The following is a 108,509-nucleotide window of genomic DNA, read 5'->3' as shown; positions in this document are numbered from 1 at the left end:
TTTTGTCCAGCTGTTTTGAATGTGGATTAGCTTTTGTACTCTGTTTCATGGTGGTCTGATGTGATGAAACCACATTAGTCTGGAAGGAATCCACATCTTTTCATTTTCTGGGAATGTAATTTTCAGAAATCTTTTTCCCCAGTAACTTGTTCTTCAACTTAAATTTTGGTGTCAAAAGCATTTTTTTAATTTAAATTTATTATTTATACACGCCGATCCAAGTTCCCTCTTCCTCCCTCCCTCCTTTCCTCCTCTCTGTTCCTCCTCTCATGCACCCCAACACCCCCCCCCCCCCCTCCCCCCCCCCACCCCCATTCCATGTAGGGGAATGCCACCAGTTGGGGTCATGTAGATCTGACAGGTCCTGTGAAGTAGGGACTAGGGCTTCTCTCCTGTCTCTAGATTAAGGCAGTTATCCCTCCTGGGGAGGTTATGACGAAGAACATTCTTTATATGCCTAAAAGCTCTAGGCTGGAACAAGCTGCACACATTCCTGCCCGGACTTCCTGGATGATGGACTACAAACTGTAATCTGTAAATCCTTTTCCACCTCAAGTTGCTTTTGGTCATGGTATTTTATCACAACAATAAAAAATTGACTACTACACAGGCCATAGTCAACCTCCAGGACAGCAATTTACCTGCTTGCTGCCCACAATTTGAGTTTGTCCTAGGACCCCACTGAGTTTTTCTCATTGCACAAGCCATCCAATTTTTCTTATAATTGCCATTGAATTCCAGCCCATCTCTACAGCCACTCGATAATCTCTTGTTCCTGGGGAGGACACTTCAGGCATGACCACTCAGTCTGTAGCTTTGGCATATCAAGTGAGCTGCAGAGTTACATCAAGGAATGTTGGGGAGACCAGGAAGAGACCAACAGCTTCACACCTACAGTTATAGAGCCCTGTTCCTCAGGTTTTGGAATTGGGAAGTGGAATTATAGTACAAGGATGCCCAAGTTAATTTCAGGCCTCAGTTAAGAGGAGGAGCTTAGGTCCAGTCAGCACAAGCCACTGGTTCCCATCAGGATAGACAGTGCAGGAGCATCAGCACCTTGGACAAGGCCAAGGAACGGGCATGGCAGACAGGGCGGTGTATGTGTACTGGTTATTGTTCTGTTTTACAAATACCAACTCATTGAGTCTGCCTCAGAGCTTCAGGGCAGGGTGAGGAGAGAGGGTGCTGTAGTGGTCAGTATTATTTTTCCAGTGTGCAGTGGTCAGTGCTATGTTTTCAACATGCAAATGGAGAAAATAACTTATAAGTTCTTTCTGGAATTTGAGCTCAAGAGGCCTGGCCACATTCTGTGCCTTGAAGCTTTCTCATGTGCTATGTTTCCTGGCACCAGCCGCAATATGAATATGAGTTCTCATCTAGTTCCAACACTGTCGTCAGTTATAAATACATTGGGTATACATATGTGAATAAGGTTACTTATTTATTTGTGTGTGTATATGTACATATATATATTATACGCCTTACATATAATTTGTAAGCCAATATAAGCTTACATATAAGTGTATACACATGCATGTTTCAGTAGAACATGAAACATATGTATTTCAAGTGTCTACAGTGTATTAGAAAGCAAATAATTTATGTCAAATCACAAGACTGGAGAGATCAACTTGAAACAGGGCTCCAACTTCACAGAAAAATGATTATACTAGTTTTCTCTAATATATCCCAATTACATGCTCTGTGGGTCTTTATTCAGATGGATATTCTGTCTGGGTTCAACACTACAAAACGAGATCTCTCTGTCTCTGTCTCTGTCTCTGTCTCTGTCTCTCTTGCTTTCCCCCTCTGTGTCTCCCCCACATAGAGATGTACATAACTGTATATAATGTGCATACACATATATTAGGGCAGAAAGTAACTGTATAATAGAAATGTAGCTATAATCTCTCATCAAAAGGGATTCTCTCAATCTCCAACCTCGTAATGATGTCATGTAACACAAGCTCTCCTAGCAATGTCTTGTGACAGGCTGTGGATCAGTGTGATGATTTGTGTCTAGCTGACTAGGAGTCAAGCCTCTAGGCACATCTGTGAGGGATTATGAAGACACGCATTTTTCAAAAGATCAGGTTTAATTGGACAGTTTCTTATTTGCATACAATGCATTGCAATGACATTTCCCTCCCTCACGATCTTCTCTTATTCCTGTCCCACACCTGTCAATGTCCTACTTCTTCCCATGACATTCCCCCTCTACCTTTGTGCATGGGAGGTCACAGCCACAAAGTGTGCCTCATGACAGCAGCTGTGTCCTGTACAGATAGCATCCTCTAGTGCTCTTTCCTGTCCTCCAGCTTTTATCATCTTCCCACTCCTTCCTCTATAACATTTCCTGGGCCTCAGGGCGGGTGAAACAATGTTCCACCTAAGGCTGAGCATTCAGCATTCCCAAAGTCTCAGTTCTTTGTACCGAGTCTCTTTGCATAGATGGGTAATGGGGACCCTTATAAAGGAACAGGGGTTGAAGGGCCACATTAAAAAAAAAAAAAAAATAACTTATATTCACTCTACCTTTTGGGATCAATCATTCCTGGGCTCTAGTGAGGGACTTAGGTTTCAGGCTTTGTCAGGGCTTGCAGACATACCTCTGTGCATTTACAGAGGCCCCTCTGACAGGTTGAGTGGATGTCTCGGCTAAGCAAAGCATTTCTGTGTTCTTTAGCTCCCTCTCTCCTTCCGTGGCAATAAAGAGAGCTGTAAAATACTATATAGTCACCAGGTGGCACCAAACACACTCCACTCCCATGCTAAGACACAGCAGAAGGAAGTCTAGAGTCTAGAGTTGACTGGAGTCTTTTTTTTTTTTTTTTTTTTTTTCCCTTCTTCTTGATTATTCTCAGAGCTTATTTGAGTGTAGAAAATGAGCTATTGTCTTATCTAGACACAAAAGTCAGTTGATTTCATACACCTGTGTCATGGGGGAAATCACTTGTTTATTCCCTGATGAGAATGCCAGTCTGTATAGGCACAGACTAGTACAGTGGTTCTCAATCTGTGGGTCATGACCCCTCTGGAGGGGGGTTGAACAACCCTTTTACAGGGGTCACCTAAGATCACCAAAAACACATATTTACATTACAATTCATATCAATAGCAAAATCATGGTTATGAAGTAGCAACAAAGTAACCTTATGGTTGGGAGGCTGGGCTCACCAGAACATAAGAAACTGTATTAAAAGGTTGCAGCATCATGGAGGATGAGAACCACTGGATTAGTGAATGCAAGGGATAAATAAACCTAGCTTTGAGATCTTCAACCTGAGAGGGCAATAGTTGGCTCGATGGCAATGAAGCACTGTTGAGTACCTACTGTATACTCATTTAAATCCTTTTAGTGTTTCTCATTGCCGTTAAAGAGATTCAAAGTTTTCTCTCTCATCTCATTTCCTCCCTGCTCCAAACCACAATTCTTAAACTCCCTGTGACCATCCCCATTCTCCTTCCTTGCTCAGAGGGTTCGGTATTGACAGTGCAATGCAATAGAAAGCAATGCTTAAAATGAGGGCTGGGAGAGTGCAGGCCCAAGCAGCTTGGGCTGCATCTCAGTCCTTCCCACAACAGGATGTCCCTCCGCAGCTTAGCCCGTTATTTTCTGATGTCTCTGTATATAAAACCAAGTGACGGCTGGCTATTTCCTGGGATCTCACAGATGTGGCACAAGTAGGGGTACACATAGCTAAGACTGCTCCAGACAGGGGCCCCATGAAGCCTGCAAACAACAAATTCTGGGCTTCCGTTGTCTATGCACTTGTCAGTAACAAACCTTTGCCCCACTCCAGTGGAGACAGTGTAGCACGAAGCTGCTTTGGTCACCCTGAAATTGAGACTGGTTTCTGGCAGAGAAAGCCTTTTAAAACCACTCTCCATATGGGTGATGGCACACACCTTTAATCCCGGCACACAGGGGCAGAGGCAGGCAGAACTCTGAGTTCGAGACCAGACTGGCCTACAGAGTTAGTTCCAGGATAGTCATGGCTGTGTAGGGAAACCAACCAATCAACCAATCAACCAAACAAACCAACAGGATTGCTCTCCAAACATATGGGATATGATGCTGTCTCCTGGCTGATCTTATCAGAACTTAACTGAATTGTAGGACACTCATCATTGCCTATTGGAGAACTGCTGTGTGGGGAGTGCCACACAGCTGGCGGTAGCTGCAAATAGGAACACAGAAAGGAAAAACATTTGACTTTTCCTCATTCTGGATTAACCCAGGCAAAGGAGAGCCCCTTTTCAGAGAAATTCTGATCAGTTTCCAGAGCACTTCAGAGTTTCCAGAAAAATAATATCCAAAGTTCCCAGAAGTGGATTTGCCCTGTCTTGAGATGGGGAAGTTGGTAATTCACTGAGTTCACAATTATGAATGTAGAATCTGAACGAGGTGAGAAAGTATCTTAACACTCTGACTGGTTATGTCAACACAGGCAAAATCCCATGATGCAGAAGTTGCAAGGAGCCCAGGCCCCAAGCTGTAGTCCAGGGTCATTCCCAGGAAACAAGTGCGGCTGTCTGTCAACTGGCCACCAGAGAGCAGCGAAGAGCTGTCATCAGAATGGGCGCCTTGGCACTAACCATCTGAGCAAGCCAAGATTGTTTTGCTCACAAGCATTCAAGCTATGCATGGAAGTTTCTAGATTCATATTCCTGCTCTGTCCCTGGGTGTGGCTCTGTGGTTGCGAGACCTCTGTGGTCACAGAACTGTGCTTTTAGAAAACCTTCACAGTTGTTTGAACACTTAGCCATCACTGTCTTAAAATGTATAATTTTAAATTTATAATAACAATATTATGATACTACTACAACGATGACTAGACTATTAGTACTAATGATGATAATAATGTTTCAACTCTATATTTTACAGGTGGCTGGTCCTGTGACTTACCAGTAAGGTTTCCTTGGGCCTTGTGTTGCCTTTCATGGGAGGTGAGTTCTCAGTTCAGTTCTCAGCTTTGCTCTGAAGATTATTTGAATTAATGTAAGCTTTTAAACATATTAAAAACATTTATAACATTTATTTCCTGTTATTATTGTGGGGTTCAAAGCAATAATAAAAAGCGTTCAAAAGGTCCATCTGGCTGGGCATCTCCAGTCAACCCATTTAGTCCCATTGTTAAGTACTTGCCTCTTGTCCAAGGATTATAGTCTAATTCGAAGCCCTCTGGACGTAGATAGCTTGCCTATAGTGATATTATGTATAATTTATTAAAGCTTGCCTGAGGATTCAGAAAGCAAAGTTAGCCACAAGCTATAGAGGTCAGGCAGTGGTGGCACACACCTTTAATTCCAGGACTCAGGAGACAGGCAGATAGATCTCTGTGAATTCAAGGCTACCCAGGCCTAAGTTAAGAGTGAAGAGTAACAGAGCTCATGCCTTTGACATCAGCACTTGGGATCACACACCTTTAATTCCAGCACTAGGGATGTGGAGATAGGAATGATATGGCTGGCCAGAGAAAAGAATATAAGGAAGAAGAGACAGGAATTCAGAGCCTTTTGCTTCTGAGGATTCGTGGAGACAGGCTTGCTATTTCAGCTTGGTAGAGGTAAGATCTACTGGCTTGGATGATTTGCTTCTCTGATCTTAAGCTTGGAGTTTTTATTACTCGTGTTACACTTGCCTTTATTCTTGTTTCTGATTCTGCCCTAAAGAGGAATCAGCCCATGGTCACAGGGAGGAGTGACAGTGACCACACAGGCTCATGCCTGCATTTTTGCTTCATAGTATCTGCCATCCTTTCGCCTGAGGATTTGCCTAGTAAATCTAACTTTCCCCAGGCTCCAAAACTGTCAGGAGACCAAGAAAAAATGAACACACTGCTGTTTGTCATGAAAGAGCTGCATTGTGAGGGTTATGAACAGATGGAGGGGTCTCCCACTCACTTGCATCACACATCCAGTGATGGAAGAAGGCCAGGTGGAGGCAAAGGAAGGAGGACCCAGTATGTGTTGTCCATGAGTTCTATATAGGCTGGGCGCTGCATAAGTCATGGGGCACAGATACACTCTTCACTGTAGAATCTTTACCTGGTCTCCTGCTTGAGAGAGACGTCCAGAGTCCCCAGACCCAATGGGGTGGAAAGATAAACAACAACAACAACAACAACAATAACAAAATTCCAACAAGAGAATTTAACTGTGAACGAATAAATAGAATAGGGAAGATGGGTTAGCAAGTAAAGTGCTTGCTGTTCAAGCATGAGGCCCCCACTTAAAATCCCCACCAGCCACATCACAGCCAGGTGTGGTGACATCTGTTTGTAACTGTTGCTCCTGGGAATGTGTGTGGTACAGGTGCATCCCTGGAGCTTGCTGGCCAGTGTAGGCAAAATGGTGAGATCTAGGTTTTCAAGAGACTTGTGTCAAAAAATAAGGTAGAGAAAGTAGAAGACACCATCATCAACCCCTGCCTCCACTCCACATGCTCATGCGGGAGCATACACACACACACACACACACACACACACACACACACACACGCTATACACACTCACACACACTATACACACACAGACACACACACTCGCACACTACATATACACACACTATACACACACCACATACACACATACACACCACACACATCACACCACACACACTACACACACACACACTATACACACACATTATACACACCCATACACACCACACACACCACACACTATACACACACCACACACACACACACATACACACTCACATACACTCACACACACTCACACAATAAGCAAACATTCTTAAGTCCAGGTTTGTGCTTGGCCTACAAGTATCAGAATCAGAATCAGGGTGGGAAGGGTGGGACATGGGCAACAACTTCTCTTCAAAGTTTCCCTGTGCTACTGCAGGGCAGTGAGGTGAGGAACTTCTCAGTGATGTCTTAGCCTCTTGCAGGCATTGGCTTCTGAAGCCTTTCTTCCATTTTCTTATCTCCAATATGATGTATATGTATATGCATATGTATGTGTATATAATATATACACAAATATAATATATACATATATTATAGGCCTTTTTCTCTTCCTTCCCTATTCTGGTCATCTCTATTATGGGTAGTGACTTGCTTTAAATGAGGGCTCAGCTCAGCAGCATATTCTCCCAATTGCTCAGCAAGGATAGAACTTTCAGAGCCTGGGGACTCCCAGATGCCTGCTCTGGGAGGAGAAATGTGTTGGAGTGTCTGTGTTACACCCTGAAGCCAGGCAAGAAACAAAGGGGTTGTGAACATGTGTCAGGACAGGTAGGAACATGTGATCAGGAGGAAGAATGTCATGCCACATATTGTGGGGTCAGGTTGAGCTTGACTAGGCAGTGTGGTTAAAGAATCCAGCCAGGGAAAGGGGGCTCTGTGTGGCTTCACTGAGTTTGGCAGTGACTTTGGGTCAATGCCTTTCTTTCTTTGCCTCAGTGTTCTTCTAGCTATAGTAGAGTGGACACTGTTAGTTCTCTGCCTAATCCTCTGCTCACTGTTCCTACACACAAGGAAGCTTTTCTTCCAAGCACCAGGGATGTGGATGATCATCTGCAATGTCTCATGGGATTGGGCACAGGGATGTAAAGAAGTCACCTGTGAGCAAGGACTAGAGGTTGGTGTATAAAAATACCCCTTCTGACCTCTCTTGGAGAGAGGTCTGTTTTATGCTACCTCCTGTTGGCTCAGTTTCCGCTAAGAAGTCTCTTTCCACTGTTGGAGGAGCAGATTCCTAACATGGTATCTTTCCCATTCTTTCCTAGTGTTTCACACCTAGTATGACTGAATTCAGGACTTAATCTTTGGGGAACCGAGCCCCCAGACATTGAGCTGAGCCTCTGAGATTCCATTAGCTGTTGTAAGTGCACTGGGGTTGTAGTTCCCCTAGGTGAATTGACCCATTGATATCTATATACCCCTTTTTCCCTTTGTAACTCTGATTCATGGAATATTAATATAATCACTCAATTTTGCCTTTTGTGTATCTGGGTTGTGTACTGTATCTTTCCTCTACTTTAAATATAAACATATAAGTGTGTGTGTGATTACATTTTCATTGTACATGGTTTTCTTAATACAGTGTTGAGGTTCAGGGCAGGCCTGTCACTCAGATTAAACAGGACTGAAAGATAAGGTTTAAGACTTTTGTGGTTGGGGTGGGGCCAGGGAGAGCTTATGAGGCTGGGATCTTACTCTGGCATCAAGGGAGGAAGTCCCAGGCTTTCTAATCAGCTTCTCCAGATAAGGAGTGAGAGAGGAAGGCGACGGGCGAGGCTTACAGGTTACCAGCAGTCAAAGGTCAGAAAGTGGAGCCACATTCCAAATTCTACAGCATGGAGTTTAGTCTTGCTTTTAAAATCTGGTCTGACAAATCTCCTGGGTAATACGATCAGGCATTTTAATTTCATGTAATTATTGGTGTGAGGGGATTAAGATCTGTCAGCACCCCTTTCTGCTCGTTGATGTATTGTTCTGTTTTTCCTGTTTTGCTATCTGTCTTTGGATTGAGAGGTTTTGATTTATTTTATCTCCTCTATGGGACCAACTTAATACTTCTTTAAGTAGGCTTTAGAGGTGATGATGAGGATACAGTACATGTCTATGTTTAAGTACACTACACTTCCAAATAAACAATACTGTCAGCAGCTATAACAAGGAGACTTTCTTTTTGTTTAGGTGCAATTTTCTGATGAATACTGTGCATGTTAAGAGATATTCCTGTCTGCCATCTTCATGCCTTGGGCAGATGAGATGCTAATGTCTTCTTGCCCACCATGATAATCTGCCAAACATATATTCCATAACCTTGAACAAATCATGTTCCCCACATTCCCTACTGAGGGATACTCCCTTAGCCTAGCAGCAGGGGGAGGCCTAGACCCTATTCCAAATGACTTAAAAGATTTTGATGATCCCTCACTGGAAGGCAGTGGAGTAGGGGGGGAGATGGGATGGGAGCATGGTTGGGGGGCATGGGAGGGAGGGAGAGGGAACTGGGATCAATATGTAAAATAAAAAATAATAATAATAAAGAAAAAAACACACAAAAAAAACAAAAACAAATCATGCTCCAAAATGTACCCAAGATCTTTCCTTCTGGAATCACCTTTAAACTGAGCATGATAGGCTTTTGAACAACAGTATACTCAGTAGTATGCTTCTTAATTGAGCATGCTCAATAGTGTGCTTCTTAATTGAGCATGTTCAATAGTGTGCTTCTTAATTGAACATGCTCAATAGTGTGCTTCTTAATTGTGTAAGCTCAGTGATGTGCTTCTTAACTGAGCATGCTCAGGAAGTGCTTACTTACCTCTAAAGAATTTCTTATATCAATAAGTGTGGGTTCCCTGAATAAAATTCCCACCTTTCTAGGAGGGTACTTCTTTGGAAATGTCTCCTAAGCTTTCCTTGCCTGATGCAGGTGACAGACCTTTCTCCATCTCTGAGTTATAGACACTGCTTGATTTTGGATTTGCACTCAGCAAACTGGGACTCATCGCATTCAGATCTAGTACCCATTACAGCAAGCATAAAAACCTCATAATAATACTTCACATTCCTAGCTCTTATCACCTGTGCTATGTTTTCTAAAGATGTATTGATTTTTATTTTACGTGTATTAGTGATTTCCCTGCATGCATGTATGTGCACCACACTCACACCTGGTGCTCATGGAGGTCAGAAGAAGAAGTTGGATTCTCTGGAACTGTAGTTCCAGACAGTTGTGAACTGGCCCGTGGGTGCTGGGAATCAAACCTGGCATTATGGAAGAGCAACCAATGTTCTTAACTCTGAGTCACTGCTCGAGGTCTTTTGTCATGCATTTTGATGCGATATACTCTGTAAGCCCACATTTCATTGCTATTATTTTTTTCCCTTTGGATAATTAATGAATTAAACTGAAGAAAAAAGTTACATTAACTTTTATTTCAACTTGTTTTTGTTGTTTGTCCATTTCTGTCCTGGTTAGTTTTTCTTTTTGTCAATCTGATATAAGCTACAGTCAACTGAGAAGCGGAACCTCAATTGAGAAAATTCCTCCACTAGAAAGGTCTGTGGGAAAGCCTATAGAGTTGTCTGCTCAGTTACTGATTGATGAGGAAGGTCCGTGCCTACTGCAGGTTTTTCCTCCTGGAAAGGTGGCCCTGAGTTGTATAAGAAGGCAAGACGATAACACCTGGAGAGCAAGACAGTAAGTAGGCAAGCAGAGTTTCTCCATGGTGCTACTGCCCCAGTTCCTGCTTTGGTTTCTGTCCTGACTTCCCTCAGTGACGAAATGTGACTTGAAAGTTGTAAGATGAAATAAACTATCTCCTCTCCAAGTCACTTTTTGTCATGGCACTTTATCACAGTAATAGAAACCTAACACATAAATTTGGTGTATATAAACACTTTGCTTTGTATTATATTTCTTATGCATGACAATCTTTAATATTTCTTATTGCACATGTCTGGCAATTAGTTCTTCAGTGTGTGTGTGTGTGTGTGTGTGTGTGTGTGTGTGTGTGTGTGTGATTTAGAATTTCAGGTCGAAACTCCATACCTACTGGGTACTGAGTCTAAGTTTTCATATATGTCAGGTAAGCACTCTATTACTGAGTTACAGCCCCAACACTTTTAGTTATTTGTTTATCTGTTTCTTTGTTTAGAGACAATTTGCCCAGACTTGTCTTGAACTGAAGCCTCAGCCTCCATGTAGCTGTTAATATAGCCTGTGTCATTGGGCCTGGGGAAATCTTTCTTCTCAGGCCCATAAAGTGGGTGACTTAATATTTTGTGAGTTGCTTGGTCTCAACTTAAAAACACAACTCTCACCCCAAACGGGATAAAAGATAGATTCTAGAGCCAAATATGAGTGGCCATGGCCTGGGAATACAGATCCAGGTTATCTCAAATTCTATGTTCCAACCTGCTAAGAATGTAATGAAATTTTTGTGGTATCAGAACAAAGGAAGTCATAATCAAGGCATATTTTGTTTATTTCTGAAAAATTTTATACAATGTATTTTGATCATATTTTCCCTCCTCCCCAAGTCCTCCTGTATCCTTCCCACTTCTGTAGCTATGGACCTTCATGTTTTCTCTTTCTTCCTGGAAAACTATCAAACCAACCAAACCAAACAAACAAACAAAAAAACAAAAAACAAACAAATAAAAAACCCCGAAAACCAAAAACCAATAGGACAAAGGAAACACAAATCAAAAATATACACACAACAACCTCCAAACAATCAAAACGAAATGACAAAATTCAAACCACCACCACTGTAACAACAAAAGGACACACAAAAGGATCATAGGTCCTGTTTCTTGCTGGCCCACTCCTCCTGAGCATGAGGCCTGCCCCAGAGTGTGGTTGATATTTATTACACAGTGACACTCCACTGAAGAAAATTAGTTTTTCTTCTCCCAATAGCTATCAACATAGTTTTTTGGTTAGTAATGTGACTTTGTGCCCACTTCCCCTTTGCTGTGCTGGGACTTTGTTGTGATGTGTGGATGTTATGTATGCTGTCACAGTCTCTGAGTTCTAGCTTCTTAGTTGGTAGAAGCTAGAGTTCTGTTGGTGTATTCTAAAGTATTTGCCCAATGCCCCAAAAAACTTTAAGCCATATAAAGAGGGGATAATAAATAAGTCAAGGGAGTCTACAGGTTGTTCCAGGATAACTTAGCTCTAGACATGTAACATTCCAACCTTTCCACATCACTGAAGTTCTAATCTGTCAATCAGCATTGCAGATTGCAGAAGGCTGAGTGTAGGTGAGGTTCTTTCTAGGAACTTTTACTCACAATAGAAATCTGCCACAAGCATCCTCCATGATATAGGTGCAGGAAGGACTTTCTGAATAGGATTCCCCTCCACTCGGGACTAATGCCAACAACTGACTAATGGGACCTCATGAAACTGAAAAGCTTCTGTACAGCAAAAAGCAGCCAATCCAGAGCAGAAGAAGTGTACAGAGACAGCAAGACTCTCTGCAGACTGTATATCCCATCGATGACTAATGTCTAGAATATACAGAGAATGCAAAATAACAAAGAGTTAAGAAAACAAAGAACCACTATTTAGAAAGGCTGTGGATCCAAATACGGAGTTCTCAAAAGTAATATGATTGGCTAATAAATACCTTCTAAGAAAAAAATGTTCAATATCCTTAGCAATCAGAGAAATGTAAGTGAAAACTATGTGGTTATTTGGCCTTACCTCAGTCAAAATGGCTAAGATCAAGGAAACAACTGACGACAAATGCTGGTAAGAATGTGGGCAAGTGAGAACCCTTATTTGCTGTTGACAAGTGAAGGCAGCCTGGTGTAGCCACTATGGAAATCAGTGTGGAGGACTCTCTAAAAGCTAAAAATAAGGCTACATAATGACCTAGCTATGCCAATCCCTGGCACACACCCAAAGGACTTAGCATCTCATTCCATAGACATTTTCTCAGCCATGTCTGTGGCTGCTCTAGTCACAACAGCTAGTAAAAGGAAAACAATCTAAATGCCCTTCAACTGATGAATGGGAGAATGAAAATGTGTTACAGATACACAACGGAATATTACTCAACAGTAAGAATAGTGAAATTTTCAAGCAAATGGATGGAATTGGAAAATAATGAGAGAAATAACTCAGAGCCAGAGAGGCCAATGGCACAGTCTCTTATTTGTAGGTCCTAGCCAAGTCTTTAGTTGTGAGCATATAAACTGGAGTACCTGGGAAGAACTGCAGAAGCCAGGAGAAGCAGCACAGGGCCATGGGGGAGGGGTGGGTAGCCAGAGGGATAGTAGGATAAAGGTGCTATAAAGGGGAAAAGGGCAGAACCAAGGGGAGGGGAGGAAATACAAAGGGAGGAGGAAGACGGGGGAGATAAATAGCAGTTAAGGATGTTTGAAAGGCCACAGGAAAACATTATGTTATAAGCTTATTTGAACACACACACATTATATTCACACTAAATATAATTGCATTTAATATATATCATGACTCAAATTTAATATGATAATGATCCACCCCAAAGCCATAGACTAGTTAGAACCCCAGCCCTGAGCATGGGAACCCTTCCTTCTGGGTGTTATTGTTGGAAAGGTGTTCCAAGTGATTCCTAAAACAACACACACTAGTGCCTCCTGGAAGATGAAGGTAAGACCCTATTGCTGAGGACATTTTGGAAATAAGACATGGAAGCATTGAGCTGAATCTTATCCCAAAACCCTCCCCCTAACATCTTCCTAAGTCCTCCAGTGTCTGAAGGAGCTGGGTAAGCTACTAAGGGAGAAAAACAATTGATAATCCTACCCAACCTTAAAGCTTATTAACCTCAACAATAATTGGCCCAGAAAAGATATCTCCCCAAAGTACAATATAAAAACTTGTATCCTGGGAAGTAACCAGCAGCTGTCTAATTGGACTTAAGGTCTCTAAAGAAGAGAATTCCTGTCTAGTTCTGCAAACCTAGTCAACTGCCAGTGGCCCACATGTGATCAAGCACATCAGGTACATATGGGTCAAACAAACTGGTTTAGGGGAATGAAAAGCATGTGACTTGTCTCGGGTATACAACAACCTCCAGTATTCCAGGGACTATCTGTCCTTGGACAAGGGCTTGCAGATGAGAGGTACTTTTGTTTGATGGATCTCTTAGTCATAGTAATTAAAACTTAAAACGTAACTTGGGCTTTCACGTTCGTACTCTAGATGACCTCTGTGCTAGCTGCATGACAGAGACCATACCAGATTCTCCTCTAGGCCCTTAAGGTAACACATGTGGCCTAACTTCAGAATTCATCCTCATGAAAGAAGTGACAGTACTTTGAGAAGAGTTTCAATGTAATTGTGTGTATGGGATTGTGTTACACCAGGAAACTTTTTCCAGATTATATTTAAATATGCCTAAAATAAACCACCAGGTGTTTGACTCTAGAAGTTTGAATTAACACCAGCTACTGAGTTTTGTTGAACCAGATTTGCTTCCTGCCTCACTTGGAATGTTACTCTGCTGGCTGTGGTGTTTGCAGAGACCTCCATACCTTCTCTTTCAGCTGACTGTGTGTGTGTGTGTGTGTGTGTGTGTGTGTGTGTGCTGCATGTACTCTATCCCTATTGCCTTGGGTATCAAAAATGCAAATTGATTCATATTTTCTAGTTTTACCCCATGTTCTGCGTACTTTAATGTGCTTGTGTAAGGGATGGTTTCTGAAGGGTTTTCTTAATGTGTTGTTCCATCTTCAACTTCAGGTTGCTCTGTGTGTCTGCCTTTCACAGTATCTGCTGACTCAGTGGTAGTGGCAGTTTTTATTGTCTGGTACAATTTCAACCTTAGAAGGGCCTTGTAGACAGGACGCTTTTGGAGATTATACTCATCTGGAACACTGAAATATCCCTGATGACCTTGACCTAGGACAGTTTTCCTGTTTCACACTAAGAGTAACAGAGTTGAAGTGTTGCTCTGTACAAGATGGTTGAAGGGCTTTCTCCTTTAAGGGAGAAGGATCTGCATGAGCTTCATGCCTGCATCCTGGAGGCAGGTTTTCTCTAGTCTCTTTCATGAGTATCCACCCAATAAAGGTCCACAGAGATGAATTTCTAAGGATGTCAACTCTTCCTTGGATCTGTGGTTCTATGACCTTATACTTCTAGACTTTATTCCTGTTTTCTGGTATAAAACTTAGTTTTATGTCAACTTGACACAAGCTAGAGTTATCTGAAAGTAGGTTAGTTACCTCAATTGAGAAAATGCCTCCCTAACATCTGGCTGTAGGCAAGCCTGTAGGGCATTATCTTAATTAGTGATTGATGAGGGAGGGCCCAGATCATTGTGGCTGGTGGTCCTGGGTTAGATAAGAAATCAAACTGAGTAAGCCATGGGAAACAAGCCAGTAAGCAGCACTCCTCTATGGCCTCTGTATGAGCTCCTGCCTGGAGTTTCTTGCCCTATTTGAGTTCCTGTCTTAATTTCCTTGATGATGAACAGTGATATGGAAGTCTAAACTAAATAAACCTTTTCATCCCTAACTTCCTTTTTGGGCAAGGTGTTTCATTGCATCAATAGAAACCCTAAGACCCTGTGCTTTTGAATACTAATGATTTGACTTACAGGATTAGAGGGTGGGATTTAGAGCTGCATGGCCCAGCCACCTGGGGAGGGAAGTGGGACTAAAGGTTGAACCATCACTTGTGGGCAGTGTTTTAAGAATTTATGACTAACAAAGAAGCAGAGGGTCAGTGTTTGAATAGCTTTGAGATGGCTGAATATGTTTAGGGTCTTTTGATTCTCTGATTTCTGGGATGTGGTGTTTAGGGATTTATAGTCTGTACCCCTGACCCCCCCCCCCCAATCTCTCTGGCTCCTTTACATTGTTTTCAAGTTCCCTTCTGTGCCTAGTTTTAAGTCCTTTATCTATAGCACCAAGAATCATGAAAGGGATTGTATATACAGCCCCACCCCCTAGAATGATGAGCCCCATAGTCTACCTGTAGAGAGAATGTAAGGTATTTCATCTGTCTTCCAAAGTGTCTGTCCTCCCTTTGACGTCAGGATAATCACTGATGCTATAACTTCAGCTCCTTCACGCAGGAGGATATGGTTTGGGTGGTCATATAGCTTTCTGGGCTGTTCGGATAGAGTGAGGCTCCTAGGAGTGCACATGTCCCAGCGAATCCAAAAGTGTCTCCTCAGAGTTTTCTTGAGGTGGTTTTGGGGTTTACTTTAGGGGACTACTGAAGTGGATCACTTGGATCAGAAGGCCTTCCAGATACAGAAAGGTTCAGAACAGTCTTAGAAGAAATAGCCTCAAGTGCTGTGTTCAGGAAGGGGCTGAGGAACCGTGAACCGTGTAAAGGTGCCACAGTCACCACAGCATCTCTCTATCTTCCTCTTCTTAGGTAGGAGGTTAGCTCTGACAGGGACTTACCCAAGCTCCCTAAAATAGCACGTAAAAATTTGTAGAGGGCTTTCTCAAGATTCTGAAACAAGTTACAAAGATAACAGTGGTTATCAACTGGTCACTTGGGACAGACCAGTTCAGGACATATCCTCCAAGACTGGAATGTGAAGAACAATAGATGGTCATGGTCTCTGCCTAGATCAGGGACTTCCTCACTAGGGCACCGTGAGCTGGGAGCTTTAGTCCTATTATACATACTTTTCTGTCTTATATGTCTACAGACTGAATTATGATGAAATGAGCTTCCAAATAGAAACAATCTACTTCCTGGAAGTACATACCATGGAGGAAGAAGGAGGAAGGGGAAGTGGGTAGAGGGGAGATATAACCCTCCTGTCTGCTGGGGTTGGGGTCATTGTTGCTTAGCTCAGTTCACACTTTTCCTTAAGAGTATATTTTTGTGTGTTGTAATTAAACCAACTATGTGATCTATTCTTGGAGTGTGTCATATCTGAATTAATTTCTTTGGGGAACATAAGAACAGAGATTGCTACTAAGGTCAAGACTAGAGGCAACTGAGACCTCCAATAACCATGTATATTGTCATTCTGTCATATCCCAGATTCCCAGTTCCATTGTTCAGTGTTGGGTAAGTCTGAAGTCCCCATCATTGCCCCCAGGCATGCTGGGATTCAGCCCATATACAGGTCAAGCTATTTCCACAGGGCTGGTCTTCCCACTGATGGTGACCTCTCTCTTCACCTTTCTCTTTTTGAGAAGGATGGGCTCATCTGGAGTTCAAGACACAGACACTGACTTGGTTCTCTCCACAAAACCCATTTCATTTATTTTACAAATTGAAAACAAACATTTCTCTTCCCTGGCTTCTGCTCACTCCCAATGCAGTTTTCTAGCCTTGGTGATGAGAAAGGTCTTAGAATTACAAACATCTTCTGGGGATGCTTGCCTTACCCTGCCTGCTAAAGGCTTCCAGGGCTACACCTCTGCCTACTCATTTGGATGTCTTTTCCACCTCCATAGCTCGGAGCTCAGTCCAGAAAGCTACTTCCTTGTCTTTTAGCTTCTGGGCTTGCTGAGTGGTGGCTCCAATCTGCAGGTAGCCTTCCTTCTGGTCATACTCTGGCCAGTGTGGCAGTCCCTCCCCATTGGGGTTCCTGAGAACAGAGTCAAATGGAAGTCCTTAAAGCCACTGTGTGGCCCTCACATTTCTCTGAGGGTTATGGGAATTCCTTTGCTTATCACTATATGCCAAGAGGTCACATAGCCCCAGAGACACCTCCCCATCTTCTGGGGGGTAGCCCACCCATTCTTAGGGAATTCTCACTGTCAGAACACTATGGCTACTGCTTGGGTCACGTGGACTTTGCCCATTGGGAGTGTCTTTAGCACCCTACATCACCCACCAAACCTGCCCCATCCTTTTCGCCAGCCTCACCCATTTCGAGCAAAATTGCCCCAAAGCTTCATCATCATCTTGCTGAGGTTGATCTCTTCCTCTGAGGCACCCTCTATGGGGAAGAAGACAAGAATCCTTTCCTAATCACGGCAAGGTGCATGGGCAGTGCTAGCATAGGTCAGGAGTGTTTAGAAATGTAGTCTTCACTTTTACCACACACCTGCTGAGTCAGAATCCACATTTGTAGTGGAGTTAGACTGAGTGTTCTGTTTAAGCCTGGAAATGACTAGTCTAGGATTCACAAATGGGCATGAGTCTTTACATGACCTGGCTGCCTTTGTTTCTCTTGGTGGCCTGCTCCTCCCTCCCTACTCAAGGATACAGTGCCAAAGCCAAGTTTCCTTTGGCTCATAGGTTGCTGACTTGGGTCTTCTCTCATTCTCATAGATTCTGAAATATACCAGAACTATTAGCGTTCTAAGGAGTCACCTAAGTAGGAAACAGTTGGAGAAACTGGTGTGCTATGAATAACCATGATGTGAGTCACAGGTCACCTACTCATGCTGGACATCAAGGTGCTGGAGATATTTGTGAGAAGGTTTTTTTTAAACATTGTTATTAAAATATATACTTTTTTATATTTTGACATATAAGCTAGGATATATATATATATATATATATATATATATATATATATATATATATAGACCATACCCAAGCTTAACACCAGCATTAATTCTCTCTTCACTCACATTCTATAGAGTCCTGCAATTAGAAGAGCAAACAGTGTTATTCATGCCTGAGACAGAGCACTGCAGATAATATTCCATTTGGCCTAATGATAACAGGTTAGGCTCATAAGGGTACCACTTTACCTAGGGGTACAGCTTCCTGTATGCCTATTAGAGGAGGATAAACAGTGGAAACTGCTTGATATAGTTCTGTCTTTGTTGTAGTTTGGATGTGAAATGTCCTCCTTTGGTTTGTGCATTGGAACACATTGGTAGCACTGTTTGGACCGACTGTGAAGCTTTTAGGATGTAAAGGCTTGTAGTGAGTAGGTCACTGAGGGTGAGCCTTGAGGTTTTCAGCCTAACTTCACTTCCTAGTCTCTTTCTGCTTCTTACCTCCTAATGCCATGCTTTCCTCACTATGGTTAACTGTGGTCCTTTGAAACTGTGAGTGGGAATAAACTCTTTATCCAGCTTTGGTCAGGTATTTTGCCACAGAAATGTACAGAGACACTTGCTTAAAGCCACTGAACCAGGACTGGAATCCAAAGTTCCTAACTTGAAGTTCAAGCCAACAGAGAACTATTACCTTTTAAAAATGGTGTTCCCCAAACAGAGTAAACTTCATCACCATGGTCTGCTATCACCATCTTGGGTCTTACGTCAGACACAAAGCTTGGGCGATATGTAAATTCATACATGTAGGTGGGGGCTCCAGCATCTGAGGAGACATGGATTCATGTACAGTGCATGTTACCAGACACACATGGGTGATATAATGGCCTCTACCTGTGCAGGAACCCCCACCCACCAGATCCACAGCTAGAGGGAAACGGGTATTTAGGGGATCCTAGGGACTTGCTGCTTGAGTGAAACTGGGATTTGAACAGGTTCTCAATGAATGCAGAATACAGTGCAGGCAGTGTGTGTCTGGGTGCATTTCAGGGATGATGGCCTGTGCTCCTTCATTCTGAGCAGAACTGCAACTCATAGGCGTCTTCTGTCAGCCTGCTCTTGAGCATCCCAGGGCTTTTCCTTGATCATCCAGAAAGTGATGCAAACCCAAGCCACCCGCCTGAGCATGAGGACATTTAAATGCAAGTCTATGAAGAGAGCAAGCACTCGGTCTCTTAGGATTCATGAATCCATGCAGCTTGGGATTCTCATTTGAGTCGTGCTTGACTGGAACACTTCAGGTCTGAAGGGAAAGTGAGTTTATTTACCTTTCTCTCACCACCAAAGACATCATGTGTAAGCCCCAGGGCGCCATTGCTGCTGCCCACTGGATCATTGGATCAGCTAATTACTTCTGCTTATGTACTAACACATGTATCCAGGGACTTCAGTACCAGTGGTCACAATGGGGCATAGATGTCCACAGAGGAGTTCGTGACTCTGAGAGCAGAAGGATAAGGCTCTGAATCAGGGAAAAAACCTGACTCCTCTTCCTTGAGTGCACTTACTATGAAGGAATATTGGAAAATATAGACAAAAAAGAAAAAAGAAAAACACACAGACACACATACATACGCTCGTATACACATGTACACACAGACACAAATCTTAACAGACACACACCTATACATATACACATGCACATGCCTGCATACACACACACACACACAAACACACATATATACACAGACAATCGCATAGATGGATAACACATAAATATATATACACATGCACACACAAATACAAACACACATTCACACTAACATATTCATACACATGTGTACACACACATGCATAAATACACTGACGCATGCACACTTAGACACACATACATATTCACACATGGTAGGGGCATGAAGGGGGGAGAGAGGGAGGGACAAGGAGGTGAGGAGGAGAGATCTAATGAACAAACTGTGTGTGAATTGTCTTTTAAACTTTTTTGGAAGGGGACAACATATGGATTCCATTTACATTTTGTTATTTTATACTTGTTTTTCCACATGGTACTGAGAGGTAAGAAACCCACATTCTTACATATTGGAAAGCAATTTTCAATGTGTGTTAAGAGCTTTAAAGCTTTAAAGAGCTTTAAAGTGTTCCTGTGATTCAGAATGATAGTCTCATTTCTGAAACCAGTCAAAACATGACTAGACACATAGTTAAACATCCACACATTTACATGTTAGCACAGTGTTATCTGTGCTCCTGAAATGTGAGCCTCCAGCCTGAGTACCCAACAGGGAAAGTAGACCTTGTACACCCATTCCTGTAGATTTTTCTTCTAGATAGATTTTTATTGTTATTATGGAAATTCCCTTTATATAGTGTTCTTTGAGAAAAACTGTCATACAAAATTAATTTCTAAATGATATGTAAGATGAAGGAAAATTATTAGACAGTACAGAAAAAAAATCATAGAAGATGCCTCCAGGTTGAGAAGTTATGAATGGTATCTAGTGCCTTCTTCATGGGTTAGTATATTTTAAAGAGTTTCTACAAGTGTAAATATATTAATTTTATAATTAGAAAAGTTATTTTTATCAGGAAGGCTAAGTGGATAAAACCTGTGCTGTGCTGGTTGAAATAACTCAAACCACAGTCATAAGTAACAGCTGAAAGACTCAAGTCCAGTGTTGTAGGGTCCACAGAACAGGCAGGAGGCATAGCTTAGCTACAGAAGGACAGACTTGATACCAGGTAGCTCTGACTAAAGGGTTTTATCTTGACCGTTGGGAACCATATACTTCATCCATTGTAGCTAGTTATGCTGGTTAGTTTTACATCAATTTAACACAAGCTAAAGTTATGTGAAAGGAGGGAATCTTTACTAAGAAAATACCTCCATAAGATCTGTCTGTAAAGCATTTTCTAAATTAGTGATTGATAGGGAAGGGCCCAACCCATCATGGGTGTTACCATCCCTGGGCTGGTGGTCCTGGATTCTATAAGAAAGTAGGATAAGCAGTAATCCACATCCCTTCATGGCCTATACATCAGGTCCTACCTCCAGGATCCTCCCATTTGAGTTCCTGTCCTGACTTTCTTCAATGATAGAATCAAATAAACCCTTTCCTCTTCAACATGTGTTTTCTCACAGCAACAATAACCCTAATGAAGATACTCGTGTATAACATGTTTATTAAATTAATTAATTAAAAATAAAAACTGAATGGTTAGTTAGGGAAGTCTGAACCAGAGAAATATTTCCTGACCTATTCCCTGAAATGAAGCAAATGATCTGACAACAAGAAAGGATCCCAGGAGGCTCCCCAGATGGCTCATGGGAGAGCACATCTCACTTTTAGGTGTCATGCATTCATAACATCATACTTTACTTTCACTGCACAGCTTAGGGGCAGCGTTGCAAAGTCCCTCAACCTACCCACACCTGCATTATTGAGTTGTAAAAAGGCTAGGCATGGAAAACAATTGTCTGCAGACCTTTCCCCTCATGTCCTAGCACCCTCTGCCTCTGAGCTTTGGGTCCTGTATAGTCATTGATACTATGTGGCTCCTTCCACTTTTCCTCCATCCCACTACTGTGAAGAAGACACTTTATAGCAACCTCTGATCTTGAACAGGATCTCTGAAGATTGCTTTCAGGTGTCAGTATGAGTGGATGAAGGTCTTCTAGAAAACCATAGAGTATTATTTTTGGGTGTGAGCAGGGTCTTTCCAGGAGAGATTGGAATATGAGTTGGTAGAGTAATGGGGAAGTTCTACCCTTAGTGTGGACAGGTGCCATCAGATCTGCTGGGCATCACAGAGAAGAAAGCAGAAAGATGGTGATATCCTCTCCTGGAGCTTCTTCTCTTGCCCCTGAACTCCTGCTCAGGGCTCTAGGATATTCACATTTGGACTTTGAGGCTTACACCAGACATCCTCAAAGGCCTCAGGACTCTTGTATTAGATGGAGAAGTACACACTTGGCTTCTTTGGCCCCAAGACTTTCCACCTTGTGGTCACTTTGCCAGAATTCCAGGGTCTCTCTGATCTGCCCTGGCCCCAGACTTCTTGGCCTTAATTATCTCAGAAGTCAATCCCCCTACAATATCCCTCTCATCTGCATCTGTCTGTTTGTTATCTTTCTCCCACTGGTTCAGTCTTTTTTCAGACTTGGCCAAACTTTCCAAATGATTGCACTTTATTTCTATAATACCAGTATAACATCATATGAGGGTCCCCTAGAAGATGCTGCTATGCCTCACATGTACCCCTCGTTTACAGGAAGGTCCCCTCCAGCACCTATACTCTTTGGATGAGGCTTTGTTTATATCTATGGATTACTTTGCCCATGTGTGCAACAGGTCAAGGTGTCAAGGAACTAACCCCCTGAAATAGCTTGCCACTGATGGCTAGTGTATGCTGATGGGTATGCCTCACTCTTTCTCTACTCAGATGGGGTAACCATGAGATGTGTCACCTGCATGACAGAACTCATGCATCTCTGCTCCATCCATCCACAGTAGACACATGCTTGGCAGTGGACCACTGACTTGCCTTTTTCCAGTATCATATCCTCACCTCCCTAGGAGTGTTTGCAATTAACTCCCTGTTTCAGAGATTCATGTAAAAGAAAATAATATAGAACATACTCCACACTGCCTCTGGGCCATATGGAATGAGCTTCCGAGTCCTGACCCTCAGTAGTTTCCAAAACTGACTATATTGGGAGTCAGTGTCCCTTCTTTTGTCCAAACCTGGGACTCACCTCTATGATGGCGGGCTACAATCACAGATGGCACAGTGAATAACACATCTCCCATCATGTCTAAAAAGAGGTTCTTCTTTTTGTAAGGAGAGTCTGATCCTCCCAAATACTTCTCAGTGGCCACTGGAGTCAGTTCCTTAGAGATATTCTGAAATAAATCAAGAAAGATCCCACCCACAGCAATCATCAATGTAACTTTTCCAGTCCATTGAGAAGACTTCAGTTGACTAAGACCATCTTCAGTACTGTGCTAATCTTTCCTCTGTGGTGGGTGGGAGTTCCAGATTCTAGTTGCCTTTACTCTACCATTTAATTGACCTGTGTGACTCAGGTCAAGTTCCCAGCTCTTACTTGAATCTCAACTTTTCCCCATGATTCCACTGGTACTTACAGTAAGTGGGTAGGACTTCCATAGGAGGGATGTTGCTGTTTTCTGATCCAGTTTTCCATCAGAGAGTGGATAGCCCATCATCTGTTAAAGAAATGGTTAGTCATTTGTAAATTGTTGGGAATTAATAGGAATAAGCAAACAACCTAACCAGCCAACCACAACCAGTGCAAAATGGTGTTTACAGGCCTTGATGTACATGGATTCTGACGAGTTAGATAGTAATAGTTAGCTCTCTCTCTCTCTCTCTCTCTCTCTCTCTCTCTCTCTCTGTCTCTGTCTCTCTCTTTCTGTGTGTGTGTCTCTCTCTCTGTGTGTGTGTGTCTGTGTGTATACATGTTTGTCTAGTGTGTGAATGTGTGTTTATAAAACTGGAACACATTCTATGCAGTGAGGGAAAGTTAAGAAAATTTAGAATCCAAGAACTCAAGGATAGAAGGCACAGGACATGGTATCATGAAACCCACAGCAACCATTATGATTGTGTTGTTTGATAATCTCTGAAAACCTGTACTGAGAGCTACATTACTTGGGAAGTTCAGTGCTGTCAGGAGAAAACCTAGGGTTGAGCAAATGGCCCCCGACCTCTGCTAAAGCAGCTACTGTAGAAAGCTTGCACTTAAAAATCTTTATAATGCTTCTTGAGATACTAATATCTCAAAAAAAAACCAGGGCTAAGAAGTGATTTTCTATAATTTTTAAAATTTCTTTGAAGTAAGAACATTTGGGGAGATTGCTCGTATTCTCTCTGCTAGTCTTTCTGGAAGGAAACATCCCTGACTTTGGTAAGTGATCAACGTGAACTTCCAGCTCTGAGTCCTCCTGTGAAGAGAAGGTTGCTTCTCCTGCAGATGAGTGTGTTCTACACTTCTGTATCTGGCCACAGTGACTCAGCCTTCCTATCACAGTGGCTCTTGAGAACACCATAGCATTGAAACCTCTACCACTATTGGTGTCAGGGATCCTAGTTAACTTCATACTTGATCTCTTTCCTAAGGAGCTCATACTATTAAAAGAACCCCATCATTCTATGTGAATATATTTTTTTCAATGTTTATTTTTAACTAAAGAAAAATCTCATTTTCCTTTTATATGTCAATTTTTACTTCTGTAAAACCAGTCTTCCCTGGTCTTAGTTAGTGTGTCTGTGGAGATTTATGGGCATGTGAGTTCAAATTCAAGATGAAGCTGCTGAGCCCCAGCCTGACCCTTCTCTCCAGCTTCCTCTCCTTCCTAGCCATCCTTAGTTACTCCATCTGGACAATTGCCACCACTTCTTGACCTTGGGGCTAAGATCAAGCAATCTAGACAATTCTCATTACTACAGATCTCTCACTCAGAGCCTTTCAGGGTTCTTTAGGGAACGGCAAAGTAATGTGGAGAAAGGCGCTCCTAGCACTGCCCTTCCCAGGGCATACACAGCTGGACCATCTTGGAGGATGTTTCCATGGAAATGTCCACTTGTGACCATGGGAACAACTTCCCTGGTTTCAAATGGAGGTTTGGAAAAGGCAGAAGTCCTGGTCACAGGTGATGATAGTATTTGGGATTAAGTCTGTGAGATTGTTACATTCTCACCGTAGGAATAAACCAGCCAAACTCTTGCTTGTTGATCCCCACGATGTATGGTACAGTGTTGAAGCTCTTCTCAGCCAGAATCTCTTCCCGGTGCCTTTGGCAGGAGTACTCCATCAATCACAGTGGTCAGAAAGGGGTAGCTCTGCAGAACAAAGTGGCATGTAGTTATTTGCTCCACAGATACCCATGTGCCTTTTGCTGTCTGTCTGATGGTCAAGCACACACTACCAAACTACATGAGCATGGGCAGTGACCACAGAAGCTCAAGGTCCCCAAAGGGACTAAGTTTCTGTGAGGGGATAGAATTCTGACTTGTGGTGTCTCTGCTAAGGTGATGGGGAAGTGGTAAATTCTGGAATACCTGTGTATGCATAGTGGAGTTCTATAGAACATGGAATTCATTGGTATGCTTTTTAGAGATTTAATTTTAGCTATGTGCATGTGTTTGTGTGGGGGTATCTTGCTTGTACAAATCAAGCCTATCTGAAAGTCAGAGAATGGAGCTTGCCACTAGCTAACCATAGAGGTCTGTACAGACAGACAGGAAGTGAGGTAGCTGGTCAGAAATAGGATATAAGCAGAGAGAAGCAGAAACTTGGTCTTTTGTCTGCTGAGACCCTAAGGAGGTAACATGTGCTGTAGTTTGCTCCTTCTCTCTGATCTCTCAGCATTTTCCTCAATATTTGACTCCAGGTTTTTATTACATAGACCAATTAAGGACTCTAACTACAGGGGCATGTGTATGTGAATGCAGGTGCCCACAGAGGCCAGAAGAGGCATTGCATCCCCTGGAGCTGGAGTTACTGGTGGTTGTGAGCCACCCAACATTGGTTCTAGGAACCAAAGTCATGTCCTTACAACAGTAGCAAGTGCTCTCAACCTCCAGGTCAACCCTGTGACTCTCTCACAGATGTCTGATGACATCTAATGCATAATGTTTGATTGTAATTTGCCACTGAAGCTCACTGGTGGAATTTTTTACTCCTGACACCATGGCAGCACTCAGAACATTTGGAATTGTGGAGAATAATGCTATTTAAAGGAGTGGATCACTCTGCACTTCCATAGGAAAGGTGCCCCGAGAAAGGGCTTAACCTGTTCCTGAACCAAGTGAGGAACATATCTGTAGATTTCTCTGGCTTCATTTTCACAACTGCATCATCTACTTCATGCTTTTAATATTCTTCTTCATATAATGAACCCACAGATTCAGCTTTTCTCATCTTTGTGCAGCATCATCAGGCATCATGGGTGTCTTATTAGCACTTTTCAGAATAGTCCCACCATATATGTAGACAAGTCTCTTCTTGTGGATCTAATGTGTTGCTGACATTGTCACCAAATTCACAGCCAATAGTTCTGAAGGACACTCACCACACACACACACACACACACACACACACACACACACACACTCATGTATGCACACATACACACTCACAAATAACACAAATAATGCACATTACAGCAATAATGTGTTTAGTTACACTTTGTTCCTTTCTCCCTGGAGCTTTTTAAAACAATAAATCTATGACAGCACCAAGGGAAACAATGTAGTAAACCAACAGTAAAGGAATACTTCCCGGTGAGGGAGATGGAGGAAGTGGTGTGTTGCTTTGAGTTAAGATGGGATTGGTTGTCATGTGCCTCAGACACTCACCACTCCACCCGTGGCCAGACACAAAGTGCTTTGAGTTTATTTGGGCACTTGGAAAAACATGCTTACAAATGGCTCAACTCAAAAGCACAGAATCCACAGTTAAAACAGACCAATTTCACCCATTCTATATTTAAATGTGAGCTCTCTCTCCTTGAGGACCAGAGCCCCTCACCTCCAAGATGCCCTCTGAGAGCCACAGAAACTGGAAATGACACACACCACGTTGACAGATATCTTGATTTTATGCCTTACCTTTGATGAAAAGCATTTTAAAGATTAAGTGGAGCCTGGTATGAGTAAACAATTGCCCATACTCAATTGTTTGCTTCATGTGGGTCCCACTGTACCAGAGTGCATTTAACCAAACCCACAACCATGCTAGTTAACTGGCAATGTGTAAATCAGGCTCCACTTAATCTTTAAAATGCTTTTGTGGTTTTCCTGGCCACATTACTCTGGCTGGCAAGTGATTACCTTCTCTGGACCTCTGATATGATCCTGCAGAGCACAACTACCATATCACAAGGAGGACTCTTGGCTTCATAGTTAATTGAAGCTTAAAAGTGTTAAGACTTAGCGTCTGCAATGGAAAATCAGGGATCCTTACCTCTCTGGGTTCCCCAAGCAAATCAAGAGCAAAGAATTTCTGTGAAGACAAAGACAGAAGATGTGGTGAGCAGGCATCCTTTCCCAAAGACCTCTAGTTGCATCCCTGAGTTTCTGTACTGGTCCCTCATTTTGGCCCAGTGTGGGAAGACCTGAGCTTTACTGCACAGAAGCACATAACAGTGGAGTAAGACAAGGCAGGCAGGGTAGGCACAAACAAAGAAACAGACCCTGGGAGTAAGGCTCCTTGGCTCTGGAGTTGATACTGCCTACCTTTCCTTTGCCTTTTCTTCTGTGTCACCAGGAGAATCACTGAAATGTCTGTCTTCAAGCTTTAGAAACCAGTTATATTTTGTTTGATTAGTTGGATCATTTTGTGAGAACCTGGTGTGCCAGGACTTACAGGCAGTGCCCCATGTTAATGGGATGTTATGGGTTCCAGTAATATCTTCCAGCATTTAGGACTGAGAAAGAATGAAAGCAAGAACAAGGGGCAGGGCAGTCAAAATTTCAAGTTCCCCTGACTTTGTTTTCACATCTTACCAGTAAAGGAAATAGGTCACGTGGCCAAGATACTGATAGTGTGTTTTGTGGGTGTTTGTTGACAAGCCTCCCTATGATAATAGAGCATCATAATCACCCATCATCTGTGTCACCTTCTTTTCAAGTGTCTTAGCTGGATGTAATGAATGTGTGCTCTCTGTCTTCACACCCCATCTAACCCACTAAGTATCTGAATAGACATTTGAATGAATGCATGGTCATGTGGTACATTGCATATTGGCAAATATGATGATTTATTCATTCATAGAAGATGATAACAAATAGGTAATTGGTAATATATCATTGTTTTGTTTGAATGGATTAGGGGTGTATGTAACAGTAGCTTTATGATGCATAGGATTTAAAATAGTCAGAAAGGATAAACAAAACAGTATAGATGAGTTGATATATTACATTTGTGGAAGTATAACATGCTTGAATAGATGGATTTGTGGCTGGATAAAAGGATGATGGATGAATAGATAGATGAATGTATGGTTATTCTAGAATCATACCACTACTAATTTATAATTGATAGTTTCTTGTTTTTCATTTTAACTATCTCCATTCTGAATTCCTCCTGATTAAATACTTAACAGAAAGAGTAGAGGAAAAGATAGAAATTAGGAAAATACTTGCAAAGTTCTATTTCATAATGTCAACTAACTAACTATTAGACAAATTGTAGTACTTCTGAAAACCTTTGTGCATAGTATCTCCAGCCATAAAATATTAGGATGCTTGTTACTTCAGTGAATAGAAAATACTTAACCTAGTACAACACATCCACCCACAATAATGCTAAAATTATTATTTTTATAAAGCTGTGGTATTGGTAAAGTTTTTTCCAACAAGTTATTTTTGACATTTTAACTATTTCACAAAAAAACTAACTAGTGTCAGAAGGCTGACTCTGTCCCTGAAAGGTCCCCATGTAGTTTGTTCAGGGCATTGAGGACCACTGCACCTAAGACAGCAGTTTGGGGACCACTGGAATAGACACACCTACCATTTTCAGTGTTGTTGCCAAGAGTTCCTCCTCTGTCTTCTCACGCAGACAGTGAACTATATCGGCTGATGTAGTGGCCTCACACCCTGTAGCAATGGCGACTTGCTGCAGAGATCACAGGCAACAGTGGAGTTAAATGGCATCATTTCTGCCCTCCAAGAATACAGAGATAGGGATTCTATCTCAAGATTGTTTTTGTGGGATGTGGTAGCAGAAAATGTCCTAGACCATCAGGTGAAGGCTCTGGGTGAGCAGTATTGCCCCTATTACCAGCTTGATTGTAACATGAGTTGCTTATACATTTGTGTCTTAGTTGCTGTTTTCTGATAAAATGGATATGGCTATCTGAAAGCCTACCATTTTGAGAAAGAGAGTGTGTAATGGTGGTTAAAAAAAGCACAGAGTCCCAAATTCTAGCTTTTGATTTCATATCCCATTGTTACAAATAACTATCAAAACAAATATATTCCCCCCATCCCAAATCACAGAACAAAGCTACTACTCTTGAACCCAGAAGACGTTTGTAATCTCAGTGGCTGTGGCAGATGTGTTACCCATGTGGCCTGGAAGTGAACTGGCTGGAGGAGGAGACAAGCTGATGGTGGTAAGCAGGGCTACATTAGAATCAAAAGTAAGAGACCCTTGGCTCAACTCTGTTCTCTACTCCTGTGTGCTTTGTCCACACCAGCCTCCCCTCACTCTCTCACACAGGATTCACCTTTGCACAGGCACAGGGCATTTTCTCATGTGTTCCTTCTTGGGATATCCTTTGCTCACCAGGTGAATAGGTTTCTTCTATCTGAGCTTTCTGCTTACTGATTGTGATGGAGGATGTCCTTCTGTGTGCTGTTAACATATGTTTATCTTATTGGTTGATGAATAAAACACTGATTGGCCAGTAGCTAGACAGGAAGTATAGGTGGGGTGACCAGACACAGGAGAATTCCGGGAAGAGGAAGGCAGAGAGGAGCCACCAGGCAGACACCATGTAGCTACCAGGAAGATAGGATTCTGGGAATTCTCCGGTAAGCCAAGACCATGTGGAACTATTTAGATTAATAGAAATGGGTTAAAAAATTAAGACAGAGAGCTAGCCAATAAGAAGCCTGAGCCATTGGCCAAACACTATTTAATTAATATAAGCCTCCATTAACAGCTGTCATGATCTCATTAAATGTTCCTTTTGGATTCTTGTGATTCCATCTTATTTGATTATTCTCTTTCCTTTATACATTTTCTTATTATTGAAATAGTGCCATTTGTTTGATTATACAATTTTAAAAAATCAATCTTCTTCATAAGAATGAATGCTTTTTAGGTTCCAAAGCATGCATGTACATATCATACACATATACACACATATATGTAGCTATATATGAATGAATACATGCACCAGTGAATTCATGTTTGGGGAATCAGCCCTGGCTACCAGTGCTTCAGGAAGTAATCATCCCAAATCCATAACTGCATGCAAAGCACTAGAACTCAGGTTCTGATAGAAATGTGCTGTAATTAAAGGCATCTAGTCACTGTTCAGTGTAGTGTACACTTAGGCTACTGTGTTCAATGAACACTGCACTAGCTGGCAGGCCATTGTCTTGAACTTGAGTCTTAGCTTGGCTCTTATCACTCCGTGACCTTGATAAATCACATCACCATTCTGATCTAGTTTCCTAATTAGAAGTTGAAAGAATGAGTGAGGTCTCTACTGCTCTTCCAATGCTTGACAGCACCTGGATCACACAGTGAGAAACACCCTTGAAGGTTCTTGGAGAGCTTAGCATGGGCTACCCAGGTGACCTACCTCAGCCCCACGCCTGGTATTCTCCCTGAACAGACATGGAGTGAGGGCCACACCACTTTCAGAAATCGCCCTGTGGAAGAGGTTCTTGGTCAGGGGAGATAAAACCTGGGAAGGAAGAGGGAGAAGAATTTATGCTCAAGGGTGATGACCAATGATTTATTTGCTTAACTTGTAAGGCTGTACTCCTGCACCCTTGGCTGGAGACTGGTTCTCATTGGATGTGATAGCCTTTTCCCTGTCTCTGCTTATTTCTGAGCTTTCCTCAGAGCCAGAGATAGAGTAGGGAATAGGCATGCACCTATTATGGTAGTCAAAAGCATTGGAAGTAAAGGTTTTGCAGTTGCTAACTACAAATTCTGGTTTAGTATCTCTATTACTCAGAAAGTGCCCTGGGAAAAATTATCCTGAGCATCCATAGAAAAATTTACAGACTTTTCCTTGGTGAGTATACTTATCTGTGTGTATAAGGACAGATATTTAGAATGTAGTTAGGGATTGTGCTGGTTTAGTAAAATGATAGTTGTGGGTTCTCTTCCACGATTCATGACTTCACTAGCCTGGGATAGTTGGCAATGCTTTCAGTATCAGCCATGATTTCCCCTTTGTTAAGAAGGTCTTAGCAGGGCACTGGGGCACACACCTATAATCCCAGCACTCAGAAGGCAGAGGCAGAGGCAGGGGCAGGGGCAGGGGCAGGGGCAGGGGCAGGGGCAGGGGCAGTGGCAGGGGCAGGGGCAGGGGCAGGGGCAGGGGCAGGGGCAGGGGCAGGGGCAGATTTTTGAGTTTGAGGCCAGCCTGGTCTACAAAGGGAGTTCTAAGATAGTTAGGGTTACACAGAGAAAAAACACTGAAAACACTCTCTCAAAAAAAAAAAAAAAAAAAATAAAAAAGAAAGAAAGAAAGAAAGATCAAAATTCAGGCTTGTGCAACCCAGTCCCTGTCGATACATATACAAAGCAACTCTGGCACCTAAAACTCAGGGAACAGTGCATAGAAGGGGTAAAAAGATTGTAAGATCAGGGCGTTTGCTAGGAGACTGTATATTCTATGTCAGAAGCAACACTTGTGATATCTCATCAACATGACTACCTAAATATGAGCTGAACAACAACAATAGACACATGGATGGGGAAAAGCCCATGAAATCTCAACCCTACACAAAGAACTATGGGAAACTAAGGAATGGTAAAGAGCTTAGAGGGGAAAGGGGAAGGGAGAAATGATGTAATATTATTATAATCTCAAAAAGCAAAATAAGTAATAAAAGCAATTTGAAAGAATTTAGATAAATCTACAATTTACATTTTTTTTCTTAAAAAGAAAACTCATTAGTACTGACAAGTTCAAGCCAGACCAAGTCAGCAGTAGTTGATCAGAACAGAATAGATTGCATGGCTTTTGTGTGTGCTTTTTATTGTTGTGTGGTTTTGCTATTCTTTGTATTTTGTTTTGTTTTTGTGTATTTGATTTTTGTTCTTTTCTCTTTTGAGAAAAAGAACAGAATTGGGTGGGTAGGGACGTAGGGAGATCTGGGAGGAGTTGGGGAAGGAGAAAGAATATGATCAAAATAAATTGTGTGAAGAATATTTTATAAAAACCAAAAATACAAAATAAAATAAAAATAAGGAAAATTCATAATATATATAATAGTAGAAATGAGAGACAACCTAAGGTTCTAATATTTTAACAGTGGGTAATAAACAATGTTTTATGGTTACCATAGAACACTATGCTGTTGTAAAAACAAGTACTAAGGAAAGACATTTAGCATTTAGGGAGATTTACAGTAGTCTAATACTAAAGAAAATTGTTCTTAAAAAGTTATGTGATACATCAGGAAATAGAGAGATAGGATAAGCAGATGATCAACAGAGATCGGGGAGACAGATAGAACTGTAGGGGAAAAAAAAGACAAGGGGAATACAGGTTAGGATGTCAAAAGTGACAGTGCCTGGATGGTGGGATTATAGATGACATCTTTCTCCTTTGGCATTATCTGTTCTTTTTCTCAGTTTTAAAATCTGCTTTAAAAATATGAAATACTGTCCTGGGAATATTCAGCTATGAAGTTTATACATGTTTAAAAGATAATGGCTGACCTCCCAACTCTGAAATGGCTGCAGAACTTTGTGTAGCTGCCAGTTCCTTCTACAGCTTCCTTCAATGCACCTCCATCTCCATACCAGCAAGTTCACCATACTTGTGGTTGTGGGCTCCTTTTTCTTTCTTACTTCTTTGTTATAATTCCTACTTTCACTGACTTCATCTAAGGTACAGTGCCTTAGGCCCAGAGGCTGATGCCCACCCCCTTGGCATGAACAAGCCATGGGAGGGGCAACCTTAGAGGAAGCCACATCTGTTATCAGCACTAACAATCTCTCTATCTGCAAATTTTGTTTCCAACCAGACAGGGATCTTCTACTGACCATTGGCATCTGCTTATTCATACATCACACCCACCCCCAAGTCAGGTGAGTCATAAAGCTAAAATGATTAGGAAGAAGAGAGAGAACTCAACCAAGTGAGAAGAATAGGAATGCCACAGTCCCAGGCTCAGCTGGACATTCTTTTGGTCCTCAGGACACAAAGCTGAGGTCTGAGCTTCTTGGGAGTTCCTGGTCTTTATTTCTACACTGCCTGATGCTGAGCCATAAGTAGTGTCAATCTGAATGCATGTCTTGCCAGCCAAAGTGCGTGTGGCTGGATTGAATGGTCCCCAAGAGGTCTCATCAGCAGCCACATCAACACTGGACATGGGGCTTGGTGCCAGGAATACTTACAAGGACAGAGACACTTTCCCCTCCTGCTGACTCGCCAAAGAGGGTCACAGAGCCTGGGTTCCCTCCGGGTTAGCAATGTTGTTCTGGACCCATTGTAAGGCAGCTACTTGGTCAAAGTGACCCCAGTTCCCTCTGCTGTGCTCATCTCCTGTGCTGTAAGAGAAGGTGAGAGAAGGAGACAGAGGCATTGTAGCCGGGCTATGATGGATCAAGAGATACATGTGGATCATACCTCAGTGTTTCATATGTTTAAAATTTGGCCTTCAATGTGGAGGTGTTGGGAAGTGGTCTAACATTTAAGAGGGGGAGTCCATTGTTAGGTGATTCGGTTATCGAGGGCACTAAGATGAATGCATTCTGGTTAGTTCTCATGAAAAATTACTGAAGACTGAACTTGGTCCCTACATGCTCCCTGGCTTCCTGATACTCCCCTTTGTTACAATACCAGCTATTGTAATGTGACACTGCCCAGAGGTCTTTGCCATAGCTCACACCCTGTTGCTTGGACTTTCAGCCTTTGAAGCTGTTGATAAATAAATATCATTAAAAATTTAAGAATAGTTTATTTTAATTGTGTGCATGTGTGAGCCCAATGTGGGTGCTAAGAATGAAACTTGGTTCCTCTGCAAGATCAGTATTCACTAATCAATGAGCCATCTCTGTAGGCCAACCCCAGATTTTACAAAATACTAAGCTTCAGGTATTTGTTACCAAAGAGTTGGTCTGTGAAAGTATCTTTGGAAAAAGTGTAAAGTGTTTGCCAGAGCAGGCGTATCAGCCTGAAGTGCTGTGTGTGGGGGCGCTATAGATGATTCAAGTGCAAGCTCTGGTTAGAATAAAGAACACTTTGTGCATTTTTGCAAAGAACTTGAGGAAGCCATGCCCATGCCCGAAAACCTTACATGATGCTAAAATTAAGAATGATGGAGTACTTGACATGGTGAAAATTTTTCTAAATAGCAAAGACACAGTGTGGACATTATTGGCTGCTGGTAGTGAGATTTTCAATGAGGCTGAAGAACAAAGAGAAACAGAATAGACATATGTGAGAAATTGTTGTGTAGGCCGAGAAGGAACAGAGGAAACGAATTTAGGGGTAGAGCCAAAAAATCACTCGCTAAAGAGATTGGCAGGTGGCTGATGATCAGGCTAACTGGAAAAACATCTTGAGACCATCCACCACTAGCACTGAGGTTTGCCAATATGTGATGGCTTCAAGAAAAAGACTCAAGACCTCTTCTTGGACTTCCTATTCAAAGCTATCTCAAGATTTTACGCCTAGCTGGCACAATCTCCAACTAAAAACACACTTGTTAGGAAGGTAGGAGCCCTCTGTGGATGCATGTTTTAGGCAAGCACTCTAGCCCAATGGGGAGGAGCCACTGCATGAAGGAAGCAGATTAAAAAGCTAAATGGTTAGTTACTACAGTAATGTAAGCCAGACACAGGGCTTTGATCTTGGTAGAAATGAGGAATAAATGAACATCCAAGCCCTGAATGTATTTGGAGGGGAGAGTTAGGAAGTTTTGCTGGCTATGTAGGTATGGTGCATGAGATAAAGAAGAATCTGGACTTTCACAGGGATTTTATTATGAACAATTAAAAGTAAAAATCTGAATACGACTTTACAGGGAGTCCTATGAAAACAGGAAGTGACATTTTGTGGTCTATGAGTTGTCAAGGGTTCACACTGTCTCTGTGAGGAAAGGCAGTGCTAAGTAGACATGCAGGGAAACAGGAGGACATAGTTAAAAGCAGTATCTTGCCTTCAAAGAAGAGGTAGGTGTCTTAGTTACTGCTCTATTTCTGTGAAGAGACACCATGACCAAGGCAACTTATAAAAGAAAGATATAATCAGGGGCTTGCTTACAGTTTCAGAGGGCTAGTCCCTATCATGATAGGAAGCATGGCAGCAGGCAGACAGGCATGGCAGGCACTTGGGCAGTTTTTGAGAGCTTACATCATTTTCAAAAGAGAGAGAGAGAGAGAAGTCCACACCTCTTAATCCTTCCCAAAACAGTTCCACTAACCAGGGACCAAACATTAAAATACACAAGCCTATGAGAGCCATTTCTCATTCAAACCATCATAGTGGGGGATTCTTGGACTTACTGGGCAGGGAGAGGGGAGACATTCAAAGGCCTGAGGATGGGGGAGGAAGGAACAAGAAAGGGCTGAGCACGAGCAATCAGGAAGGTGGGGAAGTCAAGGACCAGAAGAAAGAAGCAGCTCAGAATCACGGCTGCCCACCTGGCAGATGTTGGGGTGTCAGAAGTTGTATGGGGGAGAGTAGGGGGTCATTGATGGCTTCAGCAAGCACAGCCTGCCTGTCATGGGTGGAGGAGAAAAAGGGAGAGAAACCCGGAAACCAAGAAACCTGATCCTGACCTCACAGAGTTGATAGAGACTCTAGTCTGGACTCCTGCATGTGCCAGATGTCAAGGAGGAAGTGAGCTGTGTGTACTCTCTACCACTCTCCAGAGAACACCATTTCCTGGGGTTAGGTCCTCTGACAGTGTCCATTCACTCCAGCCGCTGGTTCCTTAAAACACAAGTATTCTCTGAACTCCTTTGTGTTTCTGTCCCAGGGGATGTGCAGCACTGAATTTCCCTGTTGGTCAGTGACTGCTGTCGGAAATGCAGCGTGTTGGGCAGCACAGGTGAAAGGAGACATGGGTTTCAGAACTGATAAAATAAGAGCTAGGCTTTGAAAGATGATTGAGTTTAAAACAGGCCTTCCAGGCAGAGAGTACAATGGGCACAAAAACCCAGAGCAAGTGCACAAGTGTGGTTGAGGAAAGAGAAGATAGGCAGGTTTCAAACTGAAGAAACTGATACTTTAATGAACACAGATGAAATTACCAGGATTGGGTCCTAATATCCTGGTAGAGGTGTGTTAAATTAATGTGAAAAAGGTCCAATATCTTACCTGAGGAATCCCCAGATGCCCAGGCGATATTGAATGACTACCACCACGACTTTTTCATGGGTAGACAGGGCCAGTCCATCAAAAGTTGATGCCCCACCAGATAGTAAACCACCTCCATGGACCCAAACCATCACCTGGACAGGCATCAAGAAACCATTCAAGTTATAAGATGTACAAAATGAATGACATTGGATTACCTAGTTATTTCTTGGGTAAGGAAGCAATTATCCAGAGTCTACGAGTGTCTCTCATGATGACAAAAGGCCTGCATCCCTCTCAGTTCTCTAAACTGGGTTCTAGACCATGATCCTACTTAGTGAAGCCTAGTTACTCATTGTGATTACCCTTCTCTCCAGACTCAAGTACCATGTCTTTCAATGGTTCTTACAACTACGAATGCTATTGTGGGAACAGCAAAAGTCAAGGATGTCACTTTCTCTCCAGCACACCACCAATCTCATGCCTGGACATAACAAGGGGCAGTGCTTACAGATTGGCTTTACCTCAGTGCAAGGGTGAGCTAACTTTTCTTGTGACTGAGGTATTATCTCAAGAAGTACACATGTCCCCATGTCCCCAATGGTGCTCCTTCTTTAGGGATCTCCCCTTAACCTTCCTCACACCTCCCCATCTCCTAAGCCTAGATACCATCTACCTTTCCTAGAAGTCTTTAGATACCAACTTTAACTGAGAGCTTACTGCCCACCAGGCACTGCCATATGGGTTAAGGATTGTGAGAAAAGGGAATAGGTACAATTTCTGATTAATTGCTCTTGATGTCACATTTCAAGGAACATTTCAGTTCAAGGAAGAACTGAAAAGATAAAATCCTATGACATTGCTAATAAAATATAAAAGAACTCATGAACTGTGGTCTGATTACTGTTCAAAGTATTTTAAAATAACCTATTCATGTAACAGATAGGCTTGAGGTTCCACAGCTCGTGAGAGGTTGAGGAAGCAAGATTTGACTCAAGCCCTAACTCCTATAGCCTATAGCTACAGCTCAATGAGTTAGCTATTGGGACTATGAGGCCAAAGGACAGATGTGCTTGCTGTCTTTTGTGTGCTCATCCAGGACCAAAACATGGCTTGCTTGAAAGTCAACACTGCAGGCTCACATAGATTGGTGCTTATTTGAAGAAACAGGCTGAGGAAGTTAGAAACAGCCTGGTTCTCATCTTTTCAAAGGCATGCCCAGGATTAATCCAGACTCTTCTCTAGGACCTGTGTCCATAGCTAGACTGTCCCCTGCCTTTAGACTCCCACACCACCTGTTTCTCCTCCCCCTGGGATCCTGCCACCTCAAGGGAAGAATTGAGGTAAGATCATCTCAGAGTGAAGGTTGGTGGACAATGACAAACTGAAGAGTCTACTATGTGGTATCCTCCATCCCAAAGGTCACTTTCTCCAGAAGAAGTCTCTATCCTGAGACTTATAACTGGCAGCCTGCCCCATCTCTGGGCCTTTGTTTATATGGAAATGCTGACTCACTGGGTCATTAGTTCTTGCCAAAGGCAACTAAGGAGTGAAACAAAGTGTAGTGAAGTCCCAGATGTTTGGCAAAGGAAAAGCTTCTGGGACTGTCTCAATGTGCATCCCACACAGTTTCATCATGGGACCATGAAAGTTTTCACAGATGGAGCCTGGAGTACTTGGAAGGCCACATCCTTGTCTGATTTCTAAGTCCATGTGGTTCGAAGGTCAGGGGATCTACGTTCTTAGTCCATTAGCCCTAATTTATAGCTTCACCTCCATCTTTGCTTCAGGTGCTCTAGCCATAAACGTGTGATTAGATGAAAGTTGGGTTGAGGATTCTTCCCACTTCTTATTTTGCTGGAAATTAAATCTTAATTCCTCAGGGCCAGATTCTTAAACAGAAATTAAGACAACCAACATTGCTTTCCTAATATGATTGTGAGAGAACACAGAAGAATTAGGATCCACTTCCAGATACAATGCATTCTCCCACACATGCTTGGTGTCACTTGGGAAAACTGAAATTCTTAAAGAATTTCAAGGGAATTTTTTGAGGTAAAGGGAACTCAAGAGGCCTGCCTAACAATACCTGTGCTCCAAAGCATCCTGCATCCCCTCTAAACTGCACTGGAAAATCCAGGATGCTGAAGCCCCAGGGTGCTTACAGGCAGCTTTCCTTTGCTGGTCAGGTCAGTGGGGGAGTAAATATTTAAGTAAAGGCAGTCTTCAGAATACTCAAGAGGAACACCTTCTAGTTGGTTGGTGAAGACATCAGAGAGCACTGGCCCCGCACCAGTAATCTGGGAGCACCTGGGAAGAGGGGTAAGAAAGAAGAGCCATGAGGGTCAAACAAAGTCCAGGGAGGGCTTTCTACTATGTGGTTTAAACTCACAAATTGAATTGTCATTACTAGGATTGAGACAATGGCATGGATAGGAAGCTTCTGGGAGTCCTGGCAAGAATCCTGGAATAGGAAGAAGCACAGGAACCTATTACAGTCATGCATCAGATCCGAGGGGGCCCTAACATCAGCTCTAGGCCTTATTTTGGGATGAAACAGCTATCTGTCTATACATATCACTGCAGGGGGATGGATACCCATCAGATACCATGAGACAGAGTTTCTATTATCTACCTCACACAGGTCCTGCAGTGGCACAGTCTCCTCAGCTCCAGATGCTCTTACTGCAGTGGGCACATAGGAAAGTTCTGGGGGATATCCTTGCCTAGCCATTGGGACATGTTTCCAGTCTTGAATCCCTGAGGAAGCATGGTCATACAGTCCTGCAATTCCCATATGTGCCATCTCATCTGGAAAGCCTCAGGGCCTACAGAAAGCCTGTATCATCACACCCTGTGTTGTAATTTAAGAAAAGTGGTGCATGAAAGAGAAAGACATTATACCACAGGGTTCAAGCAGAGGGAAAGGAGTCATAAAAGGGGGAAAGAGAAGGGGGGAGACCAGCCTCTGGAGTGAGGAACAGTAAGAGAGAGGAAAGAGAGGGGAGAGGGGGGTAAGAGATGGAAAGAAGAAGAAGAAGAAGAAGAAGAAGAAGAAGAAGAAGAAGAAGAAGAAGAAGAAGAAGAGAGAGAGAGAGAGAGAGAGAGAGAGAGAGGGATGGGAAGTGGAAAGGGCCCTTCTAAAAGGGAACATAGTGAAGATGCACAAGTGGTGCTTTTAATGGCTGCAGCTGAGGGCATATTTTGTCAGAACCCCATGGACAGGCCAGTACAGATGCCTGAATACTGACACCCTGTACTGCTGATATGGGTACAGCTGTTATCAGCTTGATAAATACAGTATCCAATCTACTCTTGGAGAGTTCAGGTACAAAACTGACTGTAAAGACTAGTAGACACTTTGACCTTTAATGTGTAGATGTTGTACAATCACCACAAGCATCAGAAACGTTCAGGACTAGACAACCTCAATAAATATACAAAATAGGGCAAATAAATATATAAAACAGGGGTGTGGAATATCTCAGAGATCTGACTCCATTTGTTTTAAGGAAGAATACTAAACTTTAAGGGAATACAAAGAAATGTCTCATAAGTTCATCATAGAAGTTTTGTTTGGAAAAGGTAAAGTTGTCTATATAGAAATGCTTCTAGTTGCTCCTTTTTAGCAGATAGAGTTGATACTGCCATGAAAGAAATTTAACGTTGAGATTAAGTTAAAAAAAAATATCAAACATGCACGCTGAAGTTGAAAACTACAATGAATGAAGTGAAAAATGAACTAACATCAAAGGCACCAAACAGCAGATCAGTCCTTGAAGATTTTTGTACTTCCTTTTGTCAGTTTTATAATGCTAAGGGCTTTCGAACTCACTAAGCAAACAGTTTATCACTGAGCCGTAACCACAGCTCTGAGGCAGTTTATTTGAAAGTACACACGTTGAGAAAAGAATGTGGATGGATAAGAAAACTTATGAGACCCATTAAAAAAAATTCAAAAGAGGAAACGGGGAGATTATTGGAGACAGTTGACAAAGTCAAGGAGCAGGGAAGCTTATTCAAAGAGCATAACAGAGACTGCTTCAGCCAAGAAGGAGATACTAAGATTTAAGTATAAGGACAAATATCACAAGTTTGATCAAACCCAATAAGATCACCTATGACATATTATAAACAAACTCAATAATCTAAGGTAAAAGAAAACAAAAAGACAGTAAGTAAAGCAAGTAACACATAAAAGAGTTCTAATATGCCTGGACAAACAAAAGGGAAAGAATTTTTTGCTCCCAGCTTTGCCATACAAATACTAGAGTTTCCACATAAAAGACAACATTTAATAGGGATTTTAACCTTTGCTCACAGTAAACACAGAACGATTCCAACTGTGTTAGCACTGCAAACATGCTAAGTATTCACACCTATCTTTAAACTGACAAATCTTTTTTATCTAATAAAAATAACATCTAATGAATTTAGTAATAACATGCAAGACAAAAATGTGACATCAAAACTTCAAAATGGAAGGAAAGAGTTGAAATTTCAAGTGTTTGTTTTCTTTGTGATCCAAAGTGGGGTCCTGTCAGGTTAATACTGTAAGTATAGGGTGTTTGCTAAAAGCTCCGCAGTGACTACAAAGCAAAAGCTTATCATGGAGACCTGAAAAAAGGTCAAAGGAGCAAGGGCTGCTGCTTGAGAAAGCCACCTAACTGCAAAGGAAGATGGTGAGAGGGAGGAGAGAATGGAGGGACTGTGCCTTACCAGAGAGGCCACCTGGGCACTCTGAGCTTCCGGGCTCAGCTGAAGCATTCACAGCTCACCCCCAACACTAGCAGCTTCATCCATGAAAAGTCCCAGACAGGAGAGATATGATCCCTGTGTCTTATCTTCCTATCAGCATCTTTTGGTTGTGAGCCTAGCCTTTAATGGCTGAGCCTTCTCTCCAGCTCTTCCTATCAGCATTTTATCCAACAGTAGATCACCAATTATTTGAACATACTACACAATTCATTTTCTTGCTTTGCAATTATTCTCTGCTCCCCTTCCCATGTGTGTCCTTCTGTCTGTGTTTCCTAGAACACCAGCTCAATTCTATGTGTCTCCTAGAATACAAACTCAATGAAGGTAGGAGATCTTTATTTTGTTCACTGATATGTTATTAGAACCTAGAATATGTCTGGAATATGACAAGTGCCCAACAGATACATCTTTGATAAAAGACAGTTATGGACTGTCTTTGAGATCTTACAGTATGTTAAAGGACACATAAATAAAATGTAATCAGTCAGAGAACCCTCTCAAACCTTTCCTATAGCTCTCTGAGATATATAATCTACTGAAAAAGACTCAGGCCCACCCCAGCAGCTTACATAGGAGGGTAGGAGGTAGCATTCTTCACGAAGTTCCATGGCTCTGGAGGCTGTGGTGGAGCAAACCTCAGGGATCCAAGAGGAGGCTTGGCAAAGGGGACTCCAAGAAAGATGGCCACAGGCTGTGAGGATCCCTTTAAGCTGACATATTTCCCCAGGACTTTGCCATGAACAGTGTCCACCACGGGTGGTGAGGATGGGTGTCCTGATGATCATGGAATAGAAATAAGAATGCGCCCGAAGGGATATCTTGTATTATACTTTTAGATATGTGGTAATAAATAAGATACCATAGTCATGTAGGCATTGTTTCTAATATAAAATCAGGCAGAGAAAAACCATCCTTTCCCATTCAGTGGGATATCAGAAGGGGTAAACTAGAACTTGGCCAGGAAAGTATCCATCCCATGGAGGTTGGGAGGTAGCTCAGTCAGTGACATGGTTGACATTGGTGTTGGATGCTGGGTGAGATGATCAATGAGAGGTGGACCCTTAGTACTTATGCTCCTTAACCACTGAATGGACTAGGAAAGGAATGAACATTAGTGAGGAGGGTGAGGCAGAGGGACTGTGAGAAAGAAGGAGGAAGAGAAGCAAGGGTAGAGGAGGCTAGTGTACACCACTCTTTGGAGCTTACGGGCTGCCCTCAGTTGTCTGGTGCCTAGCTCTGGGTGATTAAGTCAGATAGGTGGTAGGCTACAGGAACCTGGTACTGCAGGTGACTGGGATAAGGCTCTGGATTAGTTGGACTATGCGAGTGACAACATCTCTAGATCTGCAAGGCTTTGTGTTTAAAAGCCTCAAATACAGAAAACAGAATTCATACTGACTGCAGGACAGCTCAGGACTGAAACAAACATTCATGCCATTTGAGGGGCTGAGAAAGTAAGGCTCATTAAGACCTAATTGTGCCACAAAAGCCAGGCAAATCTCACCATGTGTAGATTTTTGTCTCCTTTCTGTCCCTGAGACACTGTGGCAGGTCTGAAATTGCATGTAAGGCAGAATGAGAGCAAACACATCTGGAATGGAGCAGTCCCTTTGGTGTTGGAAGAAAACCAGCAGAAAACCCTGGGGACCTCACCCCAATTCCATCTTCAGGAAGTCCATTCAGGATTCTCCCAATCCCTTGATTTCCTCATCTGTGACATGGTCATGTTAGTGTTTACTTAGCAAGACATCTTTGGGAGGTAATGTAAAACAGCTGGAATGCACATCTGGCACACAGTAAATACTCCATATGTTTACATTCCATCTGACATAAATTGTAGCCTTTGCATTCATTTTTATATTTCCCATTCCAATTGTCCATTTTCCACACTGACTACTGGCTTGTACCCACTTCATGTCTGGAAGAGCATCACTGACTAACACAGGCCACAGCTAGTGATTTTGGCTCAGATGCTGCCTGGGTTCTCTTTCAGCCCCTCCCTGGACATCTACAGTGCTTTGCTTTTCCTTCTGCTACCACTTTGGTGGGTGTCCTCAGCTGTGACTGTTTTCATGTTTTGGATTGGCCACTTTATTACTTTGCTACCTGGTTTCTTGTAAAAAATTTCTGGGGCCATTGGCTGTTCTTTGGTAAGACTAATTTTGAATTAATATTTTATTCTGACCACACACTTGAGTGCAAATGTTGACAAATTGTCTGTATGGGGACACTGGAGGATAAGAAAATAGAATCATGTTCTGGGAGGGCTTCTCTGAGATATTTGCCTCACCCCAAAGCTGCACAGGAGAACATATGATCCATGGCTGTCAAGAGTAGCAAAGGTCTTCAGCATCGGGACAGAGGGTCATGCTCGAGCTTTATAGAGCCACACCAAGTAGGACCAAGACAGGGCTGAAGCTGCAGGGAACTGGAGAAGGATTGTATTCTCCACAAGAATGGAGCCCACAGGACAGACAGTAGCCTGACCAGGGTGACTGTGCTAAGAACTACTAGAAGAATATTCTTGACCCCAGAATGGTCCCTGCTATTTACTTGTCTAGTAAGCAAACCTCAGTCCCTTAGCTAGGGATTTGCTATCCTTTCCACCATGCACCTGTACATTTCAGACCCCACCCATGAACTTTACTTAGCAGTATTCATAGCCCATTTATCCTTCCCAGACAGGGTTTGCATTTTGGCATCTGAGTTGACCTTGAACTCTTTTCCTTCACTTCTGTAACCCCTTTCCACCTTCCTCTATTTACAAATCCCCATGCCATAAGTCCCATCTCCCAATGGTGATTTGAAGGCCTCACTCCCTCTTCCAACTCCTTGTAGCTCCTTTCTGTTGCCCCTCCAATCTAGGTGTGTGTATGCCTTCCCCTATAAGGTCAGGCCCCTGCATCTAAGGGATACCTCTTATTCATCCCCTCACCCAGCATAAAGCTCAGCACCAACAACTCTTAAGAACTGAGGAACAAATTATCTTTTCTGTAGGTAACCATTGGCTCTTAACATGCTGACTTGACCATATTTCAAGTTTTTATTAATATACCACATTTAAAATACCACCTCTTTAAATCCAGCCATTTTTTTTGTACTAGTAGCCCAGACACTATGCTCAGTGCTACAGAAACAACTACCTATTTCATCCTCACTACAGCCCAGTGAGGGAAACTATTGTTTTCCTGTTGTTCAGATTCATGACCAAGCATGCACAGTTAAAGGACCTTGCCCAAAGGTACAGGCCTCAGAAGAGTTGAGCTAGCCTCTAGTTCTACACCCAGACTCCTGGTATGAGGCTATTTAAACTCTGCTGAGCCTCTCTCCACATCTGACCAGAGCTGGAGTAAGACCTAGGAGATAACTCAGGGCTTCCCTAATTCCTCATGTTGAGAAAGAGAGTTCTCTGTGATGGGTGGAGCTTGCTGGGCTCTGATTCCCAGAGTCCACATTGAAATCCAGATGGTGATCAGGGACGCAGAATGGAACCTGTCATATAGTCTTTCATAGCCACCTTCACCCATCTCAGCCTAGGCCAAGGAGCTTCAGATGTGCCCCAGTGTTTGCATTTTAGAAGAACTCACCAAAAGCCACGCATGTGCTGAGGGATGCCAGGACCAGAGCAAAGAAACACATGGTGGAAGGCCAGCTTCTCTGGAGCCCTGTGAATTGGTCTCGAAGCTCTTCTGGGGTGCTTTGTATACCTGCCCTGAGATAGTGAGGTCTTGTGACCACGCCCATCCATGTGCAATCCAGTTGTCTAATATGAGATGAAAGGCGTTCTCACTGTTCCACAGAATTCCCAGGGGTCTGATGGCAATCCAGGCCAGGCCCAGCCTTAATGCAAACTCTTATCATTGGTTCCAGACTCAACTATCAGATTACTGATGATATTAAACTGGTCCAACAACTTCTTACATAAGGCCTCTCCCCTGTGGCTCTCTAACCTCAGTCCACCAAGAGCTTCTCAAAGGCAGGCACAGCAAAAGGCTCCTTCAGGCAGGACTCAGCTTTGTTCTGAGACCCTCAGGAAAAGCTGGAAATTTTAGAGCAATGCAGATCTCCAGAGCTGCTGTCCTGGAAGTTTAGCACATGTCTACAACTTCCCTGGCCTAGTGTGTCAAAGAATTCTGTGTTCTCAGGCCTGCAAATGAACTGAAATTTTATACAGTTCCCTGTCTGGTGCCTAATTACCTTTTTTGTGTTCCTGCCAAGTGGCTTGGCCATCTACTTACTTCTATAGTTAGAAAACTCACTACTTTTTTTAGCATGTTTAGGATGAATTTTCCTATGTTAAACTAACTCTGTCTCTCCACAGCCTCCTGCTATAATCATCCTCCTGCCTATTCACCCATAATTCTTCAAGCATTTGCCAAAATGTATTTCCCTCCACAGTAAAATAAAATTAAAATAAAATGTAAAGGCTGGGAAGGAAAAACTTCTCCTCAGGTCTGGAGATGTCTGTACCTTTCCCCTCTTCCATATGTTCCAGAGAAAACAGACAACACATTTGGTATTGGTTTCTATTTTTTCCATTTTCTCTTGAGACAGGGTCTCCTGCTGGTCTTGAACTCCCTGCATAACTGAGGATGGCCTTGAACTTCTGATTCTCTTGTCTCCACCTTCTAAGTGCTGATACCACAAGTGTTTACCACTACACCAAAAGTTTAGTTCTGTCGTGTCTTTGTGTTAAGGTTTCATTTCTTGTCTAGGTCTGTCTTTCTCAGCCACAGCTGCAGACTCCCAGGATCCCTGGAGAAAAGCTGTTCCTTCCTTCCTTCCTGTGCTGCCCTCTGCTGGACAATAGGAAATATTCAGGTCAATGAGAGTGTAGCTTTGACTTTAATTGATGTAGGTTGGGGGAGCTTTCCCAGGGACAAAAAAGTCTATAATGATGAAAAATATAACAAGTTGTTGCTTGATGAAGTGAGGAGGCTCTTTAGGGACATGTGCTTGCAGGATTTGGGAGTGACTGAAAGAGGGACCTGACCTTGGATCCACACCCCATCTCTTGAAAATCTGAATGCCTGAAATCACACTGAAAGATGAAAGTACCGTTTAAAAGTTGTTCATTCAAGTGCATCTTCTACATCAAGGGTATTAAAACAGTAATTTGGACAGATCCTAAAAACTTGGAAATATGTATAGTATTCTTTTCAGACAATGAGTGATCTTCAATAAGAAGTTTGGGTCAGAACACCTGAAAACCAAGACGTCCAGGTCCCACTCAGGAAGATTCTAGACAGAATGGACTCTTACCTGGTCACTGGGTTTTGTGAAAGCCCCAAAGCAATTCTTCAACTGTTACCTGATAGAAAAAAATTTAAAATAATCAAGAAAACAGATAATTGGATAGTAAGTGTTATTTAGATCTGGGCACCTAGTAAGTTACCTGTGAAATAGAGAACTATACTCAGGATTCCTAGGGCTGTCAATGGGAAATACACAGTGGCTGTGAGCATGGGCTGCCCAGCTTTCCATACAGTGTCTTGGTTCATTCTCTAGGGTCACAAAACATCCTTTGATTCTGTGTAGGTGGGAACAGGTACTTACATCACACAGCTTCCCCTCCTCAGGGGAACTCTGGGCCATATTACACTGCCTCCTGTTGGTCTCCTGTGGGCTGCCTCATTCTTCCACTGGAAGCCTGCTCCCCTCACCTGCAATGGCTGACCCTGGTCTATCTGGTCTCTTCCCTCCATGACCTGAATATTTCTAAAACTTACAACAGTACTCAAATTTTCTTGGGATTGGTTTGTTTGTGTGTGGGGTGGGATGTGGGATGGGCAAAGATTGAATGTGAGTCCTGGGACACTACTGCTATGTGGACACACTGAGGACTGCCATGTCTTGGTGATATTTTTATTCTTTAATGCCCCCCTCTAGGTATCTGTTAACCTGATGTTCATGTAGCCATCATGTGTTCCCTCACTACCTATCTCCTGCTTTTGACCTATCTCTGTCTCTTTCAGTGTGTCTTCACTGAGAGTGAGTCCTAACCACACCTCCCCTCCCCCAGAGAACTGAGCAGCCTTCTAACATGCAGGGTAGAGGTCCTTGATGTCAGGGACAGGATACAACTTTCAACCGGGAAGGCAAGGCTTTCCCGATTAGGACTTTTATGTGGTTGGGGTGGGGCCAATGCCAGCTTATGAGGCTGGGATCTTACCCTGGCACCAAGGGAGGAAGTCCTGGGCTTTCTAATCAGCTTTTGCAGATAAGGGGCGAGAGGGGAAGACGATGGGTGGGGTTTAAAAGCTACCAGCAGTCAAAGGTCGGGAAGTGGGACCAGACTACACATTACATAGTACATAATTGGGTTTTGCCTTTTAAATCCCACTCTCAAGATCTTTGTTATCTAATATGTTCCAGGCTCCTTTAATTAGAGGAATTACTCATGAAATGAACTCTACTCTTTATTTTTCTGAATGTTCATTTGTTTCTTGCTCCATTTTCCATGTCAGCTTGTGTTAAGAATGACAATTCCATTTTATTTCCAACACTGACCTCTTGTCAAAAAAGAAAAAGAAAAAAGAAACGAATGCCCAGCACTATAAAAAATCTTTAGCAATTGCATTTTATAAACAATACCAGACTTTTAGATATTACATGTTCTATCGACAAGCAGCTTAGCATCAATCACATGAGTTGAAAATCATACTTTACTATAAAGTATTCTCTTCCACTTTGTCCCGTTTTCCCGTATGTTCTTCAGCCTGTTCACCTGCCACTGACAGAGAGGCTCCCTTCATCCTTTCACTTTCCACTACAAGTGGACTTCTGGTAGATGGTACCTGGTAACTGCTGACTCAGTGTCAATATCTGGGGACAATTAGCTCTGATCCAATCCCAACCTTAGGGAGACCTTGTGTCCCCAGTCATGGAGGTGCTTCTCAGCAGTCCCGCCTCTCCCCAGCACAGAAAGATCACTAATACAGTTACCCAGAACCACTCCTATACTCCATCAAGGGACATAGGTCATCACTACTCTCATTCCTTGGCCTTCACCAGAGCTCTGGGAAGAGAGGATTCTATTCTTTTTCTGCAGAGGTTGTATGATTTTGTTTCTTCATGTAAAAGAGTTTGTGTGCTGTCATGTGCCTGGACCCTTAGAGACAGGCTTGGTCTAACCTTCTTATGTGCTATCATTCTTATTCATGAACACCTGGCAGATAGCCTTGCTATGTGCTATCTATCATTATTAGTCACAAACAGCTGGCAGATACTCATGGAGAAGATTCACGACAAGATGCAGACACCTTCTTAAATTTATAGTTATCAGGGGTTTTATATTCTCACACTTGCCAATAAGCGGCCATTAGCACCACAGTGTGACAATGTTGCAGACTTAGAGGTAAATCATGAGGCAATAATCATATCCCATCTTCAGATTCCAGCAACCATTCCCCAAACCTTTCTTTAGAAGGGTGTCTTTATTTATTTTTTATTTTTATTTTAAATTTTCTGTTCATTTTGCATACCAACCACCGTTCCTTCTGCCTCCCCTCCTCTAGCTCTCCCCCACCTCCCCTCACCTCACCACCATCTACTCAGAAAGGTCAAGTCCTCCCACCGGGAGTCAACAAAGTCTGGCACATCATGTTGAGGCAGGAACAAGCCCCTCCCTGCCCCATCAAGTCTGAGCAAGGCATCCTACCACATGGAATGGGCCCCCAAAAGCCAGCTCATGCAGGATCTGTCCCTGGACAGATCCTGGCCCCACTGCCAGGGCCTGGACAAACAGACTAAGCCATGCAACTGTCACCCACATGCAGAGGGCCAGGTTTGGTCAAAAGGGAGTCTTTTTTATGTCATCATCTCACTGCCTCTCCCTTCTACCCTCAACGAGTGTGGATTCATCTGCTGACCAAGACACAGCTCATGATTTGACTTCCAAAAGAACATTTATTTTCCAAGTTGAGGTACAAATATTCCCCCTCCTATGCCCCATCCTTCCCCCACTATTCAGTTCTGCAGTTTCTTCTGTAAGGGCCATCTTTTGGGAACAACATCTTTTGTAGAACAGCCTCATCTTGGTTCCTCTGGTCCTGAAGCTGGCAGAGACTCCCATTCATAGCTCAGTGTGTTCTATATGAGGTGGCTTCTTAGCTAGGAGTTCAGTCCAGAAAGCAACTTCCTCCCCTTTCAGTCTCTGGGCTTGCTTGGTGGTGGCTCCAATCTGCAGGTACCCTTCCTTCTGGTCATACTCTGGCCAGTGTGGCAGCCCCTTCCCATTGGGGTTCCTGGGAACATAATCAATTAGAATTCCTCAAGATTGCTACGTGGCCCACCATTCCTCTGTAGTTTGAATGCATCACTGGCTAATCTAAGTTGAAAGGCAATCAACCTCCACCAACAGAGAGCTTTCCTCTCTTTGAGACAGCCCATGGTTTCTAGAAAACTCCTGTGATAGAGCACTATAGTCTCCCAAACTGGTCACTCTGACTTTAGAAGTAACCCTCTCCAAAATGTTTGCCCAACCATACCCTATCCACCCTTTCTACATTTGCCATGAGCCTTACCCATTCCTAGCAAAGTTAGCCCAGTATTTCATCACCATCTTGCTGAGGTTGGTCTCCTCTTCTGAGGCGCCCCCTGTGTGGAAGGTAGAAAAAATGGTTTTGTTACTCAAAGTGTGGACCAGATGCAGCATCATTTGGGAGTTTGTTGGAAAGTGGAACTAAGTGCTTACTCTTCAACTACTCAGTGTGAAGATTCTGCTTGGTTCCTGTGTACATTCAGGGGGAGAGACTGATATATGACTCAGAAGTGGGAATGTGTGTGCCATGAGCCAGAGCCAGCTGCCTTTGAGTCCATGTCCATCTGCCTTTCCCTCCTTGCTCAGGGTCAGAATGTCATATTCCAGATTGTCCTCTGTCTTGGAGAGGTGCATCTGGGTCTTTTCTCAGTCACTCTGACACAGTATTATCCACAGGCTCTAAAAGATACCAAACACCCAGGAGGAAGAGGCTTGCAGTTGGTTTGTGAACCTATGCAAGCGTGGAGAGATATTGCACTGGTAACATCTGTGAAAGGCTTTCTTTAAATATCATGTAATGGGACTGGAGAGATGGTTCTGTGGGTCAAGGCACTTGCCACCAAACAGGATAATTTGTGTTGTATTACTGGGACTCACAGGAGAAATTAGGGAACTATTCCCATGAATTGTTCTCTGATTTCCATAGCATTTGCATACACACACACACACACACACACACACAAACACACACACACACACACACACACACTTTAAATATGTTAATAAATATATCAGATTCCCTGGGAAAATGGCACCTATCTCCCTAGGAAAGGGAAATAATGTAGATAGTTATGGAAGGATGCAGGGAGGGACTGGACTAAGAGCCTCAAGTGAAGAAAGGGAGGAAAGAGGGGGATGGGGACAAGGAAGGAAATATAGGGGGAGACAGCTAAGTCAGGGGCCATTTGAGGGGTTGTATGGAAACCTAATACAGTGAAGGTACCTAAACTATATACATATATGAAGTCAATCTAAATGAAACTGCTGACAAGTGGGGAGACAAGCCCCTATCTGGCCATCTCTTGTCACTTAATGAAGCTTTTAGTACTAAGATTGGGTTACATCTAATTGAGATATTGGCCAGAGGTCCCATGGGAAACCCTAAATAACCCATGCTGTTGCCAAGACAAGAGGTTGCTCTCCACATACTGATGAATGTTCCATTGCTAAAGACATCGCCTACAAACACATTGAACCTGGATAAGTGGAGCAGGTGCCCACATAGAAACTACCCCTACATTCTACTGTCTTTGGTAAGGAAGGTACTCTGCATATTCCCAAAGGAGCAATGTAAACAAGCTAGCCACAAACCCTTTGATCTACAATGGTGTCTTGCCTGCAAGTTGCCATAAAACTTATGAAAGTAAGTAACCAATATTTGATTTTACATATGGCTCTCTCCAAGGAGATAAAACCCATACCTGCCATTGTTCGAATGACCAAGAAGCTAAGACCAGATAGCCCAGAGACCTAAGGCAAAGACAAATACTACTGCTGCAATAAATAAATAAATAAATAAATAAATAAATAAATAAATAACAATGTTTTAAAAGGTAGCAATAAGATGACTCCTAATGACATTGTTCTAAATTCATATAGCAATACCTTGCTCAGCCACCATCAAAGAAATTTCCTCTTAAAGATGGGAACCAATGTAGAGACCCACAGTCAGACATTTTAGTAGAGGTTGTTTTGAGGGAAATCAGATAGTGGTATTCTAGTCCTAGATCAGGGCCTTGTGGGTCACATAAGCCATCTATTTTTTAAAAATTAAATTTTCTTACATTCCAATCCAAGTTCCCCCTTCCTCCTTTCCTCCTACTCCCCCTCTCCTCCCATTTGCTCCACAGAGAGGGTAAAGCCTCCCCTAGGAAGTCTACTAAGTCTGTCCCATCATCTTGTTGAGGCAGGACCCCTTAAGACACCTCTCTACCTACCACACCCCTGTATCTAGCCTGAGCAAGGTATCTGTCCACATAAAATGGCTCAACTAAGTCAGTTTGTGTATTAGTGTTATATCTTAGACCTACTGCCAGGCCTTATATATTGTCCGAGAGTCACATCACTGTCACCTATATTAAGGGAGTCTAGTTTGTTCTTATGCAGGTTCTCCATTTGTCAGACACGAGTCAGTGATCTCTCAATAGCTCAGGTCAGATGATTCTGTGGCTTTCCCCATCATGGTCTTGACTCTTTTGTTCATATTATCACTCCTCCCTCACTTCAATTGTACTCCAGGAGCTTGGCTCACTGTTTAGTTGTGGATTTCTGAATCTGCTTCTATCTGTGTCTGAGAGAGGGTTCAAACTTCTCTGGGGTTATGGATTGTAGGCTGGGCATCATTATCTTTATGTCTGGTATCCACTCACATAAGCCATCTTTATGTGTGTTGGAATAAGAGAAAGGTTGGAGACTGCCTACTGTAGCTCAGCTCTGTTATAGAGTGCCGGGAAACTAGCATCAGGAGAGAAGGAGAAACTTGCTGAAAGCCCCTCAAACAAGAATAGGACCCACTCCTCCAGACTCCCAGATCACACACACAATATAGAGCCAATACCTTTTAAAAATGGAGCCCCAAACACAGAGAAGATTTCATCACCATGGTCTCCTATCACTGCCTTGGGTCTCTTTTCAGATACGAAGCTTGGACGATATTGAAATTCATACATGTAGGTAGGAACTCCGGCATCTGAGGAGACATGGGTTCATGCACAATTCATGTTAGCAGAGGGATGCCTGGGTAGCAATGAGGTCTCCAGCCCTGAGAAAACTGCTGGTTACTACTGCAGGACAGAGGCAGCTTCTGAAATGCCCAGCGATGGCTTTGGGTTTGCCCAGATGTTTGAAGTAGACCTGGGATCTGAGCCAGGTGTTGATAGAATGCAGAATGAGAGGATGTAATTCAGGCAGTGAATACTTGGGTGTGTTCAGTGACAATACACAGTTCCTGCTCACTCTGGGAAAAATTAGCACCCAGTCAGTCTGCTTTTGTGCATCCCCAGTGTTTTCCTCAATCATTTAGTAGAACCATGCAAATCCAAGTTGTTTGTTTGAATAGGAGGGGTATTTAATGTAATCCCATACAAATGTATACAAAGACAGAAATCTGCTTTTGGGTTTAAGGAAAGCACTAAACTTGAGGTTTATACTTCAGTCACCCTCATTACCTTGTTTCCTGCTTGACATGGAAGAGTTAAGTTCTTAAGATATTAAAGTGGAGAAATAGGCACACTCTTTCCCATCTTCTCTACCATCTTCTCTCACCAGCAAAGATGCCTATTTCAAGCCTAAAGAAGAGACCCTTTTTCATGTTGGGCCATCTGACTTTTCATGGATACCACTCACTTGCTTGAGCCACCAGACTGGGGAGTCTGTCACTATCCAGTGGTCCTTGTAGGATATAAATATCCACATAAGAGTGACAGAGAGGGGAAGTGTAAAACCACAAATTAATCTAGTAGATAAATTATGCAAAGGTTCTTCATGAAGGAAAAGGATTAAGCCCAGCACTCATACCTAAATCACTCAGGGAAAGCCTCTCCACATTTTGGCTCATATGACTTTTATTTATTTGAAATTGGGATAATATTGTGCATGTTATTTTAAAACACTGGTATCAGTATTTTGTAACATATATATCTGTCCACAAAATTATTATTTAATATGTTACTCTAACATGAATATGAAGAGTGATTTATTTAATCATCTCTCACAGGCTCCATCCCTGCACCCTTAAAAGTAAACTTTCTTTGCCTCTAAAGTCCATGGGTCAAGCATGTACATGTTGGCTACAATGATCAACTTGACATAGCCCAAAGTCACTTTAGAAGAGAATCTCAATTGAGCAATGGCCCAGATTACATTGTCTTGTGAGCAGGTCTGTGGGGAGTTTTTCTTGATTATTAATTGCACTATTAATTGCTCCAGCCTATTATGGGCAGCACAATCCTTAGGCAGGTGATCCTGAGCTATGTAAGAAAGGCAACTAAACATGAGCAAGAAAGCCAGCAAACTCCACCTCTATCATCTCTGCTACATATTCCCATCTGAGTTCTAGCTTTGCCTTCCCTTAAAGATGCAGTGGGATGTGGAATTAGAAGGCAAATAAATCCTTTCTTCCCCTACATTGCTTTTTGTTGGATTTACCACAGATACAGAAGAAAGCTGGAGCACAGAATGTGTTAAAGAAGTGTTTGGACTTGCTCTGACACTCACTTTATCAAAGAACCCAGACTGCAATTATGCAACAAAGAACTTTCGTGAATGAAAGGGCATATTTTAGTCAGTATGCTCTCAAGGTATTTTTAGAACTGTGTCCATAAACCATGAACATTGATAAAATTCCTGTAATTACTTATCTTGAATGTAAGTAGAACATACATTTAGGCAATAGTAAGAACAACCAAGAAAATAGAGACAATGGGGTACCATTAACAGACTAGACATGGTGAGAGTAGCTAAGGAGAACAATGGGCACAAAGCCCATTTCAAAAAGTTCTGGTAAACACGCTCCTAATATGGGGTCAGAGTTCAGGAGGTGAAGAGAACTCCAGTCAATTGCAACTAGATGAAAACAATCAAACCATCAACTATCAAAGACAAAGGAAATACTTAGGAGCATCAAGAGATAACTCATATAAAGATGTGTGGTGCCATTGAAGAAATCCTGCAGGCAGGGGAGAGCAGATGGATTCATTCAATAGCCACCAGCTAGAGCAGTGTACTAAGATGTCTTTCAGAAACAAGGGAGAAATGACAAATCCCCCAAAGAAGCTCATGGAGCTCATTGTCTCTGCAGCTGCCTTGTGAGAATTTGCTAGAGTCCTTAAGATTGAAAGCTAAATATGCTAATTAACAACTTGGAAGTCAGTGATGTAAACTTGTGAAGCCATAATCAGGGCACTCGGACTGTAAGACTGTAATTGTAATAGGTAGGGGATTTTATCCTATATAGTACTAAGCTCTGTACAAAAACACTGCTAACAACTAAAATGACATTAATTCTGGCACCCAAAAATGCAAAAAGTGGGGCTGCAGAGATGCCTCAGTGGTTAAGAGAACTGAATGATTTTACAGAGGTCCTGTGTTCACATCCCAACATCCACATAGCAGCCTTTTACTCAAGGTCCAGGGACCGATGCCCTCTTCTGGCCTTTGTGGGCACCATGTGCTCATGGTGTACAGACAAATACAGGCAAATAAACCCACACACATACTATAAAAATAGTATTTTTTAAAAATAAAAATGTCAAATATAAATAAAATGTTAGTTGTTATATGAGATCAAAGTTATGTTGTTAACAACTTAAAGTAAGTTTCATAGGCATAGGGCATCCCTATAAGTGGTTCTCATGGTAGCCACAATGTGAAATTTCTTAGCAAAACACGCAATAAAAATAAAGGACTAAAAGCATGTAAGTACAATACCATCCAATCACCTGGAAGGGGACATGAGAGTGAGGCTGAGAGTGTTTACAAAACCATCAGAAAATACAGCAAGTGAATGGCATTAGCAAGTCCTTGTCTGTCACTAATTTCCTTCAATATACATTCTCCAGTAAGGGTGTATGTAGTGACTGAATTTTTCTTTTAAGATCTGAGATTCTACAGTCTTAAAACAACCCCCTACAAACTTTTTAAGACCTACACAGACTGACTGTGAAGGGAAATTAGATATTATGCACACATAGGAACCAGAGGTGAAAAAGAGGATTATAGTTAACTCACAAATAGAGTTTAAGTAAAAAAAGTATATAAAAAAATAAGACACTTTGTATTGATGAGAAGTCAATTCTCCAATGGAATATATACAGATTTAATGCAGAGTACATAAACAGATAAAAATTATTAAAGTATCAGGAGGAAGACAAAGAAACAGAGAGACAGGAGAGGGAGAGAGAGAAAGACAGACAGAAAGAGAGAGAGAGATGATGGGAGATGACATTCTCTAAATATGTTTCTCTTATTGGTTAATGAATAAAGCACTGTTGGCCAATAGGAAAGCAAGTGGGACTAGGAGACAAGGAGGTTTCAGGGAGAGGTAGGAGGAGATTCAACATGCAGAGATTTGAGGAAGAACAACTCTGGACCATCTCTCCAGTAAGATAAAACTGTGTAGAAATACTTAGATTAATAGAAATGGGTTAATATGTAAGACAGAGCTAGCCAATAAGTAATGCTAGTGACAGGCCAACAGCTTTATATCTAATACAGCATCTCTGTTTGTTATTTGGTGCTGGCACAGCTGTGGACCAGGCTGGCAGGAAAACCTGCTCATAACAAAATGGCGCCATAATGTGGACCCGAAAACTTTCACTTAAAACTTGACAAAAGCTTAAAAGGGGTTTTATAAACAAAAGAACAGAGACAAGCAAGGCTTCTTGGTAGCAGCATTTTTCTTGGTTGGGCTCTGTTTTGTTAGAGACAAACACGGCTCTTTTATGGGAGGTTTCCTGAATCATCATAAATGGCAAAAAGCAGTACGGCTTTTAAGAATCATTGCTAACAATTCAGTGGTATATTTGAGCAGCTGGGGAGAGTAGCTGGGGCATTGGTGGCACATGCCTTTATTTCCAGCACTCGGGAGGCGGAGTCAAATGGATCTCTGTAATTTTAAAGTAAACCTGGTGTACGGAATGAATTCCATGGCAGCTAAAGTTACACAGAGAAACCCTGTCTCAAAAAATAAAATAAAATAAAATAAAATAAAAAATAAAATAAATAAAATAAAATAAAAGTAGATGAAATAGAGTAATGAAAAATAGAGTTAATAAAAAAGCCATGTAAAGATGGAAAGTACAAAAGATTCTGGATACTATATATGTTGGCATTGTCTTTAAATTGCTCAATTGCTAAGGAAGTACACTTGATTATCAATGCTGATAAATTAATCCAATTTATATATTTTAAAAATGCATTGACTTCAAAATTTAAGTCTAAGGACAAGTTACTGGGGAAAAGAATTTCTATTTTTGTTTCCACAGAAAATGAAAAGCTATGGATTCCTTTCAGACTAACATGGTTCGATAAAGCCAGACCTCCTGAAACAGCGCCCCAGGCGATCCAACATTCAAAACAGCTGGGACAAGGCAGCCTTGCAGACCACTACAGCCAGGATTTCTGCATCTTCTTAGGATCCCCATGACAGTGCCCCCTACCAGCAGGAAGCAGTTTGGAAAGTACACTGCTCAAATTCCCAAATATAAATGTTCAGTTTCATTTATATGGGTTTGGTTACAAATGGTTAATGACCACAACCAATCTCTTTAAAGGTAAAAAGGGAATTATGGTATAGAGATGAATACTTTGCTTTGGAATGGATTTTTATTTATTGATACAAATTTAGGGTCAATTTTGTGGTACACATATTTCTCCTCTTGTTTAGGTATTGTGTTTATAGAGTTCATTTAGAAATGTAATGTATAATTTAGTACAGATTATAGATAGTTAACCTATAATAGTCAAAACATATAGTTAGGTGAGTTAGGTTTTCTAAATATATAGAGATGTATTTGAAATGGATAGGCATTCTTCAAACCTTTCAAAGACCTACAAAATATGGCATTTAAAATGGTTTAGGGTTTTTCTTGAAAGTGAGACATAATTGCTGCTGGCAATACCACCTGTGTCAGAAAGGAAGATGAATGTTTAAGAAAGGCATTATGAAGTTTGCTTTCAATATGGCAAGCATAGTCATTTGGGCAAGATACTGCTCTTGTCTGGACTGTTTGACTTTATGTTGTATAAACTGGACATGCAGGACCCACAGGAAAGTGACTGCTAATACAAGATGGACATTGCTACAGGGTTCCTGCTTCATGGGAGAGTCTGCCAGACATTCCGCAGGACACAGAGAAAAATGACTGACAAACTGCTAATACAGGTGGACAGTTTAGTTTCCTGCTTTGCTGAGGAGTCTGCCAGACACACCATAGCCTATAGGCTGAAGATGGAACATTACAGAAGAACTTTGGGTGACTAATCAGGTAGCAAGATGTCTTTGTCATTTCTAGAGTTCATATATTATCCTTCTGTGGTCTTTGAGGGAGTTGAAGACAGATAGTTATGGTTATAGTTCTCCTTAGTAAGGATTAAGGATAAGTTACATAAAGGACTTTAGAATCACAAAGATAGGATAAATGATAGAATATTTTCTTTAAATCTTGCTAAATGTTAATGAACTAAATATTGTAACTGTGATTCTTACTTGATAACTGTTTTATTATATATTTTGCTATGTTAAGGTTAAAACCTTTCTTTTTATTTTAGACAGAAAAGAGGAGATGTCATCCTGTAAATATGTTTCTCTTATTGGTTAATGAATAAAGCACTGTTGGCCAATAGGAAAGCAAGATAGGCGGGACTGGGAGACAAGGAGGATTCGGGAAGTAGTAGGGTGGAGATTCAAAATGTAAGACCAAGAGAGAATTCCAGACCCTCTCTCCGGTAAGATAAGACCACGTGGAAATACTTAAATTAATAGAAATGGGTTGATATTTAAGACAGAGCTAGCCAATAAGAAATGCATGCAACAGGCCAACAACATTATATCTATTACAGTGTCTCTGCGTATTATTTGGGGCTGGCATGGCTGTGGGACAAGGCTGACAGGAATACCTGCTTGTAACACACACACACACACACACACACACACACACACACACAGAGAGAGAGAGAGAGAGAGAGAGAGAGAGAGAGATTATAATACCAAAGCAGTAGTGAGCTGCAGTACCCCACTTTCTACAATGATCACATTACACAGACAGAAACTTCACAATGAAACACCGAACTTGAACAAAAGTTTGGACCAAGTGGCATGATGGAACTCAAATAATATTTAGAATAGTCCACAGCTTAACCCCAACAAGATGTATATTCTTTCCAAATACCCACAGAACAGTTGCTGGAACAGAGCACCCATAGGCACAAGCAAATCTTGCTTCATTTAGGAAGAACTATGTGTAACCTCACACTCTATCTGTCCAGACCTAAGTCATTGACGAACATCCATGTAGTAGGTACCAGCTCAGGTCTTACCTTCTCCAACCAGGGCTCATGAAGATGGATAAAGAAGTACCAAAGACATCAAAGATTTTTATACCTCCTTTCCTTGTAATTCTTTCCACTCTCTCTTTTTGGACTTTCTCATCTGGAAGAAGCTCTTTCCCATCAAATCCCACTCTTGAACCTGAATTTTCATTCTTTTTGTTGGTTTGCTTTTGTAAGAAAGTGTTTTTGTTTAACCCAGGCTGGCATTGAACTCCCTATGTAGCCAAAGAAGACCTAACCTTCCTTCCCTGCCTCCCAAGTACTGGGATTACAAACATGTACCACTAGGTCTGACTTATAAAGTACTCATGATTGTACCAGGGTCTCCTGCATTCCAGCAAGGCTGTCTACTAATGGAGCAACATCCTAGCCTCATGTACTATGTGTGTGTGAGTGTGTGTGTGTATGTGTGTGTCTATACATACATACATACACGCATGCACATACATGTATGTGTATGTGCTTGCGTGTATGTATATGCCTGAGAAGATGCCAATTCAGAAACTTGTTATTGAGTCTATGTCTTCCCATTCAACATGTAAGACTCACCTCTGAGGCCACGGGACATGAGAATAGATGGAATACCCACAAATATATCCCCAAACAAGTCCAGGAGAAGGTCTTTCTTTTTGACAGGGTCATTTGTCTGTCCTGAATACTTCTCAATGACTTCTGGAATCATATTCTCAGAGATGTTCTGAAACAGATCAGAGAGTGAGTGACCACTCCCACCTGCAGACAGTTAACAAGACTTCATGGCTCATGAATCATGGGCTCTGTGCCAACCAGCTGGCTATACTAGAGAGGATTCTCTAGATACATTTGCAGTATGTCATTAAGTTTGAATGTCAGGCATCTGCAAATTATGTTTTCCCATTGGCTATGGCAGAAAAGATTCTTTTGCCTGACAGCTTTGAAACTGTTGTCTAGTGAATGCTATCTTCAGCTGTTTTAGAGGAAATATGTTTTTCTCTCTCCTGTGGAAAGAATTAAACCTCCAGGGTCTCTCCCTTTTCTCTAGGGGGAAAGACACCATGTACCCTAGCAAATAACTTTAGAGTAAGCTAGTCCTAGGAAATGGAATGAAAAAGACACAGATCAGCAGATTTTCTTGTCACAAATGCTTTGTTTTAGATTTAAAGAACCAGACTATCTATCCAGTGATCTTTTGACAACAAAAACCCAGGCATCAGAAAAGCAGGGAACCTCTAGTGTGTATGGCCACAGTACCCACCTATCTGATTCGCCTTCTAACTACTAGGTCTTAGGCCTCCAAAATATAAATCTGATAGTCTTTGTTGGTCATGGAATCAATATTTTCTGAGTATAAATTCTCCAAATAAATCTTTCTCCTGGCAACTAGTCCTGGACCTATGCAGGTTTTTGATTGGTGAACAATGATTGTGAGTTTATTACACTGGGGTGCAAAGTGGAAGAGTAGAAAAGTCAGAGGTAAATCGCAGTGACCACTGTTGTTTATAGCCATTGAATTTGTCTGTGATTAAAGCAAGCCACTGACCTTTATTTGCCCCCCTCAAATTCCCATGATTCCTTGGAGCCTTACAAGAACAGAGTGGAACTTCAACATGAGGGAACTGGCCATTTTCTCATTCATTTTGTCTTCAGAGCCCATCATCTGTTAAAAAAAAATAGGTAAAACATTTGTAAATCACAGCAAACTAAGAAGAACTCTACAGATGAACCAAATGGAACAATGAAACAAAGGTGCTTGTGTGTTGTGTTTGTGTGGTTCTAACAGATATGGGAGTATATGTACTGAAAATGAAATCAACAAATAAAATAAATGGAACTCCATGAATAAATCTAAGTAAGACAGAGAGGACAATCAAGAGTGTATTTATTACACTGGGAGGCAGCCATGTTCCTCCAGGCAGTTGAACATTCAGGCCATGGTCATGAAGAAGCCAAGGGGACTCGAGAGACACAGGTTACTTGCCTTCAGATTCAGGTGACAGGAGAAACAAAAGCAAACATTATGTCTGTATGTCTGTCTCCCTGTGATGTCCCCTGAAGTCCTTCTGTGTGAGAGCTACAGGCCTCTGGGAAATGCTGACCTGTCTAGGTTTGCATTCACAGCTCTTGAGGTCTAGTTTCAGCATTTCTTCTAGCACTGAGAGCCACATCCAAAGCTGATGCCAGGGCCTAAGATGCCTGCTTGGAGAGCTCAGTATTGCCAATGGAAAGCTTGGTGGTGGGCAGACAGGACCCTGAGCCCCTGTTCAGTAGTTACTTTAGAAAACTTTCAATTACTTATCACTCTTCTTCTCCACATGGTATAAATTGACACTCTGAGTGGCTTTATCTGGGACTCTCAGAGCAAATTTCCTTGGAAAGACTTAAGATTCTTTGAAATGTAGTCATCTAGGTGTACAACCCTTGATCAGAGCAGAGAGGATGTTGGCTGAGCCTCTGTGGAGTGCATCTAAGAGGTCTGTACATCCTCACCATTGGAATGATCCATCCAAACTCTTGCTTGTTGATGCCCACCATGTAGGGGACAGTGTTGAAGCGCTTCTCAGCCAGGATCTCTTCTGGAGTTTTTGGCAGCAACACTCCATCAATCACAGTGGACAGGGAGGTATTTTCCTAGGGAAAATAGAAATATTATGTTTATGAATATCCTGTACTACGTTTCCTCCATATATCTCCTCTTTGCTGTCCTGAGAGTTTGCCAAGCATAAAGGCCCTGTGGCTATGGCCACAGAAACCCAATGTGCTAAGAACAATGGTTGAATCTAGGAGTCTTCAAGGTCAGAAATGTGAATAGTTGAGGTCAAGTGGTAGGGAATTGAGGAGAATTTCCACTTATTAAAGAGGGCTACTTATTAATAATTCTCACTTATTAATGCATCTGTCTATGCATATCTAAACCTGGGTGTTTTGGAATATATGAGTGGTTTTGAGTGTTCTTGAACTGTCCGTGCGGTGCCAGAGACCTTGTTCCTACTTAGAGAAAGACTACAGCAACACAAATCCAGCAGGAGAGAATACCACCAGAGTGTGATTACTGCCACCTTGAAAAAGCTGAGTAGTGAGGAGAGCTTGCTCTAGATTCTTGCAGGAGGAACTGCCTTTGTGAAGGAGGATGACATTCTGGCCACAGGAAGCTGGTCTTTTTGATGTTTGGAGTGGTATCTTATCAAGAACACTATAATCAGCTGAAGTAAAGCAGGAGAAGGGAATGAATCAAGTGACAGAGGAGTCTGTGTATAGAGCTAATCCCAGGAAAGTTGTAAAGGCCTGGAGTGGGGGACTTTGCTAGAGAGAATTAGAGAGAGGGCCACAAGGTGGGGCTATTTTTTCATATGTGACAGGTTTTTCCTTTACATTTACTAAAATTCCATTGTGTAACGTTACATTTTCGTTATCCATTCTTCTGTTGCTAAACACGCATGCGATTCTGTTTCTTTGATATTATGAATAGTGAAGCAAAAAAAAAAAAATGTAGATGTAGGTAGGCAAAAACAGCAAAAACAGTTTGAAATTTTTTTCAATAAAACCTATTATACATATATATATATACATATATATCTTTAAAGATATATGTATATATATACACATACATACATACATATATCTTTAACAGCCTAGGGTCACCTGAGAAGGTAGTCACAATTGGAGAATTGTCTAGCTCATATTGACTTGCAGGCAGGTCTATGGAAGAATGTTTTGCTTGCTTAATGTGGTCAGCGCCATTTCCTGTGAACATGTCCTAAGCTATGAAGAAAGCTAAGCATGAACCTTCCTATGAACTAACAAGCAGTATTCCTCCATGGATTCTGCTGTACTGGTTTTCTTGGCTGTTCAGAACTGCTTGAGTTCCTGCCATGAATTTCCTCATTGATGGACTGCGGCCTTGATGTGGAATGCAATGGAACCTTTTCCTCTACCAGATAGCTTTGGGTCAGAGTGTTTTAATCATAGCAACAGAAAGAAAAGAAAAACAAACAAACAAAAAATATGGTTCTGGGAACTCAGAGCTCTTTTGTGGGGACTATCACAATGCAGCCACGGGAATTAATGCTAAAAGCAAAGCCAGCATTTTAAGAAGGGAAATGGCATGGGATAACTTGTATTCTCAAGGAGGAATGGAGTGAGAAAGAAAGGTAGAGGCAGAAAACTTCCAGAAGACAGTCAGGGCCAGCGTGGCTCTGCACCTGGGGTTCCGAGGAAGACTCTGATACCAGAAACTGTGAAGCCCACAGGTAGTGCCACTGCTGCCAGGAATACTGATAGCTGACTTGGAGGCCAGGTGATTTGTCTTTTTGAGTCAGGGAAGCCAGAGGCATCTTTCCCTCTTCTATTTATCTCATGCTTCACAACTCACTTGTCAATCTTCTTCACAAGTATCAGCACCCCCAGCCACATCTCATCATTCCACTGCTCAGTCCCTGATCTGACCTACAAATCCCTACAGTGTAATCTTCCTACCCACCCCTTGACCCTTCCCTATCCCTCGTCTGTACAATGCATTTCTACATTTTACTTGGTGTTATACCTTAGAACTGTAATACAGACAAGTGGGAGGGAGGTAGGAAGACCAAAAACTTCTATACTACATAGTAGTAGGACATTGTCTGGAAATAAAAGAACTAAAAACAAGACATTAAAAAAAGATCACTTGTTTTTATTATTTAATTTATTATTTTACATGTCAATCTCAGTTCCCTCTTCCTCCCTCCCTCTCTCCCTCCTTTCCTTCCTCTCTCCTTCCCTTTTATCCTCTCTGCCCTCTCACATGCACCCTAACTACCCTCCCCAAAAAAATGCTTTGACTCCAAAATTTAAGTTCAAGGACAAGTTACTGGGGAAAAGGATTTCTATTTTTGTTTCCACAGAAAATGAAAAGCTGTGGATTCCTTCCAGACTAATGTGGTTTGATCAAGCCAGACTGCCTGAAACAGTACCAGGTGATCCTACATTCAAAACAGCTGGGCAAAGCAGCCTTACAGACTACAGCCAGGATTTCTGCATCTTCTTAGAATCCCCCAAGACAGCTCTCCTTACCAGCAGGAAGTAGTTTGGAAAGAACAATATCCAAATTCCCAAATATTGTCTATAAATGTTTGTTTTCATTTAAATGGACTTGGTTATATAAAATAAAAAAAAAAACACTGTTCAGAGCCCACTTACCATCTATCTCGTGTTGAATCATAATCCAACCATTTAGCTAAAACTGCACCTGTCACTTCTATGACTTCCTCAAGCCTTCTCCTTCCTATTCCCTTCCCCTAACTGTCTCCTGCTACAAGTCCAGGGAGGCAGCCATGAATCAGCTCTTTTCACACAGTAAAACCTGACTAAAAGGATCTCATTTCATCCTCAAAGGGTCTTCAGGGAATGTCTGTGATCTCCAGGGACAGAGCCCAACACAAGGCTGTAGAGCTCATAGCTAATGACACCAGACACAGGCCAGTTCTGGGAGGTGTCAGGGCAGTAGGATGAGGCTATTCGCACTATCTGTGAGTTTCCTAGGTTATGGATAGAGAGTGGTGTCCTCAACTGACTGTCTTAGGCTTCTGTCTATATAACTCCGGCTGTGTACTCTAAAGACTACTGAGACTATAGCCAGTTATCCAGGTTCCTGATAGCAGAGTTTCAGTGCAGCCTTCTCCTATCAGGCCATCTTTGTAGTGAGAACTGTAAATGAGGAGAGATGGTCCCAGTGGGATAAATATGCTGACTGAGAGCACTGTGCAGGGAGTCAGTTAGCACCACCTCTGGTCCACATACCTACTTTAACTGGCAAGTGACTCCTCCGGGAGCCGTAGGGGAAACCTTCATTCATAGCTAACTAGAATTTGATGCTGTTAAGATATAACGCCAGTAATCCAGAAGAAGCTCCTTACCTCTCCGTGGTCTCCACTGTCATCCAGCTCAAAAGGATTCTATGAACACAAAGGGAAGGATGCATTGAGAACCTTCCCCCTACAAAAAGCTCACCCTTTTACCTGTGCCCTGGGGTATCAATTTCTCCCATATGGGTCTTACATGGGGTCCTTGAGTATGAACACAGGATAGAGCAAAATGGAGATAGGGAGCAGCATGAAGGGGACAGGGCCTGGGATCCAGGGTCAGGGTCTCTGTAACTCTGGAGACATGTTTGTTGCCTATGCCTGTGTTCCTCTTCAACATCATCCCAACTTGGCCTTTCTGACAACACATCTGTTTCCCTCAGGAACAACCACTCAATGGGTTAGAAGTGGTAGCCAGGACTGTGTTCAAGAAGAGATGGGGCTGGAGGTAAATTTGATGTCAGAGCAGGACCAAAGGATTCCCTTTGGTTGAATCTTGCTAGCTTGGTACCACAGTGCTAGTGACTGCCCTTTATCATTACTGGGCTAAACCAGGCCTGGATCTGGAGAGCTGTCCCCTAGAACTAACCCATCTTTGTTTAGAAGATATTCTTTATTTCTCTTGTTGCCCTATGTGAAGCTTATCTGAGAAATTTAATTATATTAATCTAAAAAATAACTCCTAATTGAATATCCCCAAAATTCAGGTTAGAAGTTATATTTTCAGGAATATGGAATGTCTTAATCAATAAAGAATAAGAATGATCAGAAAGCAAGTTTGGAAGATTTCCATGTAATTCCTCTCCATGGAATACATATTTAGACTCCTTTTAATATTTAAGGTGTTTCATAATAAGAAATGAAATTTCCTGTTGAGACCAGGAAGCTAACACTCCATCTGAGAGCTGAGAAACTGCCCCTTTGGAGTTTATCCAGGGCAAGAACAACAGACTAGATAAAGTTTGGGGCCAAGGCCAAGAATAGAGGCAATTAGAATTGATACATGTACCAATTTCAGTGTGACCTCCAAGAACTCCTTTTCTGTCTTCTGGCGCAGGCAGTGGACCATGACAGCTGATGTGGTGGTTTTGCACCCAGAAATAGTAGCAATCAGCTGCAAAATATCACAAGCAACATCAGAGATAAGGAACAATGACTACATCCTCCATCAATGTAGACAGCAGATTCTAGCCTGGACCCAAAAGTAATGACTAAGTCCTCCATCAATATAGATGTAGATGTAGATTCCATCCAGGACCCAATTTTCTTATTATCTTGTCCTCCTCCTTTTTCTTCTCTTTCCCTCTCCCCATAACTTCCTTCTCTCTTCTTTTTTTCTTTCTTTCATTCACCCTTATTTGTTTGTTCGTTCTTGTGATAGAGTTTACTAAGTATGCCTGGCTGGCCTAGGGCTTAGAATATAGATTAGGGTGGCCTCAGCCTTATATCATTTCTACTGCCTACCTTTGCCTCCCTAGGTATTTGGATTATAGTCAAATATCACCATATTTTGCTTGCACATCCAGTTTGTGTGTGTGTGTGTGTGTGTGTGTGTGTGTGTGATTATAAAGGGTTTGTAAAACCCCTAAATCAGGAGTTCTCAACTTGATCATTAGAACCCTTTGGTTCAATTTGGAAAAATGAAAATTATCCTACATATTAAATAATTACTTTATAAGTCACAACAGTAGCAAAATTAGAGTTATGACGTGGTAATGGAAATAATTTTATGGCCGGGATCAGCACAATGTGTAGAACTATATTAAATGTCACTGAATTAGGAGAATTGGTAGCCATTGCTCTAAATTGCCAGATGTAGATATTAAATCTCATAGAATATTGCCAGTATTACTAATTGGATAATCAATACCGGAAACCTGCTATATTTCCCTGATTAAATCACACACACACACACACACACACACACACACACACACACACACACACAGAGCACAAATTTTTCCAACTTGAATGTCTCTCAGGCAATTTGCATGAAGGATAGGTTTTGTTTGGTTTTGAATACTACCTCTTCCACTCACTAATACGTGGCCTCAGTGACCTATAGAATCTCTTCATGTTTCAGTTTCTGGGCAGAATCACAGGGTGTTGGAGTAACATGATTCAAATGAAGGATTTTCAGAAATCACAGGTTGTGCCTAAATGTGAGACAACTAGCAGACCTTCTGCCCAGCCATTATTACTTTTAGAATTGTTTGAGTGCTCAAGCTGCATGCCATAGCCAGAGAGCCCATCGAGAATCCAAGGGAAGCTCAGCAAAGGATGCAAGAGTTATCCAAGTTGGGACCTACTTCAGTCACAGACTGGGTGTTCTTCTTGACCAGGCCTGTACTGACCACCACACCACTCTCAGAAATGGCTCTGTGGAAGAGGTTCTTGGCCAGGGGAGACAACACCTAGCAGGAGAGAGGAGAGGAGACTTTATGTGCAAAAGATGGTGTCATGGTTAACATCAAAATGAACATGGATCCAGAATCACCCACAGATAAACCTTTAAACAAAGCTGTGAGGGAATTTCTATATCAGATTAATTGAAGTTGGAAGCTGCATCACAATGGCAGCATTAATCTTGTGATCTGTAACTAGCACCTGCCCATCATCTGGGCCCCTGTTTACATGAGAATGCTGTCTCACAGGGTCATCAGTCCAAGCCAAAGACAAGAGAGAAAAACAAATTAGAGTCCCAGATGACTGGCCAAAGGCCTTGCCTCAGTCTGCATCTCAAACATACTTTGTCATGGTATTGTGCAAGTTTTTGTGGATGAATTTTGTTTTACTTGGAAAGATACCACACTTGTTTGACTCCCCCATGTTAAAAGACAAAGTTTTGAAGATCTTAGGCCTTCAGTGAGCTGAGCATTAGCATTCAGTTCTGTTCTGCATCCTCACTATGGATTCCATGTGACCAGTCACTTCAGTTGTTGCTGTGGTGACTTCCCTGCCATGATAACCTGCATCCTGAAACTCCACATCAAAGAGACTCTTCTTTAAACTGCCTTTGTTGGGCCATTGTCATAGAAAGGAGAAAAGTGGCTAATACTATGAATCATGAGACACTTACTTTTCAGGGTTCCCTCTACCTTCCCATCTATCTCTGCTGTGAACTTGATAACCCTCATGTTCCGTGAATATAACTGCTTCTCCCCTATCCTAGCATAATTTCCAGGAAGCTCTTTGTTTTGACATTCCCCAAGAGCATCTCATCAAGATGTGGCTTGAGTTCAGAGGTAGAAACTGGATGGTATAGAAATACCCTAGAAGAATCTATAGGGACAAATCTATACTATAGAAAAGGCAATACCGATAAAATACCTAACCATACAAACTGTCTGTTTCTCTGTTGCTTGGAATTATCCTAAGACTAAAGATCATGGAAGCCTGTGAAAATTTGCCAGAAAGCTCATGTATTTTTCTAGTAGTAAAAAGTGGATTAGTTCAAGGTATCACTATCATAAGATTCAATATTTAGAACTCATCCATTTTTTTTTTATTTTTTACATTCCAATTCCAGTTCCCCCTCCCTTCTCTCCTCCCACTCCCCTTCTTCCTCACCACCTCCCATCTGCTCCTTGGAGAGGTTAAGGCCTCCCCTAGGAAGTCTACTAAATCTTTCCCATCATCTCGTTGAGTCAGGACCAAAGCACCTCTCCACTCCACATGCCTGTGTCTAGGCTGAGCAAGGTATCTCTCCATATAGAATGGGCACCACTAGGTCGTGTGATTCCATCAGACACCAATCAGAATGGCTAAGATAAAAACCACCGATGGCAGCTTATGCTGGAGAGGATGCGGAGAAAGGAGGACACTCCTCCATTGCTGGTGTGAGTGCAAACTTGTGCAGCCACTGTGGAAATCAGTATGATGATTTCTCAGAAAATCTCAAGACCCTACAATACCACTGTTGGGCAAACACTGAGAGGAGGCACATTCATTTACACCACTTGGACCTTTTGATGGTAGATGTCATTCTGCAAATATGTTTCTCTTTTTGGTTAATGAATAAAGCACTGTTTGGCCAATGAGGAAGAATGATAACTGGGACTAGGAGAGAAGGAGCATTTCTGGGAAGTGTAGACAGAGTAGCAGTCATCATGTGATCCCGAGAAGAGAGGACATGATTTAAGCATTCTCCAGTAAGATAAGATCATGTAGAAATACTTAGACTAATAGAAATGGGTTAATAATTAAGACAGAGCTAGGCAATAAGAAGCCAACAGTATTATAATTAATGTAAGTCTCTGTTTGCGGGATCAGGCTGGCAGGAAAGAATGCTTATAATAACATTTGGTCAATTATTATTTGCAATAGCCAGATCTTGGAAACAACCTAGATGCCACTCATCCAGAATGGATAAAGGAAAAATGGTACATTTACACAGTGGAGTACTACTCAGCAGTAAGAAGCAATGACATCCTAAAATTTGCAGGAAAATGGACAGAAATAGAAAAAAAAAACATCCTGAGTGAGGTAATCCAAATTAAGACTCATTCTTACAATGCAATAATATGTGTTATAGGAATGTGGTAATGGGGAAGACACTTACTATTAAGGAATATATTTATGTTATGTTATATAAGAGAAAAAACAAAAGATTATAGATGGAGGATACAAGGATGCATGCATGATCAGTAGATAAAAAGAATGATACATATCATGCATATATAATTATACACACACACATATACATACATACATACATATATAATTTTAGGAAAAACTGAAAAAATAAATGTGACAATAACCAAGTGACTATCCCTGGGTATGTTGTTCAGAATGATTTTATTCTTCATTGGGCACTTTATATATATTTTTCCATTTACTTAAATATTCTTGCTTTGAGTATTCAAGTATAAAGCCAGTATTGGTTCCATCACTGAATCTCTGCTCATCTTTGTGGAAGCTAAGGTTTCTTATAGCTCCCAGGACATCTTATAGTTTCCCCCACTGTTCCCTGCTCAATTTTATGCACCAGCAAGACTCCTCACACATTCAGTGTATGCCTTTGACCCACATCTTCTTCCCTAGTCTTCCCCCTGAATCTTCCACCCCCTTCACTTTCTCACATCCCTAAGATAGCCTGTCCCTTGCCTTCTTAACCTCAGGGGAAGCCCAGTCTTATCTTTGGTGTTGAATTTCCTTAATATGTAGTTGTGTCTTCAACCCAGACAAGGACCCTTGGTCCAACTCATTGATCCTCTCTTCCTATTTGTAGTCTGTACCTATCACTGCATCCAGGGACTTGTAGAATGAGACCTAATGCTAAAATTTTGAGATAATAGGAAGCTGTCAACCAAATGAGAAGAGAAGTTGGAGATTTTTCATGACCCTGAACCAAAAAAAATTGAATGGTAAGATTATTAGTAAAAGAAAGTTAATTGTGTCTGGAGCTGGCCACCATCTGATGCAACAAAAAGAGTCAACCTGAACACAGGTATTGGATACAAAGGTGGTGGTGTGTTTGACTGGCTGTTTTACAACAGGTCTCTTCTACAGCCATATCAAACCTCAGCAAGAGGTCTGGAGCCAAGAATACTTACAAGAACAGAGACACTTGCACCTCCTGCTGACTCTCCAAAGATGGTCACAGAACCTGGGTTCCCTCCAAAGTTAGCAATGTTATCCTGGACCCAGTGTAGTGCAGCCACCTGGTCCAAGTGACCCCAGTTCCCAGGGCAGTGTTCATCACCTGTGCTGCAAGATGACAGAGTATAATAGGCATAAAGATGCCACAACTAGTTCCTAAGGAACTCAAGGTGGCCTTAGAAGGTTCAGGAGCTTTTCAGAATCATGTTTGAAGCTGCATTTCAACATGGGGAAATTTACCTGCCTATCATCCCTACAGCATTGCTCTATACTCAGCATTGGGGCTCTATTCCCATCTTCTAGCAACTATGTGCTGCACTGAGGATCCATGGGTTCTGGTTTCTGCAGTGGAAGTTAGAACCAACAGTGAAGGAATCTGGAAAAATGAGGCCAAGTGCAAGGTGATTATGTCATTGAGTGTTACCCCAAGAGGGATCTCTGTGGTACTCATAGGACCTTGTTTAGTTGCTTGGGGCTGTTTTGTTACAAAAGAAAAAAAAAGCAAGCCTGTCTCCTATCACTCACTTCCTCCCTTGTCTTGAGATCTCCTCTGCCTGTAAAAGTCTGATTTCTATTCTTCTAGTATGTTACTTCCCAGGCAAGGGCTCTCACTAGTGTTCTTCACCCAAAATTGATTCTGAGTCTGAAAACTATTTTAAATAAATCTGTGTTCTCATATCTATCTGGTCTCAGATATTTGTTTTATTAGGAGAGAAAAAAAAGCCAAAGCAAAGACTAGCAGAGAGGAAAATCTAGTACCTTACCTAAGCAATCCGAAAATACCCAGGCGATACTGAATCATTACCACCACCACGTTTTCATGGGCAGAGAGAGCCAGTCCATCATAAGTTGATGCCCCACCTACCATCAATCCACCTCCATGGATCCACACCATCACCTGGAAAATAATACAGCCACACAAGCAATACATTAAAGACTTGGAAAAACTGCCAGTTTCACCTGAATTGGTAGCCTGAATCTAGACTGTGACCCCAGGTCATCTCTCAAACAGCACCAGTTTCAGGGATTGCTGCAAATGGCTGACTCTCTTATTTCCGACTCTCCAAGATTAAGTGCAGGATGACACTCAATATGCTCTACATTTCTTCTCATCTCTTGCATCCTTCTAAGACATAGAATTGAGGTTTTCCTAGTATCTGTAAAGACTCAAGCCCACAATCACATCATTTCACAATAAGACCTGTAAGGCAACTGAACATGAATAAGGCACAGACATTGTATTTCAACCCAATTTCATCCCAGTTAACTTGCCAGTGGTGAATTAAACCTCTCAATGGTAATGACTGTCTGGGGAGATCCCCACTCTGCTGATGCTTCCCCTTCGTACTGTGCCTCTTCTGCAACCCCAAATCCAACCATTATGTTAAGCCCAATTCTCATCCACTTCATTCAAGAAGCCTTTTGTCATTTGGCTAACATTACTTCAGAATCTACAGTGTACCAGGCACTCTGATGAATCTTGAGAAGAAGGGATGCAATTATTCATATTCTTTCATTTAAATGGCATTTGATCAGGGATCAAATGAGGGTGTGTAAAAATAATATTGTGATAATACTATTAATTAAAGAGAAAATCCCATGGGTAATGAATCCAGAATGGATCTATGCACCATAAATCACCTCTTCTAAGGCAAGGGTTAATATTCTGACTGACAGATAAGGAATGGAGGAGAAAGTTTTTCTGCTAGAAAACTACAGCAAACAAGAGAAGGAGTATGGGCTTGATCTTGATGCTGTTTCTCAGCACCCATATGATGAACTTCCCAAACCCTGCTGCCCATGACCACAGTGCAGTGAGCCAGGTGTTGGGTCAGGAGGGAGACCCTCCTGCAGGTCTGACTAGTGTGTCAGCATGGTTGTATGCACTCAGGCAGAGCTGTGATGCAGCTTACGAATCGCAGAGCTTTCACATAACAATTCCCATGAAAGGAAACAGGCTGAGGTTAAGAAAAGTTTCTGCATTCTAGTTCGACTCAGTGTTTATGTATGGGTGTTTGCTCCTGTTTTCAACAGGCATTAGTTGAGGACTCCATGGAGAAGTTAGTTGTTGATCTCACTCTCCGGGAAGGGCATTTATGATAGCCTTTCCACGGGAGCTGAGATTGTTAGTTGGGAGCAGTCTTGTAGTTCCCTCGACCTTTCTTTGTGTTCAACTTTATCTTCAAACCAATATTGGCTCCCTCTTTTATGTTCTCTCTCTCTCTCTCTCTCTCTCTCTCTCTCTCTCTCTCTCTCTCTCTCTCTCTCTCTCTCTCTCTCTCTATTTTCCATTCCTAACCAGGCTCAATCCTCCTGGTCACACATGCCTTCCTCTCCTCCCCCTCTCATTTTCTCCTACTTCTCTCTCCATTAGCTGTCCTCCCCCACTTTACCTGAGGTCTGGGGGACTTGTCCCTTCCTAGTTCTGTGAGGGACTTTATATGAATCTCTTAGAATACAACTTGTATCCTAGTTCCTCTGGTGATGTGAATTATAGGCTGGTGATCATTTGCTCTAGTTCTAAAATCCATATATGAGTGAGTACATACTGTGTTTCTCTTTTTGTGACTGGGTTACCTCATTCAGGATGGTTTCTTCAAGTGCCATCCACTTGCCAGAAGCAGATGGAGAGGACAAGACCATGCGGTAGAAGTACATAGAGACAGCTTACCTGAACAAGGAGGAGCTAAGGGCCACTAGACTGATAGCTGGGAAGCCAACAGGGGACTGACTCGGACCCCCCCTGAATATGGGTCTCAGCCAGAAGGTCTGAGCAGTCTAAGAGACCTCAGACAGTGGACCCAGGATGTATCCCTGGTGCACAAAAGGACTTTGCAAACATATCCCCCATGGAGGGATAACTGCCTTATTCTAGAGATAGGAGAGAAGCCCTAGTCCCTACTTCATAGGACCTGTCAGATCTACATGACCCCAACTGGATGGCATTCCCCTACATATGGTATTGTGGTGGGGGTTGGGAGGGGAGGGTGTTTAGAGTGCATGGGAGAGGGCAGAGAGGGCAAAAGGGAGGGAAGGAGGGAGGGAAGGCTGGAGGGGAGGGAGGGAGGGGGAACTGGGATAGACATGTAAAATAATAAATTAAAAAAAAATGCTTTGACTCCAAAATTTAAGTTGAAGAACAAGTTACTGGGGAAAAGTATTTCTATTTTTGTTTCCACAGAAAATGAAAAGACGTGGATTCCTTCCAGACTAATGTGGTTTGATCACACCAGACCGCCTGAAACAGAGTACAAGCTGATCCTACATTCCAAACAGCTGGACAAAACAGCCCTACAGACTACAGCTAGGATATCTGAATCTTCTTCGAATCCCCCAAGACAGCGCCCCTTACCAGCAGGAAGTAGTTTGGAAAGAACGACGCCCAAATTCCCAAATATTGTGTATAAATGTTTGTTTTCATTTAATTGGACTTTGTTATATAAAATTAAATAAAAATAAATAAATAAATAAATAAATAAAAAGAAAAGTTTCTGCTCTCTCATCCATTCAAACGAAGATCCAGGATTTATACTCAGACCTCGTGGCTCTACAACCTGTGTCCACACCTAGCAGGTCTGCTGTTATCCTGATCACAAGTCCCCATTTCCTCCCACAGGACCCCTGCAAACTCCAAGAGATATAGAATCCTGGATGTCTAAGAGTGAAGGCTGAATCCGAGGTGGTGGGCAATGATGTCTTGAAAAGGTTATAATGTGTCTGTGTAGAGCACTTGAAATGGTCCTTGAAAGTATAGCAGAGTGGGAATGGCTTAAAGGTTTCCTTTCTCTGACCCCAAGTTTGACTGCTTTAGGCACCTGAAACTCTTGGTCCTGGTGGTCTTGAGGAAAACCACCAAAGATATTTCTGCTTGGCCTATTAAGGTTCTACCATTCCCTGTCCCAACTATTGCTCTTGGTTTCCTGTTAAAGAGTCTCAAAGGTTCAAGGCTTAGTGGAACTCACAGCAATTATACTGAACTCTCCCAGGAACAGAGATGCAAGTTCTCCTAGTACAAAAAGCCATTCCAGACTCAGACCAGCCATGGGTATCTATTGCTATCCCCACTTTTTAGATGAGGAATTGCAGGCACATGAAAGATCATATTATGCAGGTAGTCCCCAACAATTTGGGTCCCTTTGCAATGGGACCACAGGAAATGGCTGCTTGCCAGGATGCTCACTCTTTAGATGATATAAAGAATGGGGGTCACTGAGACTTTCCCCTTATTCCTCTGTGACTGCTAGTATAGGTTACACCTGATCTTAGCATATGAATATACAATCACCTCCCTTATTTTGGGGTTTCATGCATAGAGCTTCTAGAAAAATTTGTTGGGTGCTGACCTGTTACAACCCAGGGACTATCTTTTCCAGGAAACTCAACCCAGCCCTGTGACCTGTCCCTGGCAGTCCGCCCCACACTTGTACTGTGTTTCCATGTGAAATGCTGACTCACTTGGCCATCTGACTGTGCCAAAGGCAGCTAGAAATGGAAATGATCTACAGTAAAATCCCAGGGTGCTGTCTACAGGCAGGAAACATGTTTATGAGATTGTCCCAGCATCCCCCCTCCCTACTCCATGGGACAGTGCAAATTTTCATCTGGCAATGGAAGTTGTCACAGGTGACCTGAGAATAAAGCCATCAAACATTTCCAGCTCCATATAAGAGCATGCATATGAAAACCAGGAGATTAAGTCTTGGAAGCATCCCTTTCATGTACTCCCCTCCCCAACAGGATCTCAGTTTCTCTTACCTGCATCATGGTGGGCTGTTCACTTTTCCCAGCTGTAACTATTTTGTAAATCATGACTTAACTCTTATGGGTAAAATACTCTCCTAACTAAAATAGCCATTCTTTTCCTTTTGTCAGCTGTAGAATGATCTCTACCAATGTCTGACACTGTTGGAATCATACACAAGTGAAAACTTGAATGAAGCTCTTGTTCCTGAGTAACTCCCTGCCTATGTGCCCTTGCTCCATGCTGCCTTCATCCCCTTCTAATCATAGGGAAAATCTTCATGCTTAGAATGAAAGTATGGACCAATAGTTCAGGCACTTACTGGCAATCGGCTGCTTTTTGTCAAGTCGGCAGGGGTGTATATATTCAGGTAGAGACAGTCTTCAGAAAACTGTAGAGGAATGCTCTCTTTTCTGTTGGTGAAGAGCTCTGAGAGCACCTGTCCTCCAACTGCATCCTGGGAACACCTGAGAGGGGAAAGGACATCTAAGAGTCTACCAGGTAGACTGAGCATGCCATGTGGGCCTGACCCATAGGTAAGAGACTAGAAAAGAAGTTTCTGTTGCTTTACTGGAGTCATCACCATGGGCGAGAGGTGGCAACCATGGTAATCTGGGGTCTCTCAGTTCTATAATCTATAAAGGGAGATGCACTTTGTACCTCTTCTTTTTCCTGGACAAAGGAGAAAGGTGAACTGACCTAGAAGATGTTGCTTTCTAGGGTGTCTGGACAAACTTTGTCCTTTTGGGCTTTGTACAGTGGTCTGTTGTTGGCCTGGTCCTGTACCAGGTTAACATACTGTAGTTGTCTGAAGACGTCCACCAGCCAAGACAGGTGACTACACTGACAGGCAGGTGGAAGCAGGGGAGGGCATCTTTGTGGGAGAACCCCAGGAGAACTGAATTCTAGTCTTGTCTCAGACATGATGTGCTGGGTGGTCTATGCTGAATTCATTCCCTGATCTGGCCCAAGCTTCTTGATCTAGGTGGGGTGAGTAAAGTCTCTAAAGTTCTTTCTGTCTAGCCCAGTGACCTCCTATTGCAACAATCACTATTAGCTTCTAGACAAAGGGTCTTAAAAGTACAATATAGCATGGTTTCGATAACAATTATTGACTCATCACAGAATATCAGGAACTGATTCAAGTTTTCCTTGTGTTCAAAACCAGTTAAGAGTCAGTTCAGTCTCAGGCATCTATAATTACTACTTTTAAAAATATGTTTTATTGTTATTTTTGTCAATATTCCTAAATATTACTGTTTACAAGTGAAGAATTGGAGGCACAGAGAGTATTTCAGCTGTTCCCCGGACACAAAGTCACAATATCATGTTAGGTAGTACTTATACTTTCAAGCCAATAGTCAGGAACATCCTGGATCCCTTTGCAATGAGAAGAATGGATGTCACTATCCCTATTGTGCAGAGCTGGGGTTGTGCATGTCACACAGATGGCAGAAGTAGAGCAGCAGGGATGCCCACATCTCCACCCTGGATAATATTTATTCCCTGCATCATTGAGAGTAAGTGCCTTGTACTCATAAAAATATAAATTCAAATGTCAAAAGACAGGAATTCAAGTTCACTAATGTTTAGAAAAAAGGCACCAAGATTCTATTTATTATTGTTATGATCTCAGTTTGTTTAGCTAATGCACACAAGAAAAATTTACCAAGTAAGCCATGGCATGGGTACAGAACCAGGGATGGAGGTTTCCATGGGTGAATTGCACAGAGTCTAGATGTTTCTGGAGACAAATGTACTCAAAATTCATGCTATTTGACTCAGGAATATTTATGATTGTGTGCAATGGTGTAGCTAACAAGAATCCATCAAACTTTTATTCATAGTCAAGAAAACCGAAGTACTTTAATGAAGCCAGATAGAAGACGGGAGTAGATAAATAATACTTTAGTACCCAGTTAAGCATAGCTAATGAACACTCAGCTGATATGTATATGTACATATACATATACATATACATATACATATACATATACATATACATATACATATACATATACATATACATATATATGGTCTGTAAGGATACTGAAGCTTATGGATGTATCAGGCTGTCACCCCAACTCTGCATTTGTGATTTCTGTTTATAGCAGGACATAAACACAGACAAAAGACTGGAAAGCATGATCTCAACTGCTAGCAGAATTCTGAGTTGTTAAATTGTATATGATTTTCACTTTCCTTCACTTCTGGGTATCTCTCAAATTTTTTATACTATTTACATCTTATTTTGCAAACATAATAAATAAACACAGCAAATATTATTTATAGAAGAAAAGCATGGAATGGTAAGAAGGAAGGAGTAGTGGGATTCTGGAAATACTCAAGGAACCTGGATGGGGACACAAATATTGTCTGACCTGATATGTAGGTGTTTGATGTACTCTGAGGTGGTTGTGAGGCCATCTGGAATTCTTGGGCTTTTTCACTCAGTTGCAAAAGTTATGTGACACACTTTTGGGAGTTGCTTAGCTTTTGAGTAGGTAGAAAGGTAGACCTGGGTGTGAGAATGTGCAGTCACATTCACTGTTCTCTTCAATCACAAGCCCATACTCACCCCACTCCTAAGTAATGCCAAGGTTCAAATTAGGAGAATGAGCCATCTTATTTCTACTCTCCAAAGCATTTAGCATAGTCTAATATGTTATGTACTTGGTGTACTAATCCACAGGCTTGTCATTTTCTCTTTATACCAATAGGATGAAAGCTGTGAAGGTATGGATAGTTTTCCTCCTAATGGTCTCTGAAAACCCAGAACATTCCTGGTTCATCACAGTTTCTCAATACTATGTGACAAATAAAGGGCTTGGGAAACTGCAAGATACTTGGTAACTAGACTGTAATTGAGGACCCTCAGAGTTTTTACAGGTACCAGTAATTCTTATTAACCCAGCTAATGAGCAGAGTGCTTTAAATTCACACTTGATTACCCTGAAATAGACATCCAAACTGAAATGGGCCCTGCCCCAGTGGCTTACATAGGGGGGTAGGAAGTGGTATTCTTCACGAAGTTCCAGGGCTCTGGAGGCTGTGGTGGAGCAAACCTCAGGGAACCAAGAGGAGGCTTGGCAAAGGGGACTCCCAGGAAGATGGCCACAGGCTGTATGAATCCTTCTAAGCTCACATATTTCCCCAGGACTTTTCCATGAACAGTGTCCACCACGGGAGGTGAGGATGGGTGTCCTGTTGAATAAGAAACATGAGGATCCATCAGAGTGGAGAGACAAGACTTGGATTCATGGTTGGTTTTGTCACTTTTGAGCTTGTGTTATTGAATCATTCAAGGTCTCATTTCCTTTTTACGTGATACTATGATACTGACAATTTTTTTTTTTTTGTCTAAGAGTGCCAGCTGAAAAGCAAACTGATTGAAGGCTTAAAACTATCCGGTCTAAGCCACTATAGAAAGAGGGTTAAGGCACTGTTCTGTGCTCAGCCTGTATACATCTTCACCTACTTTGTTCAGGAAAAAAATTGAGAAGAAACCACCCATTGTTTGTAATCCAAAAGAACTTACCCCAAACTGTGCAGGTAGCGAGAGAAGCCCAGAGCAGAGCACACAGCCACATGCTGAAGAGCCAGAGCTCTGGAGATATGGAGGTGCCTGCTGCTCAAATACAAAGAATTGTTCCCTCATCTCTGCTGTAGCCAGGTCTTCAGACCAGCTAGCACAATTACATAATCCCTCCCTCCTCCAAAGAGCTTCCTGGGTGTGTGTTAGGATCTCCAAGCCACTCCCACTAAGAGTTTACCTTTCTGTATCTGAAATATACTCCTGGACTCTGACATTACAGATAGCCAGAAACTCATCCAACAACTTCTTATGTAACACTCCCACTTCAGTGCACCTTGAACTTCCCAGGGCAGTTACCAGCAAGCAGATGTCTGTCGGCAGTGGGAAGCTCTGGCTTAGGATTCTCAGTAGAGACTTGAGAATTTAGGGGAGTTCACTTCCTCAGAGTTGCTTAGCTGGGGAATTAGCACAATCCCAGCTACTTTGGACTGCTATTTCCTAGAAGTTATGCTCTCAAATGTGGAAGCTATTTACTCTCACTCTCAAGGAAGAGCCAGTTTCCAGGGGATAGGAGACCATGACAGCAGAAGAAGCATGGCAACAAGTGGAAGGTAGGATGGTTGGGATTGCTGAGAACTCACATCCTGGAATGCAAGCTGCAAGCAGAGGAATGATGAGAGTCTTTAAGCTCTGAAAACCTCCTAAATATCTTCAGATAGCACCACTAACTGGGAACCAAGCCTTCAAAACCTGAGATTATAGGGAATGTTGTTCATGAAAATCACTACAATATTCTTACACCAAATAAACACCACAGACCACAATCTTTTGCTCTAATCATCCATCCATGCATTTATTTGTGGACTCTTTCTTTCTTTGAGATTCTATTTATTATCATTTTATGTGCAAGAACGCTTGCCTGCATGTATGTCTCTGCACCATCTGCAAGTAATGCACACAGGGCCAGTAGGGGGCACCAGAACACCTGGCAATGGAGTTAAAACTTGAGAATCAACACATGGATCCTGCAAATAGAACATGTATCCTCTAATGCTGAGCCAACTCTCCAGCCATCATCTATGAATTCTTTACAATTTCTGAAATGCTGGTAATCACTGTAGGGAAAAAAGGCCAGCCAAAGAAACACATCCTCAGCACAGCCAATGAAACACACTTTAGCCCCGCAACCATAACCAAAGAAACACACCCTGACCCTGAAACTAGTGCTGAAGAAACACACTTTGTCCCTAACATCAGAACCAGTGAAAGAAATATACCCTGGCCCTAAAATTAGAGACAAAAGGCTAAAAAAAAAAAAGACTAATGTATGAAAGAAACACATCATTTTGGCCCTGAAACCAGAGCCAAATCTGACTCAAAACCTGTGCAGAAAACTAACTAATCCCTGAGTAGGAGATTTAACCACGCTGAGCTCAGGGATTGAAACCTGACCAATCCCCACCCTGGAAATCTCCCTGGAGAAATCCCATTCCCTAAGAATCCCTATGTAAACCCCATGTCTGTTCAGCTTGTGGCTGTTGGGCAGCATGGCCAATCTCTGCCACCCAGGCAGAGGGCAACCACTCTCCTGGATTCATCTCTCCCAATTAATCCCTTGAATGAGGTTTAGGTGAGACCTTTCACCAGAGCAGAGATGACCCTGGGCAGAGCAGAGCAGGGCTGTAACACTTTAGCTGAGGAAGCCTCCTCTGGCAAAGCAGAGTTGTTACACTCCACTCTCCCAGGGACTAGAGCAGAACTGTAACAACTTTGCCTGGGGGAAGCGCTCTCCTACCCAAACAGAGCAGATACACTGGGAAAGCCTTTCCCTGAAGCAGGGATGTAAGCTGCTAAGCTTACTCTGGCCTATGGTATTCCTTGGCTCCGGATGGCCAGAACATCTTTCCATCTGAGCTATAACACTCAGTATTCTGTGGCTCCTGAGTGCCAAAATCCCTGTCCATTCCATCAGAGCCTTTGAAATGCTTACAATTATAGGACAGGATTATCCCCAAGTGGGCCAGAGAGATAGAGAGGTGTGTGTGTGTGTGGGGGGGTATGTACAGTTTGTTTTCTGTTTGATTTCTGATTTAATAGCATGGCCTTGTTCTGTTTCTCATCCCCAGGGCCTGGGAGCCTTGGAGAGAAGCACGTGTCTCTACAGTGCTGTCCTCTGCTGGGAATTTTGTGGAGAAGAGTGGTGTAATTATAAAGTTTTGCCTTGATTCTATTTTATGAATCAACTCAAACACCTTTTCGGGGGGTAGTCTTGGGTGGAGAACAGTGGTATCTGGAGTGGGGACAAGAATGGTAAATACAATAATACTTAAAAAAGAAAAAGAATTAAATTGCTTGGGATGGAGAGAGTGGCGTAGTGCCTAATGGCTTCCTCTTATTGCATAGGGCCCAAGTTCTATTCCCAGCATCCATGTTGGGAAACTCACAAGCACACGTTACTCTAGTTCCAGAGAATCTGACACCCTCTTACACACAAGCACACGCACGCGCGCGCGCGCGCGCGCACACACACACACACACACACACACACACACACACCACACCTTTAAAAAGATAAGTTGTTAATATCACAAGAAAAACATGACACACTTTATATTTTTACAGTGACAGGAAAGCAGAGGTGACTGCAAGAGAGGACATTTACATACTGGGTAGTCTGAGTGCTATGGCTCTTTAGGAAAGCTGATGAAACAAAATGGTGGCCAAGATCCTCCATTAGTCACTCACCACGGCATCAGGTAGTTCAGGTGTTCATGCACAGACTGTCCTTACAAGAATTAAGGGAACCCAGGTAGCACAGCAGAGTGCTTGCTTTTAGTATATGAAAAGTCACCCAGAAGAAGTCAGAGAGGGGATATGCAACCAAGCCCAAGCATCCCAGAGTCCAGAGAGGCACTGTCCACCCAGGAAGGGAGAGACATCTAAATCTAGGCTTACACTTCAACAGTGTGCTTTCAACCCAGAGAATGCAGACATCTAGGAAGAGGATTGGCATAAACCTTATAAACCCGAAGGCATTGACTGAGACCACCCTAGTGTGAACCAGGGACAGGGTTATCCTCAGACAAACAAAGAGAGAGACTATGTGTCCACCAAGTTTATGATCTAAAAACATCTAAGAGAAAACTTCAACTTGAAATGAAAGTATGTAAGGAGTCAGAAGAAAATGTATACATGCTCAGAAATAAAAGAGATGGTTCAGAAATTATTGTATAAACAAACCCAAATGTTCCTAATAGGTTTTCTGTATCATGATAATATGTTTCTCTGCCAATGCAGTAAGCCAGATCAAGTTAAATGGAAAAAGTAAAAGAACGGGTTTATTTGAGCAAAACAACGCATAGGTTAGTCCTCCAGCCCCAGAGATCAAAGCAGGAAAAGGAGGAAAGGCAGGAGAAGTCATGTGCCTGAACTGAAGCAGGGAGCTTCTCTATCCTGTCGGAGGAGTGATGACTTGTCTGGACAAGCTGGGTTTATACTCATGTCTAATGCTTTAGGTGGGGATTGGGCTGCTGGCAACATCAGGGGAGCAGCTGTGACAGCAGCCAAGAATGTGGAACTGGGCTTTTTTGCACCTTTTCTTTGTTGGAGATTCTCTGAAAGGGTGGGGTTTGGAGAGAGAGAGAGAGAGAGAGAGGGAGGGAGGGAGTGAGAGAGAGAGAGAGAGAGAAGGAGGGGCTTTTCAGAGCCTGCAGGATTGAGCTGGAGGTTACAACTGAGCAGTTCTAATACCATGAATTTGATATATAAGCTACTCATACATTTACTGTAAAAACTAACAGCAAATTAATTGAAATAATAGCTTCATTAATGTGGCAAGCAATATATAAGTTGACACATCAACAATTCAAAGTGTGAGCAGGATGGCACAGGTGTGGAGTGGAGGCTGAAGTGTGACCATAAGTCTCACCTCGACAATTTCCAAAGGCTCAATGACTTCATCCATCACAGCACTCCACAATGACACTGCAAGGATGGCTAGCTGTAGAGAGGCAGGCAACCAAGGGCTGCATACGTGTGAACAGAGACACACCAGACCTGTGTGTGTCTGGCTGTGAGCCAGAGGCTGGAATGTGACACTAATCAGCCTGGAGCACAGATTCTAAGTGCCTGATTGCTCAGGCCAGTCAGTGATACACCGGGGACAGAGAGACTTGGTATCAGCAGAGACAGAGGACACGGAGATGGAAATGGGATGGGCACAATGGACAGGGACACATAGACCTGAAATAGATCCCTAGATCCTAGGGAGGTTCCCCTCACTGCCTAGGCAACTGAGGCAGGTAAAGTACAGAACTCAGCACAGCTGTGGCAGAAACTGAATACAAAAGGCATTTTGTCTAAACTGCTCTAGGAATCTTTTTTCTTCCAAACCAAGATTGGCAGGTTTGAACTGGAGCTGTTGCACTCAGGGGTGCACAGGCACGGCCTCCTATATGATGAATCACAGGGAGAAAGGGAATCCAAGGAAGATTGCAGTTGCGTCCCTACTATACTTTAAAAAGTCTATTGTACTTTTATCTCATTCTGTCTGTGTTTATTTGGTTATCACATCTCCTTCCTTTCTTTTTTGTTCTTTCCATTTTCCCTCCTTTTCTCCTTCTCATCTTCCTCTTTCTCTTCTTCCTTCTCCTTCTCCTCTTTCTTCTTCTGGTTCTATTATGTATCCCTGGTCGGCTTGACACTCACTATGTACACCAGGTTGGTTTTAAATTCTATGTGCTTCAGACTTCTGGGTCTTGGGGTAAATGGCCTTAATTTGACACAACTCAAGAGTCAGGGCCCCTCCCACCTGGGATTACCAACAGGCACTACATAATACATTAACAAGGGCGTGGACCCTAGCCTAAGGATCTTTTCTGGTTATTGTCATTTATGAGAGCATTTGCAAGCCCAAATTTGCTGGGGTTGCAGTTGCTTATGGTTGAACACTGGAATCAGATGAAGGATATCTAGGTTGGTCAATATGAAGCCACTGATATTGTCCTTCCCCAGCACTTGGTCCTGTGAAGCCTTGTTGGGGGCAGAGGTCCTTTCTGAAGACTCTGCTGCTTGCTGCCCAGAGCTGAATCTAAAAATCCTTCTTAACCAGACCAAATGGGTCCAAAGACCTCTTCTTAGCCTGGAAGATTATTTGCTGAGATTCCCTCTGGAAGAAGGGTCTCTCTGGACCTTCTCTTGAAACCCAGCTTCCACAGGGTTGCCCTTGCTATGAGAACTGGCTCTGCTTGAGGAGCTGGTTGTACACCTGCACATGGTCTTTCAACATGTCTGCTGGATTAATCCACTGGTTCAACAACCCAAAGAATTTGCAATTCATAGGCAGGACCACGTTCCTTGACTTGGTTTTGCTGATTACCCTGGGTTTTGGGTGGACTAGGCTCTAGCCAGTTCCACTCCCAAAACCCTTCAAAGACAACAACCTCCAACCATTCTGAAAAGCAATTAGCAGAGGCCATATGTACTTGTGATAATTTTAATTTTCATCATCACTATCATCAATACAAAACCAAATGGAGGCCACTTTACAAGTTTTTTTTTTCTTATAAGAAGAATTTCTACCCTTGTTCAGATAATTATAGTCAAGTCAAATTTCTATGAAATAATCTACTGCTGTCAATTGTGTCTTGATTATAGTTTCATAGGAGTCACATAATGCGAAGAAATGGACAAGAGCTGAGGTGTGCGTTATTTTGTAGACTTTTATGCTTGGAAATGGAGGTTGAACATTTATTGGACACGCCTCTTTGTACCTCAGGTTCACTATTTATTGAACCCTGGTCACTTGAAAAACTTATTGACCTCTGGTTTGGGAGCATACCAAAGTTTAGGCTGCACATGATCAGAAATATAATCATCTTGTCCTTTATTGACTGGTAGTGTTCAAATATGGTGGTTCTTCGCATGGTTACCATGCACATGTCCATGTCATGGGGTCAACTGCTGGGAGAATTTACACTTCTACCCTTATGGACCTTGGGTCCTTCCAGCATAACCTTGGGCAACTCCTCCACCTGAGATATAATCCTTCCCTTTTCCTGCCAAATAGTCATCTTGTCCATTCAACCATTGGAGGGAAAGTCCTTGATGTCCTAGTTGACATGGCCACAGAGGCATCAGCATGGTAAATAGCCTTAGAAATGTCAGTCTTGCTGATCTTCGCAGGTCCATAGGGTATGACCACGTAATGTTTCTCCTTCCAGAACCCTTTTAGCACCATTCTACTAGGGTTATGGGTTATAGCCATTCAGTTAAAAGAGTCTGTTAGAATGCCTCTCACTTGCTCTTTAATACTCAAAGCATGGTTAAAGATAAAACACAAATATTTAATCCCATTGACTATGAATGGGAGCAATATAAATGATGTCATCTATAATTCTCCTGCCTTCTAGACACTTTCTTATTTCCAGGGTATGCAGCCTGTCCTACTTTGGCCTCTCCAGAAGGAGAGCAGCCATTCCTTCAACCATTTGCTCTCTTGCTCACTTGTACTGGCCCCACAAGACTGGAAAATGCAAATGTGGGGTACCTACACATCATTTATATAGACTGTTCTTCATACATGAGAATAAAATTATGTGTTTTGAAAAAAACAAAAAAAGGAAAAAGAGAACAATATAAGAAGTGAAACAAGGCAGAAATATAAACATCAAAGTTTGAAACATTAATGTTTGTCTTGAGCATTCAATACCCATCTTTGAATATCACACTGTTACATTAATATCTGCTACACTGTAACTGCAACATTACTTACATGAAATTTTAAAATCTTGAGATAAAATGGCACACTTTAATTCTGCCTTGTACTTTTGGTGGTATTCTGTCTGCTTTTCTTTCCCACTTCCAGAGAGTCTTTCCCCCTGACACACCCAACTCAGGTTACTGGCAGCTGGAACAGGATGGATATATATTGACTCAACATCAGTGCCTAGTGGGTTTTCTAGTCATCGTCACCTTAGGACCCTTGGTGGATTGGTCTTAGAGAGGAAGCCTCTAGTGACCCTGTTTCTCATCAGCAGTAAAGGCTCTCTGATGACTTGGTCCAGAACTGTGTCCTGTCCACATGATGGGATACAGAACTTTATAATGTTTTTTTTCCTCAGCAGCAATAAGTTTTCATGTGGTATCTAAGCATTCCTTAAAGTGTATGGAGTACTGATCCTTCACAGAAATGGAGCAGTGCCTGAATGCCAGAGACAATTTTATCCCAGTCTTTGTTACAAGTCCCCAGACTTATTCATGAATAGCTGATAGACATCTGTGGAGAAGTCTGTGTTGGGTGCAAGCTCCTCTTTGGGTCTGTTGTTCCCACCAATTTTGTATTCTTAATAGACCACACATTGCCTCTAGCACTTAGAAAACTCCTCAGCTTTCTCTTTATGTTTATGAAAATGTCTCCCTGGAGGGGGGTAGGTGAGACATGTTCACATCTGCTGTGACAGAGTGTCCCCTGAGCAAAGTAGCATTTACTCTCTTGATCAGAGAGTCTAAGAATGTCTGCAAATGACTCTTATGAGACCCTTTAAGAGAATATTCTCTTGTAGATGATGGGTTGGGGGAAGGCCATTAGACCCTCCACGAGAGATTCTAGCCACTCTCTCTGGATCCTCATAGTCTGTGTAATCCTGCCCAAGTTGTCCTTAGAGGTACTAGATTACACACAGGGTGGGCAGTTAAGCAAAGGATGGATTACATCTATGCAGCTATGGGGAAATCTTCATCCCAAACAGGGAGAGCACTTTGGTGACACAACTGCTTTCTAAGTCACCTTGTTGGTAAACCCTCAGCTATGATCCAGTCAATGAGCCAGATACACTCACTGGTAGTCAAGGTGGGCTTGGTAAAATCATTTCTCTTTTGTTCCTTCTCTATCTAGGATGAGTAGATGCTTGTTCATGACTCCCATAGAATATTTAACACAACATTCCACGTGTTCCTCATGTTTGTTTTCCTTTAGTTTTCAGGGTGATCATTTCTCCAGCCATCTCCTGTAAAGACATCTTTAAAAGTTTTTTTTTTTGATGGTTCTTTCTTCATCTATCCTTCCATGAGGCACATAGATTAATCTTGAGCCAAAGACATTGTATTAATTAAGTTTCTATTGGTGTGATAAACACTAGGACCAAAATTAATTGAAGAGGAAAAGTTTCAAACAGCTTATATATCCTGACTCACAGTTCACTGAGGGAAGTGAAGGCAAGAACTCATGGTAGGAATCCTGAAACAGGAACCGAGGCAGCAGCTTCCTGTCTTGCTCCTTCTGGGTTGCTCAGCTTGTTTTCTTATACAACCCAGTGCCACCAGCCCATGGGTATAGTGGGCTGGTCCCTCTTACATCCATCATTATTCAAGAAAAGGTTAGACATGCTTGCCTTCAAGCAATATGATGGAGGCATTTCCTCAGTCTTCCTTGAAAACTCTAGTTTGTGTCAAGTACAAATACACACACACACACACACACACACACACACACACACACACACACACAACAAATAAGCAAAAACTACAATAACAACAAGAACCCAACTAGGACAGACACTGACCCAGTTTTGATTTTCAAAACAATGTTTTATTTTTACAAGTTGAAGCAACAAGGATCCTCTTTAATGTATTTGTACAAAATACCATACAATGGTATGGCCTTAAAGATAAGAAGCCTTATATTTCTGCAGGATCATCTGTGGCATACCTCTGACTTGGCTGCAGGCTCTTAAACATAGCTGGAACTCTTTATCAGAGCTCAGCATGCTCTCTGTGTGTTGGCCTCTCTGCTGCCTCCTTGGCCCTGAGTTCAGTCCAAAAAAACACTTCTTTGTCTTTCAGCTTGTGGGCTGCCTGGATAGAGGCACCAATCTTCATGTACCCTTCCTTCTGGTCATACACTGGCCAATGAGGCAGCTCTCTCCCATTAGGGTTCCTGTGAACAGAATTAAAAAGAAAAGGATTTTCACCAAAGCAACTGTGCTTGCCCCCGTATTGCCCTGAGATTTGCCAGGACATCTTGGCTTAACTCTGCAAGTTATGAAGGTTGATGTGCATGGTTCTGTGAAGGCTAACAGAGGAATTGGGAAGTGGCACCTGCTTGGAAGGAGTAGGTCTTGTACCATGCTGGAAAGCTACTTCTTTATCTCAGTGTTTCCTGACTGCCACGGAATGAGGAGCTGGTTTCCACCCAATGCCCCTTATCCACCACTTTTCTCTTAGTCACAGGCTCAAAGTGAAAATTTCAAAGGAAAACTCAGAGTCCCCAATAAAACCTTCACCTTTGAAGCTGATGAACCTCAGGTTTATTTATTTATTTATTTATTTATTTATTTATTTATTTATTTATTTATGTCTTAGCAACTGAAAGAGGACAACACAAAAATATTACTATATTTGTTAATTTGATGATATGGCCCTGCAGAAATTTTTACTAGTTTGTGAAGGATTTTGGAAATGTTTAGAGAGAGTGCTGTAGGAAATTCAGATTGTAATGAGTGAGGCATAAGGGGCATTCTAGTAGGTTCTAATAGAAAAAGAAAAGTGAAGCACATGATGGCTCAAGAGAGAAGGAAGCCTCTAGGAGGACCTGGATTAGAGGTCATTCATGCTCCATTCCAGCAATGAATTTACTTACATTTGTCTGTTCCAATATTGTATTGGTTACTGAGTTTAAAGATGATAAAGTACTTATTGGTTGAGGAGATTTGAAGGTAGCATAGCATCCTGGTAGTGTAGAGAGCTTTATTTTGTTTCATTTTTAATAATATTTACAATGAGATTTAGAAGCAAAAACACAGCATGAAGATTAGAAAAAAACTCAATTTTGCCAAAAAGAAAAAAAAAAAAAGAAAGAAAGAAAGAAAAAGCACAAGAAACACCCCTCTCACCAGCACCACCATCACCACAACGACAAAGGAGTGCGGTTAAGCTTGTGTACAAGGAGAGTGTGACTGTTAGAGAATACTTTATTAGGGGAAGCCAAGGCTCACATCTCAGGGGTTTGCAGAAGAGCACCAAGTTCAGAGGCTTGAAACAGCCTAAAAGTCTCTTGTTTCATACTCGTACTTACTCTTCAGCCTTGCTTTTTTTTTGTCATTCATACTTGAAGCTATTTCTCAGATTCCAAAACACACCCATCATAGGCACAAGGGTGTAAAGGTATAAACTTGTTCCAAAGACCCTGCTATGAGAAATTAATGCTAGATGTCCCTGCCTAGGGGATGACCTGAAAAAAAAAAAACTCTCTGGTATTTTTACTTTATGTTCAGACACTCAGAGGCTATTGCAGCTGATGTCTTGTAGAGCCTGGTGATATCTGAAGCCATAGGTAAATCTTAATGTTATCCACACAGTTGTGATTTTGCAAGTATGCAGAATGCAAGGGCAATGAGGTCATTAAGGCTTCTACACAGATTGCAAACAAAAGAGCTGGAGGCCAGCAAGTGTGTGGAAGGTTCGGAGACCCTGCTGACAACAATAATAGCATGATGCTTAAAGCTGTGAGAGCGAGGCTCATGCTGCTATGGACAGTCTAATGAGTTAGAAGTGCCACAACCTGTGCCTTCTACCTAGTATCTGTTTAGGACATGAGCACCAACAGCCTAAGACAGGCCTTGGGGGAAGGGCTTCCTAGGCCCTTCAGAACCCACACCAAGCAACAGATTTCTGAATGCTTGACACAGAGCCCTCAGAGAATAAGCCCTACTGGGCTTGGTCATCAACTGAAAGTGCTCATGGCTCATGGTAGGAACTCTAAAAGGTAGGATTAGCTGGAAGAAGTTGATCCTAATGAACATACCCCTGATGAGTACTGGGACCCAGTCTTTTCCCCTCTCTTTGCTTCCTGACTGCCAGTGAGGTGGAGAGATGAAGGGATTTAGCCATCATATTATCCCACCATGTTCCATACTAATTAACAACCAGAGCAAGTAGGTCAAATGGCTAAGAAGTGAATCCTCTGAATCCATGAGCCAAAATGCACACCCCCTCCTTTAAGCGGAACCACCTCAGAGGGTCCCTCACTGCTAAAATGGGTTACTTTAGCTGTCATTGTTAGAATGTTATGGTCACAGGGACAGGAGATTGAGCACCCAAGCATTAGAAAAGACTCCTTCCCAACAAGTATGACGACACCAAACCCAGATCAGTCTCATTTTTGCCACCAGTCTCACCCATTGCGAGCAAAGTTGGCCCAGAATTTCATCACCGTCTTGCTGAGGTTGATCTCCTCTTCCGAGGCGCCATCTGTGTGGAAACAAGAATAAGCTTTAGCCACTCACCCAGAGGCTTTAAGTTCAGCAGCTGCACAGTGGGAGTGATGGTGCTCATCACCATCTTGGGGAGCTTGTTAGAAATTCAGAGTCTTGACCCTTGCCACACCTTATTAAGTTAAAATCTACCTTTTAAGAATGTGCTAGCTAATAACCTACACTTCAAGTTAGAATAGCTTTCCATATATTGGCTCCCTTTGGGCCTTTTCTTAATCTCCGTCTTCCTGTCTGTCTCTCTGTCTGTCTCTCTCTGTCTCTCTGTCTCTCTCTCCAGAGTTCCTAATATTTTACAAAACACAGAGAAGTCCAGAGACACTGATGTCATGAGAGACATGTGTGAGATTGCTAGTTATGTACAACTACTGAAAAACAACATATTGAAGACCACTGTGCAAGCTCCCTTTAAATATTGTATTCCAAACTATAAGCGAATCTATGACCCACATATATAGACAGATGTGTAAAACATGATAAACCTTGTTCAGGGTTAGAAATGAACGATTCCCTTACTCGCATCCCAGCACACTCGTATGAGAGGAAAATACGCCAAAGTGGAGCCCATGGCTGATCTTACTGGTTTTACAGGTCATGATTCTGAGAGTGACTATGTCTGGGGACACATGAACACTCCCCTCCTTCATGTGTGTGAACCCTCAGGACTGACTTCCAATGTAGCTAAATCCTGTTACATAGTGGCAGGAAAGCAAAGAGAAAAGGAGAAACTTGCACAAGGCTATCAAGTCAGGGCCCAAATCCAGGCCACCAAATGCCAAGGCCTCGGGCAGCAAAGAGATAATACCTTTTAAAAAGGGAGATCCAAATACAGAGAAGATTTCATCGCCATGGTCTCCTATGACTTCCTTGGGTCTCATGTTTGATACAAAGCTTGGGCGATACTCAAACTCATACATGTAGGTGGGAGCCCCGGCATCTGTGGAGACATGGATGCATGTAGAGTTCACATTGTCCACTACACACCTGTGTGATGCCAAAGATTCAAACTGTACTGAGGTCCCTGTTTACCAGCACAGGGGAGAAACACAGTTTCAGGGAAGGACTTGCTCAGGGCTGCACAACTAGCCTATTTGGAATTAAGACAGTAAAAACACAAATACATGCAGGGAGAGAACAAGAGTCTCTTTTGTCTCAGGGAACCACAAAGCCTAATAGAGTTTGTGTTTCACACCCTGCTTCCTCCTTGCTCAGTGAGTATTAAACGCTTAAGATAGTGAGGTGGCACCAAGAGAGGTTAGTCAAGGGAGAGGAAACTTGTCCCCTGACCCTCTGTCCCTTGCTTTCTTGCAAAAGGGACGTCTTGTCAATGTGCCATTGATGCCAGTTGTCTTGCTGATAGAACACTGTAGCTGCCAATTATTGCTTATTATGGCCCATCCCATTCCATGTCCCCAACCTTGGAAACTCAGCCCTGTGTAGCATTCATGGGGGGCAGGATTAGTGCCTATAGCAGAGTAACTCAGAGGCAAAAGTGCCAGGCTTCATAGCAGCTTTGCCCCTATGTATATAGTAAGAATAATATAATAAGCATAATACTATATATATATGTATATATATAATATATGACCATTTTATGTACATTTCATATACTACTATCATTGTTCCACATTATGAGTTACTCATCCACAAGTTAAACATGATTTATATTATTGTATGTACATGCATGATGGGTGTATGTGGGTGTTTGTGTGACCCTGTGTGCACAGAGGACAGTGAATGACTTCTTGGGATCAGTGCTCCCCATTTACCTCAATGGGCACTCCTCTAGGATTCAAACTCAGGTTGTGGGAATTGTGCAACAAGTGTTTTGCCCACTGAGTGCCCACAAAGGCTTTAAGTAATGTATGCCATCCCATCACAGGGTGAAGAATACTCTGTCCAATTTCCTCTCAGAGTCCATCTCTGCAACCACAAAGGCAGTCCTGTGACCCTGATCCACCCAAGAAGCTGCTGCAGAGTCATGTAGGAGTGCCTCTGCCACTCAATCATTTGAGCAAGGAACTCAGACCTCAGCTATGCAAAACTTTTGTACTTGAAAAAAAAAAAAAAAAAACAATTTATACAGTACACCACTCAAGATTATTTTACCTGAACCCCTAATCTTTATAAAAAATTCTTCTAAACAATTGCAAACAATATCTGAATAGTTCAAGCTAGAACTTCAAGAAAAGCAAAGAAAATGAGGTGCTGTCACCAGGCTAAACATTTGAATAAGAGAACGTTAGAGGGAAGAAAGTAGGAGGAGGACAGAGCGTTTATTTCAAGAGGCTGTGGCTGGAAATGCTCTGCTTCTGGGACAGATTCCCAGCATTAGGTCAGAAAGCACAGCAGCCTCCATGTGATTTTAGCCAAGACACAAAACAATCACAGCCTTAACAGTGAAAGAGCAGGGAGAACCCCCAGGGGCATCAGTGCTAAGAGCTTCACAATCAGGGAAGTGCCAAACCCACCTCCAATGTCTTAGAGGAAACCCCAGGGCTTGGGAGAGCAGGTGGTGGTCCAGGCAGTGTGCTGAAGGAAAGTAACCCAGCCTGGAGCACTGTGCTCAGGAAAGGGTCTTTCAGGGGTGAGGGGGACAGAGCAGCTCCCCAGACCAGAGCTACTCTATATACAAAACACAGAGCAGACACTTTCCAGTGCTACGCCCTAGTCTTGAAACTTTAGGTACAACAACCAAAAGAGCTCTCCAGTCTGTGTCTACCTCAGTAATGTGCCTTGAGATGGTCCCACAAGAAGGAATCAGCCTAGAAGGTAGCAAGGAGGCCAAAGCAGATGCAGGAGAGCAGCAGTGGCAGAGAGCTGATCTGCAAAAGTGGATATAGCTCAACAGCCTGAGAACAGTCAGGGCAGGAAGGCCGTTTACAGAATTAGCAATAGTCAGAGAGCAGACATGGCATGTAAGGGAGCAGGGACCAAGGAACAGCATTCCAGGTCACTGTTGAGTCTTTAGTGACAAGGTTCTCAACTCCTGGGTCAGAACCTGTAACATTAACCAAGATCAAGGGCTAAGGTGTCCTGACCTCTTAAGTTTATAGTCATAAGCAAGAACTGTAATCTGACTGTCCAGATGAGTCAGGGTTGGGGGCAAGCGAGGAGTTGGAGGGAGGAGTGAAGAAGGGGGAAATGATGCAAATTCAGTGTTTCTATATGCCATCTCAAAAACTAATAGAAATTAAAAAACTAAAATGGAGTGAAAGTTAATGCAAGATCAGACTACAAAGGAAAAAGTATGCAACTGTGGTCTAGATTACAATACTGTAGGCAACACAAGTGAAAACAAATGGGCTGTCAGCAGACCAAAGAGTTTTTCACAGCAAGGAAGACCATGAGCAATGAATAAAGACAATCCACAGGTTGGGAAAATGTTTGCAAAATGTACATGTGATAAGTAACTATTTAAATATATACACAAGGGTTGACAAGATGGTTCAGTAGGTAAAGCTCTTTGCTGTCATGCCCAATGACCTGTACTCAATTCCTAGAAGTCATATGGTAAGAAGGGAGCACCCACTCCAACAAGTTGTCCTCTGAGCTCCTCATGCATGTTATAGAATGTGTGCACCTACACAAACACATGTAGAAAAATATAGAAATTTAAGAATATGTACAATGATCTCAAACAACTCTATAGTGATAGATAGATAAATAAAATACATATTCAACAAAACAAGAATGGACAAGAGGTCCCATTTCTCAAAATAAGGCTCACAAGCTCAGGCTGAAGACGGCATGGGGAACACATGACAATGTCACATAGACTAGCTCAGAGATGAGTCTGTGGAGCCACCTAGGGCCTGTGAGGCAATGGTGGCCTGCACCATGGTTGAATTACAAGGGAGTACAGAGATGCAGAACTCAGTACTCTATCAGCACACAAAGGATATGCAGCTTGGTTACACTGACCTATGGAGCCTACCAGGTTTCTGTCCTACTTTAAGAAAGCAGTTGGAAGGAACATTCCTACATAGTAGTGGGAGGACCCAACACCCTTCCCCCACAGAGGGAGAAAGTTGGACCAGTCTTCAGATTATGTATTCATGAGTACATGTGTATGGGTGTGTATATGCACAATTGTATATGCATGAGTGTGTGTGTGTGTTTGTGTGTGTGTGTGTGCTTGTATTAGGTATAATTCCATCATCTGAGTTTTTGTTTTTGAGTTTGTTTTGCTTTATTTTATCTTTTTAGTAACATTTCAGAAGGGCTGGTTTCTCTTCATAATTGGTTTTTTCATATAACTATTTGCCATTTTTTTATAGTCAGTGTTAAGCATAATGTTGTGGCTCTATCTCGCCATAATATATCTTCATGACTGTCCCTCAGCTTCTTATATCCACAAAACCCTTCTATCCTTTATTTCCAAATCCAGTATTGTCTCCCCCTGCCTCTCATATTCCTATCTCATATTCTCCCTTCTCACTCATGTTTCACTCCCTTTCCCCACTCAGCTTCCTTCTTTATTTCACTACTTAATAATGGTATTCTTTACCTAATTTGTAAGCCACACCTTTATCCAACCAGTACCCAGCCCATGGCAGCTGAATCCAAATGGGAACACAATAGCTAAGCTAATGTGATACTGGAAATGACAATTTCCAGTTAAAACTCAGTAGGAAGCCTCATTAATAGATCAGATCTCAAGGAGGGCAGAGTAGCAGGGCCTGAAGATAAGCTAGAGGAATCAGAACACTCCACTAAGGTCAATGATAAAGTTTCAAAAAACCCCATGAACAGATCTGAGACATGGATAGATCATCATCCTGAGAGTTTTGGTGTTTCAATAGAAGACAAGTGAGTTATGAACATATAAGGTGATGATTTCCATGATCAAAGTACAGAAAATACTTTCCATAAAAACAAAGAAAAAAAATCTCAAATATAGAGAAAGAGATACCTGCCCATGTATAAGAGTCCTGGAATTCTCCATGTCATTATAATTAAAGCACTGAAAATGAAACAAAGAAAGGCTATTGAAATATGTAAGAGAGAAGGCCCAGGTCACATATAAAGGTGGGCCAGATGGTCTTATAGCTGATTAACAGAATCTGATCAATACAAAAGGGCATGCAAAGATGCTTGTCCAGTTCTGAAAGACCACAGCTGCAAACTCAACAAACTATTAGTTATAGCTGAAGGAAACCAAACTCTCCATTACAAAAGCAGGCTAAAGGAATTAATGAGCATTGAGCTACTTATGCAAAGGGTACTTGAAAGAGTTCTTAAGACTAAAGAGAAGGATAAACATATTGAAGAGACCACTGGAACAAAGTAAGAATAGTACAGTCAGCAAATGTGGAACAGAATATCAGCACAGATGCAGCAGTGAGAAGCATTAATATACACTTTTGAATAATAACATTATTGCTCCTTATTAGCCAAACTAAAAAGACATGGTATAAGAAAACAACATCCATTTTTTGCTGCCTCCAGGAAAACACATCTCCTATCAAGGTAGACACCACATCAGGGTAATCTGATATTAGATAAAATAGACTTCAAACCAAAGTGAGTCAGAAGAGACAAAGAAGAACACTTCATTCTAATCAGGGAACCATGTACCAGGAGGACATTTCACTTCTCAACATTTGTGCACAAAACAAGTGCACCCAATTCTTAAAGCAAATTCTATTAGATATAAACAATGTATCAATCTCAACATAGTAGGCAACTTCAATATCCCACTCTCACCCATGGACAGGTCATTTGGACAAAGGAAAGTAAGACAGAGTCAAATGAAATCAGAAATAGACCAATGAGGCACCCAGTAACATTCTACCCAAACACTTCAGGAGAAACATTCTTGGCAGTTTGTGGAATTTTTATTAACTACTTTATAGATCTGGATACAAATCAAGTATCCATAAATGTAAGAAAGCTCAAATAACATTGTATTTCTTCTAACAATAAAATAAATCTAGGAGTCAACAAAAAGAAAAACCTATAGAGAATGCACAGACTCAGAGATTAAACAGCATACTCATTAATGATGAATAGACTGTTGAAGAACTCCAGGGAGAATTAAAACTTTCTAGAACTGAATAGAATGAGACCACTATAACCAACGCCTATCAGATAAAATGAAGATAACCCTAAGAAAAAAGTTCTTTAGTTCTATGTGCCTACATTAAAAAATCAGAGAGGAGATGTCATTACAGGTCAGCAGGTAGAGGTGCGTGCTGTACACACCTGTCAGCCTGAGTTCAATCTCCAGAACCTATGCAAAGGTGGAAGGACAGAACTGACTCTTTGTTCTGTGACTTATATAAGCACACCACGGAACCTGCCTACCTACACCCATACTACATCATGGCAACCATGTACCTGCACCCACACTACATCATGGCACCTGGGTACCTACACCTACACTACTAAGTCCTGGCTCATTACATGTTGGTCCTTAGCAGTTGTTTCAATATTATCAACCTTCAAAGATTTCCCAATTACCCCTCTACCAATAGTGGAATTCTGATCCTACTTACCACCATAGCTTCAGTAAGAAAACATCAGCAATAGAAGCCTTTTTTGCCTTTTCATGGTTAATCTCAAGTGTTAACTGTGTTAGACTAAGATATGCCTAGAAGCTTTGTAATGGACATCTCCAGATGCATCTTTGAGGTCATTTATAGAAACAACTATCATGAAGGTTCTGATCTACTAAATGGTTTAATCAATCGATAGATTCAAAGTTATAACATATTCCTGGGAGGTGGTAGAATTGTGGAAGGTGGGGCCTTATTTTGGAATAAACTGCAGGTGACAAGGATGTGTTGGTTATTCTGTACTCTGAACCATTTCTGTTGATGCTTCATGTGGTTCTATTCCTTTCTTGTACCTCTGATGTGATATGCTCCTTCATACTCTCCTGAGATCACAGACTGAAACCTCTGAGGCTATAAGTTAAAACAGACCTTTGTTTCTTAGCTGTTATATGTCAGGTTCTCTGTTAGAGCACTGAGCAAAGTAACTCTGTCCGTTAATTGTAGCCCAAGTTCCAAGGCAGGCCAGCCTGACAGCCACATGCAGCATCATTAGCTCTTGCCCTCATTTCCCTCCCAATCATTAAACACAGTTCTGTTCATGCTTGCACTAGATAAAGGTGCCAAAGGATAAACAGACTTTTAGAGAAGCATTCAATTGGTAAGATATGGGTTAATGCACAGCTTCCTTTGCCTTTCAGAAAGCAAGCCCTAAGATGTTACTCCTGTTTCCTAGAGCATTCCAGTTGCAGCTAAGATGGACACATTCCAGGCATGTGTCTTGGAGTCTGTCTTTTCTCTGCATACTTTCTTGCCTCCCAATTGTGTTTTTTGGGATGATTTTCTAAATTAAATTGCATGCAGACCCTTTTCTCATAGATCTTTACTAGCAGAAAAACAAGAAAGCACTGTAGGTCATATGGAATCAACTGTTGAGGCCTGATATCAACAGATTTAATATCTATCCATACCAGGATGTGGGCAGGCCAGAGACCTAGCAGATGAACTTGTGTCCACCCCTCCCCCATCCAACACCAAAGACTCACCTCTGTGGCTACGAGACACCATCACTGATGGGACACCAAATATGACATCTGCAATCAAGTCCAGGAACAGGTCTTTCTTTTTGGCAGGGTCATTTGTCCCTCCTAAATACTTCTCAGTGGCCATTGGAATCAGATTCTCAGGGATTTTCTGAAATGGATCAGAAAGTGACCATTTGACTGGGTGAGCAAAGGACTTCTGCAGTCAGTTAAGAAAGCATCAATGATTCTAAACTGCTTCGGTGCTCACTGAACCCTCCTGTTGTTGCCCATGGAAGCTTGGAATAAACTCTCTCAATTAAATTTCTCTTTTAAAAATTTTATTATCATTCTTTAACTGATTTTAATTAATTACTAACAGGAATCAGATATCCAAGCCATGTATTATTAGTTTCCCACTGTTTTTGTGAGAAAAAAAAAACAACCCCACATACATAAAGAGACCGCATGTATTGAAAATTGTTCTCCAGTAAGTGTTCCCTTCAGCTGTCCCTACAGAAGAGAGTGGATCTTTATTCCACCAATAGTCCTCTGGAGAAATGTAATTTCTTGGTATTTTTCCCCTGTTCTCTGGGGGAAAGTTACCATTTATATCCTCATAGTGAAGTTCAGAACTAACATTTCTTGAAAAACTGGAATAAAATGGGTCATATGATTTGCAGGTTATTAATTTTTCTTTATATTAATAAAGCCTGCAATATCTATTAACCTATAAATAACAGCAGCCTAAGTGTCATAAAAAACAAAACCACCAAAATTGGCTTTTTTTTTTTTTTTTTTTTTTTTAAAGACAGGTTTTCTATTGGTAACAGCTCTGGGTATCCTGGAACTTGCTTTGTAGACCAGGCTGGTATCAAACTCATGGAAATCTGCCTCCTGAGTGCTGGGATTAAAGGCATCACATCTGGCACTAAAACCAAAATTTGTAACTAATTTGGTGTTCACCTATCTGATTTGCACCCAAATAACTCCATAAGGAAGGCTTGTGCCATCCAGTCCCTAGATGCTCTGGTCTTTGTTTCTTATCTGAAACAACTTATCTCAATGGTCTTGGTTTTGCTAACTTTAAAAATAAGTCTTTCCCTCTAAAACTATTTTGAGTGCACTGAGATTTTGTTGGGGGAGCCACAAGTATTAATTCACACACTGGAATGGCAAAATGGGTAACTAAAATCATAGGAGCATAGGAGTTTAAACTTGGGTTTCCCATCATCAACTTGGTCTGTGAATTAGAGAAAAACACCAACCTTTCTCAATCACTTCCCATGATTCCCCAGAACCTTACAAGTGTTGGGTAGGACTGCCACAAGAGGGAGTTGCTGTCTTCTGGTCCAGTTTGCCTTCAGGGAGTGGATAGCCCATAAGCTGTTAAACAGATGATTAAGCACTGTGAATCATGAAGAAGTAACAAAAGCAAAAACAAAACAACAACAAAAAACCAAAACAAAACAAGCCAACTAAGCAAACCAAAATAGAGTAAGGTAGGGTTTAAGGAGCCTTGATGGGCATGGGAGTTTAAGTCTTTGAGAAATAAAATGAACAAAATCAATGGACATATATAGATGAATTCAAGTAATGCAGAGGAGACACTTAAATGTTTGATCACATGATCAAACTTTAGTTTTAGGAAGTGAGTGAACATTCAGGCACGGTCATTTAGAAGCCAAGGCTCAGGGACAGAGGATATAGGTCACACACTCCCAGGCACAGGTGACTGGTTAACAAAACCAAGCATTATGCCTGTGTGTCTATATTCCTATGATGCACCCAGAGGTCCTTCTGCCCTAAGAGCTGCAGGACTCTAGGTTTGGACTCAGAGCTCTGGTCTGGTCTCAGCATGTCTTTGAGCACTGAAAGCCACATCCCAGGTTGATACTAGGGCCCTAAGAGGCCTACTTGGAAAGCTCAGCATTGCCAATGGAAAGCTTGGTAGTGGGCAGACAGGGTTCTGGTATTCAATTATTTCAAAAATTTCAGAAATTTCAGTTATTTATCCCTCCTCTGTCCACATAGTGTGAAATGACACTCTGAATGGCTTAATTTGGAACTCTCAAAGCAAATTTCCTTGGAGAGTTTTAAGATTCTTTGAAATGTAGTCATCTGGTTGCCTAACCCTTGATCAGAGCAGGCAGGATGGTGGTTGAGCCTCTGTGGAGTACATCCAAGAGGTCTGTACATTCTCACCATTGGAATGATCCATCCAAACTCTTGCTAGTTGATGCCCACCATGTAGGGGACAGTGTTAAGCTCTTCTCAGCCAGGATCTCTTCTGGAGTCTTTGACAGGAACACTCCATCAATCATGGTAGGGAGGAAGGGATACGTCTAGGGAAGAAGAAATGTAGCCTCTATTGACTATTCTGTCTTGTTACAACCATACCCTCTTTAGCTGTCTGAAGGCATGGCCAGCCCAAAGGTACCTGTGGCTATGGCCACAGAAGACTCAGTGCCTTAAGAGGGACTACATCTTGGAATTTCTAAGGGATTGTCACTGACAAGATGATGGTGGTAGGGAAATAAGGAGGCCAATTTTCATCCAAAGTAAAATATAAACCATATAAAAATGTTTCAAAGTTCAGAGTATATATTGAGTTCAAAATATCAATTTATATGTTAACTTAGATTAATTATTTTAGATAAGTCTGTAAACTTGCTAAAAATACTGAATTAGCAAATGTTGTGCCATTTCTCCAAGGGGACTTTAAGAGTTAGTTCCTGGGAGCCACTTGTCACAATTTTTTTTTTTATCATTCTTCTTTTATGAACTTCTTCCTTTCCTTTCTTTCTTTCTTTCTTTCTTTCTTTCTTTCTTTCTTTCTTTCTTCCTTTCTTTAAGACAGGGTTTCTCTGTAGCTTTGGAGCCTATCTTGATACTTGCTATGTAGACCAGGCTGGCCTTGAACTCACAGAGATCTTACTGCTTCTGCTTCTGAGTGCTAGGATTAAGGTGTGTGCCAAAACTGTCTGGTTATGAGTTTCTATTTAATCACACATTATATAACACACCTTTCTTACAAATTATTATTTAAAATTGAACTTATCTCTGACTAAAGCACTGGTTGGGAAAGGCTTAACATGTTTCTGATCCAATTCATGTGAGTATAGATTTGATTTTCTTTCTCACAATCCTACTTCCCACTATGCCCGGCTTTCATTTTCCATGCCTTCAAATCTTAATCACACACATGACCACTCTCCAGAATGACCTCCCCTTTCTCCCATCTCCTGACCAATGCAAGTCTCTTCCCTCTTTTGGGTGCATTGTGATGTTGCTTCACCACTACTGAATTCAAGACCAAACGCCTCATAACTAAAGCTGAAGGAAATTCATCCAACAGTGTTTTTCTCTGTAATGTTCCTCACATTCTCCTGTGTAGGGAACACTGGAAAGCTCTTCATCTCTATGCTGGAGAGCAGCTTAAATATAGAAATTAACTGAAATACTAAGTAATTGTAAAGGTGTATCATTGTACAGATCATGAAGATGTTACTTCTGAATATGGGGGGGGAATCCATTTGACTTCAGATGTGATTTAAGCACCTTGCTGCCCAGTGCATACAGTGCAAAAGACCCCGATTGTGCCATACATGTTGAATTGGGGTTTCAAATACATTTTAGCAAGTGACTTCACAAGTAGAGAATCTATGACTAATGAATATACATTGCATGTTTGTTTGTTTTTTATCTCTATCTAAACCTGAGTGCTTTGGGATACAAAGTTAATTTTTAGAAGTAATGCACTTCTCTCAAGGTATCTAAACTGAGACTTCACTCATATTTGAAGAGAAAAAAACCACAAGTATCGAGCCATAATCAAATAGAATACAAAATAATACAAAATAGAATGTATTCTCTGTGTAAATACTGCTGCCTTAGAAAAGCTGGGAGGTACAGAAGGGCTCCATGGAGAGCTGCTCATCTGAAGAAAGAAACATGCACTGGGGTCACAAAGCACCTGTTGTTTTGCCATGGAAGCAGGATCTGGACAAGAGCACTCTATACAAGTAAGTATAAAGTCAGGCATTTTCAAACAGAGGAAAGGGCTGAAGCCAAGAGAGCAGAGTCAGTGTACAGAGGTAAGCCATGATGATCAAAGAGGCCTGGGCTTGGAGGCCTGCTCTGGGCAGGGTTAAAGGAGAGTCAGAGGGCAGAGACTGTTTTCTCTCTAATACATGGCCCATCATTGGCATTCAGACATGTGTTCAAGCACTAGTTCCGTGAAAGAAATGTGTTTGTCTTTACTAAACATCTGTAATCCAGAAAGCTGAGGTCCTTACCTCTTTTGGGTCTCCAAGCAAAGTCAAGACTTTATCCAGAAGGAAAATGACATATTCTACTTTGTGTTCCCATGGACATGTCTGATAACTTCATGAGAAATCAGAGTGTATAGAGAACATGAAGGTAGAAAATAGCAAAACTGCAAATGCCAGACAACAAGAGACCATGTCGAGCAGTAAATGCATGGGAGACTGAGATCACCAACCACAAGGCACTTAGTATTTGCTAAACCACCCATGAATACTAAAGCCTTCTCTGTGAGGCCAAGTGCATTGCTGGCCCGGGTTAGAGGTCAGTGGCATCCTTTCTCTTTTTCATTATCTCACTGATGGCCAGCAATCCACTCAGAAATTCCTTCAAAATGTTTCAACTCCAATCACATCTAACCCCTCCTGAACCTGTTCTGCTCCCTGCACCTACAGTGAATTTCTCCCCTGCTTCCCAAATAGACTCCAATGCTAGATATGGTGCCCTATACTTGTAATCCTGGGACTTGGGAAGCTGAGAGAGGATCACAAGTTCAAGGGCAGCCTAGACTTTGTAATAGGGCTATGTTTCAAATCAGAATGAATAAAAATAAGATATCTGTGGTAATATGAACAAAAATGGCCCTCATAGGCTCATAGGGAGTGGCATTGTTAGGAGGTGTGGCCTTGATGAAGTATGTGTGGCTTTGTTGAAGGATGTGTTCCTAGGGGGTGGGCTTTGAGGTCTCAGAAGCTCAGGACAGGCCTAGTGTCTCACTGTCTCTTCTTGCTGCCTGCAGATCAAGATGTAGAGCTCTCAGGTCCTTCTGCAGTGTCATGTTTGCCTGCATGCCACCATTCTTGTCATGACAATGATGAACTGTAAGCCATCCCCAGTGAAATGTTTTCCTTATAAGAATTACTACGGTCATAGCATCTCTTACAGCAATAGAAACCCTAACTCAGGCAATACTACAAATATCTAAGATTACCTTTTGAAGCCCACCTAACACCTTTTTCTTGCTGAATCAAAATCCAAGCCTTTCAAACGCTACTGCACTTTCCTTACTTCCTCAGCCCGAAGCCCATATTTCTCTCACCATCTTCCCTCCAAGCACTCTGGCTTCCTGCACCAGGCTTTTGCAGCTGCTCTTCCCTGTGCCTATAACACTACCTCCAAATTTCCTAACATCTGGCTTTCTTCCTAATCACACTACCTCCTATTAGCTGGGCATATCTAACTACTAGCCAATTCTGTTCCCCATCTTCCAATTTATCCTCTGTTTGTCTGACTACAATCAGACACACCCCATATTCTATTTGAACTTCTGTTATACTCTTCCAAATCTTAGATGGGAAGACTCAAAAAAAAGAGCCAGCATGTAATCTGTGTTACTGCTGTACCTAAACTGGTAAATCATCTCTTGCCAAATGCTAAAAGTTAGATGGGCAGCTAAGTCTCATTTCATGCTCACAGAGTTTTCAGGGGTTGCTGGGATCCCCAGGGGAGAAAATCTAGGACAGGACTATAGGTTGCACAGCTAATGTTGCAAATGCCAACCGCTGCTGAGAGGCAGGAGGGAGGAGATGGAGCATATTGCTGGAGTTTCCTGGTACTAGAAGGGGGTTGGGGTCATCAGGAGTACTGGGAGTCAGGACAGCCACAACTCTGATCTTCCTGACTGTGTTACTACAACATGCAGCTTCCCTCTCAGGGAACACAAGAAGTAACTACATATCACAATGGAGATTTTGTACTCATAGTTAATTGGAGCCAAACACTGTTAAGACTCAACGTTTGTAATTGGGGAGGGGGGAAGGTTCTTACCTCTTTTGGATTTTCCAAGTAGGTCCAGTTTAAAAAGATTCTATGAAGATAAAGGCAGGAGATGTGTTAAAAGTCTTCCTTGTACAAAAGTTGATCATTTGAACTGAGCCTCCAAGGTACCAGGGTATCCCCTCCTGGAGGCTCTTCCCTGCCTGTGTTATCTGGGAATGAGGACAGTGTGGAACACAGTGAAGGAGGGGTATCAGAAGCAAGGGGAGGGCCATAGGACCCAGAGTTAGGATTGGTGGAGCCCTTGGGAGGATGCCTGCTGACAGTGTCTATGCTCCTCTTCATTCTTTCTCCATGCTTGTTCCTTCTGTTAACAATGCCATGTTTCCTCAAGGAAACAGCGGAATCATGTGGAAGTCATGGCAGGGACTGGGTAACATCAAAGGTGAGCTGTGTTTGGATGTGGGATGGACCAGAAAGATAGGATGTTTCCCTTTCCCACATTTGTAAGTTCAAGAGTTTGGATCTTTGTGTGTAAGACAATGTCACTGAATGTAAACAGCCATTCAAGATTGGATATAGGATGGTGTTTATTCAAAAGGGTCTGGCAAATCCATTGCTAAGGTTGGGGAAAGACATGATTTCCTAAGCAAACAGAATATGAGATTAGAGAACTGTTATCTTTTCTTTCCCTAAGAGACATAATTATTTGGATAGAAGATAATAAAGAAAGGGAGCTGAGACATAGAGACAGGAGATTCTCAATGATATATTCATTTTATCTGGATCCACCATGTCTTGAATTCTCAATCCAGACAATACCTCAGTTACCAGAAAATTCTGCTACAACTATTTTTTTTCTGATCTAGAATTCTTGCAATGAGTGCTTTTATCTTGCATCAGAAAATCCTGAATCCCACAAGTTGATGAGACTCCTCCAGCCCACCCTTTTCTTTGCTGTGTTCAACACGTTCTGTAGCTTTAATGCTAAGGCAGCCAAGCGTAGAGAATAGTTTAACAACCTGTGACGGTGCTTGACTTGGGCTAACTAATACATGTCTCTTCTAACTACCTGCACTTGGCAACTTAGGACTCTTCCCTACAGATACTTTGTGCATACACCCCTTTTCTAATAATGCACTGAAAATTGGTTGGCAACCTAGGACCCTACCTGCTGTGAACTTTGGGAATACATCTTTTTTATCCCTAACCACCAAAACATCTAATCCTTTTGTGTATAGTTTTCTATCCAAGCACAGTTCAGAACATATGGAGGTATAAAAGTAGGGAGTTGATTTGACCTGAACTAGATTTTGGTGCATATGAAATAAGACAAACTGTGTCCTTTTAGTGAATTTTTAGGAGAAACTCTCTTTGTATCATCTTATGCTTAAACATACTTGGGCGTGTATATAAAATTTAAATGCATCATGGGGAGAGAACATGTACTGTTAGAAATGGCTTACATAATCTAAGTCTGCAAATCAAAATGGAGAAACACCCATACTATCACTTAGCAACTGAACTCTTTCTTCTGGTCTTCATGAAAGGAAGTCCCAAACATCCTAAGGAACCCTTAAGTATCCTCACTAATGTAGTTCATTGTCATTCTTTCTCCTCTGTGTTTCAATTCAGCTTTGAATAAAGTTTCCTTCACTGCTACTATGAAATCTGTGAGGGTCTGTATTCTAATTCTTTTGGATAAGAAGCTAGTAACTTGGACACTTCCATACGGATCCCAAAACTGGTAGGACTACTATACTGCAGTTATTGTGTATCACCTCTAAGGATAAGTAACTGGTAAGATTGCTCTACTGCATGATAAGCCTCTATCAGTGAGAAATACACTGTGTATGTGTGTGAGCATGTGTGCATTCATGCTTTAGCAATGGATAATCATGGGAACACCTTCCTTAAGATCTCAGCTAATCTCAAGGTGTCCTGGACTCTTAGGTCCCCTAGGCTTTCATAGGTCACCAGCTATTTAGAGTATTAATTTATGATTCTCTTGTGCCACACAGAGAATGCTTGAAATATGTGTTTCTTCGAGTACTAGAATATACCTATCTAAATTTTTTGAACATGTTCTACCCCTTTACAAATTTAATGACAAAATAATCAGTCAATATTGATTCAACTCATGGGCAAACAGGAAGAAGCCTGCCAGGGTTGCCTGAGGTTTCCTGGGTGTACATTGTCCAGATAGACAGGCCAGAGCTTGGGTGAATCTAGAGGTGTTTATATTAACTTTTGCCTCCACAGAGGTGGTAGTTCTTATGACCTTGCATTCTCTTCTCTATGGATGTTTGTTCTGCTATGATTCCTGAATATGGAACATTCCCATGACTGTTCATAATTCCTCAAATGTCACTTCTCCAGGAACTATTCTCAAAATGTCCCTTTTAAAAGGTCAGTACATGTCTTTGTCTCACTATGAACAGTTCTTATAAGATGCATGTTCAATTTTGTCTGTATTACTTCCACATACTTTAGATGAATGGATGGATTGGCAGATAATAGGTAATTGAATAGAAGAATGGGTGATGTTGGTCAATACAAGTGGGACTGGGAAAGAAATGTATATATAAGTTACCTGGGTGGTTCATGGGTTATGAACACAATGATAAATGGTTGAATGAAAGTTAGGGACATATTACTAAATTTTGATGAAAGAAATAACATATGGAATGAGCAAAAGGATGAAATAATTTATAATAGATGAGCATGGAGAGGTATGTGACTATCTGATACCCTACTGAAGCAGTGTAAGAAAATCTAAAAAAGAAAACAATTATAACTTAGTTTCTATATTGTGTAATGTGTGACACTTTTCCCGAAAAAAAACATGCTAAATACCATCAACCCCACAAGCTCAAAATGATATTTACTTGATCGTCCCTTGGACTGAAATCAAAAATGTTCAAAAATAGCTTCAAAAGTTTGGAGGGCTGTCATAAAATTGTTCATCATGTTATTATGGAATACTTTCAGCAATACATTATTTCATAATAAGGAAGGGAAAATTAAACTCACAATTAGGATCTGAGAACAATGTATTTGAAAGGTGGGAAACTCCATGCAGTCTGTCCAGAGGACAGTTGAACAGATAAGATTGGAGTCCAGCACATAGAGTGATAGGCAAGAGAATGTATAACACATATACTTACCATTTTTTGTGATGTCCCATGAGTTCTTCCTCTGTCTTCTGGCGAGGCAATGAACCATAACAGCTGATGTGGTAGGTTTACACCCAGAAAGAGTAGCAACCAACTACCAGAGATAGAGCAACAGAAGAAGTCAAAAGCAATGACTATACTTTCCACTAATATACCCAATGGATTCTATCTTGTATCCAATTCTTTCTCTATCTCGGTCTCTCCCTGTATCTGTGTATCATCTATCTATCTATCTATCTATCTATCTATCTATCTATCTATCTATCTATCTATCTCTATCTATCTTCTATTGAACCATGCAGTTCTGGCTGGTCTTGAACTTGGTATATAGACCAGGCTTGTCTAAAATTGACAGAAATCCTTCTGCCTCTGCTTCTCAAAGTACTAGTATTATAGGCATGTGTCACTGTGCTCAGGTCACACAACCAAATTCTAAAGACAATATTGTTGTATATTGATGTAATTTAAGAAAAGTGGTGTGAAAGAAAGATGCCATCAACAGAGTTCAAGCAGAGTTTTTTTTTAGTTAGGGAAAGGGATCATAAAAAGGGGAAAGGGGAGGGGGGACACTGGCCTCCAGAGACAAGGTCATCAGGAGAGAGGAAGAGGAACAAGGGGAAGAGAGAGGGAAGAGAGAGGTGAGAAAGAGGAGAGAGAAGGATGGGAGGTGGAGCAGGGACCTTTTAAAAAAGAACAGTGAATATGCACAGGTGATGCTCTTAGTAGCTGCGCTGAGTCAGCTGAGGGCATATCCTGATAGAAACAGTCTCAGCTGAATACTAACAAAGATGATTTGAATGAAAATGGCCCCCACAAGCTGATAGGGCATGGCACTATTAGGAGGTGTGGTCTTGTTAAGTAGGTATGGCCTTGTTAGAGGAAGTTTGTCACTTGAGGTCTCAGATGCTCAAGCCATACCTACTATGAAAGTCTCTTCCTACTGCCTATGGATCAAGATGTAGAATTTTCAGCTACCTTTCCAACACTATGTCTGTCTGCATGCTACCATTCTTCCCATCATGATGATAATGGACTAAACCTCTGAACTGGAGAGTCAGACCCAATGAAATGTTTTCCTTTATAAGAGTTGCAGTGGTCTCTTCACAGCAGTAGAAATCCTATCTAAGAGAGTACTCTAGCCCAGTAAGTCTGGGTACTGATCATACAGAGTACTGCTTCTGTTACCTAACTGGAATAGTTAAATGAGTTGGATATACAAGCAGTATCCCCATGACTGTCAATTATCCATATTAATATACTTATCTGTAACACCACAAAATGGCACAATGCTCTTGGATTTTAATGCTTCTAAGGAGATAATTTTATGGAGGTTTGTCTGGTTTCAAATATCACTTCCTTCACTTCCCAAATAGCTGACTGCAGGTAAGCCATAGAATCTCTTTTTGCCTCAGTTTTTCTACATATAGATAAGGGTGATGATGTGCCTATTTTTAAGAAGAGTTGATGTATATCATGTGGCTTTTCATATTAAAATGTGTGCAGGATTGCAGGACATCTACACAATACTATTCACACAAAGGGACTCAGAATCTGCATAGTGTGGTTTAGATGGAGTCACAGCAGTCCTTCCTACTCAGCCATTCTCAATTCAGACATCCATTGAACATTTAAGCTGAATCCCATATAAAGAGCAGTCCTAGAGGACCACAGGAAAGCAAAGAATATGAATGATATTCGGAGTGGTACTTACCTGAGCAATGGGCTTGGCATCTTTTGTAAACAGAGCAGAGGTGAGGGACACACCACTCTCGGAAATGGCCCTGTGGAAGAGATTCTTGACCAGAGGAGACAACACCTGAGGGGGAGAGGAAAGGAGGGGGGGGCTTATGCTTACAAGAGTGGTCAGTAGCTCACTTGCTCTATACAGCTTCCTCCAGCTGCTCCCGTGCCCTAGCCATTCATTTGGAGACAATGTCTCCTGGTCTGCTTACAAGACTTCTCTTTGGTTTTTTCATCCCCACAAAAGAACAATGATGGGATGGGAGCAGAGACCAGAGTAAGACATAAAACAGAGATCTTGTAGCAGGTGCTCATGAGCACAACTGGAAAGACAGTTGGTCAACAGTGTGCCATAGATTCTGTTCTATCATTTCCATTTGTCAGAACATATCCTAAGAATAAAGATCATAGAGGGCTCTAAGAATGTCAAATTGCTTGTTCTTAGAGTAAAACTTGGGAACATCTCAAGATTCTAATATTATAAAATTTGGCAATAAGGATTTATTCTAAACACAAAACAGTATGCAATTATAAAAGATATATAAAAGATATCACTAAAGAAGTGTTTCATGTTTAGGAAAACATTTATGTTGTATTATATATTAAAATTTATTTTAGGTAAAAGAATTAAAGACCAAAATAGATACATATTTGGGAGAAAAAGGAAAAAAAAGAGTTTGTGAAACATGAATGGAGGGAAGACAGATAGAAAATACTAGACAGTTAAATAAAACCATGGGGCAAGGGTAGAGAAATAAGAATA

The 108,509-nt window shown here is 41.9% G+C and overlaps 2 protein-coding genes and 1 pseudogene across 2 annotated transcripts; all 3 read right to left on the bottom strand.

The window, feature by feature from the left end:
- Positions 1-16,883: 16,883 nt before the first annotated feature.
- Positions 16,884-46,220, bottom strand: LOC127227015 (liver carboxylesterase 1-like). Its single transcript, XM_051191240.1, is given in 16 exon segments — positions 16,884-17,046; positions 17,328-17,400; positions 18,609-18,740; positions 22,686-22,833; positions 23,077-23,157; positions 24,652-24,738; positions 24,740-24,793; positions 26,919-26,957; positions 28,470-28,574; positions 30,274-30,378; positions 33,054-33,121; positions 33,124-33,206; positions 35,983-36,116; positions 38,127-38,271; positions 41,289-41,493; positions 46,115-46,220. Coding segments are annotated over 16 exon segments (1,728 nt in total).
- Positions 46,221-48,607: 2,387 nt separating this feature from the next.
- LOC127227007 (carboxylesterase 1C-like) lies at positions 48,608-78,072 on the bottom strand. Its single transcript, XM_051191229.1, has 14 exons — positions 78,006-78,072; positions 77,467-77,671; positions 74,790-74,934; positions 70,491-70,624; positions 69,681-69,834; positions 66,435-66,539; positions 65,135-65,239; positions 64,180-64,218; positions 60,776-60,916; positions 59,874-59,945; positions 58,859-59,006; positions 51,819-51,950; positions 49,245-49,317; positions 48,608-48,965 (listed from the first exon to the last, which is right to left on the bottom strand). The coding sequence occupies exons 1-14, from the start codon at positions 78,055-78,057 to the stop codon at positions 48,794-48,796; spliced, it is 1,677 nt and encodes a 558-aa protein (XP_051047186.1). The 5' UTR covers positions 78,058-78,072; the 3' UTR covers positions 48,608-48,793.
- Positions 78,073-86,567: 8,495 nt separating this feature from the next.
- On the bottom strand, positions 86,568-107,822 carry LOC127227022 (carboxylesterase 1D-like; annotated as a pseudogene).
- Positions 107,823-108,509: the final 687 nt, after the last annotated feature.

Source organism: Phodopus roborovskii, unplaced genomic scaffold (assembly GCF_943737965.1).
Source record: "Phodopus roborovskii unplaced genomic scaffold, PHOROB, whole genome shotgun sequence".
Lineage (NCBI taxonomy): Eukaryota > Metazoa > Chordata > Mammalia > Rodentia > Cricetidae > Phodopus > Phodopus roborovskii.
This window is presented reverse-complemented; position numbering and strand designations above follow the sequence as displayed.

What these genes read in the sequence shown, in the direction of transcription:
- LOC127227007 (XM_051191229.1), bottom strand. Translation starts at nt 78,057, where the DNA reads ATGTGGCTGTGTGCTCTGCTCTGGGCTTCTCTCGCTACCTGCACAGTT. An exon ending in TTGGATGGATCATTCCAATG is followed by an intron (nt 59,946 to 60,775) that starts GTGAGGATGTAC and finishes TTTTTTTAACAG; the next exon opens with ATGATGGGCTCTGAAGACAA. An exon ending in CATGTCCCGTGGCCTCAGAG is followed by an intron (nt 51,951 to 58,858) that starts GTGAGTCTTACA and finishes ATGTCTCCTCAG; the next exon opens with ATGCCGGAGTTCCTACCTAC.